General features: G+C 36.7%; 11 protein-coding genes and 1 long non-coding RNA gene across 23 annotated transcripts in view; 7 read left to right on the top strand and 5 right to left on the bottom strand.

Moving 5' to 3' along the window:
* The window catches only part of LOC124181588 (beta-1,4-glucuronyltransferase 1-like), a 4,471-nt gene extending 4,119 nt beyond the window's left edge, over window positions 1-352 (top strand). The window contains exon 2 of the mRNA XM_046568289.1: window positions 1-352. This exon is cut by the window's left edge and continues 1,852 nt beyond it. The gene's annotated coding sequence lies outside the window, so the exon portion shown is untranslated.
* A 24,156-nt stretch (window positions 353-24,508) lies between these two features.
* LOC124180573 (T-complex protein 1 subunit epsilon-like) lies at window positions 24,509-31,838 on the bottom strand. The gene is made up of 8 exons (XM_046566265.1): window positions 31,663-31,838; window positions 29,681-29,906; window positions 28,572-28,770; window positions 28,270-28,462; window positions 27,466-27,735; window positions 26,398-26,583; window positions 25,724-26,042; window positions 24,509-25,597 (listed from the first exon to the last, which is right to left on the bottom strand). Exons 1-8 carry the CDS (start codon window positions 31,765-31,767, stop codon window positions 25,464-25,466), a joined length of 1,632 nt encoding a protein of 543 aa, XP_046422221.1. The 5' UTR covers window positions 31,768-31,838; the 3' UTR covers window positions 24,509-25,463.
* A 3,654-nt stretch (window positions 31,839-35,492) lies between these two features.
* LOC124180575 lies at window positions 35,493-38,718 on the top strand. 2 transcript variants are annotated; one of them, XM_046566269.1, is made up of 6 exons: window positions 35,493-35,694; window positions 35,867-35,901; window positions 36,145-36,256; window positions 36,415-36,484; window positions 36,656-36,854; window positions 36,944-38,718. In XM_046566269.1, exons 1-5 carry the CDS (start codon window positions 35,656-35,658, stop codon window positions 36,829-36,831), a joined length of 432 nt encoding a protein of 143 aa, XP_046422225.1. In that variant the 5' UTR covers window positions 35,493-35,655; the 3' UTR covers window positions 36,832-36,854; window positions 36,944-38,718. The 2 variants fall into 2 exon arrangements, with proteins under 2 accessions (XP_046422225.1, XP_046422224.1); XM_046566268.1 differs by having other exon boundaries at window positions 35,495-35,694; window positions 36,656-36,793.
* A 177-nt stretch (window positions 38,719-38,895) lies between these two features.
* LOC124180578 (gamma-aminobutyric acid receptor-associated protein) lies at window positions 38,896-41,074 on the bottom strand. Its single transcript, XM_046566277.1, has 3 exons — window positions 40,857-41,074; window positions 39,278-39,475; window positions 38,896-39,111 (listed from the first exon to the last, which is right to left on the bottom strand). The coding sequence occupies exons 1-3, from the start codon at window positions 40,944-40,946 to the stop codon at window positions 39,046-39,048; spliced, it is 354 nt and encodes a 117-aa protein (XP_046422233.1). The 5' UTR covers window positions 40,947-41,074; the 3' UTR covers window positions 38,896-39,045.
* Window positions 41,075-41,523: 449 nt separating this feature from the next.
* Window positions 41,524-43,063, bottom strand: LOC124180577 (60S ribosomal protein L22-like). Its single transcript, XM_046566275.1, has 4 exons — window positions 42,938-43,063; window positions 42,488-42,631; window positions 41,984-42,105; window positions 41,524-41,770 (listed from the first exon to the last, which is right to left on the bottom strand). Exons 1-4 carry the CDS (start codon window positions 42,944-42,946, stop codon window positions 41,623-41,625), a joined length of 423 nt encoding a protein of 140 aa, XP_046422231.1. The 5' UTR covers window positions 42,947-43,063; the 3' UTR covers window positions 41,524-41,622.
* Window positions 43,064-45,195: 2,132 nt separating this feature from the next.
* Window positions 45,196-60,412, bottom strand: LOC124180574 (vesicle-associated membrane protein 2-like). The gene is made up of 5 exons (XM_046566266.1): window positions 60,122-60,412; window positions 56,544-56,755; window positions 55,666-55,745; window positions 55,394-55,445; window positions 45,196-46,154 (listed from the first exon to the last, which is right to left on the bottom strand). Coding segments are annotated over exons 1-5 (540 nt in total). The 5' UTR covers window positions 60,124-60,412; the 3' UTR covers window positions 45,196-45,960.
* On the bottom strand, window positions 48,077-54,606 carry LOC124180579. Its single transcript, XR_006870285.1, has 2 exons — window positions 51,783-54,606; window positions 48,077-51,673 (listed from the first exon to the last, which is right to left on the bottom strand). It is a non-coding gene; the product is annotated as an uncharacterized LOC124180579 (long non-coding RNA).
* A 693-nt stretch (window positions 60,413-61,105) lies between the features above and the next one.
* On the top strand, window positions 61,106-64,346 carry LOC124180576 (synaptobrevin-1-like). Of its 5 annotated transcripts, none has more exons than XM_046566274.1 (3): window positions 61,106-61,214; window positions 62,947-63,269; window positions 63,514-64,346. In XM_046566274.1, exons 2-3 carry the CDS (start codon window positions 62,951-62,953, stop codon window positions 63,561-63,563), a joined length of 369 nt encoding a protein of 122 aa, XP_046422230.1. In that variant the 5' UTR covers window positions 61,106-61,214; window positions 62,947-62,950; the 3' UTR covers window positions 63,564-64,346. The 5 variants fall into 5 exon arrangements, with proteins under 5 accessions (XP_046422230.1, XP_046422226.1, XP_046422227.1 ...); XM_046566270.1 differs by lacking the exon at window positions 61,106-61,214 and adding an exon at window positions 62,101-62,242; XM_046566271.1 differs by lacking the exon at window positions 61,106-61,214 and adding an exon at window positions 62,181-62,453.
* A 3,428-nt stretch (window positions 64,347-67,774) lies between these two features.
* Window positions 67,775-113,179, top strand: LOC124179393 (chloride channel protein 2). 6 transcript variants are annotated; one of them, XM_046563701.1, is made up of 12 exons: window positions 92,544-93,585; window positions 94,167-94,254; window positions 104,742-105,030; window positions 106,322-107,054; window positions 107,130-107,364; window positions 107,515-107,677; window positions 108,068-108,298; window positions 108,386-108,786; window positions 109,156-109,298; window positions 109,433-109,622; window positions 109,807-110,034; window positions 110,271-113,179. In XM_046563701.1, the coding sequence occupies exons 1-12, from the start codon at window positions 93,449-93,451 to the stop codon at window positions 110,478-110,480; spliced, it is 3,048 nt and encodes a 1,015-aa protein (XP_046419657.1). In that variant the 5' UTR covers window positions 92,544-93,448; the 3' UTR covers window positions 110,481-113,179. The 6 variants fall into 6 exon arrangements, with proteins under 6 accessions (XP_046419659.1, XP_046419660.1, XP_046419657.1 ...); XM_046563705.1 differs by having other exon boundaries at window positions 93,472-93,609; XM_046563703.1 differs by lacking the exons at window positions 92,544-93,585; window positions 94,167-94,254 and adding an exon at window positions 67,775-67,885.
* Window positions 74,287-81,399, top strand: LOC124179395 (uncharacterized oxidoreductase YjmC). The gene is made up of 3 exons (XM_046563707.1): window positions 74,287-74,643; window positions 77,380-78,450; window positions 79,274-81,399. Exons 2-3 carry the CDS (start codon window positions 78,070-78,072, stop codon window positions 80,141-80,143), a joined length of 1,251 nt encoding a protein of 416 aa, XP_046419663.1. The 5' UTR covers window positions 74,287-74,643; window positions 77,380-78,069; the 3' UTR covers window positions 80,144-81,399.
* A 915-nt stretch (window positions 113,180-114,094) lies between the features above and the next one.
* LOC124179442 (chaoptin) lies at window positions 114,095-126,956 on the top strand. The gene is made up of 12 exons (XM_046563795.1): window positions 114,095-114,384; window positions 119,643-119,912; window positions 120,779-121,066; window positions 121,842-122,079; window positions 122,346-122,592; window positions 122,935-123,186; window positions 123,259-123,575; window positions 123,651-123,948; window positions 124,378-124,858; window positions 124,998-125,261; window positions 125,620-125,848; window positions 125,967-126,956. The coding sequence occupies exons 2-12, from the start codon at window positions 119,645-119,647 to the stop codon at window positions 126,358-126,360; spliced, it is 3,276 nt and encodes a 1,091-aa protein (XP_046419751.1). The 5' UTR covers window positions 114,095-114,384; window positions 119,643-119,644; the 3' UTR covers window positions 126,361-126,956.
* A 4,010-nt stretch (window positions 126,957-130,966) lies between these two features.
* LOC124179444 overlaps window positions 130,967-144,179 on the top strand; it is a 13,861-nt gene continuing 648 nt past the window's right edge. Inside the window, exons 1-9 of one of the 2 annotated variants that reach the window (XM_046563798.1) lie at window positions 131,028-131,046; window positions 131,550-131,628; window positions 139,926-140,027; window positions 140,111-140,220; window positions 140,342-140,532; window positions 140,632-140,862; window positions 141,093-141,240; window positions 141,376-141,520; window positions 143,006-144,179. The exon at window positions 143,006-144,179 is cut by the window's right edge and continues 648 nt beyond it. In XM_046563798.1, coding sequence (XP_046419754.1) covers window positions 131,559-131,628; window positions 139,926-140,027; window positions 140,111-140,220; window positions 140,342-140,532; window positions 140,632-140,862; window positions 141,093-141,240; window positions 141,376-141,520; window positions 143,006-143,247 — 1,239 coding nt within the window. In that variant the 5' untranslated portion in view covers window positions 131,028-131,046; window positions 131,550-131,558 and the 3' untranslated portion in view covers window positions 143,248-144,179. Of the gene's footprint in view, window positions 131,629-139,925; window positions 140,028-140,110; window positions 140,221-140,341; window positions 140,533-140,631; window positions 140,863-141,092; window positions 141,241-141,375; window positions 141,521-143,005 lie in introns of both variants that reach the window. The other variant, XM_046563797.1, reaches the window with a different exon arrangement.

Raw genomic sequence — 144,179 nt, 5'->3', positions numbered from 1 at the left:
ACTCGCTACCACCTCATACCACCTCCGACTACCTTTAATCACCTTCGATTACCTCCGTCCTCCTAGTCCACCTCGTCCTTCTTCTCTACCACTTTCGAAGTCGAATTTTACCAGGTAGCGGACCAGGAGCGCAGGAACCACGGATCGCTTGTCCCTAAAGTCGAGCGTTGACTGAAGAATATAAAGACAGTTGCTCTAATGGCTTTGGTGTGGCAACCGAAAATCTTCGTGCGCTTAAGCCCCCTCAGATGCTTGGAAAATCTTAGAAGAGTTGAGAACATTGCAGAACATCAGAGAGATACCGATTTCGACATGATTCACCTTCCGAGTTACACAGCTTCGCAATGGTAACCCCAAGCCAGTACTTTTGTTAGCCTTATGTACTTATTGACTTGTCGGCGATACAAGAAATTAATAATGGGGATAAATTTCTTCCAAAATTCGTAGCAAACCAGTGATTTAATTAAAGTGTAGGCACCCGAGAGAAGAATGTATACATAGATCATAAATATTAAGAGATCAGATGTAATAATGATGCAGAGGCCAGAAAGTATATATGTAAATGCGGTCCATGTACGATATTAATATATATGATCCATTTACGATTAATACGTGATGCATACTATAAATTTTCCAAAAGACAAACTGGATCATCTACAATAATACGTGTATCATATGGAAATAGAAGAATTATTCATTTCGAAATGAGATTCTGTTCGACACGCGCTCGATGTATACCATAACATTGATATTCATAATTATTCGAACAATTTTTCATTTGCCCACTTGATCTTGAATTTTCGTAGGCATAGAATCGAAACGCTGTTTCAGCTAGTCGCAAGTGAAGTACCTACTTTGGGTAGAGAAGCAGAATTGTTTTCGAAGAGTCAACACTCTTATGTATGGAAAAAAATTCAGAGTAACTGTAACACATCACGGATGCGCTAATTTTGATCGAAATGAAACGGATGCTCCGTATGTGAGACAGTATTTAACGCAGTGTCCTGATTTAAAGATCTGAAAACGTGATTGTCGGTATTTTTTATTTTTTATTTTTTTTGATAGGGAGTAAAAGAACGAAGCTTCTTAAAACTTCGAGTGTATTTTATCTCACATTTGAAAGGTACGAGCAAAAATTTTGATCATCCAACTGTCGCAGAACGGCAGGGTTATTAGCTGACTCGTTAACTGAAGAATATATCTTCAGTCAAAGGCTGACCATCGAAGAGCCTAGCCGCTTCAGTCTGGAATCGGCAGGAAAGATGAGGTGCGTATTTCTTGTCTGAAATGTAGAAACTAAAATCATTATACATCATGTCATATTATACATAGTATTGAAGTTCGAAACTAGAGTTTGGATGTTCGGATGTTCAGAAAGTGACGTCACCCAAAATTTTTTTTCACTTGACGTAACTGATTTGAAATCGGCTAGCAGAATTCCTCAGTCTGGAAACAGCCGCGCAGTAGAGCGGACGGATGAGAATCGCGCTCCGCAGATTTCGAGTGCCGGGTTCTCAACCTCCCGGATCCCGCGCTTCGGGTCCGCTACGTATTTCGAGTACCGGGTTCTCAACCTCCCGGATCCCGCGCTTCGGGTCCGCTACGCGGTGTAACTCGAGTTCCAGGACAAGCGGTCCGTGGTTCCTGCACTCCGGGTACGCTGCCTGGTGAAACTCGGCTTCCAGGACAAGCGCTGCGTGGTTCCTGCGCTCCAGGACCGCTACCTGGTGGAACTCGACTTCACAACAAGCGCTCCGTAGTTTCTGCGCTCCAGGTCCGCAACCTGGTGAAACTCGACTTCCAGGACAAGCGCACCGTAGTTTCTGCGCTCAAGGTCGACTACCTAGTGAAACTTGACATCCAGGACAAGCGCTCCGAGGTTCCTGCATTCCGGGTATGCTACCTGGTGAAACTCGACTTCCAGGACAAGCGCTGCGTGGTTCCTACGCTCCAGGTCCGCTACCTGGTGAATCTTGACTCTCGGAGGACAAGAAAGACGAGGAGAACAAGGTGGACGAGGAGAACGAGGATTTCTGCATAGTGAGTATAGATAACATTCGTGTAATATTTAATGGAAATCGTAAATATATTTCATCTAAAATTTTTTGAACTTGTCATGTACACAATGAATTATTTCAATTCATTTTTCGGGCAAGCACAAATTCAGTAGCTACAAATGCGCTAGAAAAATTTATTCTATTATTAATTAATTAATTAATTAATTAATTATAAAAATCCTTACACAATATTTTTGCTGTGTTCTTATACTGAAAATATTTATTTCTATTCAAGGTATAAATCAAGGTGGTTATCAGTGGTTGTTGGAGGTGGTTGACGGTGGTTGGAGGTGGACAAGGAGGAGGACCAGGAAAACGAGGAGAACAAGGTGAACTCAGTCCATGGTGAGTGCCTTACTAATTACATTGCATGCATGATTCAATTGTGATAGGTGCGCAATTTTTTTGTTATACGATGGCGTCAACAAAACTTAGCGAGCCGATGTCATCACTAATAATTAATTTCAGCCGAGACCAAGTTTCTTGAATTCGATCCGTTGCTTTTTCTTAATGTTGGAACGATTGTTCTACATGCGATTAATTCTTGTATTGTTGCAGTCCACTTATTTCACGTGTGTACAACTTATTTTACAGGCGTGCGGAGGATGGCGGCGTGTATTACGGTGGACGAGCCAAAATGGCACAGCCGATAACTCAGTTTGCAATTGTTGAGGTTGCTAAGCCGAATATCGGGGAGAATAGGCCGTCGCGCGTAAGAGCCGACGTCACTGTCAATCTGAGCGTGAGAAAGGAAATCAAGGCAGAGTGGGAAAACCTGAGGAAACACGGCGTTTGCTTTTTAATATCAATCAAATCTCCTAATACCATCGGTGAGTGATTTTGATATATTGCTGCCCGGACGAGTATGCATGCGTATATTGTAACGCTAGCATAGAAACGCCCGGCTGCAAATATGTTTATAATTCACGTAATATTCATATGAACGAACGTGCAGCCTCGGAATGCTCGCGAGGACCAGATACCGGTATAAACATCTGCGATTTACCCTAGACACGCCTTCCAGGAACGAAATACAGTCACAAACTGCCGTTTGTACCCCAGGTTGGATTGACAACCGTACGGGGGTGCGAGATTGAGGGCATGCTAGATTCGAATGGTCGGGTGATCGAGGATGGTCCTGAACCAAGGCCTGTACTCCCCGGCGAGAATCGCACTTATGGGATTTTGGCAGATATGTGGAGAGGATGTTCGCTCAACATAAGGAGTTCCGTGCGTTCGAATTGCTCAGATCAGGGCTGCACTGTTCAAAGTATTTACTCGTGAAAGAAGCGAAGTTAATCGCAATGACTTGTACGCACGCAGTGCTCAAGCGACGGGAACTTGTCGACATGGGATTTAAATAAGACAACATCCTTATGGAAGAGTCCGCCCAGATATTGGAAATCGAGACCTTCATATCACTGCTGCTTCAAAACCCCCAAAATGGTTACAATCGTTTGAAGCGTTGGATTATGATCGGCGACCACCACCAGTTGCCCCCTGTCACTAAAAACATGGCCTTCCAAAAATATTCAAATATGGAGCAGTCTTTATTTGCAAGGTTCGTAAGGCTTGGTGTTCCTACCGTCGATCTTGACGGCCAAGGTCGCGCCAGACCAAGTATATGCAATCTCTACAACTGGCGGTACAAAAAGCTGGGTAATCTGTGTCTCGTCGAGCGTAGTCCTGAATATCTTATTGCCAACGCTGGGTTCTTATTCGACTTTCAACTCATCAACGTTGAGGATTTCAACGGCGTTGGCGTTGGATTTCTTTCAGAATCTTGCCGAAGCCGAGTACTGCGTCGCAGTATTTATGTACATGCGCCTTTTAGGATACCCAGCTGACAAAATGAGCGTACTAACCACCTACAATGGACAGAAGCTTTTAATACGCGACGTAATAAACATCAGGTGTGCTAACAACCCGTTGATAGGACGACCAAACAAAGTGACCACTGTTGACAAGTATCAGGGTCAACAGAACGACTACATACTGTTGTCGTTGATGAAAACACGAGCAGTTGGTCACTTGAGAGATGTCAGGCGGCTGGTGGTGGCAATGTCACGAGCTCGGCTTGGTTTATACGTCTTTGCCAGAGTCGTCTTATTTAAAAACTGCTTCGAACGTACACCCGCGTTCGACCAGCTAATGCAGCGACCCCTTAAATTGCACATTCTTCCTAGCGAAATGTATCCAGCACAAAGACTGAATGAAAGCTTGGCAGCATCAGTTAACCTTTTGCCCGAGGCTGTCGTCATCAAAGACATGCCCCACATGGCAAAATTCGTCTATGATTACTATATGGACAAAGTTAGCACCATGAAACCACAGACACACGTAAGTTGAACAGTGTTTTTTAAAAACAACTACTTAAAAACATGGAAAGCAGAGGAAATTCAAAGAAATATCACACAAACGCTTTGTTCTCTTTTATATTTTTTAACGCTTGTCTTGATTTAATATCCATGCAGGGTGCAAAAGAATGGCAAAAACCTGGTACAACGGGCCGCATCGCTAGCCCCACACATCACATCTCTGCACATCCTGGTGCCGATGATGATGTTACGCCCCGACGTACCGCCTTGGCGTACCTTTTTCAAAATTCCATTTCATTTCATTTCTTTAATTTCTTCAATGCACAGATATTATTTCATCAAAATCTCATATTCTAATAACGGCGAGTTCCACCCCTCCCGGCAAAAGTCACGTAGAGACTAACAATGATCCCTATTATAAGGTTAAACTTTTTTCTATTTAACTGGTACCAAGAACGGAGATAAGGGACTGCTGAATTAGCATCAGTAGCGCTCAGCCTGGAAATATCCCTCTTTTTAAGTTAAAACTATAACCAATAACTAGGATAAACCACTACCTTTGGAAACACCAAATTAAAATAGATTACTTATTAGAATGTATGAATGAATGTGTGAACATTGTATGTAAATATCTCTTGTTCATATTTTTAATGTGTCACCGACGAGATTGAGAATCGTCGAAACACCGTCGAAGAGCATGAAGTAACGCTGACCATGTGGATTTGGGCACCAGGAGGTCGCCCTCGCACCTCATTGGCTAATTACCGTTGTAACTTATTACAACTGCAGCTCCTTGGACTCTCGGGCCCAAGAAGCCGCGAGCAATAGTAGCGTTTGGAAAATCTTAGTTGTGACCGGCCTAGAGTCTCGCGCTAATTCGTCAAATTCGAGCATTCAGTTATTCTGTTAGCTGCAAAAGACTCACTATCTTCTACGTTTCCATCTTTTCTGTGCTTTACTAAATCTCATCATTTCGAGAATAGACATTTTTATGCCATTCCATTTTCCATAATTAAATTGAGTTCGGCCCTGATTCAACCGAATCTAATAATAATAACTACACTATCATTTTTAATAAATAATCTTTGGAATCATCTTTAACATAAATCAAAATCAGCAAATTGACACTTTCAACTATAGCTTTCGATAGTAAGATAACATTCTAAATCTACAAAGACTAAGTGACCGACGTTCAACATCGTTCGATTCATCAACTTTTCCGAACTTGAGGTGAGCCCCCTGGTCCAGAATTCTATTGACGCAGACCGACACGATTCGACGGCTCTCAATCTCGTCGACCGATTCACCTAAAGCTAAGTCAATCCGAGTGTTAATCTTCGAAATTGAACGAATTCTTGTTTCACCTTTATAATTAAAATTTACTTCAGTAATATTCATTTAAAAGCAAGTCTAGAATTGGTGGCTAGCTTCACTACCCCGAATTAAATCATACTTATTGTTTCCAAGAATTAACCAACAAGACTTGACAATAGGATATATAATTGATTTAAGATAATCTAAAAACAGAGATACAATATCGAATAATCACGACCAGCAAGTTATAACCATCGTTCAGAGTAGATGTTGCTGGTACCAAATAATAATATCCTTTAGAATAGAATAACACACGATTTGTACAAACTCGAACACTTTATAAATTGTTACTTTCGGCTCTTATGTCATTATCACCATTGATTGTTACCAGACATTTCAATCATCAAATCGAAACAGAATATACTTCATCTTCAACCATTTATTTTGAACGACCTTTTCCCCATTTTCATTATTATAAAATTGCCTCAACAATTTGAACAAACCTCGCAGACCTGTACAGGACTATAGCAACACGATCTTACAAATTACCGGCTTATCGAAAGTTAGGTCTTTTCTTAGTTTTAATATTTATTCATTGTCGTTACGTGGGAGCTTGATTATTCAAATAATCATTAACTACCACCGCTCAATACACTCTCACCCCAACGTAATATTGGCCAAAAATACAAAGGGGTTAGCCTTACATTTTCTTCAGTTTTGGAGCTGAAAATTTTTGAAATCGCAGCCTATTGGAACTGCACCCAATCGATTTCTCTCGCAAAATGACGTCGGACTAGTGCCAGAAAAGATTTATTCCAGCACTTTTCAAAATCGCGAAAATTTTCGCCAAAAATACAAAGGGGTTATTCCTTTTTTTTTGACCGAAAAATCTTCCGTCTTAGAATTGATTTGTATGACCCTTTCCCGACCAATTGGACCCCCAGGAACTCAGAAAACGCAGCGAAAAGAGCGTGGAAACAACAGAAGTGAAATTACGGAGGAAAAAGCACCTGCTGAGAAATGTCATAAACACAGGTTCTCGTTTTTTTGCTGTAACTTCTGATCTATTGATCGCAGCCTATTGGGACTGCGCCCAATCGATTTCTCTCGCGAAATTACCTCGGACTAGTGCCGGAAAGGATTTATTCCAGCACTTTTCAAAATCGCGAAAATTTTCGCCAAAAATACAAAGGGATTAACCTTCCTTTTTTTTTGACCGAAAAATCTTCCGTCTTAGAATTGATTTGTAGGACCCTTTCCCGACCAATTGGACCCCCAGGAAATCAGAAAATGCAGCAAAAAGAGCGTGGGATCAACAGGAGAGAAATTACGAAGGAAAAAGCACCCGCTGAAAAATGTCGAAATCTGAGGTTCTGGTTTTTTGGCTGTAACTTTTTATCCGGTGCTCGCAGCGTATCAGGACTGCGCTTAATCGATTTGTCTCGCAAAATTGCGTCCGAATAGTGCCAGAAAAAATTTGTTCCAGCACTTTTCAAATATTAATCCTCACGTAATATTTTTGATGTGTTCTGATACTGAAAATATTTATTGCTATTCCAGGTACAACCCGAGGTGGTTATCGGTGGTTGTTCGAGGTGGTTGACAATTGTTGGAGGTGGTCGGAGGTGGACGAGGAGGAGGACGAACAGAACTGAGTCTCAAAGCCCTGTTGACATAAAAGCAGCTATTCGATAGAAATTATAGTTTATAGTTTACACGGCCCATTGCATGATATTTCATTATAAATACATATGTTTCAATGTATTTAGGAATAATTTATCAAATATACAGAAGTCATGTGCAAATAACAAATGAATTGATTCGACCGCAGTTTGATGTATTCATTAGAGCTTTAACAATAAATTTAAGCTTTGTTACTTCTTTCATTTTATTATGGATAATCAAAAACATTTCCGACTAATAGTGCTGTGGAAGCATGGGGATTATGTAGCCAAATGTAGCAAAAGATTAGAAACAGTGTATGTAGAGTACGGGTATTTTTCTAATAATGCAAATAGAATAGAATACCACGCCTTGCGAATTAGCTTTCCAGTCAGAGATGAATGATGAATTTTAAGGACTGTATTATCGTTGTTGAATACTCTATGCCTCATGGGAAAAGAAAATCTGTAACGACAAACTTGATGCACCGGATCATCGTCGACTTTAACTTTTGAAATGTCCTACCATTTTCGAACGCCTCCTACCTCCCTCTGCCACCTCCGACCATCAATGGCCACTTTCGAGCACCCCCTATCACCTTCTGCCAGCGCCGACCACCTCCTACCATTTCCGAACACCTCCAACCATCCTATTCACCTATATTACCAGATTAGCTATGATATGAAAAGAGAAGAATTATTCATTTCGAAATGGGATTCTATTCGACGCGCGCTCGACGTATTCCATGACATTAGTATTCATAATTATTCCAACAACTTTTCATTTGCTCTCTCGATCTTGAATTTTCATAGGCATAGAATCGAAACGTTGTTTTAGCTGGTCGCAAGTGAAGTATCTGCGTTGGGTGGAGGAGCAGAATTGTTTTTCGAAAAGTCTTCGGATGGAAAAAAATTCAGAGTAACTGTAATAGATCACGGATGCGGTAATTTTGAACGAGATGTAACGGATGCTTCGTATATGAGACAGTAATTAACGCTGCGTAGTGAATTAAAGACCTAGAAAGGTGATAGGGAGAGAAAGAACGACGCTCCTTAACATTTCGAGTGTATTTTAACACACATTTGAAAGATGGGAGCGAAATTTTTCATCATCCAACTGTCGCAGAACGGCAGCTTTATCAGCCGAGCCGTTCACTGAAGAATATATCTACAGTCAACGGCTGACCATCGAAGGGCCTTACCGCTTGAGTCTGGAATCGGCAGGAGAGATAAAGTGCGTATTTCTTGTATGAAATGTGAACACTAAAATCATTATACAACATACATCATACATCATACATCGTACATCATACATCATACATCATGCATCATACATCATACATCATCATACCTAGTATTACAGTTCGAAACCAAAGTTTGAATTTTCGGATGTTCGGAAAGTGACGTCACCAATCTAAAATCGGCTAGCCGAGTTCCTCAGTCCGGTAACAACCGCGCAGTAGAGCGGACGGATGAGAGTCGCGCTCCGCAAATTTCGAGTACCGGGTTCTCAACCTCCCGGATCCCGCGCTTCGGGTCCGCTACGCGGTGAAACTCGACTTCCAGGATAAGCGCTCCGTGGTTCCTGGTTCATGTTTACAATAAATTATTTCAATTCGTTTTTCGCGCAACCCCAAATTCGGTAGCTGTCAGTCCGCTAATAAAATTTCTCGACTTCCAGGATAAGCGCTCCGTGGTTCCTGGTTCATGTTTACAACAAATTATTTCAATTCGTTTTTCACGCAACCCCAAATTCGGTAGCTGTCAGTCCGCTAATAAAATTTCTCGACTTCCAGGATAAGCGCTCCGTGGTTCCTGGTTCATGTTTACAATAAATTATTTCAATTCGTTTTTCGCGCAACCCCAAATTCGGTAGCTGTCAGTCCGCTAATAAAATTTCTCGACTTCCAGGATAAGCGCTCCGTGGTTCCTGGTTCATGTTTACAATAAATTATTTCAATTCGTTTTTCGCGCAACCCCAAATTCGGTAGCTGTCAGTCCGCTAATAAAATTTCTCGACTTCCAGGATAAGCGCTCCGTGGTTCCTGGTTCATGTTTACAATAAATTATTTCAATTCGTTTTTCGCGCAACCCCAAATTCGGTAGCTGTCAGTCCGCTAATAAAATTTCTCGACTTCCAGGATAAGCGCTCCGTGGTTCCTGGTTCATGTTTACAACAAATTATTTCAATTCGTTTTTCACGCAACCCCAAATTCGGTAGCTGTCAGTCCGCTAATAAAATTTCTCGACTTCCAGGATAAGCGCTCCGTGGTTCCTGGTTCATGTTTACAATAAATTATTTCAATTCGTTTTTCGCGCAACCCCAAATTCGGTAGCTGTCAGTCCGCTAATAAAATTTCTCGACTTCCAGGATAAGCGCTCCGTGGTTCCTGGTTCATGTTTACAATAAATTATTTCAATTCGTTTTTCGCGCAACCCCAAATTCGGTAGCTGTCAGTCCGCTAATAAAATTTCTCGACTTCCAGGATAAGCGCTCCGTGGTTCCTGGTTCATGTTTACAATAAATTATTTCAATTCGTTTTTCGCGCAACCCCAAATTCGGTAGCTGTCAGTCCGCTAATAAAATTTCTCGACTTCCAGGATAAGCGCTCCGTGGTTCCTGGTTCATGTTTACAACAAATTATTTCAATTCGTTTTTCACGCAACCCCAAATTCGGTAGCTGTCAGTCCGCTAATAAAATTTCTCGACTTCCAGGATAAGCGCTCCGTGGTTCCTGGTTCATGTTTACAATAAATTATTTCAATTCGTTTTTCGCGCAACCCCAAATTCGGTAGCTGTCAGTCCGCTAATAAAATTTCTCGACTTCCAGGATAAGCGCTCCGTGGTTCCTGGTTCATGTTTACAATAAATTATTTCAATTCGTTTTTCGCGCAACCCCAAATTCGGTAGCTGTCAGTCCGCTAATAAAATTTCTCGACTTCCAGGATAAGCGCTCCGTGGTTCCTGGTTCATGTTTACAATAAATTATTTCAATTCGTTTTTCGCGCAACCCCAAATTCGGTAGCTGTCAGTCCGCTGATAAAATTTCTCGACTTCCAGGATAAGCGCTCCGTGGTTCCTGGTTCATGTTTACAATAAATTATTTCAATTCGTTTTTCGCGCAACCCCAAATTCGGTAGCTGTCAGTCCGCTAATAAAATTTCTCGACTTCCAGGATAAGCGCTCCGTGGTTCCTCGTTCATGTTTACAACAAATTATTTCAATTCGTTTTTCACGCAACCCCAAATTCGGTAGCTGTCAGTCCGCTAATAAAATTTCTCGACTTCCAGGATAAGCGCTCCGTGGTTCCTGGTTCATGTTTACAACAAATTATTTCAATTCGTTTTTCGCGCAACCCCAAATTCGGTAGCTGTCAGTCCGCTAATAAAATTTCTCGACTTCCAGGATAAGCGCTCCGTGGTTCCTGGTTCATGTTTACAATAAATTATTTCAATTCGTTTTTCGCGCAACCACAAATTCGGTAGCTGTCAGTCCGCTAATAAAATTTCTCGACTTCCAGGATAAGCGCTCCGTGGTTCCTCGTTCATGTTTACAATAAATTATTTGAATTCCTTTTTCGCGCAACCCCAAATTCGGTAGCTGTCAGTCCGCTAATAAAATTTCTCGACTTCCAGGATAAGCGCTCCGTGGTTCCTCGTTCATGTTTACAACAAATTATTTCAATTCGTTTTTCGCGCAACCCCAAATTCGGTAGCTGTCAGTCCGCTAATAAAATTTCTCGACTTCCAGGATAAGCGCTCCGTGGTTCCTCGTTCATGTTTACAATAAATTATTTCAATTCCTTTTTCGCGCAACCCCAAATTCGGTAGCTGTCAGTCCGCTAATAAAATTTCTCGACTTCCAGGATAAGCGCTCCGTGGTTCCTGGTTCATGTTTACAATAAATTATTTCAATTCGTTTTTCGCGCAACCCCAAATTCGGTAGCTGTCAGTCCGCTAATAAAATTTCTCGACTTCCAGGATAAGCGCTCCGTGGTTCCTGGTTCATGTTTACAATAAATTATTTCAATTCGTTTTTCGCGCAACCCCAAATTCGGTAGCTGTCAGTCCGCTAATAAAATTTCTCGACTTCCAGGATAAGCGCTCCGTGGTTCCTGGTTCATGTTTACAATAAATTATTTCAATTCGTTTTTCGCGCAACCCCAAATTCGGTAGCTGTCAGTCCGCTGATAAAATTTCTCGACTTCCAGGATAAGCGCTCCGTGGTTCCTGGTTCATGTTTACAATAAATTATTTCAATTCGTTTTTCGCGCAACCCCAAATTCGGTAGCTGTCAGTCCGCTAATAAAATTTCTCGACTTCCAGGATAAGCGCTCCGTGGTTCCTCGTTCATGTTTACAACAAATTATTTCAATTCGTTTTTCGCGCAACCCCAAATTCGGTAGCTGTCAGTCCGCTAATAAAATTTCTCGACTTCCAGGATAAGCGCTCCGTGGTTCCTGGTTCATGTTTACAACAAATTATTTCAATTCGTTTTTCGCGCAACCCCAAATTCGGTAGCTGTCAGTCCGCTAATAAAATTTCTCGACTTCCAGGATAAGCGCTCCGTGGTTCCTGGTTCATGTTTACAATAAATTATTTCAATTCGTTTTTCGCGCAACCACAAATTCGGTAGCTGTCAGTCCGCTAATAAAATTTCTCGACTTCCAGGATAAGCGCTCCGTGGTTCCTCGTTCATGTTTACAATAAATTATTTGAATTCCTTTTTCGCGCAACCCCAAATTCGGTAGCTGTCAGTCCGCTAATAAAATTTCTCGACTTCCAGGATAAGCGCTCCGTGGTTCCTGGTTCATGTTTACAATAAATTATTTCAATTCGTTTTTCGCGCAACCCCAAATTCGGTAGCTGTCAGTCCGCTAATAAAATGTCTCGACTTCCAGGATAAGCGCTCCGTGGTTCCTGGTTCATGTTTACAATAAATTATTTCAATTCGTTTTTCGCGCAACCCCAAATTCGGTAGCTGTCAGTCCGCTAATAAAATTTCTCGACTTCCAGGATAAGCGCTCCGTGGTTCCTCGTTCATGTTTACAACAAATTATTTCAATTCGTTTTTCGCGCAACCCCAAATTCGGTAGCTGTCAGTCCGCTAATAAAATTTCTCGACTTCTAGGATAAGCGCTCCGTGGTTCCTGGTTCATGTTTACAATAAATTATTTCAATTCGTTTTTCGCGCAACCCCAAATTCGGTAGCTGTCAGTCCGCTAATAAAGTTTCTCGACTTCCAGGATAAGCGCTCCGTGGTTCCTCGTTCATGTTTACAATAAATTATTTCAATTCCTTTTTCGCGCAAGCCCAAATTCGGTAGCTGTCAGTCCGCTAATAAAATTTCTCGACTTCCAGGATAAGCGCTCCGTGGTTCCTGGTTCATGTTTACAAAAAATTATTTCAATGCGTTTTTCGCGCAACCCCAAATTCGGTAGCTGTCAGTCCGCTAATAAAATTTCTCGACTTCCAGGATAAGCGCTCCGTGGTTCCTGGTTCATGTTTACAATAAATTATTTCAATTCGTTTTTCGCGCAACCCCAAATTCGGTAGCTGTCGGTCCGCTAATAAAATTTCTCGACTTCCAGGATAAGCGCTCCGTGGTTCCTGGTTCATGTTTACAATAAATTATTTCAATTCGTTTTTCGCGCAAGCACAAATTCAGTAGCTATGAATAAGCTTATACAATTTATTATATTATTAATTAATTAATTAATCAATTACTCAATTATATTAATCCTTACACAATATTTTCGATGTGTTCTTATACTGAAAATATTTATCACTATTCAAGGTATAACCTGAGGTGGTTGAAGGTGGTCGGAGGTGGACGAGGAGGAGGACGAGGAGGACGAGGATTTGTGCTGGGTGAGTAAAACACTTTCATAATATTTGATGGCAATTGTAATTATATTTCATCTGAAATATTACAAACTTGTCACGTTTACAATAAATTATTTCAATTCATTTTTCGTGCAAGCACATATTCAGTAGCTATGAATAATCTTGTACAATTCATTATATTATTAATTAATTGATTATTTACATCAATCCTTACACAATATTTTTGATGTGTTCTTATACTGAAAATATTTATCACTATTCAAGGTATAACCTGAGATGGTTGAAGGTGGTCGGAGGTGGAAGAGGAGGAGGACGAGGAGGACGAGGATTTGTGCTGGGTGAGTAAAACACTTTTATAATATTTGATGGCAATTGTAATTATATTTCATCTGAAATATTACAAACTTGTCACGTTTACAATAAATTATTTCAATCCATTTTTCATGCAAGCACATATTCAGTAGCTATGAATAATCTTATACAATTTATTATATTATTCATCAATTAATTAATATTCTTATAATATTTGATGGCAATTGTAATTATATTTCATCTGAAATATTACAAACTTGTCACGTTTACAATAAATTATTTCAATTCATTTTCGTGCAAGCACATATTCAGTAGCTATGAATAATCTTGTACAATTCATTATATTATTAATTAATTGATTAATCACATTAATCCTTACACAATATTTTTGATGTGTTCCTATACTAAAAATATTCATTACTATTCCAGGTATTACCCGAGGTGGTCGGAGGTGGACGAGGAGGAGGACCAGGTGGACGAGGAGGCGGCGGGGTGGGTCGTGGGAGAGGACCTCTCCTCTCCTCGGAGGAGGGGAGGGGGAGGGGCAGGGAAGGGGGATGAGAAGGGAAGGGAAGGGGCGGGGAGGGGCGGGGAGGGGCGCGGAGGGGCGGGGAGGGGCGGGCGGCGGGGCGGGGGCGGGAGGGTGGGAGGGAGGGAGGGCGGGCGGGTGGGCGGGAGGGAAGGAGGGCGGGCGGGCGCGAGAGGGTGGGGGGTGTACTGCTCTATTAACTCTAACAGGCTCGCATCGACATCCGTCCTCCACTCTCTCCCGCCCTCCCGCCCCCGCCCCGCCACCCTCCCCTCCCCGCCCCGCCCCTTCCCGTCCCTTCCCTTCCCTTCCCTTCCCTTCCCTTCCCTTCCCTTCCCTTCCCTTCCCCCTTCCCCATTCCCTGCCCCGCCCCCTCCCCGCCTCTGAGGAGAGGAGAGGTCCTCTCCCACGACCCACCCCGCCTCCTCCTCGTCCACCTCCGACCACCTCGGGTAATACCTGGAATAGTAATGAATATTTTTAGTATTGGAACACATCAAAAATATTGTGTAAGGATTGATGTAAATAATCAATTAATTAATAATATAATGAATTGTACAAGATTATTCATAGCTACTGAATATGTGCTTGCACGAAAAATGAATTGAAATAATTTATTGTAAACGTGACAAGTTTGTAATATTTCAGATGAAATATAATTACAATTGCCATCAAATATTATGAAAGTGTTTTACTCACCCAGCACAAATCCTCGTCCTCCTCGTCCTCCTCCTCGTCCACCTCCGACCACCTTCAACCACCTCAGGTTATACCTTGAATAGTGATAAATATTTTCAGTATAAGAACACATCGAAAATATTGTGTAAGGATTAATATAATTGAGTAATTGATTAAATAATTAATTAATAATATAATAAATTGTATAAGCTTATTCATAGCTACTGAATTTGTGCTTGCGCGAAAAACGAATTGAAATAATTTATTGTAAACATGAACCAGGAACCACGGAGCGCTTATCCTGGAAGTCGAGAAATTTTATTAGCGGACTGACAGCTACCGAATTTGGGGTTGCGCGAAAAACGAATTGAAATAATTTATTGTAAACATGAACCAGGAACCACGGAGCGCTTATCCTGGAAGTCGAGAAATTTTATTAGCGGACTGACAGCTACCGAATTTGGGCTTGCGCGAAAAAGGAATTGAAATAATTTATTGTAAACATGAACGAGGAACCACGGAGCGCTTATCCTGGAAGTCGAGAAACTTTATTAGCGGACTGACAGCTACCGAATTTGGGGTTGCGCGAAAAACGAATTGAAATAATTTATTGTAAACATGAACCAGGAACCACGGAGCGCTTATCCTGGAAGTCGAGAAATTTCATTAGCGGACTGACAGCTACCGAATTTGGGGTTGCGCGAAAAACGAATTGAAATAATTTATTGTAAACATGAACCAGGAACCACGGAGCGCTTTTCCTGGAAGTCGAGAAATTTCATTAGCGGACTGACAGCTACCGAATTTGGGGTTGCGCGAAAAACGAATTGAAATAATTTATTGTAAACATGAACCAGGAACCACGGAGCGCTTATCCTGGAAGTCGAGAAATTTCATTAGCGGACTGACAGCTACCGAATTTGGGGTTGCGCGAAAAACGAATTGAAATAATTTATTGTAAACATGAACCAGGAACCACGGAGCGCTTATCCTGGAAGTCGAGAAATTTTATTAGCGGACTGACAGCTACCGAATTTGGGGTTGCGCGAAAAACGAATTGAAATAATTTATTGTAAACATGAACCAGGAACCACGGAGCGCTTATCCTGGAAGTCGAGAAATTTTATTAGCGGACTGACAGCTACCGAATTTGGGCTTGCGCGAAAAACGAATTGAAATAATTTATTGTAAACATGAACGAGGAACCACGGAGCGCTTATCCTGGAAGTCGAGAAATTTTATCAGCGGACTGACAGCTACCGAATTTGGGGTTGCGCGAAAAAGGAATTGAAATAATTTATTGTAAACATGAACGAGGAACCACGGAGCGCTTATCCTGGAAGTCGAGAAATTTTATTAGCGGACTGACAGCTACCGAATTTGGGGTTGCGCGAAAAACGAATTGAAATAATTTATTGTAAACATGAACCAGGAACCACGGAGCGCTTATCCTGGAAGTCGAGAAATTTTATCAGCGGACTGACAGCTACCGAATTTGGGGTTGCGCGAAAAACGAATTGAAATAATTTATTGTAAACATGAACCAGGAACCACGGAGCGCTTATCCTGGAAGTCGAGAAATTTTATTAGCGGACTGACAGCTACCGAATTTGGGGTTGCGCGAAAAACGAATTGAAATAATTTATTGTAAACATGAACCAGGAACCACGGAGCGCTTATCCTGGAAGTCGAGAAATTTTATTAGCGGACTGACAGCTACCGAATTTGGGGTTGCGCGAAAAACGAATTGAAATAATTTATTGTAAACATGAACCAGGAACCACGGAGCGCTTATCCTGGAAGTCGAGAAATTTTATTAGCGGACTGACAGCTACCGAATTTGGGGTTGCGTGAAAAACGAATTGAAATAATTTGTTGTAAACATGAACCAGGAACCACGGAGCGCTTATCCTGGAAGTCGAGAAATTTTATTAGCGGACTGACAGCTACCGAATTTGGGGTTGCGCGAAAAACGAATTGAAATAATTTATTGTAAACATGAACCAGGAACCACGGAGCGCTTATCCTGGAAGTCGAGAAATTTTATTAGCGGACTGACAGCTACCGAATTTGGGGTTGCGCGAAAAACGAATTGAAATAATTTATTGTAAACATGAACCAGGAACCACGGAGCGCTTATCCTGGAAGTCGAGAAATTTTATTAGCGGACTGACAGCTACCGAATTTGGGGTTGCGCGAAAAACGAATTGAAATAATTTATTGTAAACATGAACCAGGAACCACGGAGCGCTTATCCTGGAAGTCGAGAAATTTTATTAGCGGACTGACAGCTACCGAATTTGGGGTTGCGTGAAAAACGAATTGAAATAATTTGTTGTAAACATGAACCAGGAACCACGGAGCGCTTATCCTGGAAGTCGAGAAATTTTATTAGCGGACTGACAGCTACCGAATTTGGGGTTGCGCGAAAAACGAATTGAAATAATTTATTGTAAACATGAACCAGGAACCACGGAGCGCTTATCCTGGAAGTCGAGTTTCACCGCGTAGCGGACCCGAAGCGCGGGATCCGGGAGGTTGAGAACCCGGTACTCGAAATTTGCGGAGCGCGACTCTCATCCGTCCGCTCTACTGCGCGGTTGTTACCGGACTGAGGAACTCGGCTAGCCGATTTTAGATTGGTGACGTCACTTTCCGAACATCCGAAAATTCAAACTTTGGTTTCGAACTGTAATACTAGGTATGATGATGTATGATGTATGATGCATGATGTATGATGTATGATGTACGATGTATGATGTATGATGTATGTTGTATAATGATTTTAGTGTTCACATTTCATACAAGAAATACGCACTTTATCTCTCCTGCCGATTCCAGACTCAAGCGGTAAGGCCCTTCGATGGTCAGCCGTTGACTGTAGATATATTCTTCAGTGAACGGCTCGGCTGATAAAGCTGCCGTTCTGCGACAGTTGGATGATGAAAAATTTCGCTCCCATCTTTCAAATGTGTGTTAAAATACACTCGAAATGTTAAGGAGCGTCGTTCTTTCTCTCCCTATCACCTTTCTAGGTCTTTAATTCACTACGCAGCGTTAATTACTGTCTCATATACGAAGCATCCGTTACATCTCGTTCAAAATTACCGCATCCGTGATCTATTACAGTTACTCTGAATTTTTTTCCATCCGAAGACTTTTCGAAAAACAATTCTGCTCCTCCACCCAACGCAGATACTTCACTTGCGACCAGCTAAAACAACGTTTCGATTCTATGCCTATGAAAATTCAAGATCGAGAGAGCAAATGAAAAGTTGTTGGAATAATTATGAATACTAATGTCATGGAATACGTCGAGCGCGCGTCGAATAGAATCCCATTTCGAAATGAATAATTCTTCTCTTTTCATATCATAGCTAATCTGGTAATATAGGTGAATAGGATGGTTGGAGGTGTTCGGAAATGGTAGGAGGTGGTCGGCGCTGGCAGAAGGTGATAGGGGGTGCTCGAAAGTGGCCATTGATGGTCGGAGGTGGCAGAGGGAGGTAGGAGGCGTTCGAAAATGGTAGGACATTTCAAAAGTTAAAGTCGACGATGATCCGGCGCATCAAGTTTGTCGTTACAGATTTTCTTTTCCCATGAGGCATAGAGTATTCAACAACGATAATACAGTCCTTAAAATTCATCATTCATCTCTGACTGGAAAGCTAATTCGCAAGGCGTGGTATTCTATTCTATTTGCATTATTAGAAAAATACCCGTACTCTACATACACTGTTTCTAATCTTTTGCTACATTTGGCTACATAATCCCCATGCTTCCACAGCACTATTAGTCGGAAATGTTTTTGATTATCCATAATAAAATGAAAGAAGTAACAAAGCTTAAATTTATTGTTAAAGCTCTAATGAATACATCAAACTGCGGTCGAATCAATTCATTTGTTATTTGCACATGACTTCTGTATATTTGATAAATTATTCCTAAATACATTGAAACATATGAATTTATAATGAAATATCATGCAATGGGCTGTGTAAACTACAAACTACAATTTCTATCGAATAGCTGCTTTTATGTCAACAGGGATTTGAGACTCAGTTCAGTTCGTCCTCCTTCTCGTCCACCTCCGACCATCTCCAACAATCTCCAACCACCTCGAACAACCACCGATAACCACCTCGGGTTGTACCTGGAATAGCAATAAATATTTTCAGTATCAGAACACATCAAAAATATTACGTGAGGATTAATATTTGAAAAGTGCTGTAATAAATTCTTTCATGCACTATTCCGACGTAATCTTGCCAGAGAAATCGATTGGGCGCAGTCCCAATACGCTCCGATCGACGCATCTACAGTTACAGCCAAAAAACGAAAACCTGTGATTTCGACATTTTTCAGCAGGTGCTTTTTCCTTCGTAACTTCTTTCCTGTTGATCCCACGCTCTTTTCGCTGCGTTTTCCGAATTCCTGGGGATCCGATTGATCAGAAAAGGGTGATACAAATCGAATCTGAGAGCAAAAATTTTTCGCTCAAAAAAACAGCAAGGCTAACCCCTTTGTATTTTCGGCCAAAATTTTCGAGATTTTGAAAAGTGCTGGAATAAATTGTTCACGCACTATTCCGACGTAATTTTGCCAAGGAAATCGATTGGGCGCAGTCCCAATACGCTGCGATCAACGCAGCAAAAGTTACAGCCAAAAAAAAAAATCTTGTGATTTCGACATTTTTCAGCGGGCGCTTTTTCCTCCGTAATTCCTCTCCTGTTGATGCCACGCTGTTTTCGCTGCGTTTTCTGAGATCCTGGGGGACCAATTAGTCAGTAAAGGGTCATTCAGATCGGATTCATTTCATCTCAAAGTTTTCGAGCACCTCTTGTTTACAATAAATTATTTCAATCCACTTTTCGTCAAGCACAAATTCAGTAATTATAAATGCGCTCATGAAATTTATCACACTATTATTTAATGAATTAATTATAGTAATGCTTACACAATATTTTTGATGTGTTCTTGTACTGAAAATATTCATTACTATTCAAGGTATAACCTGAGGAAAAATTGGATTACTTCTGAGAACTATGGGCTTTATTCATAACATCGAGCTTACACACGGGAAACCTACAGCTGGATACTTACGGCGTTGGATTAGGACAGCCGAGAAAATGACAAGGATGAAGAGGCACAGGATCTTCCTCCTACGTTGTAAGAAAGAAGGAATAATGCCTAAACACCTAAATTTCTCTAAGACTACCTTTGAAAGTATTAATTTCAATCTGTCAAAATCAATAACTAAAGCTAAACAACTCACAACTGAGTTCCAAATATCGTTTTTGAAGTTAGAAATCAATGATGTTCACATACATATCATCAACTCGGAAAAGACAATGATTAACCTCGCTGAACAAATTAACCTTAAACTTGGGAGTACTTTGGGAAACAAATTTTTTGAATCCCAACATCGGATGCTTAACAATAAATTTATGGCTATAAAGAACAGGAATATCATCAAATTCACTAACTTACTGGCTCAAAAAAGGTCTTTGAACAAACATAAAAACTCGCATTCAATTGGAAAAAATAACTGGTTAATAAATCTAACTGATACTCCTATTCCAGAAAATGTTACCGAAATAGTACAACTAGGTCACAAATTCGGTCGAACATATAACAAACGTGATCTTCCTGTCTTCAACCTCATTTCCAATTTTGAAAGAAAAAATTACGAGTTTTCCAAATGAATCAAGAAACCAAGTTAGATCCGATTTCACCAACCGTGTACTTGTTTTCCCAAAATACCCCAAAAACAACATCAATAATTATGTCACTGATCAAAAAATCCGTGAGACCATGAATTTTAAAAAAAATAACCCCGAAATCATGATTTTAAAAGCTGACAAAGGTAATACGTCGGTTGCTATGTATAGAGGACACGTATAATAAAAAAATGAGACAGCAGCTTTCTGACACCAGTACTTATAGAATTACCAGATATGATTTGTGTAACTCCCTACAAACTAGGGTGAATAAGCTCACTTTTAATTGGTTTACCTCTAAACTTATAACCAAAAATCTACATAGAAACATTTCCACGTACAATAGTGTCCCTCCACGCGCATATGGGCTTCCAAAAATTCACAAAGAGGATGTCCCTTTAAGAATAATAGTCTCATTTGTCAATAGCCCGACCTATACCTTAGCCAAAACTATCAATTCATGGCTCACCACCAATATCTCACCTCCCATCTCGAGAGTTAAGGATAGCTTTTTATTAGTTGATAAAATTAAAACAATTACACGTTAATATCTTTAGATGTAATTTCATTGTTTGCCAACGTTCCTACAGATCTCGCATTGCGTGCAATAAACAACCGTTGGGCTTCTTTGGAAAACAAGATCCCAATTCCCCTTAGTGAACTTGAAAAAGCCTTAAAAATATGTTTTGACTCCGCAATTTTTAAATTTAATAACGATACTTATGCACAACAATTTGGTTTGCCTATGAGATCTCCTCTTTCCCCAATCCTGTCAGACCTCGTCATGGAAGACCTGGAAACTTCTTGCATTAACGATCTAGGTTTTAATTTACCTTTCTACTTTCGATACGTGGATGATATTCTTACTGCCGTTCCAAATGAAAAAATACATCACACTCTTAATATTTTTAACGGGTACCATCCTAGATTACAATTCACTATCGAAACAGAAGAAAATAATGCCATCAGTTTCTTAGACGTATCGTTGATACACAACAATAATTATATCAAGACAGATTGGTTTCACAAAAAAACATGGTCACAAAGATACCTGAATTTTAACTCTCACCATCCTTTGTCCTTCAAAATAGGCACCATCTTTAATCTTGTTGACAGAGCTATCAAATTAGCAAGTACAGAGTTCCAAGAAAAAAACCTGGCGCTTATATACAACGTATTAAGATGGAATGATTACCCTCATGGCCTATTACAACAACAAATTAATAAGAGACGTACCTACATCAACAACATACTTGACCATAATATTGACTCGGCTCCCGTTGAAGATAGCAATAGACCTGCTACTACATATATCCCCAGTCCATATGTAGCCGGCCTTTTTGAGTCACTTAATCGTTTATTCGCCAAATATAATGTAAAGTTTGTTGGAAAAAATTCAAAATATCTCCGACTAGTTTTTGATACAGGCAAAGACAAGATCCCCATAGGCAAACGATCTAATGTCGTGTATAAAATACCATGCAATGACTGCAATCAAGTCTACATAGGTCAAACGGGTCGACATCTCAACACTAGAATTAGGGAACACCAACGCAACATACATGAGATTGAAGAACGGCGCACAGCTCTAACGAAACATAGTATCGATAAACAACACACTTTTAATTACGACAACACAAACATCCTTTGCGAAGAACACAATTATTATAGAAGACTGTTATTAGAAATGTACAACATTGTAGGTCATACCAAGTCTGTTAATCTTAGACAAGATGTTGAACATTTAAGCAATATTTACAAACCTCTAATCTCCGCCCACACAACAAATTTTGTTTAACCTTAACTACATACAAAAAATTATTTTGTCCCCATTTACAGTCCTTTCTACATAACTTTTCTTACAAAATATTTATTGTTTTTCTGTATAATTGTTTATAATAGGTTCACCTTCACTCTGGATTACATTGTTTTCTCCCATCAGTCGTTATTCACCTATTGACTCAATTGGTTCAACCAACAATATTTCGTTAGACATGTAGAACTTAATTATAAAGAGCCTACCTCCACTTCATTGACACCTGTGAATTAATTTCATTGCTAAAACTACCTTCTTCAATAACCTTTTAACACAATGACATACTGACTGTGAAGAAACATAGTTCTTTAATCTTTTTAATTAATGACTACCAACTTTTAACTCCCACATATAAAATAACTTGAAGATTGACATAGTCTACCGTCACTCAAAAGAATACTGTTTCCACCAATTGTAATTGTGAATTCGACTACATCTTAGTCCACATTCAAAAGGTAAATAACACTAAAAAACATCCTTATCTCAATTAATCATAAGGTTCTTACTATCAACAATATTTAATAGCTCTAAGAGTATTACATCTACAATATTTATGTCTGATTACTTCTAGTACCATTATTTATATTATAAAATTCTTTTTGTTATTTTTGACAGTTTTTAAAAAAATAAATTGTTCTGAGGAGGGCCCATATCCGGGTCGAAACGTTAACTAAAAATACGTTTTCTTAATTGACCGATCACCAAGACTCTACAATATATAATCAAAAATAGACCATGCCAAACTTTTACTTTCAACCATTTCTTAAAATAAATTATTCAAGTTATGTTGAGAAAACCATAGCTTTTTGCATCTGAAACAGTTCACATAAATGATCAAAGCCGATAATGTTAAGATGGTTGGTTGGCGGAAATCAGTACTGTGTATCAATTTCATTACGAGACAGTCGTACATCGAATATCGATCAATTTATTGTATTCATCAGATACGAAAATTTCTGAGATCATGTAAGAATAGAAAATACTGGAATTATGAACAAATTTTTGAAAACGAATCTTCTTAAAATGTAAGGTGAATCGAGATTCCAGTTCTTTCTATTTCTTTCAGAGGGACTTAAATATAAATTTCATTTCAGCACGAAATCGACAATCTCAACGATCCAGAGTTTAAGAAAAACGCGAATTGGCTGCAAATGCTGACGGCGTTGATCGAGGATCACCAGGATTACGAGGGCAAGGAAGCGAAGGTTCAGTTGAACGAATGTATGCGAGAAAGGGATAATCTACGCAACGATATCAAACGTGTATTCAACCAACAGTTTGGTTCAGTCTTTAGGACGTACCATAATCCGACCTACTTTTCTAGGAGTCTCTTTCGCTTCGCGGACATCTACATGAGCAACATTACCAACCTCTTAAACTATTCGACCACTCACACCTTTTACCCGAGGAGAGGAGTCATGCCCCATGAATACACTAACTATTTCGTATAAACCGTGCGCAAACCGAGCCAAAACCATCATGCGGTATAAAATATGCGTTACGAAATTGATCTCGAAATATTTGGGACGAACGCATCGTATTTTATTCTTTCCCAAAAAAAGAAAAAAAAAGATAATCAAAATTCAAACGTATTGAGAAAACAGAAAGAAAATAAGCATCTTAGTTTCCTTCCTTTCAGATTACAATTTAAGATCGACCTCACACTATTAATACGCTTAAATTTATCCGTAAGAAGTTGACGAAATTTAATAGTTTTTACAAATACAATTTTCCTTAATTGTAGTTTATTTTTCCCCAGTAGTAGAAACGTTGCGTGAAATTCAAATCCTGTGGGGAAATTCAATAGCTTATTTCGTAGCGCTACAGTTTGTTCAAGTTTATCGATAGAAATACCTAGGAATGTCAAGATTTACTTTTACGTTGAAAATGTTGCCAAAGCTTAAGTTGAGTTATAGCTTATTATGATTAAGAACTAATTGAATGATCGATCGATTTATATAATAAGTTGACGCTACGTTTGTCTGAAACGAATCGTACTCTTATCGTTGGACGTTTGCAAGTACAAATAGATATGTAATGCCCCCGAGTAACATCGGAATATCTCAATCAATCTGATCGAATAGATAATTACAATTGATAGATATAAACGTACGAGTATTAGCAATGATCGGATAAAATATTCGTCAGATATTAATTTATTTAGCTAGAATTTACCATGGGTAATAAAAAATGATAAAAATTTTATTTGTGATGCGCGAAGTGAACGATGTTTCCGGATATTAACTGAAATCGCAGTATCTGATTTTCGATTTATTCATAAAAAAGTAACATTACACACGTATTGTAATTACAAATGAAGGCACGCGAAGTTAAGGATAATAACTTGGAGTTCCAGACATTTTTCTATCGGTTGTCAGACTATTACCGGTTTCTAGAGTCTGTTGACATCTTGTCATTATTACATCAATGCCAAAATTTGAGTTTAGTAATAATTATGAACAATATGAAATTAAAAAATTACAATACTGCGTTCTTTTCCGTGTCTCGATATCATCATTTGGCTTGAATAGTTGCGTATCTCATGCCAAATTTCAAACGTAAGATAACCGTTACTCGTAGATACTTAAAAAATGTTGAAACGAGTCATTATGCATGTTACATACGTACTATAAGAAAAATTACGACATACCTAATCGAATACAAAATGTGTTTGTGTGCAACGTGTCTTCTATATCAAACGCACGAGTACAAGTTGTATATTCAATTCAGACCACATTCGGTTTTTGATAATACTTTGCAACTCTAAATATTTATCAGAGTTTTCAGTTTGCGAAATCTATTTTTATTGTGACTAAATTGTGCGGGAGTCTGAGCCGAATAACCAGATTGTATCCTTGTGAAATCCTTACCTAATCACTATAGGTACTATGTACATATAATAAAATGTAACCACCACCGCGGGATAAGTTTTATCGTCGGAACACTGCCTGGGATGAATAACAATCCGAATGATGAGATTAATTACGTAGGTTCTGTTTTTTTTCTTATGTCAATTATAGCTTTATTTTATTATAAATTAATTTCAGCATGAAGTCAATTAATTGTTTAATCAGAGCGTAGTAAGCGGTCTGGGTGATGTTTAATAACTATCAGAAACAATTCAATTGAAGCGTATTAATAATACAATAATTCAGTCTCGTTAACGTGTCGTGAAAATTTGAACAATCTTTATTGTGAATGTTCGACAGATTTAAACTCCCATACCGTTGTCACTGGGAGATCTGATATCATCGATCTTCAATATCATCTTCACTAATTGCGTGGCAAGTAAGATTTGCTGCTGCTTACTTTTCAAAGATTCGATGACGTTCTGGACTTTCATGTCTGAAAAATAAAAAAAAGAACTTTAATTTTAAAGATTTCAGTTTGTTAAAAACGGATTTGTTTACATAGAAAAAAAAAAGCGACCAAGCAAACACAGAAGGTACATTTTCAACAAAATACACCTACCGGTTGTGCCAACGTTCATGCAATCGATTCCAAGACTAGAGTTTGATTCGGTCAACTGGCGCGCCTTGGCTTCAGCAAGAGCATCGACAGGAGAAAGTCCTGCGTTTTCTGCCAATGCCATGGGGATGGCCTCGAGCGCATCAGCAAATGCACGGAATGCATACTGCTCAAGGGTGCTGATCTTGTCGGCATGAGCGGCGCATGCCAATGCACAGGAAACTTCGGCTGCTCCACCTCCATAAACTATTCTTCCATCCGTTACGAGATTGCGCACAGCACAAAGTGCATCGTGGATCGAACGTTTCGCTTCCTCAATAATCTGTTGACAGTAATAAATGTGCTTACGGAGTACAGTGTGCTTTAATGAAAGGGACAATGATCAAAAACTATATTAAGCGTCGACGATTTCTTTCGGACTAGAATGAATGCTGCAACTAAACTTAATCAATATTTTATAAAGAAAATTTTGTAACACAATTCGATATGCAATGAATTTTTTTTTATTATCAATCAAATGCTTATATGCAAACTGTGCTATTTTTTTTTGCAAGGTGTCTGGCCAGTTAGACGCATTGAATGACATCGCTGAAATTCTCCTTGCCATATTTTTTAACAAGACTATTTTTATAAATTAGGCGTCTGATCGTAATGTGAAAAAAAAAATGCATACTTACCATTTTATTGCCTCCACGAATGAAAATGGTTACTGCTCGTGAGTTTTTGCATTCCTCAATGACGAGCATGCGGTCCTTTGTGGTTCCAAAAGTCAACTCTCTGACCACACCCGCGTATCCCAATTTATCAGGAGTCAATTCTTCGAATCGAGGAACGATACGACCGCCGGTAGCGATGGCAATCAACTGAGGATTGAATAATCAGCATTATAAAAATTCTTTCTTTTTTGACAATATCTATGATTACGATTCACTACACACTAGATGTTCCACTGGTGCTTATGTGCTCTGACTCAACCTTAACGGCTGTGTGTTTTATTTCATTTTAACAAACCAACAATAAATATGAATTCGTGGGAGTTACGTGTTGCGAACGCAGTGTGTTTCGGTTTTTGTCTTTATTGGTTTTTTTTTTTGTTCTATTTATTCATCAATTACCAACACGCATTTATGTAATTGGAAGTGTCATCTCATACGAGATATTTAAATAAAATTGTTCTGAGGAGGGCCCCCACCAGGGCCGAAACGTTAACACGATAAAAAGTGTTTTGAGTTGTGACCTTCATATCCAAGAATAACATTAATCATCTATGATTACAGTTAATTAATGAAGAAAGTGAAAAAACCCTCAGCTCTCATAATCATTGATCATTAGGGCCACTGCAACAGATACGTCCCAAGTCGACTTTGTGCTCAAATAAAGAAGCCCACAATAGGTTCGAAAAATTAAGTATATACATTTTCGAATGAATTAGAGGACTCATAATTAAGAGAACCAGACGCTTGGTTTCGCAATGCTACCCCCTTCTATTGCGCTTTCACATCATTGGGTTGTTTATAAATGGAACTGAATGCTCAGAATTTCGAATTTTGGTAACATGATGGATGATGCATGACAGTCTTCACTTACCTTTGTGAAAAAATTCATGTGAATAAATTAACGATACGTATGTCACACTTTTTGGATTAAATTGACCGAGTAGATTCAATACTTCAAAATTGAATAAATTTCACCGACACTTTTATCGAATTTCTAGATGCCGCAGAATAAAATAAACTTATAAGCACCTCGATTTCGGGACCACCGACCCACCGAACAGCGGGCAGGTGTTCCTGGAGGAGAAGGTGATTGGCTTCGTCGTCAAATCCCCACTGGCAAATAGCGAGCGTTGCCCCGGCTTGTTTGACTTGAGATACCATTTGAGTGAATTTTTCACGTTCATATTCTCGTAATGCTCTGTAGTCCTCTACAGAAGTCACGTCAAGCTTATGTTTAGTTTTCGGTTTTGGCGGCTCAAATGGACAAGTGAGAATTGCCAATTTCACATTCTCCAACCTCTGTAACACATCGAGTATGGAAACAGTGTTATACTCATCGTTTCTAACGATTTTAATAAAAATTTACACTATTCTGCAACCAGATTGTTCAATAACATCACATAGGATGTTGATCTCAATTGAAATTTCAACTGTATAAACTGTATTTTTAAAATGCTTATTGCAAAATCGATACAGCATTTGAGTTTTTCAATTACTCAAATACACGAGAATCAAACATGCTGATAATATGGCAAGGTGTCTGGTCAGGCAGTGCATTGAAGAAACTGCTGAAATTCTCCTTGCAGATATATCAATACAACAATTCAAACTAATAGTGCAAAAGTTTCGAAGGTCAAATTTTTACGATGCAAAAGCAGACGCTTTTGTAAGTCAATTTCGAATGATTAGAATTAGTGTAACTTGTTCCTTAAATTAACATATGAATTTCATAATCACGAACTCTGTAAATGCGATTACTCGCAGGATCTTGAATGGGGAAGAAAAAGAAAAAAACGACAAAAAAATCGATCAATAAAAGGTGATAGTAATTACCTTAGGCATTTGAGGATGACTGAAGTCTTTGTCTACAACAACGCCACGAACTAACATTGTGTCTTCAAGGCGTCCTCCAACTTTACCCTCTAGTTTGATTAATTCAAAATTGACGTCTCGTGTCTCCAAATCAGCGACAGCCATCACTGCATTCACAGCAATCTCCGCCATTTGTCGGTGACACTTGTTGATGCTGTAATAATAATGAATAAAAAATTAACGAAATACAACACTGGATGTTTGGAAGAATTTGACATGTAATATTGACAAGTTGACGCAATATTATCTCAACTTGCACTCACATTTTGGATCCAAGAGTAGTCATGGCAGTCTTGATTAGAGGTTCCAAGTCTTTGAGGTTGACTGGGAAAGCCTCCGCAATAGTGTCTAAATGTTCGTTCGCACATTGGGCTGCAAGCTCGAAACCATCAGCTATTCGGATTGGGTGAATTCCTTTGTCTAAGAGCTGTTCAGCTTGCTCCATTAGCGCGCCAGCCAATACTGAGGTAAGAGAAGTGACAAAATTTGCGACAATATTACGATACAGTGAAGCTGAAGTTTGTGACATTGTATTTGTAAGAAAAATCGTCTTTGTGACTTGGGAATCGTTTTAAATTCAGTAAAGCACAATAATAAAGTATATATGTACTCATGCATCATATTGTGAAAATTGAAATGCTCAAATTATTCCAAAGTTTGAAAATAGCAAGTTTGCTTTAGTTAAATTGCCCAAAACAGACAAATTTACATAATGGCATGAATACAGATGTGAGACACATATCAGTGCGTGCTGCCAATTAAGAATAGCTGCCCAATGGTTCAGAGTCTCAGATCGATGAAACTTAATGTTGCATGGTTTTTGTATTGTTTACATATGAGTTTCTCGAGACAATCGAGATTCACACGTCTCAACATGCTTCATCGCAGTGTAGAAAGTTCTTTAGATGCGTATATATTCATACCTAACAGCTAGAGAAGTGGGTGAATTATAGAAATTTGCATCGGATCTTGATAAAAAATTACTGAATTCTGTTGGAGTTTGTTTTATTCCACGGTATGTAGTTTGACGTTTGATTACATATTTTTTTCTGACAATAATTTGATTCAAAGCAAATATAATATGTATAAAAGAAACTCGATCAATATACTTTTGAATAAAACAAACCCAATCGAATTGAAGAATAGATGTTTGAAATTCACCCGCTATTCAACCATTTACTCGTATATACTTTGTTAATTTACAATCCTTGATTCCAATTCATTGTTACTGAAATTGCCTTGTATTCCTTTTGTTTGTAATTTTCAACTAATATCATCATACCAATTTTTTTTTTCTTATTATTCCTCACTTTTGCATCCTATATGTCATTTTTAATGTTTTATGATTTAAATGTAGATTTGATGTTCTTACCAACAACACCAGTTGTGCCATCGCCTATCTCATCATCCTGCGATTGAGAAAGCTGCACCATCAACTTGGCGATTTCATGATCTACGTCCATGTTTTTCAAGATCGTAGCTCCATCATTGGTTACTGTTACATCACCATCGGAACTAACTAACATCTTGTCCAAACCTTTGGGACCCAAAGATGTTTTCAAAGTATTGGCAATACTTCGAGCTGCCAAGATATGCGACTAGAGAAGAGAGAACGAAATTCAGTTATTTTGATATATCATGAGAATCAGTCAACTGCATAATTACACACAAGTACTAGCAACGTACATTTAATTTTAAACTACAACTCCAATGTAAATATACCAATGTATAAGCTTGATCCCTGTACTTATGTTAGATTACAAATCTTCTGTAGAATTGTATCAAGTTTTCACCCTCAAAAATGTATTACAGGTTCTCTTATAACTTATTATTAACTTGACTATTCACGGTTTGCAACAAGATTTTATTGTAGAATGAAAGTTTTTACAGCACTTCGGGTTTATGATATCAACACAATAAAATATTGAAACAGAAATCACTGTTTTGAAATTCTAGGTGGAATTTACAAATGTAGAATTCCAAGAATACCGATATATGTCTTACTTTAGTGGAATTTACTATGACCTATTGAACTCTGGACAATCTTAAAATTGCAATATAACATTGATTCCTGGAAATGCATAAATGTTGCATTAATCTTACAAGCTCAGACCGCAGTAGTTTAACGAATACTGCGAAAATACTATTTCCCATCTTTCTCTCGTTTAATATAATTAATCAAGTTTACTACCAACCACTCAAAAAATGTTTCAAGATGGCAGAAAACATTTCTTCAATGATTTTTAAATTGTTATGTAAAACAATATTACTTGTGTTCGCATCTAAAACTTTTGAAATTTTCACAACCTTGTTCTATCTGTTATGCTTGAGTAACAATGAGTTACAAAACATACAATGAATACATAGTCATCGAAAAAATACTACCAATAATAATGCATTGTGATGAAGTACAATAACACAATTTTTAAATCACAATGTGAATCTGTTAGAATATTAATACAGATTGTAAGTGAACTAGCTTGTAAGAAACACATCAGTAAGCGTGGTCCATTAATCGAATCACTCAATGGTTCAGTTTCTCATATTTTATTTTATCTTGCACACTTTATTAAAAATCACAGGCAAATTTCAAATAAAAATTTTTCTGTGTCTCAAGGTGCGTAACTCAAAGATAAAATTTGGATTCAAGTAACATGTTTCAAGAAAAACAAAGTCAAAACATACAGATGGACTGGCTCTTCCGCTGTCCTTTGAGTTGAATCTCAAGTCGGACGTGGTAAAAAGAAAGTATTTTCAAGCATTACCGTTACTTCACCCATGGAGATGACAAGAAAGTTTTTTTCCAGTAAGGTACTTACTGAAGTTGCAAAAATGTGAAAAGGGTTGTCTATAATTGAATTCTGACAGGAAATAAAAAGTAAGCATAAGATGCAACTGTAATACCGACGTACGTATTATGCAGCAATGTCTATAGTCGACTGAACGAATGAGGGGGGAACAGGCATAGAAATTCCTTATATGGTTATAAGACAGAAGCTGTGATTGGATTCATTGTTAAAATGCCAATCATATTTAGCGATAAATTCATAATCGCTGTGAAATTGACGGTTTGCAGCTCACATGAGGGTGTTAAATGAACAACATAATCCCAAAGTTCGAAGTAAAATAAAATATCACGAATGCGCGAGGCTCTACCGGTTTACGAACACGAGACGCGAACAAAATTGCAGAGCCACCACGCGATCAGCACTTTGGTGAAATTAAGTAAATTAGTGTGCACGAAATAATGCAATTTATCTGAATTAATAAATGGAATAGTTATAATCAGTGTGATCAGGAACTTATAACAGAAAATGTAATCAATGGAAATTATAAAACATGTGCATGCCTCACCTTAATCGCATCATTGCCGGTCAAGCGACTCTGCTTGTCTTGATCACGCAAGATAATGAAAGGTCTTCCGTACTCATCGAACGCGATAGAACCAGGAAAAGACATGTTTCGAATGAAAGTAGTTCAAATTCCGTGATGTATGAAAAAAAAGTAAACTCTGGCGATCGAACCTCACTGCAGACGTGCGGCCATTTTATCACTCACTGCCGAGCGTCTTCTTCCTTCACGGTGTGCTCATAAAGTAGAACAGAGTGACCTCAAGGGCTGGCCACATTGAACGCAGATGTTTTTTCGAACACTTCAACAAGCACACCAACCTACAGGTGCTCGGGTAGGTTTCTCTCTGTACTAGAGTAGAGTGTAATCAACTTTTGCCACATTGCAGCTATAAATACTCCTAGACAAATTGTTTCGTATGTTATTTCGTATAAACTACTTCAACGCGCATACCCGTCAGAGTTAGGAATAAAGATCTTTGACTTCAATCGGAAAGTTTATACTCCAGATAAATGGCATTTATCTTCTCGTTTCAGTAGCTGCGTTGATATTTCAAAAAATAAACCGGTCACTAGTTGGTTTTACAAGGTTGTTGCACTTGATCACGTAGTAGACACCGAGACGGCGCATCCATTTCATCTCGATCAAAATTAGCGCATTCATGATGTATTACAGTTACTCTGAATTTTTTTTCATACGAACACTTTTGGAAAAACAATTCAGCTTCTCTACTTAACGTAGATACTTCACTTACGGCTAGCTGAAACAGCGTTCCGGAATTTCAAAAATCCTGCAATGAATTTTGTAATACACTATTTCGACGTGATTTTTCGAGCGAAATCGAATGAGTGCAGTTCGAATAGGCTGCAAACAACGGATCAAAAGTTACAGCTGAAAAACAAAAGATTTCCTTCGTCATATCGCTGCTGTTGATGACACGCTCTTTTCGCTGCGTTTTCTGAGTTCCTGGGGGTCCAATTAGTCAGGAAAGGACCATACAAATAGAATCTGAGACGAAAAATTTTTAGCTCCACAAATGAAGAAAAAAATAAGGTAAAAGGATGGAATGAATGCAAGGAATTCGAATAAGAAATGAACACCAATTCGAATTACAAATAAGAAACTTGATTTCGATGATCCCGGGGTGGTTTAGCTTAGCTACCCCAGCAACGACAGCCCACGCGGCTACACCAATTTTGTGTCATTTGTTATTTATTTTCATGTATTCTAGATCTGCGGGTGTAGTAACCACGTTGGTTTCCCAACGCGTCAACCACCCTGGGTACAAAACTCAATCATGAGGCCCCGGGAAGGCCAGCGCAAGAATCCTCAATCGGCTCTACCCAGTTTCGCTCTCGTATCTAATTACTCGATCACAAGTACATTAGAAATACGATCCAACGTCATTTAATAATAAAATGGATCGTTAGGAGCCTCGATGCATCGAGTTGATAGTCCCACGTTCACACAGTTCACTGAATCACTTTCGCACACATAACGAGCTATTGCCAACAAAACTCACGTGTTATCTCTTCCGAGTTCCGACTAATACTGATCTGGTTTTGAATTCTTCGTCAAATTTTCGTCTCGCTCGCTCTCGCGGGAATTTTGAGAACTTTGGACTGTACTGTCTTGTTGACCACTCGCCGTAGTGTGCGTGAGATTAGCGTACTTGGATTCATTACACACACATCGTAGTATTATAATACATTCTGTCCCTTTACTAATCTCTAGCTGATCTATAGCGGTCGTTCACCCCCTCGCCTTACCATACCTCTCTGTTATTACATATGGTTTCAAGTAATGCTCGTCCAAATTGTAGTGTTATCGAGTACACTTCTTGATTTTTCACACGTTCTCAGGTTGTGATAGCGTTAAACATTGGACTCTAACTTAATAATCATATGAGGCAATAATGGTCTGTGGCAATGGCCGATTAGGTACGTAATTATAGGTCATAAAGCACTAGTTACAGCTGTTGTTTTCTATCTACGTATTAGTATGCGTCGCCAACAGTAACCTAAATCAATTTTTTCACGAATTTTGGTTATCTCCCACGAAAATGGATTCCGGAAGTGTTCCAAATCGAAACAACACCGGTTCAAACAATAAATCGCAGTCCAAGTATCACGTGCGATATTGCTTTTGGATTTTGGCGTATAGCTGCATCGCGGGTTACTCTTGGCGGTTCAATCCGCAAAGGGCTTGCGATTGGACCACCCAGTATTCACGGGTGGCGTTCATGGATTGCGCGGTATCGCGAGTTCAGTGGATTTTAAATATTTTGTGAAACCAACAGCGACTTCACATATTTTTTGACCCATTCGCTGATTTCCTTCATATTATCAAATGTCAATCAATACTTTTTCCTCACATAACTATCGCTAATTCCATGGAAGAATTATCAGGGTAAATTTGGAGTTCAACCTATGTCACGATGATTTTGGAGGCAGAAGAGGAGAATCGCGACTTTGTTACCGTGTACAAAAAAGACTACCACCCGAAGAGAGGAAGGCGACCTCCACCGCGTCTGCAACCACCTGAGTACCCTTATCCCCTGAACCCGCTAAATGGCCCCTTCAAGGAACATCTTTATACCGCGAGGAAAAATGCCAATCTAGAATCCCCTGAGCGATCAGAAGATGTCAAAGCAAATTTGGACAGAGTAAGCTATTGATAAGTCAGAGTGCGTTTACTACGCACACGTAAAATCATCGCAACCACATTTCGACCCCGCATTACACACACTTACTCAGTCTGTCAAGCCTGCACGTAAATCATTGATATATCGATGGCGGGTCTAAATTATCAGCTACTAGCGGTTACAAATGGCTTGCGCGTCTCCCATACGGCAATTTTACTCATATCATTTGAACACTTTATAGGTGAAACGCATGCATCCGATGTTAAGAAAAGTATTACCGGAACAAACTCCGAACGAGAATTTGATCGAGCAGCGGGCTAAAATACTTTTAAAATCCGTATACCAAGTAGACTACTCAAGAGATTTAGGTAAAAGATGTTCGTGGATATCATATTTTCACACAGCTCTCTTCGCTCACGACGGATAATCCCCACCTACCTTTCCATATCATAATTTTTCAGACAACTACTTATCATTGACTGCTAAACGTACCGGGGGTGACAGACCCCGCGTTGCCTTGCCAGAAGGTTGGGTGATACCAGAAACGATTCACAAAATATCTTACAGAAACCCCTGTGAATTTGCGGGTCCAAACTTACTTTCAAGACTAACCAAAAAAGAAAAGCCGAAAGACAATTTGGAGCCGAAAGAAGAAGAGCGGCAGATACTCGGAGTCAGGTGAATGGAAATAATTACCTCAAAGTAATAAGTGGATCTTGATATTGATAATGATACACAATTATACAATTGCAATAACAATTTCTAATCTTTTAACAGAACCGGCGATTCGATTTACGGTGCGACGATCAGCGCCCTCGGGGAAAGGATAATCGAAAATCATATTTATGGAATGCCGCTTCCTTTAGATCCTCCCGTGCCGCACGTTAAGGGACCCGACAGCACTCGTTCCGACTGTTCGATCACTTTAACGAACCGAAAATATCCCAATTTCTCCAACGTGTTCTAATCATCACCAAACTCGATCTATTCACGTGTACAGCTAGTGGAAATGAACAAGTTATTGTTATCACGAGGCTGATCTTTTATCTGTGAGTTATCGACTTGAATATTTACAGATTGTTAATGTCAATCGGTAATCACGGAAGTTGTTTGTACCAACGCCGTGAGGAGTTCCACAATCCGTCACAATCTGATTTAAAGCGGTCGACAGTCTGTATTATTACATAGCTAACGCCACTGACGAAATTCGCTAGCCTCGCAGAAGTCGCAGAATACGTTTTGACGTTTCATTTTTGTTTATGTTTCCTCATTGTCATTCGGTCCAATACTAAGTCGCCGCCCATTGAATAGGGGCGTAATTATCACCACAGTTTTATTAGAGATCATACAAGATGCCTAACATATCCAGCATAACGCATTATCCTCTCAAGGTAAATATTATACCTGGTCCTAATATTAAAAACATCACTCGTTCTTTGTAATAATTGTACCTGTTACTGTACGATTGTTGAGTAATAGTAAAACGAAATACGCAGTTGTTTCACATCGTCGTCATTTTATGTATGTGTTGCCAATTTATCCGTATTACATTTGTACTTTCAGGTCATCTTTGCTGTGCATTTATTCTTCGTTACATGGTAAGGGGATATAAAAAAAAATCAATGTCTTATTTTAGCTTGTCACCTTCCTGTTCATATCTTAGTTTCGTTATGTGGCTTCATGAAAAATACCGATGAAAAAATACCCATCCAAATTCATGTGAGCTGAGAAATTGCTCACTAAAGAATTCACCTAATGTTTTGGAGGACTTCCTGGCTTGAAACTATTTCTTAGACAAGTTAAATGTAAAATTCAGTTTATATAATTAATCAATTGTGTAGGGGACTGCAAGGATATCTGTTCCCCGTATCGATGATGTTTTACAATCTACTATTCTTCATCTGCCTTCTGTGGGCAATACATAATTTAGAGTCAGACGAACCTATACAGTTTGTAAGTATGAATCTCTGTGTGCGATAAAGAAATTGAAAAATTCCAATACAGTCATCTTAAAATATATGTCTGAGAAACATTGTATCTCATAAATGAATAGTATTTCATACCGTCAGAAACTAATGTAAAGACACTTCTGAAATGACTTTTTGTTCCAGGCACTGTTCATTAATGTATTGTCGATATTCTTCGACATAATTACTCTCTCGATGCACTTCCCCGACTCTAGTAAGTTGCCGAAAATATTGAAAAGAACAGAAACAAAAAGATCTAAATGAATATTAAGCTCGATACTAACAAACTAATTCGTGCAGAGTAATGATGTAAAAAAAAAAGTAATTTCCCCTATAAACCCTGCCCGAGCAGAAGATGTTTCAATATGATCGCAACACCTTATAGGTGCATGGGTCAAATTTTGTGCAGCCATGATGATCATCAATTTGATTATACGAGTCCTGTCTAGCTATTCCCTACTTCAGATTGGTCAAGCCAGAGGAGGCACTCTCTCAACTATGTTTGCAAGTAATCCAGCCATGGGTAAGCGGCCCACTCCTGTCGTTTCTATTACAGCTTAAGGATTTATACAGAGAAATTTACTGTATGTATACAAATACCTAGAAAATTTCCACCGAGTACCAATTATCAATCGACAATTATTTGGTATGCATTTGATTTTTGTTTCATTAGGTTTTGGAAGGCAGGAGTACGAAGATATGTCGCAGCCGGTACCCAACAATGCTGATTTTGCATGAGGAATTTAAAAATAAAAATACATATTTGAACATATAAAACATGCTGCGACCAATTTTTTATATGAATCGAATGCAACGTTATACTGTTGCACGTATATTTGATGAAAGCACCTCAGATTGTTTGTCACTATTTCAATATAATCGATTCGAATGTCTTATACCAAATACCAGTTATATAATGTCGAATATTTGTCGATAAAATTTATTATAGCACATGTATGTATGTGATATAGTGTCTATGGTATATGCATGTAAGACTGTAAAAGACTATATCTGTATATACAGGAAGATTTTGTATTTTAGTAACGAATAATTTCAAAAAACAAAATAAAAATGATTAACGTGAATAACTTACATTCATATCTGAATCAACTGACGGAAAATGATGATCTGATTATACTGTAATTAATCCCTTCTTTTCTATTATTCATTTGTACGTTACAGGCAGTGAAAAAACAAACATATTCTGATCATGTACTTCTTGTAGTATGTAATTTGTAATAATAAATAAATAGACGGGGATAATGTACTACTTCGTATAATGATAATATGTCTAATAGTGTATTGTAATACTTAAATTGATTAAGAACCTCAGATCTCTTCAAGAATTAATTAAAGCTACTCGCAATCCGTCTATATATCGTTTGTAGTTACTGTTAACATTTTGGGTCAATAAAAATCTAATGACAACCAAGTAAAATATATGAATAACTTTTCATCCTAGAGTCCATGAGAACCCGTCCATGATTAAATCGACTCTGTGGTTAAATTTTTTTCCCCAGATCAAAGGTGTCGATCATCGAATGGGGAAGCAACGACAAGAGGCTTGTGCAGTTTTACATATTTTTTTTATTGGCCCACGACCAGCCCTTACAAAAAATTTTCTCTTCTCTTTTACATTTAAACTTGACTTTTCTTCATTTTTGTTATTTATTTTTCTTTAATTACTTAAATATCACTTACGGTAAGTTAAACTATACACGATAGTCCAAGCCTACAAACAAAATAATTGTATCACATAAAGGTTGAATCGTAATTTTTTTTTCTATCTCGTCCAACAATGATCATTATGTGATATAACAATAAAAATAATCTTTGCGCTAAACACCGATATTTTAAATGATAATTTGATGGTACAATTTGAAGACATTAGTTGCATTTCATCAGTACTTAATTTGGCTGTACGTTATTTTCCAGATTTTCAATTCATTCAGGAGCTTCAACTATTTACTATTTGAACAAAAATTTGCATAACTTCGTTTCTATGATTTTCAATCCATAGCTGGCACACATTACCAGAATAACACAGTTAGCACACTGGGGGCGTTAAAGACCCCAACCACTACAATGCATATCATGAGTAAACAACTGGTTATTTTAATTAGCAGAAATGACCAGAGAGTTTTCAATCTATCTTTCAAACGATAGTACGGGTCATTTTGAGAAAAAAATGTGTAATTCCAAAAAAATTTTAAAGTTTTACCCAATACACTTAAGGTATACCGTTTCAAGTAAATAAATCGTTTGATAGTCGTTGCTGATAAAAAGGTGTTTATTTTGAAAATTGAAACGATATGGTTTAGTAAAAGTCATGATGCACTTTTGCCTCAAACTAAGAGTAGAAGATGCCAAGGCTAAAATCGGAACTAAATTGGGTGGGGTCATCTCGTATCCTGGTGTCCCAGCTAACGGTTAACATCACTTCATACACAAGTGACAAAAAAATTGTACAAAATGAAAATTAAAGACAGAAAAAATTACTAAAATATAATAAAATTTACACAAATCAATTACAAAGTATTTAGATTCTCTGGTCACTTTTAATCAGTTGATACAGAAATACAATAGGATTCTCATCATCATACTTTTTGCTAATTTTTTTTTTTCCATTGCATATGGTTTCTTTTTTTCTAAACCTCCTCTTTAAAGCCTCTACAAATGTAGACTATGTCAAAGATGTTAAGTTTCAATTGTTTAATTTAAATCAAATTGCATCCATAAACTTGTAGCAGTAGGTGGGTTTACTATTAATTCCCTCTAATTTCCATAGACATTCTCATCGCTGTACGCTATGTAGAGAAAGAAATCCTCTTCATGGTGCTCCTAAAAATTTAAATGGTACGATGTAGTATAATATATGCATCTCAACATGGTAAGTAAATTGCATAGCAGTGCAAGTTTGAATAAAAAATTTTATTCATATATATTATATTAAAAATTTAGGCCTTTATTTGAAAGTTGAAATCTAGAGTTTTGCCGGCCAATTTACCTGGTAGAGAGCCCCCATTGTTGCACTGGTAGGTGGAATGACGTTGTTGACAAAGAAGAAGAGGGCATCCTCGGGACGCAGGTGAATACGCTTGCGAATCAGGAAGTAAAACTGTCCGACTGTCAAGTCGGAAGGTACAAGGTACTTCTTTTTATCAAGGTCACCGATTCGCGCCTTGGGAGCTTTCTCAACGATAACCTAGTTCCAACGAACAGAAGATGTCTGTATAGAAAATTAGCATTCGCGTAGAGCTGTACAGTAATGTCTGATCTACGATTTCGTTCAAAAACAACAAAAAACATTCACGGCTCTCTTTGTCAGGAAAAATCTCGCAAAGAATAAATAAGTAATAGGCAGAAAGAATAGTTCAATTGCAGATAACTTCAAGACAAAATTAACGTGAATAGTGCATGACCAGCTTGTTGTTTTAAACATTCATCGGGGTTCGAAGCTTGCGCAATAGTATATTTGGTATGTATACAGGAAACTTAGACAAAAATAAATGTAGAAAAAAGTAAATCCAAGCTGGTAAATGTGACATATTTGCACACGGTTAGTGATTTTTGGCACAAAGGATTACACTATTATACCAGCCTGCATATACACTAAATTGCACGGTTCCATAAACCTAACGTAATTATACATATTCCGTGAAAGCACTACTAGCAGGATATTAGAATGTTAAGTTGCACCATTAGGAAACTAGTTTAATATACACAGTTGTTATGTTCGTACTAAGCCCCGTTTTATCTTATCAGAGATCATACGAATTAATATTGTGGTTAAAAATCGCATTGTTTATCCACGCATTGAATAATATTCTCTAGTTAACTGCAAGAGGAACAATATTATCAGAGCTCTGGAAAATGACGCAATTGATTTTTATCCCTCTTTTCCACGAATTTTCTTCACTTTCTACTACTTTCTTTTTGCTCTAAAAAAGCATCGGAATAATTACGTAGGTCGCAAGCGAGGCAATGAATACAAAATGACGAAACTGAAATCTGCAGGCATTGTGCCGCATACAACATTGCGCGTAATTTCAACACTGTAATCGATAGTAGATATTCAGAATGAAAAGTTGGTATTACACAAAGAATTCGGCGGTGGTTGAAAGATATTGTTCAAAAACTAGTAGAGACTAGAGAGAGTAAGAAAAAACAAAGAGAAATGACGCTGAAAAATGCTAACTGTTCCAAAAATACGACGCAGAATAGCATCTCAGCGAATGTGTACCCAAGGCATCGACCTTGGACATCGTGTGTATCTGGCATCAGCCGGATTGCATAAATGGCAAGCAAAACGCGACGTCCCAACAAAGAATAGATATAATAACCAGCAGACGGTAGTCAGTGTGAGGAGTAGACGCGATCGTTGGAAAATAAATCCGCGTCATTATGGCCCGCAAGTTACGTTGCCGTAGTTGGGTTCGCAACTTCTTTTTACGTAACGGTGACAAATGTCTTTCCTTGGTTAGCAGCTGACTATATTGAAAGTAACGTATAGACACGTTGAAACTCAATGTAGGTAGATACCAGGTTCTTCACTTGAGACAGAAATTTACTTTCATGAAACTTACGGGAACACGGTCAGGATATTTTCGCCTGATTTTCTCGCCCTCCGCCTTCCTTTTCTCGAATGGATGCTCCTCCTTGTATTGAAACTTCATTTTTCAATTTTATTGATACAAACAAAAATACTTTTCCCGATAGATTTCGAATGGAGACGACTAAAACTGCTTTTACGACTGGGCCACTAACTGTCACAACAATTGCCGTGCGTCAACTGAACGCTGAACGCCGCTCGGACTGGACTGCGACTTTACTGCGCGGCGTAAAATAGTCCTCCCCCTCTATCGCCCAAGTCGTGAAATCGATAAGAATCCTATTTATCTTACGTGAGTGTAAATAGACCATTAGTGAAAATGAAATATTAACTATATTTAGAATAAATTTCACTATTCTTTATGGGTCTCTGTTTATAAAGCGTTCAGGTTATGAAGGAACGAAGGATGTATTACTGCGCCGTTACGCGATGACGAATGACGTTGCAACATTCTCGTTCTGTACTCAGACGTAGAAACGCCATTCGCTGCTTAACTAGATTCGATGAATATGGAAAATGATTTTAGCCACGTTTCGCTAATTTCAATTCAACACACCGGTATCACTGGCTAGCCAATGTAACAGGTCAAATATTCAGTTGGAGGATAGAGGAGTCTCTTGGATATCAGAACAAACTATAGGTCGACTTGCATATTAACGGCATTTATTATTTGAACAATATTTATGTACAGATGTTGGTAAAGACCGTCAATAAGCGCAAATAGATGTAAACAATTTCGTTTATTCGGCATCATCCTCGTCGTCATCTTCTTGGCTGTTTATCTGGAAGTACCTCAGTTCATAGGTATCCTTGTCTTTTGAGACGACACGAAGCCAGTCACGCAATTTATTCTTCTTAAGGTACTTCTTAGTCAAGTATTTCAAGTACCTGAAAAAAAACGTTTCCAAATTAGTGCAAATATCGGTATCTGAACTGAGTTCAGTCTAAGGAGCGGTAAATAATCGTTTGTAGTAGTATCTAACGATCAAATAGAAGAGAATTATTCATATGCCATAAGTGCCACATCCATTGTGCAAATACACTTTTCTGTAGCAATAGATGAGGCACATTCAAACCATGAAATACATGGCGGTAACACACCTTTTGGAGAATGGAACATCACTGTTAACAGAGAGTTTCATCTTGTTGCGCTCCAAATTTACATTGTTTCCAAAGTTTCCAGTTTTGCCATTAACCTTGATTCGCTCGTGAAGATACTTCTCCTGCAATTATAGAAATAATGATACCAGGTTTGCTCACGAGACACTACATACGTAAAATTTCAAAGCATCTGTGACCAAGAGCGCAGTGTTTGCAATGTATACTGAATTGCACGATGCCCAGATTTCTTCCAGTCGTTGCCGCTAATCTAATTTGAGTAAAAGTGTATGAATTACAGTTTCAATGGTCAGGCATAAAGCAATACAACTACGTTGACGGGTATATACAAGAAACATAACGGAACAAATGTTACAGTTATTGTTCATAGCTTGAGAAGGAGTTAAGATCCGAGGTTTCAGAGGTTAGGATCGAGCAGTACTAAGGTAAGTCACAGAGCATTAAACGAGAGAACAGTACATAAGGGGTAAAAGTAATACAACTTACGAAGTTGGCAACATCCATGATGTTGTCTTCGACAGGGTGAGTGCAGTCGATTGTAAACTTTAGAGACACCTTCTTCTTCTTTTGGCCCTTGCCACGCAGGTTCTGCTTTTTCGCAGCTTGCCCTGGGGCCTTCTTCGGTACGACCTGTAAAACACAATTTTTGATTACTCGAGATTAATGAGGGAAGTGGTGTGCCGTTAAAGCCCGAGAATATCCTACAAGAAAACTGAAAGCATGGTGCAGGCGACCAGATGCGTGTGATGACGGATCGACACCGGATCAGTTCCGTGATAGGATCCGATTTTATTTCAGGAATCGTCGGAGATTCTTTACACCACAAATGAAGATACATCAACATCAGTGTCTCTCCCTTATATTTTATATTTATTTTTAATTAACACTCAACTTATCATACATAATACGTAATTTCGCAATGGATCAAAAACTTACCGGAGCCATGTTTACGTCTCTACGGAGAGTGAAAGAAGCACCACAGAAGCACGCGGCCGTAAATAGCTGCGGCGCCACCGTCAGCCGAAACTATGCGAAGCTAGAGAGGAAACACGAGTGCAGAATTTGGCCAGTTGAACCACGCACAGAAGAGACCCGAAATGAAAGAAAAGCCTCAAGCGCGGCGTATCCTGCGTTGCCTCCGTCAACGGTAACACCTGTAAAAAAACTGCATATTTTTTTACGAATTCGGGACATAAGTAACTGTCTTGAATTTCGCTACAAAAGAGCCCTGCACTGTCGAAATTTGAACCCATTCCATTAGTTTGTTTATTTAATATAGGAATAAAAAGGCTGAGTTTGCTCGGTCGGTAAGGGTAGAATATTGTAATAATATGTAGGAGTGCTACATGACCTTAGTGGCGACCTTAGGCTTTCGTACCTTTGCCGTACCATGACTTATCACAGCAGTCAGTGCGCATTTGAGACGTCGAGTTGTATTATAGTTCAGGGTCGCGCGGCTGGTGTCGCCCAGGCGAAACTCGGAGTCCTCGGAGTTGATCAGATTCCGTGTGGTGCGCATCCACAAAAAGACGCGGGATATACAACTCAACGTCTCTCTGCTTCTTTATTCGTACGATCGCTTATAACTCGAGAACTACTGAACCGATTTTGATTCTTTTCTACCTGCGAATAGCTACAAGGTCTAGCCAGAGTTTAGGTTACACGTATTTCGTTACAAATGTCAACTAGATGAATAGAATTAGAGATATAACGATATTTGTAAGCCATATAGGAATACTGAATTACTGAATAGTTACTGTCACGACTGCAAAATAAGTCAGAATCAGGGGCTTACTCTTCTGGCTAGCCGAACGCGATGTTAAGTAACGCGTCGTGTTTACATTTATTCGGTTCTCAAGTAGTTTTTCTACTATATACTTATACCTTTTCATTCACCTTACTCTCGCCGATAACGGTATTTATAATAAACGTATGGAGTCATTCCGCATGATTATTTTATTTTAGTTACTTGATATGATACACTGAGAAATAAAAATATGAACCGGAATAATAAAACAAAATAAATTGAAATATACGAGTATCGTGAACACACATTAATTTATGAAAGGGGATGAGAGTTGAAAAATCTTACAAAGGAAAAATTGAATCTCCTGCAATCGGTCGATAATTTCCTTTTTACAATTTTATTATTGTTTACGTCTGATTTACAATATAATGGAATTCTATTAGCGCTTATAGTATACATTTCATGTTACTTAACATTAGTCTGAGTAAGTTACATTCATTTCCTTTTCTTTCTTTTTTTTTTTACAATCATAGCTATTGGTTAACTGTATTTATCAATATAACGCTTACTAGATATAAATATGCAAGGTAATATGAAAGCGAAAATCAATTAGCCGTATAGAGCGTTGTAATTTTAAATTGAAAATTTAATAGTTCATGATTATTATTTCTTTTCAATTTGTATAATCAGAATGAATCGAGTTACACGATCGTAGCGTTTTAATTAATTACAATCGTAAGTTTTCATAGAATTAATTAAAACATTAAAATAGCATAATTTATAGTCCCTAATTTCATAGAAGTATGTATAATTACAGCGTAATTCCATGTAATCAACGTTTTGAATATTACTATAATATTCTCTCTTAACAAATTAATATCATATTACATACGCGACCGTATTTTTCGTATTTTCAAGTATAATTATTATTACTATACTTTGTAGTGATGATTTATATAGTGGTATCTGGGTGTTTTCAAGCATTATTTGGGTGTTCGAATACATAATATAGGCCTGCTCAGTGGTAATTGGATTACATAATATCTTATAATAATAAAGATAATGCCATAGTTAGAACAATAATTGATTGTATTCAAATGATTGAAAACTAGATTTGTATATATTATATCAATGTGTAATATTATGCAAAAACTTGAGAAAATGAACAACACTCTGAAATATGTATACGTATAACACTATTATATATAATATCATTAATTACAGGCTTTACTACAATGACATATGCATATAATAAGTATTATATGTCGCTGTCCATCAAAACTTTACATTCTACAGTATTAATAATAATAAGAAAACTTTAAAATATATTGTTATTATATTCAAAATTAATACCATGCCCCACAGCTATAGTCACTCACAATATCATATTTTTCTATCAACATATATCGACGACGTATATATAATGAATCAACTTCAAACCATTTTCCTCTCATTATTCTTCATTACTAAATCTTTACAAGATTACTGATTATATTCAGCGACAGTATACACAGATGTATGTATGTATGTATAATATAATATGCATGTAATACAGTGTTGCTAATTAATTTCATTATATTGTTTTATTGACATTTTGTAATACCGCGTTTTTCAACAACGTCTCGCGTATATCTCAAAATTAGTTTCAAGCCAATTTTCGAAGGAAATTAAAGTCCTTCATCCTTATCCATTCTCACATATCTCAATTATCGATAACGATATTAGTAAAAGAATGGCAATAATCATTATTTCTACAATCGCATCTAAATGGATGCACGTGCGTGAGTTATTCTGCTTTATTGAATTAAATCAGTGATAAATCGAAGAAAATAACGATAGAGAAGACGATGGAAAATTACGTACTCATAATACGAACATAGAATAGCGATCGCGTAAAATAAAAAACTTTGGTTAAACTTAAACGTCAGGAATGAATCTTCCAATAAGATAGTAAGTCACTTCTAATATTTATTATACACTCACCGATCAAGCTGGCCACAGAAAATTTGCGATTTGCGAATAATGCATACAACGAACACGACTTTGTCTCGAAATCAAATCAATGGGCCAAATTTTCATTCCCTTCATTCGATGAAAATCATAACAATTTTCTAATAAAGTATAAGGATCCCCAGAGTTGTAATTATAATTGCGACGTGTTTTAATATAAGATATCGTGTTGAATACAACGCGTACGTGGTTCGACTTAATCTTACATGATATTGTGAGCACCGCTCAGTGTCCCGACTAGCGCTGCATTTGCGGTCTGAGGTCCCGAAGGAGCTGCCGCAGGTCCACCAGGTGCGGGAGCTCCCGCTGGACCAGATGGTGGAATTCCTTGTTGCGGCGGCAAGTAAGGATAGGGTTGTTGTTGAACGGGTGGCGCACTGTCCGGCATGAATTTTGCTGAAAAATTTCACCAAGAAAAAACGATCGTTATCAATCAATTCTTCGAATCGTGTGAATCGTTGTTTATTCTTTGTTTGCGTTTTTACAAATTTTTCCCTTTTTTTTTCCCCCTCTTTCTATCTTTGTTGTGATACTGCTGGGTGAAATGTAAAAAAATAGTATTTAGAAGCAGCGTTACGATATGATTACGGGATTGGTGATTTTTTTCTTTAAATGCCTGACAATGATTGATAAAAAGAAATTGCAACGGAGAGATTTTATGGAATGTCTAAAGATTTTAGAAATCATGATCGTCAAGTGTGGAAAAAAGATTGAAATTCATCAAACTGTTGTAATATATATCGTATGGGGCTATAGATAATATTCCATGTGCCACAGGATATTGCATAAATTATGTACAAAATAATTCGGATTATGTGTATATGTAAAGTAATAATATTGCAAACGCTAAATAATATATGTGATTGTGGTCTTATAAAACATACAATAATTATCTGGGGTCACAAGTAAACAATCATATATATAATATAATATACATAATTACCACACACTGACAAATCAATTTATAGTTCGGTTCGTATAACGATTTAAATGACATTGAAAGTATGAATAAATTATAACTTAATAAATCAATAGAAAATAATATAATCGTAACAAGGATCGAAGAAAAAATTTACCCAAAATAAAGCGGACGATAATTGTATAAATAATCGACAATTATAAGCACACGCGGTCATACACTTATATATTCAAAGACAGATAGTATATCGTATCGGTATATTGTACGATCATTCTCATGTAGGAATAATTCTAACACACAGCCCCTATTTATACACACATAAGGATTGTTGATATTTTTTTTCCACGGTACGATAAAAGAAATACAACGAAAATATTACACCCAAGTACACATATTATGTAGTGTAATTAAACTGAAAGTGTGTATTACTGGAGTGATTAATTGTGTTTTTGCCGATGAATTGCGTACGATGAAATTTTTGTGATAAAAAGATGGTTTCAACTCGATCTCGGTTGCAATTGTTTATGCACGAGTATTGTGTACCTGTGTGTGTATATAGTGAAGTCGATGTTTTATTATTGTTAATTGACCGTAATGAGTACGAGCTACTAATGTGATTTGTTTGTCTGTTAAAATGTTATTGAATAATTATAATAACTAATAAATTATAATTCAACTTCGGTTTACGCAAACAGTGTATAATCGCACAAAGTAAAAATTATTACAAATTTCAGAATTGTATATTACATCAAGTTTTACATATTTGGGTCTATTCAAGGAATTCTTTTCTAATTTGGGTCCAGGATTTGATTCAATCCAGAAAAACTTTGTTCGGGGTGGAAATAAGTTTACGAAATTGTGAATTCACGTTTTTTGATTAGAAGAAGAATTTGAAAATTAAGCTAATGCATAGATTACTGATATAATTTTCACAATTTTCGAAGCTAGTTGTAATGATGAATATAGAATTACACAGGTTTCAAAGAGACCTGACAAATGAATTGTACTAAACTTTCTTCATAAAATCTCAAAAACGATTCGACTTTTTTTGCCTGTAAAGCTTTATTACCGGACACGTAATTATTAAATTTGTATGTGCGAATTAGTGTGGAAAAAGTGTTCGAAATAGAATTAAAAGAGTTTTGTAATAGTATAGATTATGAATAATTGATACGTGCTTTTGTACAATAAATTTTATATAATATAAGCGATTCATGCAACAGGCGGAGAAAATTATTTCTTCATAATTGATTGTCTTACCTTTCAATTATATACGTTACTCAATATTTCTTATAGGTACATGTATGTTAATTTTGGATCCTCTTCATCGCCACGTAGCTTCTCGACTATCATCCGATAGCATGAATGTTTTTACAACATAATAATTACTCGCATACAATTAACTTACTTCGCAATAATATATTCTATGAAGACTGCAATAGAGCTGTGTACAGTATAATAATAATGTTTGAAAAGATTCTGACGTTCGATCGTTACGTATAATTTATACATTGATGTATTACCTACGTATTTCAAATGTTCCAGCTGTTGTCATTGATACGTTATTATACTGTAGTTCATATTTGATTTATACACGTATATATATACTGTAAAATGTTGAAAGCAGCCATATTGATATTACTATTATTTTTGTTCTATAAACATGCGTGTACACTAGGGTGGTCCTTATTTAGGGGGTCGGAAAAATTTTCATTGGGACGTCCCCAAATCATTAAAAAATCTGCAAAGTTTTAATTCTCTACGTCAATTGGAACATATGCCAAATGTAAAATACATGTAGTTGTTATAACCAGTTATTTCGTTTTGTATGATTTTGATATAAATTAAGGGTCCAATTTGAAACTTGGCAGAGTTGTTGTTTATAATGATAGGAATGAACCCTGAAATTTTTTAAATTTTACCATTATTTTTCGCTTATATATAAGCCTAATAAAAGTGATGCTATATTAAGCTTATATAAAAAAAAAATGAGTAGATTATAAAATTATGATAAATTTTTTTAGTTTTCACGGTTTGTTCCTATCAGTACAAACAATAACTCTGCCAAGTTTCAAATCGGTCCTTAATTTATGTCAAAGTCATATAAAAAAATGCAACTGGTTATAAAAACTATGTATTTTACATTTCAAACTTTCGGAGCTTAGAGGCACGTGTTTATTTATTAATTAAGTAATTAATTAAGTATTAAATTGGGTAATAATTTAATTATTACCCCATTTATGTCGTTAAGTTGTGATTTTCGACTTTGAAACACAACCTTGACGTGTTGGGATTTCGAAACTTTTGTCGCTGAAAATCGCCCAATTTTTTTTTCAAACACTCATGACTATAGGAAAGACGGATACCAAATTGCAGATTTTTCCAAGCATTATTAAGGTGGGAAAAAAAAGAATGCAGTGAGCCGCAGTTCTCATTTAAACTACGGTGAAAAATTCACTGCCTTAAAAGCAATATTTTGACTTGACCGACAGGCTCAAGGCTGCACATAGTTTGAAAAAAAAAATTTTTTATAACTTTTTCCGCCTTGTTCACACGTAATTTCGAAAACAAGCTAAATAACGACCACCGTAATGTGAATAATAATATACTAATAATAAATCAGGTATATACGTGAGTCCGTATACATGTAACTAACGGTTTACAGATATAATTAATAATTATAATAAACATGTACTAACACCTCGTGATAATTTCCTTTTTTTTTTTCTTCCTTCCTTTTACATCATGTATAATATTATGTATATCACACAAGTCGTTTTATTTATAGCTATCATATGTTCATGGAAAAGCGACTGCAGCTTATAATATATGCCTTACTGCAATTATATCGAATTTTATAACTGAATCCCGATTTTAGACACACATGCAGACGTACAAATCATGGCAACGGTTTAATATGCGCTCTAAAACAGAAGAAGGAAAACAAATCCTGTGTTTGCTAACGTATTATAATAATATATTTTATAATATATTAAACGTATATGTATGTATATATATATTATAAACATATTGTACGACACAGCTCGACTCTTATCGGGTCGAGATTATACTACATAGGTTTATTTCTTAATTTCTCTTCGTTTTGTTTCCAAATTCTGGATCTTTTCAACTATAAACGTGTATATGATTGTTCAAATAATCGTAACTTTGAATCCATTAGTCATTCTTTCGTTGATATATATGAAATATATATAGAACGAAAGAATGAAATTTATTCTACTGGTGCTATCATACAACGCATTATAAATATTAAAACTAAGCAAGACCAGTTTTCCTAGTTTTTGAATTGCATTTAGAGATTGTTTTTGGATTTCATTCAGACCTGGTCCCAGTATATATTCTGAATATTTTACCATCTCTTGAACATTTTAATTCGATAGACAACGGAATTGAATTAACTTTCAAAAAAACATATCCGATCTTTCAACGCTAACCGATGAAATATAAAAAAATACAACAAATTCGTTCAAACAAATTGAATCCTCTTCAACAGTGACATCCTCCTGTCGTCGATGTACCCATGGTGTAAGGAAACAAGGTGTGTTCTTGCGTATCACTGTCGCTTCGGCCATTGAGAAAGTGCCCCCACATGACGTCGTTTATATTTAACTGTAATTTTCGCGACGTCATGTGGGGGGGAGGTATCACGTGAACTAATTACCGTGGGAGTAGAGCACAGCATCTTGATTCCTTTGACCACGCATATACCGGAACAATATATGGATGCGCATGATAAGAACTCGGAGCAGTTCTGAGTTTCGCCGGGGCGACGCGACGTTGACGCGCGCTAGCGGCTTCAATCCAAACAACTGAAACTCGCAGCTCTGTTCAGAGTGTTTGTGTAACATGGATTGCCTATATTTAAGGATCCTTATGTTGCGCATCCACGTAATGGCCCGGTATGCATATTACATTGTTACGACCGTTACTATTACCATAATATTATCGATCGATACGCAATGACAATTATCTAATTTGTTAATAAATAATCACACAAGGATTGCAGTAATCTATATACCTATAATATAATAGTGTATTTTCTTTCTTTATCTATAAGCTACGATTTCCTCATATATATATATAGATATATATATATATATATATATATATAGTTTTCGTTTTGAAAATCTGCTACTGTCATATTATCTGAACCACACGCCGATGTAAACGTTACATGTAATAACTATACTCGTATATGTATATATAATATATGTAGGGTATATAATATTCGTCGCATTATTGTTTCATTTCTTTCTCAATATAATTCCTATGCATGTACAATTTTTTTATTCGTATGTGTACAATTTACTGGCTTGTTTATTATTTAGCTCGATTTTTAGATGCTACCAAAGAACAAGCAAAAAAAAAAACAGAAGAACATAGAGAAAAATTGTATAGTGAAGTTTGAAGAATAATCATTAATACATCAGATCGACATCATCGTTTCAGTTTTTAATTCAATATTAATTTCTTTGCATCGGTTTTTTCTTAATCCCAATTGTTACCAATATTTTTCAATACATACATGGATACGATTACGATTTTTTCAGCTCTACATTGGTAACTACGCACGCAAAACTTTTTCCTCTCATATTTATTTTTTTCCCCTCTATTTTTCAAACCTTCTTCTCGATTATATACCCATCGCATAATATATTTACGATAAAAATCCTGACTTTTAATTATTATAGAAAATCTTTATTTAGTTGAAATGTGTTAAATACCGAAGAACGTATAGCCATTACATGGTATGCTAATGATGTATATATTATACCTTGGTTTACCTGAATAAAATCAATTTCTTCTTGTTCATGTTTGTTTTGTTTTTTTTTTGTTTTTTAATTTTTTTTTTCCTTTAATTGGTTTGGACTTAAATTATATCATATCAATTGCGACCAGCGATGTCTGTTGACGCCTGAACAGTATTTGGCGTATCAAAATTATTTTTGCGAATCGCTTCCACCCGTGGTGCTCGCTGAAAATAATTGTTTTTCAAATCGTTTATAAATCTTTATCAAAAGACATGGAACAATTTTTAATACAAAGAAAAAACAAATGAATATTAAAATTATCTACGTACGTACATTCTTTTTTCTCTGTTCTTTGTTTGTCTCAAAAACAAGGCATGCAAATTTATATAACATATATTAATCATGGCAGCTTAGGCAATTGATTATAAGTATTTTGGATTATAGTTCTTCATAGATTCAATATTTAGTCTCACAATCAGATTCTATTTCGTGCGTGTTACTATAATCAATAGTATAATTATTAGTGTTCTAAACATGCAAATAATTTGCCATGCTTTAGCAAATATCAATTTTAACTAGCTATAAATTAACCTCGTTTGTATAAATTTGGTACATTATATACGAATGATACAAAGATTTTCACATCGTTAAATTATTATCACTGTATATAAGTTACAATTAATCCTGATATATTGAAAACTGTCGCAAAGACGGCGTATACAAATTTTATTTAATCAATTATAGTCTCTGCAGAATCATACAGTTTGTAAGGAAAAAAGTTGTAGAAATTGTAAAACGAAGTTGTATAGAATTTGCACTACCGATAAAATAAATGAAAATGGCACTGACATTGTTCGCCCTCAGAAAAATGTTGATTGTTTTAATCTAACAGTCTTGACAAAATTGCATCATAAATTAGAAATTTTGTACCTTTTTAAATATTAATACTCATTTTCGAACAATTCAGAATCCTGAAAAAGGATATTGCACATAATCAAAGCTATATTCCGATTATCAGGCCATGCAGTTTTCAAGAATGGACAATAAGCATAACAATATCCGTTTGCTTTAAAGTAGAGGATAAAAAAGTAATGAAATGCAAATATAAAGAACAAATTACATTAGTATAATAAAAATAATGCTGACAGTAACGAAATAAAGGTAGTGGACAATTACGCCAGTCGGAAAAATCCATGTTATGTAAATGTTACTAAGCAAGCCATGCAAAAGGCGCACGCGCAGAAATCATCCCAGCTTGAGATTATTTGGTTTATATAAGATAGTATAAAAAGTACGATGAAAAAAGATTTATATCTAATAAATTATGAATAGCAGGTTATGTAACAATTTGCTTTAAAAATTCGATTGAATAAAAATTGAGAATATTGAAGAATGATTGTAATTGTATTCGAGGAAGTGTTTGTATGTTTTTTTGTTTGTTTGTTTTTCTGTTGTAGAGAAAGATCATGCAGAGGTATCTTGTCTATGCGGTGTATTTGTGTTTATGTGAGTGTGTGTGTATTTGGCAAACTGCAGACGAAACAATTGTACGGCTAATTAGTTATTCCGAAGTTATAACATAACTATAGAAAATTGTTAAAACTTGTAACAATATTAGATGTCACAGGTGTAATATTCTTACGGTGGCGAACCTGGGGTTCGATTATGTAATTTCACTTTTCACATTTCTCACCATCCAAGCATTCCGATTGGTTGACTAAACTTTGCAAACCAATCAGAATGCTTAGATGGTTGGAGATGTAAAAATTGAAATTACATAATCGACCCCCTGTGATAGATTACTGGGTGTACATCCGTTACGGAAATACTTTTCAGATGACACTTCGACCTAGGCCCGTTTGGATTGGCAATCCTGGGGGCGCTATCAGTGGCCCCAGGGTTGCCAATCCAAATGGGCCTCGTCGAAGTATCGTCTGGCAGATATTTATGCAGCGAGTCTACATTGCGTGTGTAGATATGTGGTAAATATATGGTATACATGGAAACACAATAAAGCACCAGCCCTTCTGTATTATTGTAAAAAAAACTGTTGAAATACTTCCTCGTAGGGGGGAAAAATCGGCGCTGCAGACAAAAAAGAAAACGAATATACGTTTCAGGCGTTCTTTTCTGATCTATCGCCTTATCGTACGATATCGAAGAGTTTAACAAGACTCCGGAGTTATTTATTACGTGATTTCAGAAGTTTGAAGATCGTGGTCCAGGCGTATTATCATCACATGGTACTAAGTTCACGGAAAAAATTAGAAGGTATCACATACTTATGTCCAGCATACACAAATACACGACACTTATAGACAGACACATACCTATTACGTATACCATTCAAGTCAGAGTATTTATACGTATACGGCTTGTCATTGTTGTAGGCGATGGGAAAAAAAAGAAGCAAAATGCTTGTGTTACCAGAACGTGGGAATAAGAAATCGTTCTTTGATTGTAAACAATTGAGTTCAAAGAGAGCAAGTTATGATTCTGTCTGTTCATGAATTGTTATAAATCCAATAATTTTGTTCTTGTTTTTATGTATCAATGTGAATACGTATAGGATAGTAGAAGTGAAACAAGTTGAGTAAAGCTTGGGAATGAGTAAATCAGTACAGACGTGATACTAGAAGAAGTAGTAATATGGTAGTGGCAGTTGGAGTAGTACGTAAAGTAATTAATACACAGGTGTGAAACACAGCGACAGTCAGCATCAGCGCAACCCCTAAACATTACGAAGATCAAACTAATACACGATTATATACATACATATGTATATATATATATATATGTATATGGTAGCGGTATTAGGAACAATGATTATACATAACACGATCACCATCAATGTCAACAATCCTATACAGAAAAATGCTTTCCAACGAACACATAATTCTTATGTATATATGTAGATATATATGCACACCTACATAGTAAATAAGAAAAATAGCAATTAAATCAAATTAATAATCGAATGACAACAGAAGTAAAAGATTGAAGAAAAAAAGTTGGAAAAAAAACTGAAGCACTGTATAATTTACTGTACTGAACAGTTTTTAACTGTTCATTTTTTTTATATATATATTTTTTCTTGCTTCCTTTTTGTACGTTTCAATCAAATATAAATTCCTACATCAAGACACAAGATCGCGAGAACTACCTGCAGTCTCACTCACACACATTATCGTCCGTCAATCAGCCCGCCTACATGAAGTTCGCTAGACGGAAAACACAGAAATATGCACTTGTTAGTGAAATTTCAAACTATTTAATTATCTGTTTCGATGATGTAATTATTATTGTAACTATAATTGTGCTCGATGGATTACAATATCATAAATTTTTTCAAACTTTCAATACTTTACTGTCCATTATTATACTGTAATTGCGTTTTTACAATACTGTTACTAAATAGTTGCATCAATAAAAATTTGTACGATCAGGAGAAAAAAATACAGTAGAATGCGATTATCGTACTTCATAATCGAACTCACGCGCCCTTATCGGAATCTATGTGTGTGTGTTTAAAATTTCAAGTCTATGTGTGTATATATGAATTGTATCGCGACATAAGACAACATTTATGAGACATATTTACGTATAGATGATTCGTTCATAACGTATGTATATGCATAGAAATTGACACATGATTTATGTATATTGTGCAACGACTTATACATGTGATATATAAGTTGATACGAAACGTATTAATTATGAACAACAATTATATTATAACATTCGTAATTTGTTGTTATTGTTGTCGCTGTTATTTTTTCGTTTTCCCCCAAAGCATTACATACACACATTGTAATTCGGTATTTCGCGATGATATTTCAATATAATTGCTTAAGATATGCAACCTGTTTTGTGATATACTGTTGAAATTGTTGTATGTTAATAATAATAAATAATTGTTTTGCTTTTTTTTTGTATCCACTTACCAACGATGATGGCAAGTATGATGAGACCAATGACTCCGATTATAATCATCATCTGTAAAATAGAGAAAAGAAGAAACGTTAATTACATACATTCATTCAATCTGCTGCAGTTTCAGTGATAAGATCACCATATTATTTTAACTAATCGTTCGATGATTCTTGATCTTGTACGATATATTATTTATGATCATTAGGTTTGTAATAGATACTAAAAACTCCCCAAGAATGCATTATGGATACACAAGAAACACTGTTCGTGAATATTAATATACCTTTAAATTTTGTAGCCAGAACTTCCTCTTCAACTTTCCTGCCTGTTGTTCAAACTGTGATGCGCCTTGCTGTAAAGCGTCTAAAAAAGAAATACGAGTAATTTAAAAATAAGAGTATATTTAACTTCATAGAAAATTCTTCTCCAGTTTTTCAATAACATTATGAAATAAAATACATCACCAAATAAAAATACGCATAAATTAGTTTAGAAAAATTTGAATTTCTTAATTACGCCTCAACCTCAAATTTACGTGGCATTGATTTTGTGAATTAGAGGTTTCACCAATACTGAAAGATCGCTACTTGTAAGTAAATTCGCCTGCACTTACACAATTCGGAGTCGAGGTGAATCTTACCAAAATTCACCTGTATTCATGCAGTTCATTATCAGAGTACGTTTTACCAAAAATCGGTAGAATGTACCTTGAGTTGCATAAATGCAGGCGGATTTTTCTGAAATTTACCCTGACAATGAATTGCATAAATGCAGGCGGATTTTGATAAAATTAACCCTGACAATGAATTGCATAAATGCAGGCGGATTTTGATGAAATTCACCCTGACAATAATTGCATACATGCAGGCGGATTTTGATAAAATTTACCCTGACAATGAATTGCATAAATGCAGGCTGATTTTGATCAGATTTACCTTGACAATGAATTGCATGAATGCAGGCGAAATTTACTCTACCGTTAATTACTGTCCATGATGCGATAATTCTACCAAATAACCATTAATATTAACGATTCCGACTACCATTAGAATTCCTTTCCCTTTTCTTTTTTGATACATACAGCAAAGAATGCTATTTTTCGAAGAGAATTTCGCAATATACCTATGTAACGAGTATCAAGTTGATTTTAACAATAGTTACCAGCCCGATCGTCGAGTTCCGATAATTTTTGATCACGCTCCAAGACCTTCTCGACGTTCGTCTTCATTATATCGACAACCTCGTCAACCTGTGCCTGCGTCTGCTGCAGCCTCTTGGACGAGGCAATTTGTTGGGGAGTTCTGGGGCCCCCGACGATTCCATCGCCTCCGGCACCCGCCGCCGCATCCGGCCCAAGACCGCCTTCGCTTGCCCTGAAATTTATCGTCACGCATTTTTATAATTATTAAAACTGCAAAGTACATAAGGATAATTGACAAAGGGTGAGATCCCATTCAACAGGCAGCAATCACAGCTAGGAATTTCTAGTTCTGGTTACTATTATAAAAGTCTTTAACTATATTCTCATTTCTTATCACAAACAAAAAATATGAGTATATAGTACTCGTCACGAAATGAAGATGAGTTTTGTATCTGTAAATGCAGAAAATATAGTACGTCTTATTATTCTTTTTCGTTATAGTCACCGGTGGGGTCATATTTTCCTATAACTATCGCGATGATTGGATGTTGGTACCGCATAATAAATTGAGAATGTAATATTGATGATTATAATTTTTACACTAAATAGTTACCAATTTTTGTAATAAATATAACAAATTGAATTTTTCTCGGAACACATGCGATTTTATTTCATTCTTATTTTTTGACATTTGCGGAATGGAATTGTAGCAGATGATGGCGGTAGAGTCTCGATTCCGTCAAGCCTCATATATCCCTTCGAACGCGATACATTACGGATCAATTCTTGGTGGAGAAAATGAAAAGCAAAGGGGAAACGAGAGAAATGAAGAGAGTGAAGAAGAAGGAAAATACAATCTTGGACTCATTATTATCGAAATTGCAGCTCTCCAGTTTACTGTGCTTATGTTTTTAATCGTGATCGAGACAAAGTTAGATGATTATTGATGATCTGCATCTTTCATTTTTAATCCTACGTGTATACGAGTATCCTGCATACGATACCCCCACCCGACTTAATATAACCATATTTTTGCGGAAACCTTGCAAGTGAACGACATGTGTTATGTCTAATGTCTACACATAGCATCAGGAATATCGTAAGTATCTCTGAATGATACTGAAATTGCACAACCATCGGAAGTATCTTCAAAATCATTTTATTCTTAGTATCTTTTGACGAATAAAAAAAATAACAAAGCAACAGTCAAATCAAAATGAAAAATTTCAAGATCAAAAATATTATCATATTATCAATTGGTTCTATCGTATGAATAACGTATCGCGATTTTTTTTCTCCGAGTGGTAGCCGTGCGAAAAAAAAATCTCGATATATGGATGAAAAATTCATGATGTAATTTCTCCGATTGCGCACGACCTCTAAACTGCAATGTAATTTTCTACAAATTTCTTCTTTCTGTTATATTGTTTTTACGTATATTTTAGAATGTAATACAAGTTTTGTTTTTTTTTTTGAAAAAAACTTAAGTAAGGATAACAACAATAATAACATAATGAATAGTAAAATGAAACTTTCATTATTTACATACCATATGCATGTATAGACATTTGTCCAGATATACCTACCTAGGTATTATATAGTCATACACATGTGACACGTATTGTACATGTATGTATATACTTTTATACCTATATACATATCCATTCTACAGACCCTACACCCACACATCGGATTGCCAGGGTCGCAGCTCCTCGCTGTACTCCCGGTAAAAGCTCACTGCTTCTGCTGCCGTTGGCTGCTGGTTTGCTAGTTTTAAAGGGCAAAGTTCACACGTAGGCCACCCGGTACCCGTTCGATGATCATACCGTTACGTTTTAACCCCTGAGGCGACGAACGAACGAGGAGCGGAATAAAATAGGTGCAAGACAAGGAACGAAACTGAACGAAACAAAACGAAACTGAAAACGTAGTTTACTCTGCGTTTATATGTATAACATTGAGGATTAATTGTAAATATGGATAGTAATGAAACAAAAAGTAGTTGAAAGCGTAATAATAACGGAGTTGACCTTATAAAGTATAGTCTTCAGCCTTTGTAACTTCAATTTTACGTGTAGTTTGTATGTATAATACTAAAATTATTACACTATTATATAATATAGGTATATTAAAGTAGCCATATAACGCTATCAATTGTATTATTTCTGAAGAGAATAAAAAATAAAATTAAAAACAGGAAAAATGTGTTCGCTGTTGAATTTTTTCAAATATGGTATACATAAATATTACTTTACTCTGTGAAGAAAGAAAAAGAAATGAAAACGTTTGTTACTGGCATTGTACAACCACATATCCCGCAATATTAGCAATAAAATATTAAAGTACAAAATACAATGATCTGTGAAACTTTGATTATTACAATCCATGCTTGAGAGGGAGAGAGAAAGAGAGAGAGACATGGATAGATAGAGGCAGAGAAAGTGTATGACGAAAATAAGGACACCGATTACAGTTGTGCATTTAACATTAAGTAAAATAATAGAAAACTGTGAATATAAGAACATGTTGTTAATATAAATATTATTATTATTGATATAATCGCTACAAAGAGCGTAACAGATTCGAATAAGAAGAGAAAATGGTGTGACGTAATTTAAACGAGGCTTAAAAATAAATACCGGTACGAAACGGAAATCCATGCAAGGATCGAAAAATTAACCAGTCTAAATATAAAATATCGTTTGTGTATTCAACCCATTTATGATATGTTTTATTAATATTGCGGTACGTTATTCAAAGAGAGAAACGTGGTCGCGCTGTCCCGATCGAAGAAGAATATATTCCTTTGTAAAGCTTGTACAGCAGCAGCGCGGTGTGGCGTTGCAAGCTTGTGGAAGTAGATGTCAGGTAGGGAAGGCGATTGAGAGCAGGTATACAGTATATAAGACAAAATCGATTCGAGAAATAGGACGGTTAGAAATTACGCCCTAAACTCGCGTTTGCAGCAGCGCGTGGTGGATAATAGCGAAAAGAACTTTTTAATAATGCATGAAATTTTGAAAATTATCGATGTCGAATCCGCACCTCAATAAAAAATGAAAATATAATATAATTAGCGTCTGCGCCGTATGATCGAAATCAACGAATTATATACTGCGAATGCAAAAAAAAAAAAGAATAAATATCGTTTAAATGTAATGCAATAATTGAGAGAGAAAGAGAGAGGGAAAGGGAGGGAGAGGGAGAGGGGGGGAGGGAGGGAGAGACGGAAAAATGTGAAAAATATCAATCGACAATTTACAGAATATACGTATATAATTGTAAAAAATTCGGAACGGAAACAAAAAGTCGCCAATTATACGCGAATCTCGGCAAAAATTCAATACACAATGGATCGTGTGTTCCTGCGTGTTTGAATGTAGCAATAAATGCGCGGAATTCGATACATGGTGTAGCAGTAAATCGGCCGGTTTGCACGGCGATTGCGATACGTATATACATATGATGAATAATAAAGGTATACGAAGGTGTGATGATAAAATTGTGTGGTGAATACGTATAACGATTGGTTGGGGTAACTTTGAAAATAGTGTACATACACATGCAAGGATAATGCATATTATATGCATATACTCACATGATATCTAGTTAGCCGGAAATCCGCGGTGTGTTACGCGTGAGAAAAAATTGATTTTTTTCTCTCCTCTTACTTGGTTTTCTCTATTGAGGTTTATAACCGAGCGAACGGACGGACGGACAGACAGTCTCTTCGGGGGAGAGAAAAGGCGGAGGATGCTTGTTACACTGAGGATGGTGCCACCGCTACTGGTGGTACTGCTGCTGCTGCTGCTGCTGCTGCCGCCACCAAACTCGCTCCGCTCCCCTAGCCCTCTGGTATTGATAAATTTTCCTGAATAAAATCGTGCCCCTAGTACGCACGGCCGAAGCTTCGTCGAGCAGCCCCCGGCGATACGTGTATCGAAATTACGAAACGAGCCGGCGAGTAATCGAGAATCGAATTTGGGAACGCGTTCGAATTTCAAACGAGTTCGGAACGCGCGACGCGAGATGACTGTTTTTTCAAATCAATACCAGCGCGCGAATGCGGAGGCAATAAACAATATCGAAATTTTTCGATTCTTTTCAGCGACGGGGCTTGTGTCTAACCGGGAAACATTGCGAGATCGAAAAAATCACAACAACGCTGGTTTATTCTTTTGTGCAAAGTCGAATACAGAGACAAGGTTCGACTCAACGCGTCGCGGAGCAGCGCTTGCGCAACGTTTTCAGTCAATAATTTGCACCGCCCATGTTAATGCAGCTACATATACGGGGAGTTTTTTAAAAAATATTCTTTCTCTTTTTCTCTTTTTATTCCGAGTGTAAAATTCTTCTGCTCGTGATATTCGTGTGTCTAGTGTGGTCGGGAGTTGTGGCCTACGACGTATCGCTGCGGGTATGCATGCTTGTACTTGTTTTATGCGAATATAAGGTTTCCAGATTATTATTATTATTTTTATTCAGTTACGCAGGCCGTGTCGCTGTAGAGCTTGTTCTTAACTGTGTATATACGTAAATCTTGCAAGGTGTTCGGTTAATTCAATTTTTATACACATTTTAGAAAATCGCCTGCAACGTCGCGAGGAACGACATTTTATCGCCAACTGACAGAGCGATGGGAAATCCTAACAGTAGGCGAATTTTTGCCTGCAGGATGAAACCGAAACCCGGTAAGATATTTGATAACGTTAAATTTGTAGAATACCGTGTCAAAAAGATGAATTTTCATTCGCGATAGCTTTTTCGTGTACATTTTTTCAAAGGCATGTTCATTCATTGATCACAAGCAAAATTTGGACATTCGAATCCATGTAGAATTTGAAATTCTACCTTTCCTTCCGAGCATGATTGTCGAATTTCTTGTGTTACCGACAGTTGATCGAGTAGTATTCTCGTGATAAGTCTTGGCAGAATGAAATATCTCAAAGATGTCACTTGCAGCGAATAAGTGGAAAGTTGCAAATCGTCACGTGGGATTTTTGAAACTTATTAGAGTGAAAAGTCTTATCAAGGCTGATTAATTACTACGAAATGGCAACAGTTTCTTGTATTTTCTCTCAGCGTTAAATATTCAATAAAATTATAACAGCTGTATAATTTATAGTGTGATGGCAGTTCATCGTCCATTGAGTAGATTGTGATCGTTTTGTTTTTTCTTTTGAGACTGAACGATTAACCACTGGTTCTATTGGTAAATAACAAACAGCCCCCAATTATTCCGTGTACAGAAATTAACCAGGTATCAGAAACGAATGGACTTTTTATCCGTAAGTGACCTTATACCGCAATTAGAACGAGCAAGAAAGAAATGAAATGACAATATAATTAATGTATAAAACTGTTTACGCGACAGTAGCTGTTTTCTGCAAAAAAAAAGAAACACGTGTTACTTTGGTGTCGAGAGTAAAATATATTGTCTGTCCTTTGCTTGTTTTTTAGTTTATGAACCGTTCCTGTCACTTTTAATAAAACGATGACATCATCGAAATCTACATCACCAGACGGTCGGTTGTTTTTTGGGCGTCGCCATGTCGACGTAGTTCAAATTTTCACCGTTAACTTTAGACAGTGTTTTAATGTGGCAGCGCTGCGAGTTGCTCGGCTGGTAAATCTATCCCTGCGTGTATATGTGTACGTGCAGTACGCTATGTTATTCATCTGTTGAATGTTGGTTGGGAAAAGTTGTCCACTGCCAAAGGTGATTAGTGTCTGAGCGATGAAAGAGATATAAAAAAAAAAATTTGAAAAAAATTAGATCCCTTATCACGTTGAGTATACATTTGTTGTTTAATTTTCGGATTCTTTGTCCGCGTCAAATAGCCAACTAGTATTATTAACACACGTGCGAGAACAACAGATTTGATCAATTTTTCGCCATCCCGATCAACCTTCAACACAAAACCCTGCACGTGAGTAACTGACAACTTTATTTTGAAAAGAAAACAGAGTAACGAGGATTTAAACCGTAACGGTGTTGAGAAAAAAATAAGGAAAAAAAAACATCACCTAGCCATACTTCACTCCTTTTATCGACGCTTCTATAACCAAACATCGGAAGGACGACACGTCAATCGTTCGTACGTCATCGAAGTCGTGAAAGATTCCCAAAATCGACGCAACGGCATAAATCGGTAGTTGCCGCAACAATTTTCTTTACTGTCGAGAAAAAAAAACTTTGAAGTAGGAAATCGATCATTTCTTCTTCTTAATTTCAGTGTTTACGAAAATCTCGCGACTTCTGATAAGTTTACCTTCTTACTGGCACAATCTTGATACAGACATACATTCTGCGGCTTACAATAACAAATCCGTTGACGTTTTGTAAAAAACAACAATCATCGTCTGTCGGTATTATTCTCTCATTGACTGTGTCATTTTCTTTCTTTTTTTTTTTTTATCCAGAAATATGGAAGGTGGTAGTTATTCAGGCGAAGGTGACTTGGGCGGTCCAAGAACACCGCAGCAGGCATCGACCACGAAGAAGATGCAGGACACGCAGGCAAAGGTCGACGAGGTTGTTGGGATAATGAAAGTCAATGTGGAAAAGGTTCTCGAACGCGATCAGAAACTGTCAGAACTCGACAACAGGGCCGACGCTCTTCAGCAGGGCGCCGCGCAGTTCGAACAACAAGCCGGTAAACTGAAGAGAAAGTACTGGTGGAAAAATTTGAAGATGATGATCATCATCGGTATAATCGCCGTCCTTATACTGATCATCATCATCGGTGAGAAGCACTTTTGATATTTTAATTTTAGTTGCGAAAATTAAAACCATTAAAACGTTCAATGAAATCTATACTTAAATCGCTTTGTCACGCCAACTTAATGTAACGAATATTCCGCAATGTTTTTCTATACATTTGTGAACTTGTAGAATATGCGCAATGTTACTATCAATGTTAATTACGAAATGTCAGGTAGTACTGTTGATATATTTAATCGATATTTTTTTTCTCTACTTCTCATCAGCTTCAGTGGTTCCGTCATCAAGCAGTGACGCAGAGCCATCAGGAAATTAAAAGAGAAGAGATTTAAGAGTGAGGAGAAGAAAAAGACGAAATACGACAAAGATGAAGGCGTTGGTAAATGTGTATAACAATTTACGATACATGAAAGCGTTAAGTTTAGTTAATTATTATAATATAATATAATGCAAGGATTGGCCTGAAGTTTGGGATGATACACGTATAGAAAAAGTAACTGATAATAACTAACTGTAAGAATAAAAAGAAAAACATTTACTACTTACATACATTTACAATTTACAAGGAAAATAAAGAAAATAAATTTAAATTACCAAACCGCTAGTATTTTAACTGATAACAGCAGAAAATTGAATTACAAAATTATAGCACAAGCCAGAGCAGTCCATGTACGTGTTTTTCTTTTGTTTGTTTTTTTCTCTCGTCTAATAATGTTATAATATTTAGAAAATGAAAGGAAACACGCGACAAAATTTCATTCACATAACAAATAAAAGGTGCGTGTAAAAGGTGTAAAAGTATTACGTAAACTTTGCGAGACGCAGAATGAAAGTAAAAACAATTCTTCGTGTATTACACACATGAGATCAAAAGACAATACGTGGTGTAGTTTTGCGTGCTACAAATTGTTTACAAACCGCACTGTCTCATTGCAAAATTTACATACCCATATACATATATATACCCTGCATATCCATTAAATCTATTTAATATATATAAATGTATAGCTTTTAATACATCTACACGGACACATAAACACGCACACACATTTATATATATATATATAGACATATAAAATATAACGTTTGTATTCTTTAAGTTTGCGTCGGCTTCTTTCTGTCCCTTTTCTTCTTTTCATTTCCCAATTTTATCTATTACTACTGTTTATTACTGTTACCTTGTTTTTCAAAGGATAGTTTGCCACCTCCCGTTGAATACTCTCAAAATAATGAAACCAGTAATCATAAATTAAATCGTATGAAAAAACGCGGGCAGGTTGCCATAATTTCTTTTTCAAACTTTTCGTTGACGAGAAAACGTACAGAAGGAAAAATATAGGAAATATGAAATCAAAAAAAAATTGTCGCTCTTATCCCTTTTAATTTATACTGTACGTTTTATCAGATAAAAAGTTAAACTCTCACAGAGTTTTATGTACATACATGTATGTATTATTCATACAGATAAGAATGTATAGTCGTACCAGTTTTTAGCGTACTTTTTCTCTAAACACATATATATTCATTTCTTTGCTTAATCATCTATTGCGATACATAGTTAAACTTGACCATGTTTTTCTGTCCCTAAATTTTCCAATCTTGTCTATTCATTCCATCGATTTTCGTTTTACGTATTTCAACTATGTTATATAATACGCAGGTTAAATTCCACACGTTATGCTCGTTGCTTAAGAGATTCGATTATAGGATCAAAAACGGCATGTGACTGCTAATCAATTCTGTACAGTAGGCGTTATAAATTCTTATGTATTTATATTTTTATCGTCATGCATACCACTGACAATGAGTTTCACTACAAGAGGTTTCCTTATCGCAATTTTATCAGTCTCTGCGTCTTTGTCATTGTCACCGCGGAGCAGAAAATGTCACAAAATTACATGCCTGACTTTTGGCTGTTAATGTTTGTTCCAGGCAGTAAAATCACTGATTAAAAGCGATTGTTTTGTGTTATTTTTATTCCCTCAAATACACGTCGCAAAGTGAAAAGCAATTCGTACTCCGGCCGGGCCGAGACAATTGTTAGAAGCAATAAATTAGAGCTTTTAGGTATTTGAGTTCCGAAGCGTTTCGAGTGTCAGCCGTCAAAGGCATTGCGGCGGCGTGACGTCACGCGGCACAAGCGAATCGCGAAGCGGGACGCGGTTTTCAAACAATCGAACGGTAAACGGGATTCGAATTATTCGTTACGCTTGTTCGAAATAATCGACGGTCAATGTCCCAATAACAGGATCCTTGGAATCGAGTACTGTATAACTAAATATAACACTTATCTATTAACAAATAAAAATGAAAATTATCCACGAGTGATTTCGATATATACCTATAACTCATACAAAACAGCGTACTTGTCACGCTTATCTTCGGCAAGGCTGACTTACCGTTAGACGGACGATTATCCCTGTCATTATATACATACATAAATACATAACGATGCCCAAACCCATATGTACAATGGTCTTGTTTCATTTTCAAGAAACATTGTACAATGTGTAACATACGCAATGATGTGTGATTATTTTCAAATTTACATACATATATACATACACGTTGCGATTCAATCGTAACACATCGCACATGTAACCAGCTGTAAGTACATATGCATATAAATTGTGCAGGAAAATTTTTATACGTATCACCTCGAAGGATCAGCGGTGAACGCGGTGTACGTAAACATTGAAGATCTAGTACATTACCGGTATATATACACCCAAGGATCGACCGGTAAACAGTTCAGGTTTCCTTTTTCCTCCCCTGCTTCTTATTCCTCTACCTTGTTACTTTTGTTTCGCATACTTTTCGCGGACCGTAAGCAAGTTATAGGAAATCGTAATCGTATACCTGTAACACGGATGCATAAAGTGTATTACGCGTTGCCCGGTTTAAATTCGCGTACCTATATATATATATATATATATATCACTATATATGTACAAACACATATATAATGTAAGTTGCATGCAGTTGTAAATTGTTTATCAGTAAGGCGAGGCTGATCGTCGCGAAAGATGACGTACATACACAAGGTACACGGATGGAGGTTCACACGTACAAATACGCACAGGTTTCGTAATTTGTTGGTTTTCCGTAGAGAAACGAAGACACCCGAGAACCGGGGACTCTGCCTCCTCCTCCCCCCCCCCCCCCCCTTTCGAATCGGCGAATCGTATACAGATATACAATAGCATTACACCTAGGCACAAGGAAAACACACACGCATCAGCAGCTCTTGCATGTAACCGATGATAACATGTGTTCGTGCGCTCGTACGCCTGTGTGTACGTGTTTGTTATACGCGTAAAGTTCGCTTCTTAATATTTCTACTCCATGAGAAACTACTCAACAAAATCTCAGCTGTTCATTCACACGTTTGACTATCAGTCGACTCGCGACCGTCCAACCGGTCAGACGACGACGGCCGCAGGACCGAAAATACGCGACCCATCATCGTTCATATACCTATGTGCATACATACGATGCTATATGTATACGAAAAAGAAAAAATTAGGCGCGAATAAGTTATTGGTAAAGTTCTTGCGAGTGTGAATTTTTTTTTTTTTTTTTTATCTTATTTATATCAAATTTTACTTAACCGGGTTTGCGATATTACGTTGATATGCAAGACACGTAACCGAGAGAGGGAGAAAGATAAACAGTGACAGTGATTATAATGAAAGGAAAAAAAAATAAAACGCGCGTAAATGATTTGTTAAAATAAATTTCTTTTACTTTCATTTGCTTGGACTTAACGTATTTACTTTGTCTGTTAGAGTCTTCCTCTTATCGTATATAATTTCAAAGTATAAACGAAAAGTGCGTGAAGTATATTATATTGATATCTTGATGCATAATATAACGTTATTTCAGTTTTATATTTATATTTGTACGGAAGAAAATTTTTTAAATTGAACCAAAAATTGGAATAAAAACTAAAAAATTCGGAAATTGAAAAAAAAAAATAAATAAAAAACAAGAATATTCTCAACGTTGACGAAATGTTGGATCATTGATCGTCAGGTTATTGTTTACATCTAATAATCAATTTTCCGGACGACCGCATTACAGATTGTTAATTTTGTATAATATGTATGTACACTGCAGATATAATCCATCATCGTACAAAAAATATTATATAAACTGTGTTAAAGTACAGATTATTAAAGCGAAGTACAGCAAAAAATAAAAGCACGAAGTGAAACAAAAGTATCAAAATCTCGTTCATGTGTGAAATATAATTATACATTTTTTTTTTGCTGTTTCGAAAAAAAAAATTATTACCATCGTTATTAGAGTTCAGTGACGCGTGAAATTGTTGAGAATACTGATTGTCTAATGAATAAATCTATAATTGTAACGAATAAATTGCATATGCGTGATTATTTGCTGCATTGCGAAGATAGCAATATGTGTATAAGCATACAGATATATGATCCGAGTGAACGAAGATAGTAGTGAATAGAAATCTCCGATGCGATAGAGTGAAAATTAAATAAAAAAGAAGAAGGAAACAAATTCAAATCGTCAATAATCGAGTTTGAAAAATCGTGAGAAGTCAGAATCATGGCGTCGGCACTTCGTGAATTGGACGAGGAATACGGGCTGGGATACCAGAACACTTTGGTGAGTAAATAATAAAACCTGTGTTAACCGTAAAGTGACGCATTGCTGTAATAAAAAACAAAAAAAAAATTATAAAATTCAATACAGGGGTACGTAATTATTAATTAATATTTCAATTTTTGTAATTGCCGTTCATGCATGAATATTTGTGTCAAGCGAGCAAAAGCGAGAACCAAAAAATAAGTAATGAATAATGCAAATTTTTTACCCCTACCTGCCTCGAAAATGCGTGCAGGAAAAAATTATTATTCGTCAGCATTGATGTAAAAATGTTCACAACAAATCTATTTGACCAGCGAACTTTACGCAGCACGACTCTGAATTTTCTTTATCTGTATTTCTGTATTTTTTTTTTTTTTTTATTTCACTATACATGTCTATAAGACTAGAGAAAAAACGTTTCTTGAAGAATAATAAAAAAATTATTACTCACAAATCGTTATTCAATGTTACTTATTGTTACATGTACAGTATTTTTCGTGTATATGTGCAAAGGTTCTGAATGAAATAAATGAGATGGAAAAAATATAATTCATCAACAGTCGGCCGACGAAGAATCTTAATAATGGCGGAATATTATAATGAGTAAGATGACCAGCGTTACAAGTTTTGTAAAATGAATAAACTAATTATGCAGAAAGTATTCCCGGCACGCAGGCATGCGCGTTTCATTACGCATGATCCATCGTTTCACCTCTACGCGCGTTGTACGACATGATTAGTAATTACAGCAGAAATCAAAGTAGATTATTGCATTCATCACCTCCGTTTCACCCGCTATACATGTATATATGTATATGTATATATTGGCGTACGAATATAAATTGCTCATCGTTATGCCGTACAAGCTTTGCAAGTTGCGCGAAAAATCATTATTCCGAACGATGATACGGTGTATTATGTATTAGGTATATAAAAAATTCTATCATTCAATTCATCGGTCTTCGTAACGCGTCGATTATACCGCGGTAAAATATAAAGCTTTTTGTCGCCTTGCAAAATCTTTACTTACTCATTTTTTCTTTCCATGATTGCAAAATCAGCGTCAGTTTTGATGCACGAAATAATAATTTTTGCACGTATATGATAAATATATGTATGTATGTGTATGTATGTATGTATGTATGTATTTACATATTTACGTATAATAATCTTCATCTCACGTACCGACATTCGTAATATTAATGATGAATTTATGGTCCTGAGTATATGTATAAATTCGTCTCGCGCAGTGTGTATAATCTTATAATACACACCTTGTCACACTATGTAAGTAAACCGTACGTATTATAAGTATTAAGATAATCCAAATCCGCATCATTGATTAGCGTATGTATGCCTACCTGACTATCACGTTGCGGAAAGCACGGTGAAACGTTTATAGATAATGTATGTATAATATGTATAAACATCACATGCCACATTATGTACATTGTACATATATATTATATATATATATAGGTATATACCATGTATAATGTAAATTGTATCCCAATAAACTGCAGGTACAATAATATATGAAAATAAAAATTCTATTTTATACGTATAATTACGATTCAAATCGGATGTACGTGATTTTTATAATTTTATATACTGCATGAAACGTGTTACAATCACATAAAATATGCATATGTGTACACATGTATATATATAATATATATATATATTTCTGATCGTGTACAGTGATTGATCAAAATTTTACTCGGAGAAAAAGAGAAGGAATTTAAGAAGTTACCGCAAAGTCGAATATTATACATTACGCATTATTATGTACGTACATTGCACAGCAATAATCGGACGTTTACCATATCTTATCTGGCAACACTGCCGCTGGTTATTATAGTTTTACACATTCACACACACGCACAAACATACATATATGATTACTTTTACATTTTTTTTTGATAAATTACTGTATCGTTAGAGACGAAAGCGACGAAAAACCGACAAAATGCAAACCTATGACTGAGGTAAGCAGAAGAAAGGTTTCGCCTAACGTCAGGCAACCCGATTTTCACCACCTTACCGGCCGAGAATCTGGTTGCCTGACAACGGGCGGCCTCGCATCAAGGAGATGACCGCTTCACCGATATTCCACGCAAGTTTGTGAAGAATTAATCCTTTCATTTGTCAACTAACAAATGGTAGCCGTGAATTCCTTTGATATTCAACGATATCGTAAATGAATTTTGGAAGAAAGAAAAAAAAAATATATATATATATATATATATATATACATACATAACCACGTTCTGCAGTCTGACAATGAGAGTGCACATTTCTTTAAACCATTCGTTTTGTTTTGAACCGAATTATACCTCCGCACCTCCTGTTCACCCGTTTAATTTCTCTGTCCCTGCACAATTTGTCAATTCCTAAATCTATGCAGAAATACAGGTGACATACCTATAATAAATGCATACACTGAATATACGTATACCTATATCATATGTGCATGAAATTGCAGCTGCTGATATTGTACGTTGCGTAATGTCATTTACGTACTATGCGTATTACAATATCAGTGTCAACGTATTCGACGACGTTGAGGTACCCATGTGTATACATATATATACCTATATATATATATATATATATATGTATATATATATATATACCTACCTATGTATAGAGAGATATTTATAGTTAAGAATCACCATCTCGGGGACGCAATACGTATGTATATGTGATATATATATATATACGTACATATGTGATACATACCTGATGAGCTATAAATGCCATTTCGAATGAGTACGATGATTAGGATGCACGAATTGCGGAATACACGCGTTCATTGTGTGGGAATAAACTGCAGGGATTCGTCATAAAATATTTTGATCAATTTACGATGATTCGTTTGGATATACAGCGCAGCGGAGATAAAAAAAAAAAAAAAACGTTATTAATATATTCAAATACCAATGAATTTTTTTATGTACCTATTGCCACTGAAATTCAACTAATTTGTGTAATAATATATACGAGAGAAAAAAAAGAGACGAGTCGCGCGGCCATTTATACGTGAGACGTCTCTTGAATTATTTATTTTCAAGTAAAAACCGAAGAAACTGACGATCTTTTTTCCTCTACTGTTGGCTTTTTTTTTTTTCTTTTTTTTTCTCACCTCCTTCTCATTGATCGTATCGCGGCAACGATACTAAACCGATGTTCTACAATTTCGCCGCCTGATTGTGTATTATGTTTTTTAATCTAACTCAGATTATACTTTATTATTGATATGCACTGGTTATCTCATGTGATATTTGACTGTCTCATTTTCGTTATTATTATTTCTTTTTTTTTATTTCATGTTATGAACCAAATATTACGTTAATCGTGTCGCGAATTGCAGGTGATTTCGTTTTGAAGTATTACACTTACAACGTGTGAGAAAGAGAAAGAATAAGATAAAGAGTGAGACAGAGGGTGGAATTTAAATTAATATTAGACTAGCAAAAAAGGAGAAAATAAAACGGGAAATGGAATAATTAAATAGTAACGAGATTAATAAGTATAACGGAAAAAATGGGAACAATTTGAAAAAGGGAACGAAGTGAGAATAAATCATCCAACGAGTCTTCTGTACAGATACACACACACACACACACACACACAAAGTAACGCTTACGCCTTACACCACTTCACCACTTTCGCGACGAGATAATAATTGGACTCATTCCAAAGCGTTTAAACAGCCTTCGCGTCGAACTTGCGTGTTTGTCTGTGTGCCTATCGCCGCTTGTTTATTACCGTACATACATATATACACGAAAGAATGGATGTAATTGTATATTATGATATGTATATCATCGTTTTATAATACGTATAATAATATTATACAGGTGTGCACATTTACCTCGTGGGTATATAAAAAAGTCATCGGGATGAAGGTAGGCATATTTACAAAAACGTATATTTGTATACGTGGGACAGTCCAAACAATTTCGACCTGGGTCTGAACCCTGACCTCTCGGGTTGGGCCCGCGATTTTTTATATGATTGTTCACACTTCGAAGGGCACTCGGCTTTATTTTTTCGATTTTTTGGACTCGATTTGAATTTTATACAATTTTTTGACACGGTTTCATTGATCGACACGATTTAAAAGTCTGAAAAAATTCTGAAAAATCGTTTTTATACTGTTATCAAGCTTTCTCCGAAAAAATAAAAACATTCGAAAAATTCAAAGCATGAGTCATTTTACTATGGATGGTTGCTGAAAAATTATCGCATGTCACATCGGATTTTTGAAAATTTGTTGTGATTTTTCGCAAGAGATGTTTTTTCTTCTTTATTTTGCTAATCAAAAGACAATTCAAATAGTAAAATGGTTCCGAAAAATTATTAAACATTTTCAAAAATCTGGCGTGACATTTGAAAATGCTTCAGCAACCATCCATAGTAAAATGATTCCTGCTTCCAATTTTTTTAATATTTTATTTTCGGAAAAAGCTTGAATATTTTCAATGCTGTGAGTAGGAAAAAACACCCCACTCCGGCACTAAGCTTAAAAATTTTAATACCTGAGACACGATTTTTCAAAACTTTGTCAGATTTTTAAATTGTGTCGATTAATAAAATGGTTATAAAATTGTATAAAATGCATATCGAGTCCTAAATACCTAAAAAACAAAACTGAGTGCCTTTCAAAGTGGCAGCGATCATATAAAAAATCGCGAACCTAATCCGAGAGGTCAAGGGTCAAACCCAAGTCGAAATGTTATGCACTACCCCGAAGCTATACATATAGATGAAAAATATAATATACATAATCCTAATCACGTCTATACATACAATACGGAGATGAGAGGTTAGTGGAAAATTAAGATATAAAGAAAAGTGTACTAGAAAATCAAACCGAAATTCAATAAAAATACCTTTACCTTTTTTATATTCATCTGTATATACAACACATACCATAAATACTGTGAGCTTCTGTAGAATGATCCATACGCCTTATTCAAGCAACCAGAGTTACAGTTCTCATTTCAGGTTAAGCATCGGATCCTGCTACAGTCGTTCTTAGAGCACATAACTAGGGTGTATAAAAAACAAAACATAAAAAAAATCTTCCAATGAGGACAAAATTTGCGTTTAAGTATAAAAATACGCCTGTTAAAATTTGAACTCTTAATAATAAAGTTAAGAGGTTGCGCATCGCACTTTTCTCATTCCCATAAGAATAACAAGGGAAAAATGGTTTTTGGTCCTTCTGATTTTCAAAACTAGCTAACGATGCGTCGTACAGAAAATTCACAGACAAATTTTTTTAAGGAATCGAACGCTCTGCAAAAAAGGTGAATTATCATTTTGAGATAAATCCACTTTTTCAAATGGTACTTAAGATCCTTAAATAACTTTTAAACGAGCGAATTTATCAGAAAATAATAAGAGATCGTTTTTGAAGAGCGTTCAGTTCTCTACAAAAATATATTTACGAATATTTCTGTACGACGCATCGTTAGCTAGTTATAAAAATCAGAAGTGCAAAAACAATTTTTCCCATGTTTATCTCGTGGAAATTAGAAAAATACGATGTGCAACCTCTTAATTGTCACCGATTGATCGCATGATAACAATATTAAAACACGTATACAATATTTTACATGAATGTAACGATTTGTAAGATAGAAGAAAAATAGGATTAAAAAGAACAAATTGTACGACAAATGACATAAAATGATACGCGTATGAAATACTGGGAGATTTTTACATCTCGCCTACTTTCGTCGGTACTAAAATTTTTTACTCCACCCTCATCACACCCCTATTTCTCTCTTTGAAAAAAATCTAATCTAATACACAGCCACAAGTATATGCAAACCCACGTATGCATCAGAGTCGTCCGAGTATTCCACGTATACCGGGACAATCTCTAGAAACTATCCATTCAATGCGCATGCGCCAAATAATTCAATCTCATTGGTCGGTCAAATCGCCCCGCGGCGGTCTTTTGTCTGTTGAGCAGGGGGCCAACGTACACAAAATGAGACAAGACTCAAGAGCTGTAAATCTCTCGCGCATAAAACCGCTGATTGAGGTTATGTTGCTGTTTATTTTTACGTAGCGTGAATTGTCTAAGAAGAATAGTATCGTTCAGCAATACCGTGGTCGATATCGGAAAATATTCAACCGACGCAATAAAGGATTGCCAAAAACAGTGTTTGACAGGTGAAACTCGGAGAGGCAAGCCTGTCCGAGCAGCCGATAAAACTCGCGCATGCGCATTGACTGTATAGTTTCTAGAAATTTTCCCGGTATATTTAGCGATTACGCCGCTCTGTGCGTGTATAACCTGTGTCTATACATGACAATTCTCATAGTTGTAATTAACGTATATTATCATAGGTATGTAATACGAGTTACATATACCTTACAACCTACGTGTAGAAGTATGTTGTCAAACGCGTGATTGGGCAGATTGGACGATGATACGTCGACACGTGTAGATACACGCACGTAGAACGTGTGCGTATTTAACGTTTGTAAAGATGAACCGTTGCCACGAGAGCGGCAGCGCCAACCGTCGTAACTCCGCGTAGCTTTACAATCAGTAAGTAACAACCTGCTGCGTAGCGGACCGAGGCGGATGGAAGTCACACGACAGAGTAGAAAAGTTGACAACTATTCGCGTGTACGGTTGGAAAGGTATTGAAAAGAAAGATACAGATTTATCCTGTCGGAATACGGGAAGCGCAAGAAAAAAATACGGAAGATTTCCTCGTCAACCCCATGTGAGATGGTATACGTAATATGTAAGTATAACTATACGTACGTAATACGATACACACTGCCGGCTAAAAGTTTCTTGCCGCGTTAAAAGTTACACAGCGGACTCAAAAATAAAGGTAATTAAACGTTCCAAGCGGAGTTTCAAAGAGGACAAATTTACCTTCGTTTTGTTTTTTTTTAGAAAATTCCAATGTGATCGTTTTGCGGCTATTTTTCAGCTACTGGAAATCAACCCCGCATCTTAGGGGAAAACTTTCTCCTCGATTTTTTCTATTGTGAGGTTAAAAAGGATATCAAAACCTAGATTTTTGTCTTTTAGAAAGTTTCGTATGATTTTTTTTCTCCCCAGTATTGCATTTTTGGCTAAAAAGAAACCTGTTTTAGAAAAATAGTTGTAATTTAACACATAAATTTACACTGGAGTAGCTTGAACTTTTTCAGAATTTAAAAAAAAAATCTCCTCTAATTTTGAGTTGGGACTCTGATGAGTTGAGGGGCAATTTTTTCAGTCGAAACTTGGAGAATCATCGTCAGTTGAGTTGTGTCTCGAAAACTATCAGATTTAAGACAAAATATTAAAAAGAAAAAACTAAGTTTTTGAACTTGCTTTTTGAAGCAAAAAAAAAAACCGACGATCATCTCTTTCACCTCATCTATACGAATTATTTGTTGTAAAATAAAATCCCATTTGCGCCGACCAGAATATATTTATCGATATATTCATTTTTCGCGATACCTAAATATGGCAATACGAATATTCACACAATTTTACACGTTAAAGCTTTTTGGAGCATGAAAATTTAAAAAAAATTATACCACGCAGTTGTTAGAAATGTTTCTACGTTCTGTTCGCACACAAGACTGTCGAAACAAATTCAAAACAAAAAAAAAAATATCGACAGATTCGTGTAGAGCAATTGTTTACCTTCATACACTCAATGCGAAGCTTTACAACTAGACGTAGTTATTTTTTTATTTTCACGTAATGTATTTTGAATTCGTTTCGACAGTCTTGTGTGCGATCGGTACGTGCGAATAGTAACGTGGTACAATTTTTTTTGAATTTTTCTTGCTCCGAAAAGTTTCAACGTGTAAAATTGACTGAATATAAAGAACTTCGTATTGAAAAACGAGGCATGATTATTACTTTACCTAATCAAGTCGTGCCATATCTAATTATCGCGAAAAAATGAATATATACATATTATATACGGTCTAATCGGCGCAAATGCGATTTTGTTTTATAACGGAAAACTCGTATAGATGAAGTGAAAGACGTGATCGTCTGTTTCTTTATACGTTAAAAAGTAATTTCAAAAGTTTAGTTTCATCTTTTTAACATTTTGTCTTAAATCTGATAGTTTTATAGGCACAACAACTCAACTGACGATAATTCTCCAAGTTTCGAATGAAAAAATTACCACTCCACTCATCAGAGTCCAAATCCATAAGTGTAGGCCATTTTTTACTTTTTTAAATTCTTAAAAAATTCAAGCTACTCCAGTGTGAATTTATGCAACTTTTGCATCCCCTGGATATTCAAATCCAGCAATTTTTCTAAAACATGTTTTTTTTAGCTAAAAATGCAACACTTGGGCGAAAAAAAAATCGTACAAACGTTTAAAGAAACGAACATGTAGGTTTCAATATTCTTTTTAAGCTGAATACAGAAAAAACCGAAGAAAATTTTTCCCCTAAGATGCGGGGTTAACTTCAGGCGGCTAAAAATAGTCGAAAAACGGTCACGTTTAAAAATATGTACCGTGACCAAAAAAATTGTAGGAAATTTTCTGAAAAGCAAAATGAATGTAAATTTATCGTCCTTGAAACGCTGCTTGGAACGTTTGATTATCTTTATATCTGAGTCCGCTGTCTACGTTTTAGTGCCGTGAGAAATTTCGACTGGTGTACCCAAGCTTTTGGCCGACAGTGTACACATACTTTATTGTTGTATTTTTACACACCTATGGTGAGATAGGAAATACTGCAGTATAATGACAAACGATACGATAGAATTAATTGACGAAAAGAATTTCTTCAAAAAAGATTATATATGGGTGATTCGTGTGGTATTTTTTTTTTTTTTTGTTCTTTCTTTTTCTTATTACGTTTCCCTGAAGTCTCAATCATTTTCACCGTTTGTGGCTAAACTAGATCGGCACACTACATGCAGTTCTTAGTATTTTTCTACAAATACGAATTAAACGTACATGTATTTATTTATATCAATGTTTCTATAGCTGTAGTCGTTTATGTACACATACTTTGCAGTCCGATATTATCGAGCTTAACGATAAGACACACTTGTACACGTATAACGTAAGTGTACCAGTTATTGACCCTGTCCCAATTATTGATCTTTTTCGATTGTTTCCGTTTGATCCTTAGTTCTAAAATTTCCAAAATATAAATTTGTAGCGTCTAATCCTGTAGCAATTGGCTTTACTCATCGAGAAATTCACAATTTGTGACGTCAGTTTATAATTTTGGAAAATAAAAGGGTCAATAATTGGTTCTAAACGTGCCAATAACCGGTACACTTATATTATATAAATAACCGAGGTTTTCTTGTATTATCTATTGGCCAAAGATCTGTAGACATTACGAATTTTTCAAACATAATAATCTAGACGTCTGAATAAATGCACGGTAAGCAGTGTTGTTTTTCAAACGTGGTCATCGTTTCAATATTATCGCCACACTTCGTCATTAAAACACTGCTCCTCCTCCATCTACATTCTCGCATTATACTTTGACAGTGTTTGACGGTTGCCGTTGGATTGAATGAGCAGCTCGGTCCCAGCGCCGGAGGAGGAAGAATTACATCAGATGATCAGTCAACTGCTCGCGGAGTAGGAAGAGGAAGATAGCGAGATATAGAGAGATAATGAGATAGAGAGAGGGAGAAGTAGCGCGCGTGAATGGTAATGCTGGAATGCTTCAAATACCGCCGATACATGGGAAAACTAGGAAGAGCCAAAGTCCCGATCTAAAAAAACGAACGACCATTCGTTTATACTAATTGTTTGGAGTAACGAAATAGAAGGTCAAGCGCGAACAAACGTATAACCGAGTGAATTTTACCCGGGTGATGACCGGATACATGGCAAAAGAAGACAGGTATTATGGTGGGATGATTTAACCGTTGGAAGTGTTTAAAAAGCACTGGTTACCAGCGGTAGGCGGTAGCTGAAGAACAATCTTCGATTGGTCAGCGGTTATCTTCGTGCCCGAAATGAGATAGAGAGACGGTCAAGTTAACATAAGCAGATTAACCTTGTTGAAATTATCAACATTCTCTCTCTCTCTCTCTTTCCGATCATACGTCAACGGTTGTATAAGATAGTGCGACAGGCAGAGAGACAGAAGTTGATTGTGTACAGACGAGGAAAGTTTCGGCAGTCCAAAGCGTGAAGTTTGCTGAACAAACAACTCGGATATACCGAGTCATGAAAATTGGGAGAACACTGCTTTCCAAACTTTCGAGGAGAATCGACCAAGTGATGGATAATTTGGGACGGACCGTCGCTTCGCAGACTTCGCCGACCCGCGAAAACTCGTCATCAGCGACGTCGTCGGTGCTCAAGGAGGACGAAAAACCGAGGACGATGGTGGCGCCGAAGGAAGAGGTCATTCGGTACATCGCCGATTCCCTGATGAAGGTCGGCGCCAGTAAAGAGGACGCCGTAACCGTAGGCGAACATTTGTTCACGGCCGATTATAGGGGCCACTTTAGCCACGGCATGAACCGCATGGAGATGTACGTTCAGGACGTGGTCAAAAAGTTGACCGATCCCAAGGCTAAACCTCGAATAATAACCGACTTCAAGGTGAGTGTAATCACGGTCTGCATTACGCCATTCCCTATGGGCGTCGTGGTGTGTTGCGATTTTCGTTTTCCGAGTTTCTTTTGTGATTTGGGGTTCCGAGGGGTTCGCCATGCGAGGATTAACCGAACAATTGACTTCGAAACTTCATTGGGCTTGGATGAATTCAATTCAATTGACTTTGAGAAGTCAAAGCTTCGTGAACTGGATGAGTTTGAATGCTTTGCGAGTTCCAATGACTGCGGTTGACCTCAAATTACTTGAACTTCGTGAAACCATACCGGTTTCATTGAATTCAAGAGCTCGTGGATTCGAAGCAGTTCAGTTGAGTTCAAATGACTTGGGTTATGGGTCAAGATTTCGTGTATTAAAAACTTTAGATAATGTTAGTGACTTGAAGAGAATTGAAATTATGTCAGTAGACCTGAAGTGAGTTCAACCGTCTTCAAACGAATTCTATCGTCTTCAAACGCATGCGAGTAATTTCAAGAAGTTAACCTTTAGCTGGCACCTTCATTTGGTACAACACCGCTGGCACCTTGGGGTCATGCATCGAAGCAGTTTAATATTTTTACGAGAATTTTCACTAGCATTCACTTAAGTGTCTTCTACAAGACAAAAAAAGGTCGCAACAATATCCTTTAAATTTGAGGCAGTAAAAAATTGTTTAAAAGGTAGAAGCTTTCAAGTAACGAAAATCTCGATTAAAAACCCTTAGATCACGAACAACCCCAAGGTGCCAAAGAACGGTCCAATCCCTCGGAATTTAAAAATAACCCAACTAACCAAAACAAATCAGCTAACCCTCTTTACGGTGAATCTTCAGGCAGTAGCAACGGTGGACGGAATGAACGGTTTTGGACAAGTCACGGGTAAGTACTGCATGGAGTTGGCAATGAAGAAGGCGAAGGAGTACGGAATAGGAATGGTGGCGTGCCGAGGTTCGAACCACTACGGAATAGCGGGCTACTACTCGCTGATGGCGATGTCGGAAAACCTATTCGGCTTCTCGTGCACGAACACGAGTCCGCTGATGGCACCAACGCGAAGTCGGGCCGCGGCGCTGGGAACGAATCCCATATCGTTGGGGGCCCGGGGCTCAACGTCGAACGACGACTTCGTCTTGGACATGGCGACGACCTGTGTTGCCCTCGGTAAAATGGAGCTCGCCTCCCGCAAGGGGGAGCCGATTCCCGAAGGCTGGGCTCTAGGTGCGGATGGAAAGCCGACCGTCGACGCAGCCGAAGCCGTCAGAACCGCCTGCCTCATGCCGCTCGGTGGCGAGGAACGAAACTCGGGTTACAAAGGCTACGGGATGGCGCTGATGGTCGAGGTTCTCTGCGGCATACTGACCGGCAGTAAATTCGGCCCCAATATAAGAAAATGGGACTCGAGTTCGGGCGACGTTGTCGCCGATCTGGGACACTGCTTTGTCGCCATCGATCCCGACGCTTTTGTCCCTGGCTCCAGGGACCGTCTTACGGATTTGGTCGGACTGCTCAGGGGCCTTCCAACCGCCGGTGATATGCCCGTTTTGATACCAGGTGATCCGGAGAGGGGACACATGCGGAAAGTCGATCGCGAGGGTGGAATTACTTATCACGATAATCAAATCAAGGCCTCGAAATTGTTCGCCGAAAAATTGGGCGTTGAACCGATGAGGCTCGTGGAGAAAAGAATTCGTAACGATCACTAAGTTTCGACTATTCTCTTGCATTCTAATTTTTGATCCAGTAACTACGCGCTTTTGTTCTCTTACTTTTTTTCACCGATGTCTATTCTGACTGGATGGCTGTCTAGCGTCCTCGGCCTGACAATGAGTCGATAAGAAGCAGGCGAAATCGACATCAGCGCTTCAATAGCCTCAATGAAACTAAAGAACCAAGTGGTTCACTGTCTATGTCATTGGCTAAAGCGACGGGACCGTTTGACTAAATCGGTTTCTGATAGGCTATCATCCACGTGACCCGTTAGTTTAACTTTGGCTATTGCAGCGCTAGTGTCGATTTTTGGTGCTTCTGATCGACACAAGCTGCCCTGTACTGGAAGCATAGGAGTCAGCCATCCAGTTAGTACAGAGATCAGTGCTTTTTTAAACGACATTCGGCGATTTACTTTCTTTTTCTTTCCTAACTTCCCTAACCCTTTCTAATGGCTGCCATCTTGAAATTTGTCCGTACAATTCGAACAGAAAAATGTCAGTGATATGCTTTACAGATTGCAGAATCTATTGTATATGAATCTACTGTATATTATTGAGATTAAATATATCGAATAATAATTACGATGCCACGTAAAATTTCATCGATGTCAAATTAAAAAAAAGGTTTACTGTAAAAAAAAAAGAAAAAAACCAATAATCGAAATTTTTTCATCCATTTTATTTTTTCTTATTTGGTCAATTTTCAGGTTAAAATATCGCCGGGAAATGTGCACACCGAATCTTCCTCTTTGAAAATAATTATGTCGATTATAATATATTATACGAGAGTAACACAAAGAATACATTATTGCTTTGTTACCTAATTATAGTTCCGTTTGCCTTTTATACCTTTGTTATTGCTGATTGCTTTTTAACGACTAAAAATTTTCTAATTATATTGTTGTACCGATATACGCTTGTGCAGCTCCACGTCGTCTACTATCTGAGGAATTTATAAATTGTCATAGAAATAATAACGTACTAATATGCACGTAAAGAAAAATATATACATACATGCACATGTCATCATATGATTTTGTTAAGTTTTCAAATGGGTTATATTCTACTGTAATTTTAACCACGTACAAAACTGTTATTGTCTAAGTAGACGGTAAATGACAATGAGAAATTACTGTCATAACCGTAATTGTTGAAATATTGTCTTATCGATGCATGAATATATAATGGTGTGTAAATACGTGTATGAAAATTTCGATGTTTTCTGAAAAATAAAAGTTGTTATTTTGAAAGCAATAAAAATTTGGCAACTTGGCGAACATTGATGAGCCTAACCTAAGAAGAACTACCCGTTCGGATACGTTTCGAACTTGCAATCAAAAAATGTTATTTATAGCTATGCGAGCCATCAGAAGTTTCGATAACTCGAAAACCACTCGATGATTAAAATCGAAAATTTGACCCAATCTAAGCTGAACAAAAGCCGCTTCAATTAAGATCAAAATCATCAATTCGTCTCGAAAATGTTGAAATTTTTATTTGTTTTTTTTTTTTTAAAGCACTTGTTCTAATATCTCAAAAATTGCTGGATCCATCAGACCCAGAATCTAATCAGTTATAAATCAAGCAAAACCCTATTGATTGAGATCAAGATCACTCTAATCCGTTTATTTATTCTCGAGATAACGTCAGATCGACAGACAAACATCAGACAGACCTCTACCCGAAAATGAGCAAAAGTGATTCTCTAGATCTTAGAACGTGGAGATCTGACGACGAATCAACTTTTCTTTTTCAAGATAATAACTTGATAACAACTTCCCCTTCTCTATTTTCTCTTCGAAAAACGAGAAAGCGAAAAATTCAGAGGACCAGAAGAATATAAAGGTGAAAAATGAACGGACAATAATTATAAGCAAACGCTTAATTTCCGTGTACAAATTTTGCATTTTTATACTGAACCGCTCTCGAAGAAATGATAAGGTGATTCAGTAAATCGAACTTGCCTGCAGATTTGCGAATATCTACAATACTTTTTGCATACATCAATGCTGCTGCTTCGAGTCTTCGAGACGGCAGCAGCGATGAATATACGTTGAAAGGCGTATCACTTATTCACTCAAGCAAATCATGAGAATATCAATTATTATAACCACTTTGCAGGCGCGAAAGAGGCAAAGGCGGTTGAATAATCATCCGTAATTCTTCTATTGTATGCGAGTTATTACTACCCATGCGTATCACAACGCGAAATAAAATGAGAAAAAAACGAAAAATATATATATATATATTTTTATTCAGTACGGATTCCTCGTAAAACTGTTGTTTATGATTTAAAAAAATCCCCTGCGAATTTGAACTCGATCGGATAAGACTTAGAGGTTCCACTTTCAAGTTTTCGTTTTAACATTGAAATAACACGTGAAAAAAAAATGCTTACCTTAACTCATCGACGATTCTGCGCGAAAATGTAGACGAAAAAGAAAAATATCAAGAGACTTTTTTTACAGACAACAAAATTTAGTAGAAAAAAGGTCCCTACATATTTTTCGTTTTCGTCCATATTTTCATGCAAAATTGAAGCATTTTTTTTTTAACGTGCTATTTCAAGGTAAAAACGAAAACTCGAAAGCGGGACCTCCAAATCTTGTCCGATTTTTTTTTTTTTTTTTTTTTTACTTAAATTCATTTAAAGTACATCGAAAACATTTTTAAACGATGGTAAAATTTTTTGTGTCAACACAAATTTAATACGAAATGAAAACAAACCTCTGTAAAATAAATGAAATCTGCGTGGAAGATGTCTCGACGCGAAGCTAATTGTTATTGTTTGTTTGAAAAATTTTCACAGACTCGTGCACTTATGCATCACCCCTGCACGTACACAGGCTTACGATAATAAAATATATTATACTAATTGTAACATCAAACGAGAAACATTGGGCTTCTGCAATATTATCTCACGGTTTGAAACTGTTCGCTGTTCGTGCAATACATAATAAACTTGACCAAGTTTAAAATAATATATAACATTATTGTACAATATCAAAAGATGAAATGAATCCGAAGGCGATATTAAATGTTTGCTTTTTTCATTTTTCTTGAAATACGTGAATATTATTATAACGTAACAATGGAATTGGCGAATTTTTATTGCCGTTACACTTATTATTATTCAAGTAGATCACAGTATAATTCGTACATATGTTAATGTTTTATAACTCGCGGCTGTGAACCCGCGCAAAAATATGTTTCGTCAGAGACTTTGATCCGCGCGTATCATACGTATAATCGATCCCTCGTGTCAATCTCTTTTCTTCGGGTCGTTAACGCGATAACCCAGAACAGTGTTTACTGCACTTGTCACGTGATGCGTGATGCTATATATTTATGTGTGCGTGTGTGTGTGTGTGCATAAATGATATGAATAAATCTTGTAAGACGTAACAACAATATGAATAATACATTATGTCCCGCATATGTAGAATTTTAATATAATTATGTAACAGACGATCAGTGTATAATGTTAATTTCGCACGTTTTTATACCGCGAATACGAAGGAGATCGAATTATTATCGCAACGAATTAAAGGAGCTGTGAAAAGCAGTATTGATAAAAATGGAATTTTTTTTCCGTCTCTTGTATCAAATATGGATAAATCTTTATTATTTTTGTTATTATTCAAAAGTGGTGAAAATGTTCGCGAGTGAAAATAAAAATGACTGGAATTAATCAATCTGAAGATTCACTTGCAGGATAAGTGCCGTGGAAATTAATTGTAAAGTGAAATTGACGATAATTCAGGCACGTCATTCAGTGATTCTGAGAAATTATAAACAAGTAGGAAAATATTATTTATTGCACACACACGCGCATATTAGACTCCCTCAGAAAAAATTTAATTTATTTTCGATCTCCCACTTCATAAAATCTTAATTTTCAACGTAATATTGAAGCTCGTGAAAGGAAATCGCCGTGCGATTTTTTTAAGCGGTGCTGTATCGAGATTTTGTATTCACCATTTAATTAGCACGTAAGAAATACAATTCTGACCTTCGCGGAGTCTTGATAATTTGAATGGAAAATGTTTGAACAAAAAAAAAAAAAAAAGATGTCTTCAACGAATAAATACAACTTTTAAAGGATCAAAATATTATTATTTCCTGACGCGCATGGAAATTTTCATTACAAAGATAGTATTTATGGAAACAAAGTATATTTTTCTTCGCGTAAAAGTTTCTGTTAAAATTTTTGATAATTTTATTTTCTCGATAGAAAGGGACATCGAGGTCGATTGAATTGAACAAACTTAACGTGTTTCATGTATTTGACAAATATTATTCAACATTTTACTGCGGCCAAGCCGGTTTTATCTGGGTTCCCATTTTTGGAAGTTGAAAAACCACGATTTACGCAATCTTGAATATCTCGAAGATCGTGCGGTTAAAAATTTTCTACGACGCGTCGATTCGAAGAAAACCACGCAAGTTCTCAAAGGTTACCATACTGAGTCCCGTCCGTTTTATAGACAAATTATTATCCTCCTCTAATCGTTAGAATTTGATTTCTTACGTGTTGATCAAATCGCGAATAGAAAAACTCAATGCGGCAACCGCTTAAAAAACACGCACGACGATTTCCTTTCACGAGGTTGAACATTACGTTACAAACTACGGTTTCATGAAGTTGGAGATCAAAAAAAAAAGTTTTTTTTTTAGGCAGTCTAATATACATATATGTATAAAATATACATGTATATGAAAATTTCTCGCGCGCACATTGGAAATTTCTTTTTTTTCTCGCTTCATTTGCTTTTCTTTGCAACTTATTATTTCGAACGTAACTTCGCATTGCTTGTGATTACATGAATCTCGGTACCAATTACAGTTGTATATAGTTAACGCTAAATGAAATGGTTCTCAACTATATCAAGAGAAAAAAGCGAAGGATAGGTACAAAAATAATGTGTAAATTTAATACAGTTTACAAAATTAGATTAATAATGCGATTATTCAGGTAACACTTGTCGCGTTTTACGAATAGTCGCCTCTGTTGTTTATCAAATTCTCGATTTAAACCCTTTAACCGCCCTGCACGCGGACTCTTGGAATAAACTAAACGATGATGAAACGCGGAATACGATTAAAGCTTACTGATCTTACCGTGCATAGCGACGTCATAAAGTATTATACCTTCATGTTTGACGATTTTATTAGAGCTCCAAGGTTCCAACGATCAAATACAAATTTACAAACAATCATTGTGTGCCTCGTCTTATTTTATTATTATAGGTATGCAATGACTGTAATATAACGATATGGCGGTCATCTGGATCCAGGTTACGTACATATACAATTCATGCTGTGTATATACTTATATATAACTTAGATAATTATCTAACGTTCATGTTGTTAGTGCTATTCTACAAGGCGTTTGAATAAAAAAGTAAAAATAAAAATCAAAGAAGATTCTAATTAGAAAGATGGAAGAACTAATTCTATCTCATATACATTACAAATATACAGGATATAACATGTATGATAATAATAATAATAATAATAACAACAACAACAATAACAATAATAATAATAATAATAATTATGACAGCAAATAAATGATTTGATTGAAATCGCTGTTGACACGTTAAGTCTCGTATCGATGAATAGAAATTTTTCAGGCAGATCTGTCTTTGTATGATTCGTTATTTTGGTATGAAAATTTTTTTTGAAAATATTTTTTTTTTTTTCTTTATCTCGACTCTTCTCGTTCGCATGCAAGTATGTATTGATATTATTTAGATGACGCAATTCGCACGACAACCGACCGTTCGAATCAGTCATCGTGAAAAAGAAAGACTCCCAAAGTGTATCGGTAAAAATTACAAAGCGTCTAATGATAATTGTATAAAAAACAAAAAAGACATTATATACCTACGCATGTATACTAGACTGGGCCAAAAAAATTGACTATTTTTTTTTTGAAAAATATATTGAGAATATCATTCAGTATGGCAAAAAAAAAAATTTCATGAAATTTTAAGCCCTTAATATTAACTTTAAGAGGTCTATCATCGCTATTTTTGATTTTTAGTAATAATTTGATGTTTCACGTCATAACTGTCGAAATATTGAAGTGAAAAAATTTATGTTCACTTATCCCTTTATAAAATTAAATTCCCTACAAAAAAGGTCTGATTATAGATTTTTGTCAGACAAGCCGTTTCCGAGTAATTAAGCTTAATAAATTGATATAATTAATCGAGAATTAATCGAGAATTAATCGAGAATTAATCGAGAAATTATATCAATTTATTAAGCTTAATTACTCGGAAACGGCTTGTCTGACAAAAATCTACAATCAGACCTTTTTTGTAGGGAATTTAATTCTATAAAGGGATAAGTGAACATAAATTTTTTCGCTTCAATATTTCGACAGTTCTGACGTAAAACATCAAATTATTACTAAAAATCAAAAATAGCGATGATAGACCTCTTAAAGTTAATATTAAGGGCTTAAAATTTCATGAAATTTTTTTTTTGCCATACTGAATGATATTCTCAATATATTTTTCAAAAAAAAAAATAGTCAATTTTTTTGGCCCAGTCTAACGTATACAATGTACATTTGTAAGGTAAGGTAGTACTCCTACCCTTACCAACCGAGCAAACAACTCACCCTTTTTCATCCTATGGTAAGTAGGGAAAGGAAAAAGAGAAATAAAAAAGGAACGGTTAAAAGTGTGCGCAAATGGAAGTAAGCATCACGATGGAAGTAAAAAAAAAAAAATCCAATCGGTATTTATTATCGTAGGAAGTGTAATGAAAATAAATAAGAGAAGAAATAAAAGTATAACGAAACAATTCTCTATCCTCGCGCACGGGTAAAGCAACTATAAACTGCAGCGTGGATCAGAAGAGTGCATCAATCTGTATCAAGACTGTGCAGACGATGCGTTGCACGCATTATACGCATAATATGTAATAAGATATAATATAATACACGTGCATCTTGTTGATTATTTGTTGCTCATTGTTCAATTTATATACATCAATGAAAAAATGACCAAGGGGAAAGGGAGGGGTAGAAAAAGAGGAGAACGATATATTCCCACGCATGAATCGGCCTGCGTATCTGCATCCCTTCGAGCCGACCGACCATCATCATCATCATCATCATCATCGTCGTCGTCAACCTCGTCATTATCGCACGCACTGTCTCTTCTTCTACGTTGCGTGCTTGTACGGTGTAATATTCTCTGTTCCTGCTTACGTGCTGATTGAATTTTCGAAGAGAGCTCGCCAAGCCGTTTGTTATCACTGAACTGCAGCGATCGTTCAGTCATTGTGCGTTTCCTGTTTGTCATCTGCATTTTATGTATTGTGTACCGATGCGCATGCGTGTGCGTAATGTAATGTACCGTTTATTTTACATACATACATTGCACAAACTTTGTAAGAAACTTTGTTGTCTTATTCTTTTTATTCGTTATTGCTGTTCAATATAATGTTTGTATACTGTATAATTCGTTTCATTTATCATAATCAGCGATGAAAGAAAAGTAACTGTTTTAAACAATTTTTTAGGATATAACCGGTAAACACGAATTTTTTTTCTGGGTTATAGATGTGAAATTTTGATTTTTTCCTTCCACGCAACTAATGAAAGAAAAACTAGTTTTATTGCATAAAGTTTGCTTTTGTAGAAACCAGAACGATATTTCGGATTCTAAGGAAAATTACATATTTACTCAAACATTTGTTGTAAATAACGACTGAACGAACTTCAGTTTCGCATTTAAATTACTCTTATTAAAAACTAACAATTACTATGCAAACTCTTTGTTTATTAATTTGTTGTCATTTTTCTTAAAATCCAAAATACCCTTCCGGCTTCTGCGATCAGGCAAAATTTATCTAATGAAACTATATTGTCTTTCAATAGTTACGTGGAAGAAATTAAAATTTTACGTACGGAACCCAGACTCAAAATTCGTGTCGACCGGTGTTATTTGTCAAAGTGAAAAAGACAAAAGTAAACTTTATAAGTAATAAATAAAGACGTTGGTTATTATTCATTGTATAGAATGAAAATTTATTTATTTAAACACAAACTCAAGATGAAAAAATTCATTTTTTTCACCTTTGTACTCTTTCGAATAAAACGAACCATCGGTATGAAAAAGAAAAAATTCTTGCTGTTCGTTTTTGGATAGTCTAACCGATGATCCATGAGACTGCCACGAAACCTAAACGAATCGCGTTGAAAATTCAGCGACCCTGCAGATTCTAATCAGTTGATCACGTAGTGCAAATGCAATAATTTACATAGGCGTCGGCGGTTGTGTCAAAGCAAACCGGCGGTAAAATATTAAACCGTTTGTTAATTAGGTCGTATAATTATAGGAATAAAATACGTACAACGATCATAAAATTCAAATATCACGCTGACTTTTGTAAATATAATTTTGAAGGATTATTTATAACCGTATTTGAAGAAAAAACTTTGTTACACGCTTATATGCCAAGAGCGCTCTTTAAAAATCTTCAGTATTTTTCGCGCGGTTGGTTAGTTCGCAAATTTTATAATATATGTGTAATTAAATCAGTATATCGTGTGAAATAATTGAGTATAAATAAAAAAAAAAAAAAAAAATACAAATCCCCTAGTATACGAGTCGATCATTGTTTGTGCGACAGAAGTTTAAAAATTGAATTATTATTACGTTTTTAAGTTCAGTCTGTGTGTGTTGTTTTTTTTTTCAATACACATGTATGACATGTTAAAAAGCTGATTGAACAGATGAGGAAGGATAAACGAGGGACGGAGAAATAATATTTCACTGCGAATGCAGGTTCAGGCTCGTTGCATAAATTCGAAGTTTCGTCGAAAAACCCCGAATGAGCTTACATATCGTTGTTATATTTATACGCGGTTTGGAAACACCTGCGACGTCGATGCATGCCATACGATATACGCACTACCTGTTACATGCTCCACATGTCGTAGCTCATGACGGAAAATCGTAAGAGCGTTGAGCGTGTAATTTGTTGCGTGTTGCAAGATCCTGCAGGATAAGCGTAAAACCCTCGGATCCGCGGGTGGAGGGGCGGGTAAATCCCAAGACGTTGACAAGACTGACATTTGTTATTGCAGCTCGCATAATGCACATTGCAGGTGTATATATTGAGAGTAATTTGTCTAGGAAACGGCATAATTAATAAGAACGTGCAGCTCTCTCTCTCTCTCTCTCTCTCTCTCTATACATATATATATTACAGTTTTCTTCTTTATCACATTTCGAGTCATTTCTATTCACGGTTGTATAATAAGTTATTTGCACGCTTTGCCGAATTATTGCGGTTGGATAAAAAGAGATATAATAAATTGCAAACGAGGTTTTAAGTGAAAATTTTTCTTCTTTATTATTATACCTAAAGAGAAGAAATAAACACTTCGATAATTATAATGTAATATAATATAGTATGCATTTGTGATCGAAGTACTCGGTGGGATTTTATTCGAATATGGAGATAATTTTTCAACGTGTTGGAATATAAAATTGAAGAAGCGCGCGTGTAACTTGCAAAAAATATTTATAATAATTTGTGTGTTGATGTTGAATGTTTGATACCGAGTTTTTGGTATCGAGAATTAGAAGAAACGTGGAGGCCAAGGTTTAAGTAATAATTTGAATAACATAAAAAAAAAAAACATGTTTAAACCGAAAAGGAAAAAGGAATACATCATTGTCGGGAATCCGGAGAAAAGAGGAACCCTCACTGCGTCTCAATACTGGATGAAAGAGGTACGATTAAATGATCTATCAGATTTATACAGTCCAGTCGGAAAGTGTAAAAAAGAACAAGTCAATAATAAAAGATGTTTACGCAATCAACTGCTGAAGGGGGCATTTTTGCAGGAATTTTAATAAATTCTAGGGTACATTACATCTTAGTTAATTTGTTTTCTCGCAGGGGAAAAGTTTTAAAAAATCTAGTGATTTCAGGTATTCATTTCTCATATCTTTTAGATCCTCAATTAAATGAACCGAGTGCAATTTTAATGGAACGTAAAAAGGTGAAAATTCGTTGCGCGCAAGGTTTCACTCTTAATAGTTGTAGCATAGCATGCGGACTTTTCTGGCAAAATCTACTTCCAAATTCCCACAAACTGTCACAGAATTTTTTCGATATTTTCGTTATGAAAGAAAATACATCATTTCTAAGAATCGCGGTATATAAAATGAGCCGTTTTACAGCATAAAATTTAGGGTATTTCACTCCCAGATGAGAATTTGGGCAAAATCTTATGAAAATTTTTTGAAGAATACTTAGAAAAAAAATACCGCGTGAAAATTTCAGGTTAATCGGTCAGAAACTGTAGGAGAATCCTCGCGCGCAAGTTTGAAGTATGTAAAGTGACGGAAAATTAGTTTAAAGTTTAAATTCTCAAATAGTTTCAGTATGCGGATTTATAAAATTTAAAGGTTTTTTAACCCGAAAAGTTTTTTTAGGGCCAAAATCGATACGGACCCATTCAGAGGAGGGACGAAAGTGTACAAAAAATGCCCCTTAATTAAATTCTGATAAATTTCATCGGGAAACAATTGCCTTGATATTATAGAACAGAATTAAAACTGATGTACAAGAATCACTTGACATTGATTTCTGATGAGGCTGAAGTTAGTAACGTCGGCGTAACGAAATATCAGGGGAAAAATCACTATTTTGTAATATTTTATTAACTTTGAAATAGCCAAGTTTTCGAAATATGGATTAAAAATTATAAAAAATTTACTGCATTTCAGACGTTCCGAAAATTACGAAATAACCATTCTTTCAAAATGTAAATCATTACGGTAAAGTTGCTGATTTTAGTCCGATGATTCCTGATATCATGACTGCATTTTGAATCGAAAAATTAATACAATATTACATGCAACTTGGATTGATTCGACGTAATATAACTTGTGTTTTCGGTCAATTGAAGAGCTCGATAAAAGTTTGGGTTCAGGCAATAAATTGGATATAAAGAATTCACAAGTAAAAAATCATCTATGATTTACTGAAAGTGAATACTTGGCACAAATTTCTTTTTTATAGTAACTAGAAAAATTCAATAAAACAGGTATCGTCGATCCTTTTTTGGTAATGGCAACGGAAAATCAGTTGGTTCGGTTTACTCTACTTTTTTTTAATTAAATACGCTTTAGCGTCAATTTATTGCTGCACAAGCATTAAATTTTCGCAACAGTTGCAAGAAAATATATTAACAGTGATCGTAATGAGAAGGAATAGTAACGGATACTAGACTTTCCGGTAACGGCTAGAAAACTAATTTTCATTTTGTACCTGGAACTATATTTTTCTATTTTGGTAAAAAATGAAAATAGTTAAGGACCGAGCTGTAACCGGAACTAAAACTTTCTCTCAGTGTGAGCGTATTTCAGTGAAAATCCGTAGTTTTATTTGACTGTAGAGTGACTGTTCGTAAAACACCCTTGAATTTTCATTCTTTTCACGCTTTCGTGCATTTCGTTGATTACAATCAGCTCGTAAGAACGACGACGAAAATTCGCGCTGTTACGTTAAACTCGCGGGATTAAAATTATTTAAATGGAAACCAGATGACGGAGGGAATATAATACATAATGGCTCTGGTCCGATTAACGAATTAGCAAAAGCGCGAAGCGGTCGGGTTTTCATCGCTGCAACTACAGGATCCGTGACTTTGAAGGTGACTTCCTACGAGCAAAGCTAGGGGAAATAGTCCATTATAAACCAGCCAGCCAACCAGCCAGAGTCGGTACAGTCCGAGTTAAAAGTACTCAAGCCGATCAGCGACGCGATTCCGACGACGCTAATAAATTACCCGACTTCGTCTTTTCCTTTCCAGCGTCTTATACCCGAGTTTAACCATGGGCACCATACGTCAAAAGAATCAAGTCACGACACAAAGAGTCGAGCAGCAACAAACCTGCGTGAGGCATAAACGAAACGAATCTTTACACGTATATCGAATTTCTAGAAACACCCCGAATTCACAGTAAAAAAGACGTTTTAAAGTTGCCTTGCGTTCCATGTCTAACCTCGAAAATATGTCTCGGAATTTCGAGACATTTACTAACTGATCGTGAGACATATTTCGAAGGTGGATCACATTCAAGTTCGATCACACGTTTAATGCCTCATTTTCTTTCCGTCTAACTTGTTCTCGATGCGAAACAAAACGCGACTTCGATTCTATAAGAATTATGCGACAATGACCGGCGACGCAGCCGATCACGTGAGAGATCGAGAGTCATTGTCGCGTAATTCGTACAGAATCGAAGTCGCGTTTTGTTTCGCACCGAGAACAAGTTAGCCGGTAAGTTAACGCATTGATCAACGTTACCTCGCAAGTTTGAACTGTACCTAAAGAATGTCGATTCAATTGTAGAACGATTAGTCGGACGATAGTACACGGCATATCGAAACTTGTGATTGGGAACTTGTTGTTTATAACATTAAAGCATCGAAACGTAATAAAGATGTGATTCGAGGAATCGCGCGAGGCGGTTCGACAGCCGCGAAATTGAAAATGGACAGAGTTAGAAACAAACGAACGACGTGCAGGCTGGACGAGAGGAAAGAAAGGAAGAACGGCTGATCAGTAGCTGCGGATGGAAGTAGTTGCAGACATTATTTTAGTGTCGGTGTGAACGGAGCATGTGCGGAGTTTGAAACACGTGTACATGCACGGTGTACACATCGCCGGATAGTGGCTGGTGTGGCTAATTTGTAAATTGGCTGACGAGTAGTTGCCGCTGGTCGAGCCGAGCTTCTGAAGCTTCTGCATCAGCTTTCCAGGCCGCGTTGGCCAGAGAGTGAGTGCTTGCGGTGTGTATCGGCGAGTCGCGTTCCCATACCGTGAGAATAATTTTAAAGGTGAAATGTGTCGATAGTCGAGGGTGATTTTTGTGTGTACTTTTCGGCACTGATTCTTCATATTCCGTAAGTCCGTGACTGCGACGTGAGAGAGAGAGAGAGGGAGAGAGAGATGGGGAAGTGCCGACTTCGAGGCGGAAAAGAACGCCGGTAATAATGAACTCGACGATCGATCAGCTACCGATTCGACGAATAAACCGTGGGTGACCAAGCAAAGTGGAATAGTTACGTGAGATGGGAAAAAGGAGGATAACGATCTTCCAGGAGAGGATGACCTGTGACGGTGACGCTCGTCGGGTGGTGACATCGAAGAACGTTTCGGGTATTTTCATAGTAACCTACAGTTGCGAAAGTTGGTGGTCAAGGGAGGTTTGAGACCGTGGTTAAAGCTGGAAGAGACGAGACGCGTTCAAAATGGCGAATCAGACCGGGAACATCGAGCTTCTTCAGACTCAGCCTGAGGGCAGCGAAGAGGAAGTCGACAAGGAGTGGGAAGAGTTCACCAGGCTCATGGCTAAGCTCAAGGGAAATAGAAAGAACCATCCTCACAGGTGAAACGAAACTATCGGAATCGCGTAAGCTATAAATTAGCGATTTTCAGGTTTTACCGTAACCGAAGAATGTCGTTGTAGTTCTTGGTGAAAAATGAGAATGAGCTTTGATGCTGTACCGAGGAAGCTTCCTTTTTCGATCATGCAGTTTACACTACTTTCATTAAATATAACACTTTCATCAAATTCGTTTGACTGGAAAAATTGGAGTCAATTAAACGAACAATAATTTAATGTTTTAGCAGACTGGAAATCGATGATCACACTGAACGGCTACATTCTACCATATTTTCTTTTCTTATTCCAACAGCATTTGAACCGTTATACTTATATATTATACAACGATACCCATATTTGATTAGAATTTTCTCGTAACTACAACGAATGAAATATTTCTCAATCGTAAGTTTATTCCGAATCCTTTGTACCGTATACGTGAAAATTATAGCGATCAGTGGAATCATTTTCACAGACTATTGTTATACCTTAAACGAGCAATTTGTTTGTTTTTTCGTTTCGATCTAAGTTGTAAATTTAACCGTCGTGTATTGATTTTGTAACGGTTAAAATTAAACCCGCAGGCCATCTCAGGCTTTCTACCCATGTCCTCCGCCGAATCCTGAAGAAGAGCAACAGGAATTCGACGCCTTCGACTACATTAACACTTTTGTAAGATAATAAGAACTATCAAGAAACTATATAATATAATATAAATATAATAGAGGAATGGCTTTAGCTGAAACAATGAAACTAAAAGTAGAATTACAAAGCACAGCATTGATTCAATAACTGCAACTGTTTTATAAGTCTGTTACAATTTTTCTATGCATGACGTAAGCGGTAATAATGCCCAAATGTTCGAAACCCTATTCATTAAAAAGGTGCTTGATCTGTAATTATTTCCTATAATAATAAAACGAAAAATGCTCGTCAAATTGAAAAGTAAATATCGCACGCAATAGGATGTATGATATATGATTAAAGCAGCATGAAATAAATGAGAAACAAAAAAACTTTTCGATTTTTTCTCCCCACTTCTTTGTACGCGACCTGGTTTTACAAAAATAATCATCCCTAATAAATGTCGTAACAGCCGCATAATCTGGAATGAATGATTCATTGGCATGATCACGAAGTTGATAATTTTTTCATTATTCATACAACGTAAGTCACGAGAATGTTATTCATCTATAATACCTGGCTGATCAGCCAGACAACTGTGTTTCACGTTTTATGGAAGATCGTCCTTAATTGATTTTTTCCTTTTTTTTAAATTTTTTTTCAAACTATGGAGAATAGTGAAAAAAGAGTTTTTTCTCATTCCTTACACGAATCAAAATAACAATTTACGTCGTTAAGAATAACCAGACTTGTAGATAATATTAGGTCTCCAGTCGATGTTTGAGAAGTGCACGTCTGACAACTTTTTCATTATTAATTCAATCTCGTAAAATAGTTGTAATTTAATATGAACTTTTAATTGAGAACGCTCAATTTTTCCCAGAAACTTTCTTTTAATCCAAACAAATTTTTTAGGCTGTGCTACTGAGAAATCGCAAATTGTTTTTTTTCTGCAATACTCTAATAGGTAAACAGCAAATAGACAATGTAAAAAGTGAAATGAAGTAAGGTCGAATCGCTTCGCGGCCTCGATTCTCCTTTCAACGGTGACGTTAATTCGTGCAATGCGGTGAACGGAGCGTGACGTCGTTGCAGTTTAGTGACGTCAGGGCTTCTTGGGACAGTCATATTTTTTTCCTAGCAATTAGAGTGAAAGTGAGAAAGAGAGACAAAGAGCGAGGGGAAAACCGTAGAAAGCCTTGTAAGGTTACTCGAGAAGATTTGATAGCGAAAAATTGATGCTTATTATTATTTTATTTGTCGGATAATTATATTCGTACGTGCGAAAATGGCAAAATAATGGAATTACAAACAAAAGCTTAGATATCGATGTTTCCTTTTAAATCGCTTTGAAATTCTTCGAAATATAGTCTAAGAATGTATTAGAAAGATGATTCGGAATTAAAAAAAAAAAAATCTACTTGATTTAGAACATTTTTTTTAAACGATTAAAAACTAAGCATCGATGTCTGAAATTTTGATTCCACTGTTTACTATTTTTGAATTTTCAAGAAATCGCTCGGATGAATATAAGTATATCGCAATCGTGCTCCATTTAAGACTGTCTCCTATAGACAAAATTTATGAAAAATGTCAATTTGCAGCTTACTTAATAAGACGCGTCGGTTAAACTTGCAAAATTTTTCAACTTAGATGACATTTCAACCGTGCATATATGTACCGATAAAGTTTCACAAAACGAGTAAATTATTCAACCTGTGTGGATTAATCAAGTATTTTGTATAGCGTGCATCGGGCATTATACGTATTATAATATTATAACAACAAGGCGAAACTTTGCGAGACGTCTGTGAAAATTCTATATTTAAAATCAATGTGTAATATACACACACAAAAACGTCAGCGACTGGCTTCGGGCCAAAAAATCAACGGCTTGGTTAATACCAGTCATTATACTTATATATATTACATTATTCCAAATGTGTGTACAGTTGGACTCAGTCGTGAAAGCTAAGCTTTGATTTTGCGCAAACGGTGTTATACACTTTGAAGATCGCTTGTTTTTTTTTTTTTTTTTTTTTTTCTTTCTTTGTTTCTTTTCTCTCTAACCTTCGTTGACGATGAGATTTGAACGGCTTCCGTTTTGCCAATTTTAAGAAAATGACTCATCTCGTGTAGCAAGGAAATAGTTAATGAGTTTCTTAAACCGGGGGAAAAAAAAATAAAATGTTCTCATAAATTCTTAAGGAATTTTTGACGCCATGTAACATTTTTTCTCTCCTTCACTTTGTCTTTCTTTCATTCTTTTCGTTATTAAATACACAGACGCGATACAGGAGAGGCATGCGGAATTATCGTTGACTCGACTATGCGCACGAGGAAATTGAAATTTCAATGCAATATCGAAAAGAAGATGAAAAAAAAAGCAAGAAAGAAATAAATAGAACGTCGGAACGAAGAATAGAAATACCACAAATTTTTCCATTGCACAACGTTTCGAGACAAAGATTATTTATACATATAATTCAACGTGTTGTATACGTAGAAAATATGAGTTCCCGAATTCTCATCGTTTAAATTCTCATCCACATTCGTTTTGCGTTTTTCAATTATAATAATACAACAACATAATTTCCTTGTCGGTTTTATTCCTTTCTCTTACCAATTCTTATTTTTCGAAAAGAGAGTTTTCATAATATTTTTAAACGTACACTGACAACGGGTCACTTTTTGTGATCGTTTCTTTTTTTTTTTATTTTCATACCTGTTTCAAATCTGGTATAATACTTACCGCATCTCCGATCTGATTACTGATTTTTTAAATTTTTTCTCCAGTGTTAAAATACGTTTACCATTTTTGCAAAAAAATTTTTTTTCTCGGTCGATAAAAACTAATTTAGGTATCTCGAGATGGGTTTGAAAATTCGTAGGGTAAAGACGAGTGATTGAAAAAATGTGAAACTTTTTTTAGAAGATTTTCAGACGCCATAATAACGCAGCAAAAATCTTTAATTAAATAAAAAAATGTCACAGGTCAATCGTTGACTGACTTGGCTTGTAATGCCAATCTATATTAAGCTGTGAAAAAAATTGAACAAAACTTTTAGCAGAGCAAGTGAACTCAAAAATATACATCCGCTTAGATTTTCCGACGTTTCTCTCTCCCAGCGCGATTTGTCTACAGTTTTTAATTAATTCACGGTATACCGATTCTTACCAAATGAACGGATCAGCTGATTTTATTCGCAGGCCGTGATCGTATAAATTCTGTAGTAGGTAATGTTATATATACATGTGTATTGTGTACGCATAAAGTTACGTCAATTCAAACATATATACACGTACACCCGTTTTGGTAGGCCGAGGACGTGATCGGCGTACACAAATCAGCTTGCAGCGTTGTAAATCACGTTCTTCTTCGTTTCCTTTATCTACCGTATCTATATATGAGGGATTCTCCGTCAACTCGGCTACTTTTTTTTCGACCATCTCAGATCTGCCCCATAATTTGTTACATCAAAGTACTACTAAAAGGTACTCTATGTGAATTTTTTCAGATTTTTTAATTCATTATTTGAGAAATTGCCGTTTTTTTTCAAATGAATATATCTCGGAAACTTGAAGTAACTGAAAAAAAATGACTCTACATAAAAGTTGTAGTTTTTTGTTAGCTTTAGAGAGGATTTTTTGAAAAAATTTTTACGTTCCGGTAACGCTGATTTTTTACCAAAAAAGGAAGAAATTATTTTTTTTATTCAAAAAGGACCCTTTTTTTGCTGAAAAAATTACAGAGTCTTCCAATATGTGTGATAATATCGCCAAAAAATCGCCAGAGTGGCATGGATCGAGGTTCTAGGGTAAAAAAAATGAAGCCGCACAAATTAATTTTTTTATACCGGAACCTCGACCGAATTTGTGTGGCTTCATTTTTTTTACCCTAGAACCTCGATTCGTGCCACTCTGGCGATTTTTTGGCGATATTGTCACACATATTGGAAGACTCTGTAATTTTTTCAGCAAAAAAAAGGATCCTTTTTGAATAAAAAAAATAATTTCTTCCTTTTTTGGTAAAAAATCAGCGTTACCGGAACGTAAAAATTTTTTCAAAAATTCCTCTCTAAAGCTAACAAAAAACTACAACTTTTATGTAGAGCCATTTTTTTCAGTTACTTCAAGTTTTCGAGATATATTCATTTGAAAAGAAAACGGCAATTTCTCAAATACTGAATTACAAAATCTGAAAAAATTCACATAGAGTACCTTTTAGTAGTACTTTGATATAACCAATTATGGGGCAGATCTGAGATGGTCGAAAAAAAAGTGGCCGAGTTGACGGCGAATCCCTCATATATAACGTGTATACAATATATATACATATTAGAGTGGCCCTTAACATTGGTAAAAAAAAAAAATTTTCTCTCGCCCTTTAAATTGACTCGAAATACTAAAAAATGATTTTTAAACGTGAAATCCGCTCTTAATTTTAATATTAACTCGTGCCTCAACGGCCCTTTAAAGGAGTTAAAATCGATTAGGAGTAATTATCGAGGTAAAAAATTTGAAAAAAATAATTTTTGCATAGTTTTTCCTGCGAAAATCAATGCCGTTATTCGTATTTCGACAGCGTTGCTTTTTTTTACATGAAATCGATACGAGAAAATCGAAAACTAATCGGATCAAAATACCACAACGCTAGATTGACAATAATTATGTTCGGAGATGTTACATTGATTTCCAGCTCATTTTTGTTGAAGTTTCATTTTTTTTCAAATTAAAAATTTTCCAAAAAACAACTTATTTCTGCTTCTTAAATTCAAATCAAATAATCTCTTATTTTATCGAATTAAAAACGATTATTTTATATGTATTTATTATTATAAAATTACTTTTAGATTAGTTTAAGCTGCTACGTAATGTTATTTTATTGTTTACATGCAAATTGATGAAAAAAATAATTAAAAAATCGATTTTAACTCCTTTAGAGAGTCCTTGGGCTATATATACACGGGTTAATATTAAAATTGAGAGCGGATTTCATTTTTTGTACATGTATACGTTAGACTGTATGAAAAAAATCGACCATTTTTTTTCTCAAATTCAAGTCTGAAGTATTGTTCAAAATGACGAAAAAAAGCTGCCGTCCAAGTTTCGAGCTTATTAGGCGAATTATCAGGTAGCAAAATTAAATTTTTGGAAAAATATGTGTTTACAGTTTGAAGTCTGAAACCGAACTGTTTTTACAATAACGATGGTTGACGCAGCAACCTGATTCATTTTATAACATATGAGAGCATTAGATTGATATTCAATTACATACCGCAGTGTATAAATCGACGAGAAAAGATAATAAATAAATTTAAATCGAATCAACTGAGAACGAGATTTTTGAAATTTTGTTCTTTCTCGATTTTCTTAGATTCGTTGAAACATTACGTTCAATTTCGAATGCACGCATATATTATTATATTATATACTTCGCGTTATTAATTTCGAATAAAATCGAAAACAGACTGTAATCTGTACAAGGTATATATTCACATGCATATGTATGAGGCATTCCATAGCATCTCGATCAAGATTTTTACGTCCATGTCTCAGATTGGCTTTTCAAGTATTGGTATGAAAGTAAATGTCGAAAAATGCAATCGCAATTTTTTTCAGAAAGTATGATGTAAAAACTTGAAAAAAAAAGAACCTACTTTCTAAGATCTGAAAAATTCAGAAGAGTCTTTCATTTTTCTTATTAATCTTTTGAATTTATGAAATCTTCATCTTCTAATAGGTGTCAAAAACTTTTGTTATACTTTACAAGATTTCTCTGAATATTCTCAGAATCTAAAAAGTGAGTTTTTTTTTTTTTTAAGTTTTTAAATAATACTTCAGATACGCTGGGTTGAAAAATTGTGAAAGAAATTGCGATTGTATCTATCGTCACGTCCTATCATACAGAAATTATAAAGCCAATCTGAGACATCGACGCAAAAACTTGATCAAGATCTCATGGAATACCCCATATATATATATCTATATATATAAACATGCATGCATATAAGTCTGCTGCTAAATTGTTTTTTTTTTGTCAATTTCGCAATTATAATCGCATTTGAACCGTACGAAAGGACGAAACGTTTGTAATACAACAACATTTGCACATATGTATAGTATTATATATATATATGTATAACCGTACAACGAATTACCTATAAAACTGTTACATCCGGCTCACCTTGATCTTCGGATTTGTTGTTATACTTGATATATATTTTTTTCTTTCTTTCCCCCCCACCCATAGCTCTTCGTAATAGTTAGGATAGGCATGTGGGTAATAAATGTACTCCTTCATCGCACCTGTGCTGAAACTTCGTCTTTTTCATTTTATTTTTTGTAACCTCGACGAATGAAATAACGTGCGTATTTTATAATGTGAATAAAAGTACGTGTCCGATACGCTACGTACGAGAAATCACAGCACGTGTTGCCCGAAGGCACTCGTTGATTTATTATCATTATCGTCGTCGTCGTCTCTTTATTATGATCAATCTTATCACCTTTTCACGAATTCATACTTTGTCTTCGAATTTTCCAACGCTTGCTGTTGTCGCGGTAGAAATATATTTGTCGAATATATTTTTCGATAAAAAAGACTGCATCTTCACGAATATCATGTGAAATTCGTTTTAAGATAGATTCTCGAGAAATGAAACAAAAAAAGATGCTATACATGAAACGGCATCGGCATAGTATTAATTATATATAACATCGAAATTATTAGGGTGGGATTATAATAATTGATACTTAGTACAAATAGTGCGAAACGGATGTTCAAAAAATTCGAGATCCCTGAAATATTTATTGCATCGATTCAATTACGATTCCACTATCGTTCCGGAACTTTAAACATTTGACGGAACATACTCCGGAAGGTCTGTTTTTACCCTCAAAAAGTACAAATACAAAGAAGAATGAAAAACGATTTTTTTTTTTTTAGCCTCCTAGTTTATTACAGGATTGGAAATGTCAAAAAATATGATCCTTTTTACGAGTTTCCGAGGATTTACCTTAAAATGGATTTGATATTTTAAGAGAATAGAAGAAAAAAAAAGATTCAAGGTGAGGAAACGCCAAAGAATCGACGACAAGTTTTGAATTCGAAAACGGTGGATAAAATTGATCGACCCGTGTTTCTCCTGTTATAAAATGATAAATCGGCCTAAAAGTTGTACAATGTTCGCGCATCTTACTCAGTGTTATAAAACTATAATGAAATACGATCCAAATTCACCTTAGAGAAATTATAAGCTTATAGATCGACGTTTGATCGAGTTTATATTTATCCTCATGCGGTATGCACGATGTGCTCCTTGAGAAATACTACAAGTCGCTACTTAACACAACCTCGCCTCGCCTCTCTGATCCGACGAGAAAACTCAGTTCGTTGCCAAACTTTCGATGTCGGTATTAAACGCGTGGCAAATGGTACACGATACGTACATATCTATGTACACCAGAGTAAAACGGAGAACCATATGCATGATCTATCTATCAAACGTCAGTCAAAAAGCAAATCTTTAGTTCGGGAGTTGGTGCAGTGCCGGAAGCATACGCGAACCGGGTTATGCTGCACTTTGGTAAAAAATTATCGTTTCTCATTCCCTGTTGTATGAATTTAACCAACGTTACGTCACGAGGAATGCCTTTGTACGATTATTAATAACAATAAAAATAATAACAGTGGCGCATTGAGTAATACAAGAAAATAAAAACGACCAACCGTATCACATTAATGATTATAACAACGGTAATCGAATAAAATAGAACGTATTAAATTAAACGAACACTAAATAGAGTTTGAGAAAAAAAGAAACGCGAATATATTGTACATTTCGTAGAAACGAAATGGAAAAATCGCGAGAGTGAGAATAAGGATAAAATAAAGTATCGATCGGTATACTCTTCGAAAGATGTCATAAAAATCGATATGCGGATTATTGGTTGACGATATACTTGTTTAATATATGCGTATTACGCGCAAGCGCGTTTTCTATTACATAATAATAGTATATAATCCACGTGACGCATGACGCGTTTCAGGTACATAACATACATAGTTATATGAAAATGCAGTCAATGCCCTCGACGTGATTCGATCACATAGGTATATGCATGTAAATATAATATAATGTAGCATACACGTGTTTAGCTGTATTGTACGATAAAATGTTTTCCTACAATCTTAAAACTATTGTTACAATACACATTTCGCGAAACAACGATTCATTTTACGAATGAAAAATTGTCGCCCGTTACTTATTTTTTTTTTTCAACATTTTTTCCGCCTAATTTTGTATAATCTTACTCGACGCGTTGAAACGATCGGTTTATAATTGTTATCAGCACTGATACCGGTATCGATTTCAAGAATAATAACAATACCAATAATGATGGTGATTATTGCAATAACGAAATCGAGAGAAAACTATAACCTGCACGTTTAATTTTTCTTTTTAAACAATCGAATATTAAATAATTAGAGAAAAGTTTAAACAAAGAAAAACGCGAATGAGCATGAGAGAGAATTTTGTCACAGTTGCCAACAATACTTGTAGGTAGACATTGAGATGTATGTATGTATATATACATATGTATAATACAACAATACCGCACTATTATCGCGCGTGATCGGCTGACTCTATATTATAACCGTGCTCATCTAAATTTAAAGCATTAGTCGTCTAAAAGTCTTGGCCGCGTTGTAACTTAACTCTCTTCGCCTAAAAACGAGACGGAACAAATATCTGCAGCAACGAAAACGAAAGGAAAAACGATGTTCTTATTCGAAGAAGAATCGTCGATCAACGTTCATCGATCGTTCAAACGATCCGCTTCGTTTGTCACCTGATTTGAAGAGAAGAAAAAATAATAGGAAAAAACAAAAAAGGAATACGACGAAACGAAATTCGGAACATTTTTTAAATAATACAAACAGCCTTTTCCATGCCGTTTTACGTACTGCTGATGCTGATGCTGTTGCTCGACGCACTTTACGAAACAAAAATTACTCGTTGTAACGATTTGAATGTTGATGCCGGCAGTTGCAGTTCTAAACAACAGAGCATATTTCGTCTGCAACGATGAATACGTTGTAAGTTTATGATGTAATTCATCGGGACAAAAAAGAGAGAGGGAGAAATCTCTTACATCGTGACTGTTGATTACGTTTAGTAATTCTTTACTTAAAATTTTTTTGTTCTCACCCTCTCTCTTTCTCTCTCTTTTCCATCATTACACGCAAAATCACGTATTTAAACTGAAGATAATTTTTTTTCACCCCGTCCCATCTCATCAATTATTAATCTTATGGTTATTTCTTTGCAGTTGAATGTAACGATATAAATAATCAGTGAATTTTCATAAGCATACTTATATGCTGGGAACTGTTTATTGTACGCATGCGTATTATTATCAATATTTGAAATCGTGTAAATCTTATTGTCTGTTGTACGATTATGCAGTTACACACATAGGTTCGTCATTCGTCACGTGTCGAAATAAAACAAAGAGAGTAAGAAATAAACCAGACGACGTCAAAACAACGGGTGCGAAAGAAAACAAAGTCTTCATCTTGAAAGAAAAAAACCGCTGCGGGCAGCAATCGACGCCTGCATTTAGATGACGTTGGCGCGCATGCGTGAAATGCGGGTTGCGAGTTATTTGGCGCATATTTTCACCGTCATTTGTTTATCAAAAAAAGAGAGAAATTTCAGCCGAATCGTTGGGACAACGGCAAGGTTAAAAAATGTGTGTAGATATAGAAATTTCCGATTTGTGACATCGAGAAAACGATTTTTCTCCTCTTTTCCTTTTTATTTTCTTAATCTTTAACGTCCAATTCGACATAAAGGAAAGGAAAAACTAAAACAACAATAACACTGTATCTACATACTTAAATTCATCAATCCATTATTATTCATTTACGTACTTATATCTATAAATAAGAGAATTACAAATCCGTTATCAAATGAGTATAGGTATACATACTATACACATACGAAACGCGTTAAGGCCATTAATTGTCAGTCGTATCTGCACAAGAGAAGAAACACAGTAACCCAAAAAAAGAGAAAGAAGGCAAAAAAACGTCTCTGACAGGTCGATACATAGGAACTTGTACTACTGTATGTATGCATACCGATTTTCATCGCGACGATAAAGTAACAATATATAATTTCGACCGAACTCCAAGTGAATTGCGCAACATTTACCTAATGAGGTATCCATATATATATACATGTATTATATGTATAATTCTCGAGGGAGAAAAATATTATAAACAGAAAAATCATGATCATCATCATCTTCATTATCATCAAGAAGACTATCATCCTGCACCCATCGCATGGAATGCCTAGTGCAAACGGAGACTCGTAACAAGTTAACAAAAAAAGAACATGCAGTTCGCTGGTCAAATGAAAAAATTTCGAAAGAAACAACCGATATTATAGTGATGATAATGTGAATGCAAAATGAAAATTGATGGTGAAAAATTTTCTAATATAATAAAAAACAATTCGCAGATGTATGGACGCTACACGAAGGACCTGGGTGAATACGCGAAAGAAGAAGCAAGAAGACTCCGATCCCACGACAGAGCCAGACGGAAATTGGACAAGGACCGTACCCACGAGCTGAGAAAGTCAAAGAAGCGAGGACCACTATGTAGAAAACTATTAGCTGTGCTTGCGTTCACATGGAAACACACGGGGGCCCGTTTAGGCGAGGATTGGGTCTTCCTTGCTCTCCTCGGCGTCATCATGGCCATTCTAAGCCATGCCATGGACAAGGGCATTTCACTTTGCAACAACGGTACGGGTGATGCACATTTATATGGGGCATTCCGCGCCGGCTGAGTAAACGGTTCACCGTGACAGTTTTTAATTTCACCAAGGATTTTTCCTACGTCAGTACGACCCCTGATAAGCTTCCGATATTAATTTGAGATTCTATTAATCACTCGTCTTTGCTCTGATTTTTTCAATCCCATCTGGGAAACGCCCAAATTGATATTTATGAAACGAGAAAAAAAAAACATTTGGGTTCCGAAATAAAACATTTTCACCCAAGATTCGCAGTGGAGATTCGATTTTTTTCTATTTTATTTATCATTGTTTCTATTTTCAAACTAGATAAGAATCTACTGAAAAAACTTTGTACCAAAGCGTGAGTTTATTTTAGAATCGGAGAAGCAATAAAAAAAAAGTCAGTAATCAAATCGGAGATGCGATATGTATTATAACAGATTTTCTGAGCAGGTATGAAAATAGAAAAAACGAGGTCCCACCCTGAATCTTGCGTGAAAATAATTCATTTAGGAAACCAAATGTTTTTGTTCTTGTTGCAGAAAAATAAATTTGGGTGTTTTTGAGACGGATTCAAACAATCACGAAGTAAAGACTTGTGATTCAGAAAATATTAAAAAAATCTTGGAATCTTTTCGGAGGTCTGACTAACGTAGGATAAATCCTTGATGAAATTAAAAAATGTAATCAAGCGTTTACCGACTTAGCGTGGAATGCCCCAAGTACAAAGTATAGTGATTGTGCATAAGAGCCAAGTTCGTAACGCGAATGTAACAATGCCTATCAGAGAAGACACCTACATTTTGCAAAGTCAATTCCTTCAAAGTTATCCTCATGTTGGAAAATGGTGAATTTTTCTGCACCGTTTCGTTACGTTAACGTTACCAACGTCAATCTCATGGTTATAGTTATGGTCAATGGTAAATTACTACTTATATTCTCTATATACAGTCATTGAAACATTCAGTTATGACACTTTTTGCTCCGTCTCTTGAGAATACGTACATCAGATGTACAGTCCAGTCGAAACAATGCCTGAAGAAAAGGAAAAAGTGCACCACTGAAGTTCCTCAAGTTAGATTAGATCTGACAAAGTATAAAGAAACGAAAAAAAAAGCAACGGATTTGCGGGGAAAAAATTTCATTGTCAGTTACAAGCAACTTGTCAGACTAGAATTATCGTTGAAACGGAAATACCTGATATTAAAAATTACTGACTCCAATCGTGACCCTCTGATCCTCAATCTCTTCGTTTCGACACTTCTTCGAAGACATTGTAAAAAGTAATGAAATTACAGCGAGGATATGGCTGTACCAAGACCTGACGACGCAGCCGGCGCTGCAGTATCTAGCATGGGTGTCGCTTCCGGTGTGCCTGATCCTGTTCAGCGCAGGTTTCGTGCACATAGTAGCCCCGCAGAGCATAGGATCAGGGATCCCGGAGATGAAAACGATCCTGCGAGGAGTGGCGTTGAAGGAGTACCTGACGTTCCGAACCCTGGTGGCGAAGGTGATCGGGCTGACAGCGACACTGGGCTCGGGTTTGCCGCTGGGCAAAGAAGGTCCGTTCGTCCACATAGCGAGCATAGTGGCAACGCTGCTGTCAAAGCTGGTCACGAGCTTTCAGGGTATCTACGAAAACGAGAGTCGAAATTGCGAGATGTTGGCGGCGGCTTGCGCCGTCGGTGTCGCGGCCTGTTTCGCCGCCCCCATAGGCGGTGTTCTCTTCAGCATAGAAGTAACGACGGTTTACTTCGCCGTGAGGAATTACTGGCGAGGTTTCTTCGCCGCCGTTTGCGGTGCGACCACCTTCAGACTACTCGCCGTTTGGCTGAACAAGGAAGAAACCATCACCGCCATGTTTCCGACAAATTTTACCGCCGAATTCCCCTTCGATCCTCAGGAGTTATTCGTGTTCGCCATTATCGGTGTGGGAAGCGGTCTCGGTGGCGCTTTTTACGTATGGCTTCACAGGCAGTACGTCATATTCATGAGGAAGAACAAGAGCATGAACAGGTTCCTTCAGAAAAAGTGAGAGACTTGTCTTCGTCATCCTCGTCCTCTTTCATTTCGTTCCTTCAAACTCTAGCATGCTTTGATTTTCAGCCGGTTTTTGTATCCCGGAATCGTCACCCTCTTGGTAGCAACGATTTCGTTTCCGTTGGGCCTGGGTCAGTTCATGGCGGGAGATTTAACGACCCACGAACAGGTGCTCGGATTGTTCGTAAACTTCACGTGGTCGAAGCCGGAGTTGACAGTTCTGGAAATGAACGTCCTTCAGCACTGGTCATCCGCGTACACAGACGTCTTTGTCGGTCTCTTCAGCTACGTGGCCTTCACCGTGAGTCTTGCACACCATAAAAACATATAAAAGTGACAATAACAGACTCTCCATCCAGTAGATGATACCGATAAATGAAAAATAGGTCGGGTCAAACCTCCGATGACAAATTTGAAATTTTCAACATTTGTTTATCATGTCATCTTGCAGTTCATATTCTCCATAATAAGTTCAACCGTACCAGTTCCTTCGGGTATTTTCATACCAGTTTTCAAAATCGGAGCAGCGCTTGGCCGAGCCGTAGGAGAAGGGATGGCTCTTTGGTTCCCGAACGGCGTCAGATACGGTGGTATTAATAGCGCAATTACACCTGGTAAGTGAATCGCCTTTTTTCCTTTCCTTCGGTAATCAAACTCCAAAATTGTCGGCCCGCAAGCCAGCAGTAACTATGTAACCAAATAATTTTTTTCCACACATTGTAATATAAGAATCACTTAATTGGTCAATTCAACCTTGTTGAACGACCGCGGCACTGCATATAAAGAAAACCATTTGCGTCAGGCAAACGTATTTATTACCTTTTCATGGCTGTGCATGGAGCCAATGAAGTTTGTTTGACTCCACCTTTGTTGATTCATAACGCTGACTGCAACCCGTTATTTGCACTCTGATAGTCGGTCTCTCTCTCTATTGCTTCGCTCGTTTCTTCACGACCTAGAGCCTCTAATTCTGGCAATTTACAATTATCTGTTTTGTTATATAGGAGGCTACGCGACCGTCGGAGCAGCGGCCTTTTCCGGCGCGGTAACGCACACGATATCAGTAAGCGTAATAGTGATCGAAATGACCGGTCAGATAACGCACATAGTGCCAATAATGATTGCGGTACTAATAAGCAACGCTATAGCGGCGCTTCTGCAGCCGAGCATATACGACAGTATAATACTGATAAAAAAGCTGCCCTACCTACCCGACTTGTTGCCATCAAGTTCAGGTACGAATCGCTAAGGGGAATTGAAAAAAATCAAATTTCGCACGAGGAATGCGACATTTTCTCAAACTCGTATCTCAATTTTCGCAGGAATGTACAACGTCTACGTCGAGGACTTCATGGTCCGTGACGTGAAGTATATCTGGCACGGAATCACCTATCAGAAGCTCAAAGACATACTGAAGGAGAACCGAAAGCTGCGGGGGTTTCCACTTGCGGATAACCCGGGCTCGATGATACTCTTGGGCTCCATCCAACGGTTGGAGCTGATCAAGCTGATAGAAAAGCACATCGGTCGAGAACGGCGGCTTCAAGTTGCTCAGAAGTGGCAAAAGGAGGCGGAAGAACGGGCGAGGGAGGAAATGGAACGGCAGCTCAGAGAACAGGAGAGAACCCGGAGGCCATCCAGGTTCGAAGTCATTCCGGCCCCCGATATTCTCAAACTTCAACGCCAGAGTGCCAGCGATCTCACAACTACTGGAAATGACGCGGTGAGTGTCACGATTAAAATTGAACGGTATTAAGTGAACGGCAAATAGGGTGACGACCGATTCTCATACGACGGTATTGAGTTTGGTAATGAAAGATTGGAAAAAAACAAACAACATTCTGCTACTTTAGTGTGATTTTCAAAGAGTTGATTCTTAATTTGATTATTACGGTGGTTTACTGCATTCATCGGCAGAGCAATTCTTCTTCAATTAAGATCACGGCCTTGAACTTTACACATCATCCTGAGATTGGAGCAATATTGAGTTGTTATTACATAACGATACCGATCTTACTGTAACTTCCTAAAAGATACTAAACTGTCAAGAAAATCAAATTTCTCTTATTCTCTAATCCATAACACTATGCAGCACGCCTTCCACTCACCGATATTCGGATCCCAGCCAAAGAAGTCGATCCTTAAAAAGACGCACTCGTTCACTCTGAAGGGTTTCAGCCCTTTAGTAAGTCCGGCAGTAACGCCATACACGACGGTAACTGGAGCTGAAAGCAGGTAAAAGACAAAGTCTCTGTAAGTATGCAGTGTAAAAAAATTGAGTTACAGGAATGGAGGGTTATTGTAATGGAAAATCAGAAGTACAGAGCTACACTTTACATACAGAGCTGTAAATATTGTTTTTTATTCAGAATCCGATTGGCCTTCGAGGCAATTTTCCGGAAATCAGCAACCCTGCAAGACGTTGACCCCGATCCAGAAATGGGCTCGGGAGGAAGTGTAAACGCCAACAGACAAGACAGCACGGATCTCTTGAACGTGCCTTCTCACCTGCATACCCAGTTAACACCGAGTCCGAATACATCGAAGAAAGTTCAACTGGTAGGTAAAATACAGTATTATGAAACAAATCGATGGATATCTTCGAAACGAGGAAAGATAGCACGAGCTCACGCCAATCAAATGAGCTCATATGTTCAATAAGCACCCAATTTGTCTAGTAAAATTCATCATCAAATGGACAAAATTTTTGCCAATGGTAACGATGATGGCAATGATGTTTTAGCCACGCGAGAGGGTGATCGACATGTCGGCGGAAGACCAAAAACAGTGGGAAGAAAGCGAGATGGCGCTCGAGGTCGACTTCTCGCGGTGTCACATTGACCCCGCGCCTTTTCAACTGGTCGAGCGAACCTCGTTGCTCAAGGTTCACAGCCTATTCAGCATGGTGGGTGTAAACCATGCGTACGTAACGGCGATTGGGCGGCTGGTCGGCGTGGTGGCTTTGAAAGAGGTAAGTTTCGAGATATGTCTTCATCAGAATTCACGGTTTCGATTTTCTTCCTGCAATACCGACATCGATCAAAATTACCAACAGGGATAATAATTTTGTGATAGTATGTGAGACTAACGATAACCTGACGTAGTCATTGACAACGAAAATGCGTCTCTACCTTTCAATTTATACGCTACGAGACCTTCCGAATGTCCTGAAGAATTCTTAAAAAATTGTTGTTTATTCTTGCTTAGCTACGAAAAGCAATCGAGGACGCGAACTCGGGTATAATGCCGGTTCACGGTATGGAGACGGGGATCCATGGCTCGGATTCAACTTTAGGCGGTGGTGAATTGTCCTCGGATTTAAGAACCCAAATAACAATAAACTCGGTAACAAATTCCGTGACGCAGGATGATGACAGCGAAACAAGTTCACCGCACAATCATCACGAAAAGGTATGAAGAATACAAGGTTTAACGATCCTAATATTATACGCATATATATATATAGTTTAAAACCAAGCAATTGTGATATAGCATACTGTCCTATATGTAATACCTACGATATAAATCAACCCACGTTTAAAAACGGTGCGATTACAATTCATATAGACGCACAATAATTTAATACGATTCAACAATGCATATAAAATTGTTGGGACTTTAAGAGAATAATGATTGATGTACAATGCGATGTACACAGGTACAATTAGTAAGACCAACGAGAACGACTATTATGATGATTATACATGAACTGTAAAAATGATTACCACTATGGTTATCGTTATTGTCGTTTTTCGTTGTTAATTATAATATCGGTGCTCAAATCATGCTGCAGCTTTACACAGCTTTATTTAGGTTTACAGATTGATTGATACATGTATATGGTGCCGGCATAAAATTGTCCAGTTTGTATACTGTATACAGCTATGCAGGCATGTCTGTAGTAGTATAAGTGTGAGAAATTGTATGATTGGTTATTTTTATTTTAAATCAAACAAACCGATGAACCCCTATTATACATATGTGCGGGAAAACCATTACCAGTATATCAATGCCAAATACAGGTAAAGAAATTGAAATAAAAATGTAATCTTACAATCTGTATATAAAATAAGTGTCGATTTGCTTTCTATTTTACTTTTTTCGCTTCTTTCATTTTTTTTTTTTTTTTTTTCTTCACTTCGCCTACAATCGTTAAATCCCTTGTTTCTAGTCCATAACAAAATATAAAATCGCACCACTGTTCACTAATTATTTATATATCATGATCATTTATGTATCAATTTGTTCGTCTCCGCCTTTTGAAGTTCGTTTCTTTGCATGTACAATTTTTCATGAATATGGTGAGTGAGAAAGTTGAAGTGACGAAAAAAATACGCACACAAACAATCGTTGAGAGAGCCAGAATTTGCTTTTTGAAATGCATTTTTTCTTTTTAAATTCTTTCTTTGTAAATTGTTCAACTTCCATTCACTTATGGTCTGTGTGTTTTATTCATTACATGTTTCTGATTGTCGTTTTATTTCTTTTGACTAGAAACAACCGATTTTGAAGATAGATATAAAACAGCCCACAAAATAATAGAATGATCAAGATATATAATAACATGAAGAAGATAAACTATCTCGTCAGAGATTTTTTTATGTCATTCAACGGTAAATACCTGTCGCACATACATCTGATGAATATTTAAATCCTAACATAAACACGGTTGTGCCAAAAATTATTTGTGTATAACGTGCGCGTGTACACAAATATGAAATACGTATTGTGTGTATATAGGCACAGGTAAACACAATATGATATATATTATTTCAAGTGAACGATCAAATGAATTCTAGTTGTCGACGTAATCGTTATTGTATAGAATTTATAATATTTATGAAATAGCGATTACCGATATGCAACATCGTTAATAATGATAAGAATTGTAATAATAAACCCTAATATACGAATATTGCCTGTACCCTGCATACAGTAATTAATAGATGATAATATAAGTAATGAAATAAGTAAGTAAGCAAGTAATATTAGTTTATAAGTCAGGGAACAATAATTATAAGATAAGCTGTATCCGCTAGATATAATTCTTGAGTAAAAAAAAAAAAAAAACACGATATCGATGTAATATATATATATATGTGTGTATATACAGGGTGATTTGCTTCTCATCCCAGACAAATATCACGGAAACTATTAGAGCTATGAAAAAAAGTTTGATATAAAAAGAAAAAATAGAAAGGATAGGAGAAAATGAGAGGAACTTGCATTAAGGAGTTGAATGTTTGAGTATATGTATAATTGATCTATTATTAAAAGATATGGAGAGTGCAGTGAGAAGATGTGGAGCAGGAAAAAGGAAAGTGAGGTGAATTTAGTTGTTGGCCGAATGAAAGATGACTCGAGAGTGAATAGATGGGAGGAAGGATGCAAGGGACTGGCCAGTTGCAGCTTAGGAGTAGAGAGAGAGAGAGAGCGAGGTGATGATAAGAAGACGATACTGGGTATAAGTTAGCTGTAAGAGTGTGGGAAAAGAATCTAGAGTCTGGAGGACGTAAAATTGTCAAATTTTTTTAATAAATTTTTCAAATTTCCTCAATTTTCAAAAAGTTAACTACTCGACCGCTTTTCCTCGAAACGAAGCATCGAACCCCATGCATGGTTTAAAATAACTACGAATAGTGTTTTTGATGTGATAAAGCGTCTCCCAAAGCCCCTTAAAAGTTAATGCCTTGTCTCAGCAACTGAATAGCCGCGTGTTTCAATTTCTGAAAATTTTGTAAAAGACAAAAAAGTAAATGTTTTTTTTACGTATTTGAATCTAGCTTCAAATCTGCTGTCGACTGGTCATAATCTAAGTATGGGTTTCCTAACTAAAACTACGATGTACTCAAAAAATCTCGAAAGTGGGGCAATTCACAAGTCAAACAACTGTCTTTCCCCCTCGAAACCCCGCAGGTTCTGTACAAAACTTTATCTTGTATCTCTTCCAGTTTTCGAGATATTCGCCTGGGGCGATTAAAGAAAGCCACCCTGTATACGAAGCTTTATATATAAGAGAGGAAGGAAAAATTGTTAATACGATTATACAATAATGATGATGATGACGATGAGGAGTATCAATTTTCGGAAATAAAAAAACTGTGTTGAAGAATAAATCCTGGATTTGTGGTGCGAATAATTGCAAGAAATAATCCGACCGGCTCTGAAATATCAGCAACCGATAATCATGTCTAGAGGAATAAACAATTTATACGTAACTGATTTTGCGCCGTGAAAATAATCCTGATACAGTCATTAACATTCCACGTAACCGAAGTGAAGAGTTTTTTCTAACGCAAATTGTAAATATATCCGCGTTGATTATTGACTTTTATTGTTATCGGTATTATTGTTATTGTTACTATCATAATCATCACCATCATCATCATCATCGCTATTATCATTAGTATATATTGAATATAACGTATATCAGCTATAAAATATGTAGAAAAATTTTCTTCGTCATTTGTAAATTTCAATAATAATAACAATATATCAGGATGAATATGTACAATATACAAAACAGAAACAACAATTGTACGCGATCGATCGAGAAGAAACGTCATACCATATTTATATGTACAGTATATACGTGGTATGAGAATAAGAACATATTACTTAAAGAATTTTTTTACACAATTCTTATCCACGAATCTCCTGCACCGGTCCGCATTCCAATACGTACGTTTAACCAATAGACGATTTCTTTTCCTGCTAACTAGGATCAAGATCTGTCTTACCGGCAATGGGTAAGATAGGAAAAGAAACACGCTCCGTCGGTAAGACATGAAATCTGACTTGCATCGTTAAAGCGCAAAGTTGAGGCAAGGAAAGAGGCAAAGCGAAAGGATCGTAATGGTACAACGTGAAATTGCAAGGTAAACGTAATAAAATTACGTTTATTCCCACTTGCTGCACCGCAGGCCTCAGGCCGTCCAATCAAAGTTAGACTTTGAAGAGCATTATAACGTTCATTCTCCGCTACGGAACGAACGATTTCGCCGCGGGTTAACCGCTGCACAACTTTACTTTCACGCCAGTCTTTCGAGGTCCCACCGGACCGCACGGAGTCTCGCTGCGTTAGATTCTGTGCTTGAAAATTTCAGAAGTCAAGTAGACAGGCTTGGTGTCCGTCCAGCACCACCTCGGTAAATAACGGACAATCGTGACATGCGCGACGATATCAGGTGCCGAAACATGTGCGCGATAATAGAGACGAACTACTACCAGCTGCAGCAGCGGGTTTGACCCTGTAGTCGAGTTTTTTAAATTGTACACCTTAGATTGGATGTTGAATGTAAAAAGAAGAATAATTTCACAGGTAAATATAATTGTTTATCTCGAATTATGTATATATTACATTATATCGTAACGCGTAACGTTATTTAAGTCGCCTCGAATTTCAATATCATCATCATCGTCGTTATTTACTTCTTCGTAACGATAGATAGCATGTAATGTTCAAAGATTTTGATAATTCATTTGATCGTAACATATTTTTGAAAGTTGACTCGGGAAATTTTTATTTTCTTATTTTACAACACACGAGAATTAATAGAAATTATTATTATACATACGTATACATTAATTGGATGAGAGACAATCTCACATGAAATCTTCGGATATTCAATATTATACGGTCGAATTCGACGAATTGATTAGTATACAGGTAAAACGTGTTTTTAACGATTTTGTTTAGCTATACGCGAAACCTGCCTCAGCTCACGCAATTATCAGAGAAATTATTGAAATTCTTACAAGGATAAGGATAATTAAATTGCCCCTACTTGTAAAACAATACAACGCGATAAATTATACGTATGATATTATAAGATGATTTGAAACACTTGCGTGATATTTATTTCGGCGCATACCTGATGCTGAACAAGAAGGAAAACAAGAATTGAAAAAATATGTCCGATAATTTGAAATTAGGAATTTCGCGACGAATCATCTTGTAATAATATTACCTGCACATCGCGACGAAGTCTCCAGAGATTCCGATGCCTGAACAGGCAAGACAAACTCTTCCTTATGCTGTATCAATCTTAATTGATCGATACTATAAACCGATGGATACCGATGGCTCTAAACGCCTTACCATTAATTAAAATAGAAACATCGACGAGTTTTCATTTTTCTTTTTTTTTTTTTTTTTTTTTTTTTGCAGACAGTTATAGAGAAAGAAAAAAATAATTCAATTAATTTTTATACACGCGAATCGTACAGATTATATCATATACATACATTATTTTCTTTTTTTTTTCTATCGTGTATAAGAACGTTGCTGATTTGCGAAGATTTATATATGTGTGACACTTGTATACTTTGAGAACCAAAAATAATTTAAAAAACGAACCTCAACGACGAACCGTTATCATACATATCCGTATAATATGCTTCACGGTCAGATTTTATTTACTGTAAAAAGTAGCGTTATGTCAAGTTGACACTTTTAAAATACCTTATTACGGTATGTAATAGATCGATACATATATACGAGTATGTGATGATACATCATGTAGTTACACACACCTTAAATGACAGGGAACAAATCAATTCCAATACAATTCAGACACACACACACACACATATATATATATATATATATATGTACGTATAATTGCATGTAAATGTAACTATTCTTTCCGCTCCTGCGGTTGTCGAGGCGAAAGTTGAACACCTTGCGGCGACACCGCTCCCCGGATATTATAAATATATACATACAAATTGCATGTAATATACAGATATTAGGATGGTCTTTAATAGGGCTGTTTTTAAATTTTATTACGCTCCCAGGGGCTAAAACACTTTCAAATTGATAGAAAGAAAATTCCCTGAAAATTTGAGCTCTCTAGATCAACTGTAAAATGGTCCGCATTGCGATCGAAGTATCTTACGGAAATAACGCGGAAAGATTTTTTTTTTTTTTGACGAATGTATCGAAAATAATGAAGAATACATATTTTTGTAGAGATAATTGAACGCTCTGGAAAAAAGTTTTGATGCATAAAATTCGTAAATGAAAGCGTTCGTGTGTTAATTAACGTTCGAAGTTTAATCAGGTTCGTTAATACGAGGAAAACGAGGAATAAAATTTTCAAGGATCATAAAGACGCGAATACTGAATCCTGAATCCTGAATCCTGATCTGGGAACTTTGAAGGACGGCCTGGCTGCTGCATTAAGCGAGCCAGTCATCGGAAGGGAATTCTAAAGAAATGTCTCTGGACCGTACAGAGTCGCAGAAAAACGAATACGTGCGTCATATATACATATATGAGGTATTCCATGCCAACTGAGAGGACATTTTCCCTGACCCCCGCCAATTTGCTTCATTATTTTTTTTTTGATTCTACAACCTAAAAAAAACACTCACCATTTTTTTCGGATTTTTCGTCCCAACCGTTCTTTTTCAAAAAATGTTACAAACATAACATATGTTTTGTATACGTACAAAATAAGAAAAATTATTCATCTAAAAAAATGTTTAAAAAATACAAAACATCAATTCTCCACTCTGAACTATGGCTCAAAATTTTTGTTTTTGGACCCTGATATTATATGAATTTTTGTACAAAAAATAAAAAATGGCGTTTTTTTTTAGGACCATAAAAGAGTTTGTAACATTTTTTAAAAAGGAATGGCTGAATAGAAAAATCTGAAAAAAATGGTGAGTGCTTTTTTTAGGTTGTAGAATCGTATAAAAAATAATGAAGCAAATTAGCGGGCGTCAGGGAAAATGTCCTCTCAGTTGGCCTGGAATACCTCATATATATATATTTGCCTTTACACGCTGCATGTATAACGTCTTTCGATTGTAAAAGATATATATCATACATATAGCGTAGAGAGGAAGAATAGAGAAGTATTTTTTTTTAAATTCTAAGGCAAGTACGTTATACATTGTAAATAGAAAATGCCTCGATGAATGCAAGAAATCTCACGCTTCAGATTTTACCGTTCTTCTCATCATCCGGGTTATTATGACACGGTGCAATGGCACAGTGATCCAGTTATCTACTTTTACCCAGCAACAATTTAAACAATGCCGATAATTAATTACAACACAAGTTTGAAAATTCCCGCACTGTAATTATTATGTAAATTTAAGTGAACCTGTGCTAATTATTTATTACAATCTAAAACTTTCGGAGCTTAGAGGCACGTGTTCCAGTTCACGTAGAAGATTAAAACTTGACAGAATTTTTTTTTAACAATTTAGAACAAATCTGGGGAGCGTCCGATTGAAAATTTTTCCTACCCCCAAATAAAGGCCACCCTAGCGCGTATGTAAGCATTTTTTAATCTTACATTCGACATTGAGATTGCCTTTGGCGCTCGATCCCGAGAAAAAGAAATAAAAATCAGTAAACTGGAAATGAAAAAATCAGACCACCGTTATTACATGTATCGTGCATTGCAGTTTTAGGCCATCGACACGTTGGCGTGCAGCACCAGAGTCTGCATACCTAATAATACATACCTGTACATGTAATACGTGGATGAAGCTGTCTCGAGAAATTATAATACACCTATTGGTATACGTAGCTTATAAACGTAGGAGCGTAGGTGCGAAGGTTCGAAGAAATACGCTACAGAAAAAAAACTAGCGGTGCAAAAAAGTAGAAGAGCAGAGATTTCGTTACACATAAATATATATATATATATATATATATATATATATATTTTCATCATCTGATCCGACTTATAATTATATTAGATACTCATATATAACTCCCGTTGGGTTATCATATGTTTATATTTAGGTTAAATAATATCCGTGGCACGAAACATATCGTGCTGCAAATATAACGTTCGTGTAACGTTATATTTGTGTACATATAGATCCATATCCGTTAGACTGCATCAAAAAAATTGACAATTTCTTTTTTTTTCGATATCCCCTCTGAAATACTTTCGGGGGGGGGGGGGGGGGGGGGGGGGTGAAAAAAGATGTCTGTCAAAAGCGGGGCTATTGATATTAATACTTAGAGATCGTTCATCGCGGATTTCTATTTTCCATTTAAATGGCATGGGAAATTTTTATTTTTTTTTTGTTTTTCATTAGAATTTTCACACTAACGAAACAATTTTAATCCAATTGAAATTTTTTTTTCAAGATATGAAATGTAAAAGTAGAATTGATTTCAGTGAGGTTAATTATCATTGAAAGTAGTGCTTTACAGATTAAAAATTGTTAACTGACTTCCTCCCTCGTAGAAAATCACAAACTATAGAATTTTTAAGAGAAATTTGATGATACTTAGTAATAAGTTTTAAAACAAAATAAAATAAAATTGCCATAAAATGGAAAAAAAAATAGTTGACTTTACTATAAATTGAACTTTGAGCTTGAACAACTTTGGAAGGAGTCAATTTATCAAAAAATGATAAGAGACACTTTTTGCAGAGTGTTAAATTTCCTATAAAAGCTTTTACGAGTCATTTGGATTTGCTTATTGGTTTGTGAGGTACAAAATTCTAAGGAAAAAAAAAAATTCATATGCTATTTAAATGGAATATAGAAATCCGCGATGAGCGACCTCTACTTATTAATATTAAGAGTTACGCTTTCAAAGGGCATCTTTTTTCACCCCCCGGAAAGTATTTCAGAGGGAATATTGAAAAAAAATAGTATAATATCCATACATCATTTTCCATATATGTATACGTATAATATGTATATTACATAATACAACATAATGTGTCATTTTGGTGATATTCTAATTACCGTTTATCTTCTGCGTTTTCTGTACATATAGAATGTGTATTACCGTATGTAACGTATGTACGTATAAAGTAATTCATAAGTGTGAACAGAGTGAGTGGAGGAGTTGAAATTCAGTCACAACGAACTTCGGACAACCGACGACCTCTAACACTTTCCTTGTTGCACAGATTATTCACCTGTCGTGTATACCTGCCTCTCTATATATGAAAAATGTGAAATATATGACGTTTTATACACCTACACGATCTGCGATGAGACATCGTTTTACCCACGCAGTGTGGGCGAGCAAAACCTGAAGAAGCGTATGATGGAAACAATCTATAACATTACTCGTCTTGCCTAATATACGTAAACCTACCACATGACTTTAGACTTGACCCGCGACATACGCAATACATAGACGATCAAATAATCATCAGATAAAAATTCTGGAATCATTATCGTCCATAATCTTAGTCCAAATACCGTATCATCGAAAATATTTAAAGAATTTCGGAGAAGGAGATTTTCATTTTGACAAAAAGAAAAAACTCAAAGATGCAGACTAGGTCGATTTTTGTAAAAATCTGATCGGTTCCAAGTCGAATGTAACCGATTAATACTCACCAAATCTCACCTAAATCGATAGATCCGTTTTCAACTTATCGATGGACAAAAGAATTCTGATCGGAATTTGAAAATGCTTCTTTGCATCGCAAAACGTCGGGAGAGGTGAAGCAAAAGCTAATCTCAATTTCCGGATGGTTGAAATGACTTTCTCTCTTCGCTGAGCACAATTACAGAGAAAAAAATGAAACGGAAAATCATAATTTTGCAATAATTCATCCACCGTTTCGCTATTTTCAGAAATGCGCGCCAGAACAATTATTCACGTAATTTTTGTGATCCTGTCTACGTCGCAATGGATTTCCGGCGTCTACATACCGCCCGGTCCGCGTTTTCGGTGCCCGGAACGTCAGGTTCTGTTTCAGCCGTGCAGCTGCGTCCGAGGTAGCGACGATGGCATTTACGCGAAATGCGAAAACGCGAACTTGGCCAGCCTGAGTCTCGGGCTGATAAATTTGTCCCACGAAAATCTACCGATCGAAGAACTCGTCCTGAACAAATGCAACATCGGTAAGTACGCACGGTACGCACAATATTTATTCATGCGCATGATAACACAAAAATTAATTTACGCGCGTATAATTTACTGTTGATCCAATCATGTTAATACACACGTGAGGTATTCCATGCCAACTGAGAGGTCATTTTCCCTGACCCCCGCCAATTTGCTTCATTATTTTTTATATGATTCTAAAACCTAAAAAAAGTACTCACCATTTTTTTCAGATTTTTCGTCCCTACCGTTCTTTTTTAAAAAATGTTACAAACATAACAAACGTTTTGTATGCGTACAAAATGAGAAAAATTATTCCTCTAAAAAAATATTTAAAAAATACAAGAAATCAATTCTCCACTCTGAACTATGGCTCGAAATGTTTGTTTTGGGACCCAGAAATTATGTGAATTTTTGCAAAAAAAAAAAATGGCGTTTTTTTTAGGACAATAAACGGGTTTGTAAAATTTTTGAAAAAAGAATAGTTGGGACGAAAAATCTGATAAAAATGTTGAGTACTGTTTTGAGGTTGTAGAATTATATAAAAAATAATGAAGCAAATTGGTGGGGGTCAGGGAAAATGACCTCTCAGTTGGCATGGAATACCTCACATATAATCTAATTTTATCAGGATCAACCTATGTTTATATTTAATACCCCCTATACGTCCTTCTTATGTACACTTTTTACATATGAAGGAAAAATTGGTCATAAATAATAATAATAATAATAATAATAATAATATATACATTAATGTCCATTAATGCCTTTCCTTACCGGCTAACTTGTTTGCGGTCTGAAATAAAATGCGAGTTCGATTCTATGTACCTACGTAAGTGGGAATTTTTTTTTAACATTTGTACGATTGCTTTTGAATTTCAAGGTCGAATGTACGGCCCTGCTTTGTACCCGCTGAAGGTGCGAATTTTGAGATACGTCGACACGCCGCTGAGACTGATAGATGAGCACAGTTTTTTGGGGGTGAACAGAACGCTGCAGGAATTGCACTTGGTGAGAACGAGATTGCAGAAATTTCCAAAGGAGGCATTCTCGATTCTGGGCAATTTAACGATACTCAACATCGACGGTCACGAAATGAGCGAGCTACCGAAGGACAGCTTCGCCGGGAGCATGGCGGCCGGTAGAATCGAAAAAATCTCCATCACGAACGGTAATCAATGCGCAACACTGAAATTTCCATGTATTTTTACCGCGGAATTGATCGTACGATGTTTTAGATCCCATGTAAGAATCCCTGAGGGTTCAGTTAGTTGGAAATGACTACCTTCAAGCCGATTCAATATTTCAACTCTGAAACAGTAGCGCCCCCTGAAAACCAGTCTACAATTATCATCTCACAATGAAAAAACCGTTCCGAATAATTCGATTCCCATGATACAATATCGTGAGGGGGACAAATTGAACGATCCAAAATTGACTAACAAGAAAAATATCCCAGGTCGATGTCTCCGACTTGATTTATTTTCTAATATGTTATAGTAGACTAAAAACTAAACGACAAGTATTTTTTTTTTTTTTATTTATCTACCATTAAACACTTTAAGGGGGTGAAACCACCCTCGAAAGTAAGGCATGTCAATGGATGATTTGGCAGTTTCACCCACAAGAACATATTTTTTAACCAATCCAACTGAAAAATTTTTCACGTAACCAGAAATGAAAAATGTAATTTTCTCAGTTAGAAAAAAAAACTGCCAAATCGACCTTTGACATGCCTTTTCACCCCGTTAAAGTGTTTAAAATGGAAGATAAAAAAAATACGTGTCGCTTAGTTTTTAGTCTAATATAACATATTACAAAAGAAATCAAATCAGAGAGATCGACCTGAGATGCCTTCCTTGTAAGAACGATTTGACAATTTTTCTCAACATTTTTCCTCTACGTCGACGTTGCAATGAGCTTTGAACTCCTGTAATTCTGAAAAGGTACACTTGCCTCTCTGCCCGTCGAGGCTTTGGCTCCTCTGAGGAAGGTGAAGAGCGTCGATCTGCACGGGAACAGAATAAAAGAGCTGAAACGCAACCAATTTCGAGGGTTGCGAGAGGTTGACTGGCTCGACATTTCGGGTAACTTGATATCAAAATTGGATCCGTCAAATCTGGCCGATCTGACGAAGCTGAACTTCTGCAATCTGTCCCGAAACGCGATACCGGAACTCAAAAAGTAAGGCCATTCGAAAAAACCACTTCATAATAAAAATTTATCCACTTTACCACAAATACGGCGAAAGAAATGTTGTAACAACGGTCTGAATAACCCTGCAGGTTTTGCTATGATTTCTGTCCGGTCAAATTGTGTTCCCTTAAATGAAAAAGCATTTCTTATCCGCCATATTTGATCTCCATACTTGGTTATAAAGCCATCAAATCTTTTAATTAAGAATACAGCGTACATCTAATACTTTTACTTTTTCTCCATCGTTTTGCCAGAGCAACTTTCTCAAGGAATTCGCTGCTCCAAGTTGTGAATCTCAGTCACAACATGATAAAAAAATTGGACGCGAACACGTTCAGAGGCTTGAGATTCATGCGGCGGCTCTACTTGAGCGATAACAACATCATCGATGTGGGTCGCGGAACTTTCGGATCGGTTACTCGAATCGGCACGATAGATTTGGCCCGAAATTCGATAAAGAAAATCGACTTCCAGATGTTCAATCAGCTCCAGTATGCCGAGGTGATTGATAAATCGTAATTGCGAACCATTTCATTTTCATTTCAACCATAGGGATCATTTTTCAGACTGTACACATTCCAGGGAAAAGAGTTCCAGACTTAGATGTAATCAGACTCGAGATAAACCGGTTCAATTCTATTGAAAATATCTCATCTCGATATTCACATGAAAACAGATTCTTTAATAACAAACCTCGACCCTGGGTTCGACTTTTCAAACCGTGGTTCAATCATTTCTTGGTTTGACCAATTTCTCCCCTGGACAGTAAAGTCTGAAAATCCTCAACCGAACACGTCAAAAGTCAGTCCGGGTCAGTCTTCACGACGATGATCGTTGTCGCAGGTATTGGACGTATCGGAGAACGAGGTTACACTGATAGAAAAGCAATCGTTCAAGGACCTCTACTTGGCGCGAGTCAATCTCTCCCACAACCAAATATCGAGCATAGAAGCAGAGGCATTTGTGAACTGCGCAAACATAACGCTTGACCTGAGCCACAACCTTCTGGAAAACATATCGAAGTACGCGTTCGACAGCTCGACTTACGCTCTGGAGTTGCAACTGAGTTACAACATGTTCACGGAGTTGAATCAGGTTAGCGTGGAACGGTACAGGTGAATTTTTAGGGTCGATTTAAGGACGCTGACTGTTCCCATAATTGTTCAGGTTCCGCTGCACAACATGAGCGGTCTTCAGATACTCAACGTATCCCACAACTCCATGCACTCGGTGCCGAGACAGACATTTCCCAAGCTGTACGAGCTACACACTATCGACCTGTCGTACAACAACATATCCGAGATACAGAATGGAATATTCCAGACACTGTTCAGTCTCCGATACCTAAACCTGTCCCACAATTCACTGCAGAAAATCAAACCCTCGACTTTCGGATCGCTTCCAACTCTCCTCGATCTCGACATGAGCTACAACAAACTTGAGGATATTTCGAGGGGCAGTTTGGCCAAACTGGCCAGTTGTAGGTGGGTAGATATTTCACTATCGGATAGCGATCGGTAAAAAGAAAACGAGTCGATCATTTTCACATCCCATTTTAGGACACTAACGGTGAAGAACAACTCGTTGACAAAGATATTCCAGCTACCGATATCACTGGGTCACTTGGACTTCTCGGAGAATGAACTTGAAGAGATACCAACGACCGAAGTATGGCCGTCAATGAATTCTCTGCTGTCTTTGGACCTGTCAAGAAATCGGCTAGCCGACAATCTGCAGCATGGTAGTTTCGACACTTTGTTAACCTTACGAACCTTGTTCCTCGTCGAAAACAACATCACTAAACCACCGCAGGCCGCGCTGGGTAGTCTGAGTAGTTTGCAGTATCTCTACATGCAGGTAATTCAAAGGAAATATAAATTTTACTATTCGGCAGGTCTACGGTCCAGTAAAAACGACGTCGGAACAAAAAAACCTTGACTGAAGAATGTCGCGTCAACATAGAAAAAGAAGGAGAAAAAAACAACGAACTTTCACGAGAAGAGAGTTTAAAATCAGTAGTGTCGACGACTTTTTGGGCATACTATTATGTTTTTTTTTTTTCTTTTGCTAATAAAAAAGTCTTCTAGTGCTTTCAATACCCAGTCGATTATTATTTAATATCACTGATCGGTACCTAAATCAGTCACTGGTTCCAAGCCTCAGTTTCTCAATTTTTATGCTTCGACACTCTCTTTCGACTGGACTATACACCCGATAAACACGGAAAAAAACGCACTTTAGGACAAAAACGAGAAACAAATACTCATCGAACTTTCGCTTTTTAAGGGGAACCATTTGACCTCGTTGGACAAAGCGGCGTTCGGTAGATTGCCTATAGTGTTTGAGTTGAACCTGTCGAACAATAAAATAGCGAACGTGAGCATCCGAGCATTCGAAGGTCTACTACAACTGCTGACGTTGAATTTATCCGACAACGCGATACGCCACATACCCAACGGAGCGTTTCAGGGACTCGTGTCTCTGCGTAGCTTGGACCTGTCGAAGAACCGGCTTGAAAAATTGGACAACAAGACAAAGGGCCTCCTCGACGACTGCCTATCGCTGGAGAGGATAAACCTCAGCCACAACAGGATATCATTCATAACGCGAAAAATGTTCCCTAACGATCCCTGGATTCCGTACAGACTTAGAGAGATCGATCTGTCCTATAACACGATGCCGGTTATAACCTTCGACCTGACGGTCGGCACGAGGAAAGTGAAGCGGCTGAATTTGAGTCACAACAACATCAACGAGATCAGAAAATGTGAGAAGATCAGGATGAACAGATAATTAGATTTCGGTTGGGTTTTGTCATTTCAGGCGAAGCGCTTCTTTTTTTTTCTTACCTCTTTCTTTCCAACAATTGCTTGAACACCTTTTCCCCTTTGTCGCCGTTTTTCCAGACGTAATCGGGAACCTGACCTCTCTCGAGTATCTGGATCTATCCTATAACGATTTGAGCGACATCTCGGAGCCAAACGTGTTCCAGGATCCGGCAAATTTAAGCGAAGTATACCTAAACGATAACCACTTGACGTCCATTCCTCTGGACAAAATAATACCGATGGAACACTTGAGGGTACTAGATCTGCGGGACAATGAATTTGGAAGCTTCAACATCGAGCTGTTGAAGATAATAAAAAACGGCACGGATCTACGCTACGGCGGTGAGTGAAAATCAACGGTTTTCAAATAGTTGTTTCTTGAAATACCTATACCTAAATTATACAGAGACAATTTTCCGTCAAACAAAACTCCTGATCAGGACTGACACCACACACGGCATAAAACTTAAAGTCGTCAAAAAAACGTATAATAGATGTCTCATGTGCCGTTTTACGACGCCTAAAACATATCTTAATGCCTAGTAGATGTCCTTGGGGCCTTACAGGCGTCAGAAAATGGCGCGTAAGACATTCTTTCGACATCTTTTCGACAACTTCTAGTCTTGTGCTGTTTGGGACACCTTTAAGGTTTCCTTGTTCACCTCCTTTCGTCAAACTTATCATCAACCATTCTTTCCAGGGAATCCGCTTCACTGCGACTGTTACGTGAGACCATTGCGTCGATGGCTGTCAACGCTGACGGAAATCCCGGAATCATGGACGGAGCCAAAATGTTCGAGCCCTTATTTCCTTGCGAATGAATCGGTAGTCGCGGTGACGGAGGACCTGATGGTTTGCGGTGAACGAGAAGTGCAGGACAACCCGGACTTCGAAATAACGCCGGACCTCAAGTACCGTAGCGTGAATTAGTGAGTAATTGAAAGACGATAAGAAAAAAAAATAACAATTAGAAAAAAAAAACATGACATGCAAAAGACACGAACGATCATCTTATGACCAAAATTTTTCTTCGTCCCAATTGCGCAGCAACGAAGAGGACAATTCGTGGAAGGTGACTTGGTTCGTGTCCTCGCGTGATGATATTGGGGATTTTTACGTCGTGGTAAGGGAGGCCGGAAGAACGGACGAGAATGCGATCGACAAATCAGCACCGATAAAGCCGATATTCGAAAGGGACGTTGTGTACATAGAAAGATCGTTGACGATACGAGATCTGCCGGATCCATCCTCGAGGAAATTGGAGATGTGCATTTTAGCCCGAGACTCGATCGGTAACGTCAAGCATTTTCGAAAATCCCAGTGCCGATTTCTCGATAAAACCAACGCTGACTTCGTAACAAGCGCCGGTTCCGCACTTTCCTTATTCTATCCAAGATTTTTGATTCTGGTAATCTGCATTGTTTTCGTACGTTTACAGTAACGAGAATCTGCGCGACATGTAAAAATTCAGAAACCTCGTTTGTGCCCAATTACCAACGTAATTATATAGCTTTAGTAGAAGAGAAATCGGAAGATTATAAAACCGACTCACGCTATTTATAAAAGTTTCCTATCTGCTCATATCTTCACTCGTTAAGAATATTCTTTGGTGGGGGGTCGATACTTGGAAGTATCAATATTTGGAATGGCCGTTATATCGAAATTTCAAACGTGCGAAAATAAAATAATGAAAGATGAATTGTTCGAAATCTTTCGTTATTTCATTTTCGCATGTTTGAAATTTCGATATATCGGCCATTCCAAATATTGATCCTTCCAAGTTTTGACACCCACCCATATTCCGCACAATAATTTTTAACATCACTGCGCACAGAAACTTTATCAATAATTTATAATACGCTATATCGTGTAATATAACATACATATAATAATATATGGTTGTTAAGATATTTGTTCGTTTATATACGGAGAAAATGTTTTATAAATATTTTGTCTAGAAGTAGAAAGAGTGAGAGAAAAAAATTCATGTACATGTACACATATATATATAGTTACGCCAGACTGACGATGTTATATATTTATTATTTCTCTTATTATAATTATCTTTTCGTAATACATTTATATACGTATATATTTTTAAATTGATATTTCCTTGTTAAGAAAAAATCGAAACTAGTGGATTTTTTTACGACAGGACACGAATCAACTAACTTGCGCCTAACGATAGTTTTTCTTTTTTTTTGGTTTTTCTTGTTTTTGCGATCGTTTCACCAATCCACTTTAATAATTCTTTATAACACACCATTTATACACGCCTTTCGCGTACCTAAATACGCACTTATACCGAAGGCATGATATTATAATTATATACGGTAAAACCTTTCTGTCCATCTTCTTCTTCTTCTTCTTCTTCTTCTTCTTCTATGATAAGTATAACCGAGTCTAATAATATAGTGAGAACTAGACACACGCAATACGAGTATAAACGTCGTATCGGATACACTGCGTCCTGCAAGCATGTGGAACACGAATGTTACACTTCGCATACATGCGCGAGTATACGGATCAAAGGATTATTACACACGGTTTGACGTAAAACTTATTTTTACACTTAATACGAGTACGAATCCATATGATTAATTCGTCATAATTGGCTCCTTATACGGGAGAAGAAATTGCAGTCCTGCAAATAATGAATGATGAAAAATTCTCTTAAGGAAGTTGAGAGTCTATACTAATATACAACGAACTTTACGCACAATCATGTTACAGACCTGTAAACAGTGCTACGTGCATAAAACAACGTCGTGAATACAGCGAGAGAGGAAGAAGAAAAATATCCTTACAGGCAACGCGACACATTCTTCGTGCAATTTACTCGCGTGGGATCTAACTAACATATGTGTAATCGGGAACGATGCATACATACGAGTACATGTATACACCATACATCAGGGTGTAACCTAGAACAGCAGAGACCGTGTAATGCAAGTAATCGTATCGTACATTGACGTGTAATACGTGTATATTGTATAATGATACAGAGAGACTGAGGAAAAATAAAGAAAGAATAGAAAGAAATACAAAGAAGTCTCTGATGCATAGGAGTAATGGATGTGCTGTGTATTCATTTGCGATACGAAAGACTTTGTAATGGAGAAGATGGACAATTGAGCATTTGAATGAAATTTTTTTATTTCATATTCTTGTAGAAAGGAAAAAAATATTTTGGACGTATTTTTTACTTTTTCGATTGAATCAAAATTGCCTTTAATATAACAGATTGAAAACTATAACATTGTGACGTCACCCATGTTAAGATATGTCTATATATATTAAAATCAGTGAAATTCAATCACCTATAACATGAAAAATTATCATTTTTAACGAAAAACAAAAAATACGTCCCGACTAGTTTGGCTTGCACTGCATTATGCACCCCTAAAAATGGAAAAAAAAGATCTCATTGAAATACTTTTCGCAAGTTTTGACAATAACGCGGGAATTGCTCGGACGCGAATGGAACCAGACCTCCGATTGCTTGTACTTGAATTTTCGTTATCGATATTATAAATTTTCTTGTCTAAATAGTGAGCCAAAAAACGACACTTTTTATGCAAGCAGACAAGGAATGTAAAATAAAATTTACTTTCCATACGATTTTTGTACATTGAATTAGTCATACTTAACGAAAAATAACCTTTCATATTCCAAAGCCGAAAAAAAAATAATCACGTTTAAGTTGAGTATTTTTTTCTCCCAACGATTCTTGTCGCAGCAAACCAAGTCGAAAAAAATAATTCTACTCTTTAGTGTCGCGATATATTTTTTTGATTCAGAGTATTGTGATTTCTTACTAAGACTAATAATTAACTTTTTGAAAATTTATAACAGGAAAACGAATTGCGATGATAATTATAAAAAAATTACAAACATTTCTTATTAAATCAAAAACTATCAAATGGACCGAATAAGTTCAGCGACTGCAAGTCACGGTTAACATGAAACCACCCACAAATATAATGTAAGATATTAATTACGTTAAGCCGTATAATAAATACGAATCTGTATCTATATATGTGCTATTGTTTTAGAAAATCAGAAAAATACATAATAATACTTTGAGACTCGCTCAGAGGTATTTAAAAAAAAAATATACATATATACAATACATCGTACACTGAGAGAAATTTTTAGTTCCGGTTACCGCTCAGTCCTCAACTATTTTCATTTTGTACCAAAATAGAAAAATATAGTTCTAGGTACAAAATGAAAATTAGTTTTCTAGCCGTTACCGGAAAGTCTAGTATCCGTTACTATTCTTTCTCATTACGATCACTGTTAATATATTTTCTTGCAACTGTTGCGAAAATTTAACGCTCGTGCAACAATAAATCGATGTTAAAGCCTTATTTAACTAAAAAAGTAGAGTAAACCTCAGAAACTGATTTTGCGTTGCAATAACCAAAAAAGGTTCGATAATAGCGCAAAATAGTTACGCGTACCTCGTTTTTCGTAATTCCAACAATATTCAGTTTTTTCAACGATACCTGTTTTACTGAACTTTTCCAGTTACTACAAGAAATGAAATTTTTCCCAGTGTACATACCGATAATGATTTTGATAAAAATGGTTAAGATTCGACATCGAGAAATGAGCGCGTTCCCAAGCCCGGCCATTGGTCTGATTCTAGTATAGACACGTACGCATGTACGTAAGTAAGTATGTATAAGAGAGAGCTTCCTACGTAGGCTGCCATTTAAGGCCCATTCTCCTTCTCTCGATCTTTCGCCCCTCTCTCCTTCGGCCCTCGTGACGAGGGCCCATAAACGTCCGACGACGACGCGCATATGTGTAAACGTACACATATATGCTTACCTACGTTACGTCGAAACGCGAGTCGCATATAATGTACTAATGCATACCCATACACGTTACACATGTACGACACACGAGTCGATCGCTTCGCAACAGATCTATGCCCACGCGTTCTACAATAAATATATACATATATATATAATAAATATACAATGCAAAAAAAAAAATGAATACACAAACATGATTCTATACACACATGTACCTATTTACAATAAAACATGTAGGTACGTATCATTGTATCCTGCAGTGGTACTGCAGCGGGATTTGCAAAAAAGGTATGAAAATAGAAGTATTAAAAAAATAAAATAAAACAAGAAAAGAACACGAGGATTGGGTTGTAGAAATCGAGAAGAGAAATTTTTTTTTTTTTTTTTTCATCAAATACTGAAACGGCGACAGCGACTAGGGTGACGAATAGCTATTTATGTCACATGCCCGTAAACCGCCTGTTTTTTTGGCAAGGATAAAGATTTCAGGACGAGCTGAAGACGAGCCGGAAGCGAGTAATGAAATTATCCGAGCAAAAAAACGGTTTACGGGCATGCCACATACAATATTTTTTACGGTATGGGCATTGAAAAGCAAAACGAAGAGTGAGGTTATGTCGCGATCTGTTTGACGAAGCTACTTTATTCGACAGTTTGGGATGCGCACTTCGAACTGCGCGTCAAAACTGCGGAATAAAGACTTTATTCCGCAACTTTGTTCGCTGCCGTATAAAGCGTAACTTTACGGAACGAAAACTGCCACAAAAAGTGGACTTTTCAATGCCCGTGCTGTGAAAAGAAATTTTTTTGGGGATAGATCTACGCGGAACGTAAATCTGAAGAGACGGACATACCTGTACAGGTATTATATCCGTGTTGTGTGAGTATAATAGATGAAAGGGAAGGGATTAAGGAAATCTTCTGGGTTGGTGGGGAGAAGAGAAGGAGATAGAAGGAAAGATGTAAAAAAAAGGTGGGGTTTTTTTTTTTCGTCCTTGTCACTCCTCCCCCTCCCCGACTCAACCTCAAGCTCCCTCCTCCTCCTTTGGTACCATATTCCGCCAGACGTTGCCACCGCAGTTGTATTCTCCTTACTAACCGCGGTTGTCGCGCACGCGCTGCACGACACGGGATACAACATCGATATTTTATAAATATTGTACTTTGTGTATTATTTTTATTGTTGTTTATTTTTTTTTTTAATTTTTTTAGTTTTTTTTTTCTACGGTAAAAAAAGTAAAGGAAAAAAAAACAGGAGTAACAAAACAAAACGCGTATCGAGTGTAATATTACATTACTTCGTACGTATGTAATAAATACATGTCGTGACAATAATGTACACATCATATCTATAACGAGGAACCTTGAATATCGTTGTTTATATCGATGTAATATACAATAATTTAACTGAAAATAAATGAATTCAAACGATTGTCGGTAAAAATATTTGAAGAATAAATGAACCAAAGCCCGTGAATGTTTAAATTATTTATCTATAAATAATTATTTCGATGCCTTTTTCTTCATACGTTCAAAATCTCGTCTCACCGGTCGTAAATTAAATCGCGTACCTAGTCGTCGTCTACGCGGATTAAACGTCAATAATATTTGTTTTATGTATTTATATATTGTTTATTAGACGCGTTAATATATATGTATATATATATATATATAACTACGAAAGATCCGGTTTTCTCTTTTCCCTGTTGTTCATGTTCTTCTGATACGTGTACCGCGTGTAATAATATTATAATATCTTTGAAATAGTGTGCATTGAATTATAATAAATATATATTTACACAAGGTGTGAATCATGAACGCAAATATAAATTATCGAGTTGCCATTTGGATATGCGTCATCGTGAATTTTGCTTCTGGAAATGGTAAGCGCAATATATTACGTATGTTACATATGTATACTTCTCGGCATATTTCTTTGAAAAATTTTTTTCCTTTCAATTATTGCTTTCGTTGAGACGTATAATTACGTGCATACACGTTATATTTTTTTACATTATTTTACACGTTCGTCAATTTAAAGTACCTACTATGTGTCTATGAATTTTTAGTTTCTCCAATTTTCATTATTATCATTGTTATTGTTACGATGATTTTAATTTTCGAACACACTCGAGCCGAATCATGACGCAATCACGAGGAATTATATAAGTATTGTAGATATATCGCATACATTATTATATACCAATAAAAATCGTTGAACGTAAAAAGGAAATAGACAAAAAAAAAGTATCTGCTTATAATTACGTACCGTATAACGCATAGGTGTGTATAGGTATGTGAATACATTATATAGTGCAGCTAATCATGGGAAAGTAACGAAACGCTATCGCCAATTGATTAATTATTATTAATGTATTTATAAAACGATACATCGAATCGCATCCGCGAGTCGTTATATACGTGCAGTTAATTAGCGCCTAAATTAACGACAAAAACGACATCAGTAGCGGTCTTGAGAAATAGATTCACGATCAGATTCACACGTGCTCCTTTGGCCTTTTTTTCCACGAGTAACTTCTTCAACTTCCTCGTCCCAGTTCAACTTTACACCACAGTATATATATATACTATACTTAATAACCGATACGCATGTATCTACATACATACCATACATCATACGTGTATAATAATTATTATACGTGCATTGTACATAAAATGCTACATGCATGTAATAAAACAATGCAAAGCCGTTGAGCTGACAATATCGTGAGAAACAGGGTGAGAAGAAACAGTATAAAACTAATGGGGAAAAAAAATTGAACGTACAAAATGATACGGTTAAAAATAAATGACATAAGAAAAATGATGAAAAAAAAAAAAAAACAAACACTCTTCAAGCATGGTGGTCTTACAACAATGCTCGCCTAATCCACTCGACTCTACGTTGGCTTAGGGTTAGCCATCAGGTTGGGTTAGGTTGGGTCAGGTCAGGTTGGGTTATAGGCGGCTTGTTACCGTGACAGAAATAATTAGTCTTCCATGCAACGCGGGCCTGTATACGTAATTAATTAACTGTCTATATAACAGGACGCGTTCTTCGTTTATTACGTTACACATTGTATGGTCGATGTGCAGCGGCAGAATAAATTCTGTATTTTCTCGCTTATGCGATTTTGTGTGTTCATTTATACGTATGTATACATATACGTTATGCTTATAATGAGCTTGATCGTCATGATCATGTTTCTAAAAATAGAGTAGAGACTAAGAAAATGAAATATATATGTATGCATAGAGAGAGAGAGAGAAAGAATTTCACAGGTCTGCAACCAAAAAACTGTACAGGTTTTTTGATCCTGTTTATTATAGATTTTCACTCACTGAAACCGGGTAATATGCTCAAAAAGTTCAGTCATGTCAGGTTTTTTCTTGAACTCGTGTCTGTAGTTTCGTTTACATTAGAGTGAAAATACCGTTTAATTCGAAAGGTGATATCCTATTCTCGTGATTTTAAAGATCCTATGCAAAAGTGACTTCTTACTTCCATTCAATGGGTATTAGAGTGAGACTCGCGAATAAATACAAACAGGGAAACAGGAAATGAAAGGGAGAAGAAGAAAAGGTTTCATAGACGAAAAGAGAATGATCACGGAATGTTGAATGCATTTCGTAAAAAAATCGTTTCGTTAATCTTATAAGAAATATTGTTCAGTTCATTGTAATAAAATGGTGGGTTTTTTTTCATTATTGTCATATGTGCTTTTTTTATGCAAACACCTTGTATTTTACAAGAATATTGTACGTGACGTAGGGAAAATGCAAATCATTCTTGGATTCACTATACACGAATAATAGACACCTTAACCATCCGGCTAACTTGTTTTTGGTCCGAAACAAAATACGAGTTGAATTCTATACGATTTACGTGACTATGACCGGCGATACAGCTGACGTGAGAAAATGGGATCCATTGTCACATAACTCGTATAGAATCGAAGTCGCATTTTGTTTCGGACCGAAAACAAGTTAGCCGGATGATTATTAAAGCATTTATGCATTTCACTCTGCATGAATTTCTTTCTTTCGTACGACTTATAATATACGATACCCACTTCATTACACGCCTAGTAAATGATCAATTTTCAACTTTACGAATGTGTCAAGGATGCGCCTCCTCACGATGATGAAGAAGAAGAAACTCTAGCTTATCGATAAACAAGAAGAAGGAGAAGAAGAAGAAGACGAAGACGAAGACGAAGGAATAAAAAAGAGAAAAAATACGAGCCCCTCGCGCCGCGCGCAACTTTGGCCGATGACTCGTACTGGAGAAAACCTGATCTGCTGGTGTTTCAACACACGTATAGACGCATATATGTATAACCGTTCAAGGATTCTTCCTTGAAATCCATAGGCGGCGAAATATCTCTTAAAATAGCCATCATCGGCGTTCACATGATACGTCTGTACACTTCTGACAGCACATTGGACGACTTGACACTTGACCAAAATTCTTGATCAGGATGAACCAGAATTGAATTAACAACGTGTAGATGAGGTTAAAAGAGAGTAGTGAAAAAATATTTCAATCTTTATAGAGCTGTAACTTGTTCGTTGACAGCAGTACCGACTTGGTCGAGAACGAACGAGATGAAGAGATCTTACAATCACCATCGTCATAATTATCGTCAGAAGATTCTACGATTATGATGAAATTTTGAAAATTGGCCGGTGAAAAGACATACGGAATACATTATAGCTGAACCAACGTACCAGGACGATCTCTTGAAACTTAAAAATCAACCGCGCATGCGCCAAATAAAATCTCATTGGTCGGCGAAATCTTCCCGCAGCGATATTCTTGTCTGCGACACAGGCGGGCCAACCTACGCAAAATGTGTACGTTTGAAGTTTCAAAGAGCATGAGCATTAAATTCCGACCGTCCTTTGACGAATGAACTTTCCGACCCAATAACAAATGCTTCCCAAACCTGTCCGAGTCGCTACCTCAAATATTTGATATTCTAACCTCGAAAATTCGTATCAACTACATCACCGGCAGAAACAATTTGGCAACTGAAACTCGGGATGGCCAGCCTGCGCGAACAGCCGATAAAACTTGCGCATGCGCGGTTGATTTTCAAATTTCAAGAGATTGTTCCGGTACGTATTTTTATAACGTACAGGAAGATCATCATGAAACGGAAGGAAGAACGATTATACGAGTTGTGATCAGATGACCATCCCAGGCAATTCTGTTAGACGGACCCATTACATTATGCACATTACCGCACGTTGTGTATCATACATGTATGATGAATACCTACATGTCTGATAAAGCCACACCGACATGCGTGTATAATGTATATAATATGCAGTATGAGGAGGAGGAGGAGGATGAAGATAACACGTGTGGTGGATATGTAATATACACGTGAAAGGGAAATCACGGGGCGCCATTATAGCTCCAGGTATTATAATAACCACTGGCTGTCTGTCTGGCTGGCTAGCTGGGCTTGATAACAATAACAATAATAATAATGCGAACGAGAAAAGTCAGAGCGAAATTGAATTGAGCAGTGCACGTAACTGCATGCATGTAGCTGCGAATATTGGACGATGATATAAGAAGCATTGGGAATCTCGAAATTGAAGTAAAACACTGCTAAAGCGTCAACTCGGCAGATCTCTGGTTTTACGATACTTTTAAACGTAGCAAACGCGACGATCGATGAAGAAGATTGATCAATAAATTGATCGCAAAGTTTCACATTTTTTTATACTAAAACTCTGCGGGAGCGGAACAAAGTGTGTCCGAATAGAGAGACTCCGTGTACGTGACAATTACCTTGCATACGTAATACGTACACCCATCTACCCAAATGATGCGTCACATCAGAGGTTAAAACTATGTACGTTTATCTACATATGTACATACCTATATGTAAATTATAATATGTGTCCACGGATGGGTATTATTTATATAAGCCCCAAAAGTACCGTTACTGATCTTTATGCTTCTCCTCGTCTTCTTCTTCATCTACTACACGTGTATACATGTATATATATATTTATATTTTATCATCATTATCATTATATATATATATATATATATATATTGGCAACAGTATACTGTGTATACCTCAGTACATCACGGTATACATTATTTAACAGTTAATCTCTGCAAATATATGCAGCAACGTTCACCACTTCGCGAGCAGACACAAAAAACACACACACACACGTCATGCGTATATTATATACATATGCAGCTTTGCTACTACGTATTTTTGCACAGCTCGAAAAATCATGTGTCGTAACAATGATGGTTGTTTGTAAAATTTCGTATACAGTATATTTTATAACAGATTCGATATAACAATTATTATCGATGCTGGGCTAATGTATATGTTGCATTGCATAGATCGGTTGTATGTTGATCGGGGTGGTCCTGAATTTATTTTTTGCTAAGAAAAAAAGGTGCTTTTAAAGTGGAATAACATATGTAACGTATTATTACTTGTAATAATTACAAAATAAATTTGCTTCGGTTGAAAATTAATGTAATAACATGATTTTATAGCGGTTGAAATACCTTATAAAACAAAAAACAAAAAACGCACAACATTTTGTGTTAATTTTAGTATTTTCGGTATTAATCTCGAAAAAAGCGAATTTTTACATAATTTCATCTTTAACCTTGAATAACATTTGAAAGATTTGAGTTATAAAAAAAATATAAAACATCTTTTTTTGTAGATCATTGAATCCCCTAGAAAAATATGTAGCGGACATTTATTTACATAAATTGTCTCGTTCCTGATCTACAATATTCAGAAACAACTAAACTCATTTTCGCGTGTTAATTGATTGGAAAATGAAAGATTGCGTTCAGGAACCACTAAATATGAACATTAAAGAGCTCATATTCTAACAGGCCTTATTTCCTCTTCCTACAACTACGAAACGAGTGACTTTGAAAAAACCAAACAAACAGTTCATTTTTCTTCACCACCCTAATGTACAATGACTTAGGGTACTGATTGTGAAACGAAATGGATGGACAATATTATAATATAACGTAACGAAGGTTCGTTCGACGGCCACACCGCACGCATGCCACGCATGGAAAACCCAACGACCGCGTATAATGTATACATAGTATATGCGTATGTATGTGTGGAAAGTATATATATATATATGTCTATATATATATAATATATCTATATACAAGTACATGTATGTACGTGTTTCGTAAAAGAACCGTTGGTTCGTGTTGTATACTGTACATATAGGTATAATATATTACACATCTTCGTTCCTGCCTAGGTATGTAATGCATACATAATTATACTTACGTATATGTTATGTATATACCTTTTATAGGTATGTACGTCGCGACGCCCATGTCAGGAGACTCGGTGTTCATTTTTTTCTCATTCTTTCTCTCTTTCTTTCATTCTTCTCTCTCCTTTTTTTTTCTCTTTCGGTCGAACGTGGGACTTGGCGACGTCCGGCGGGTATTTTACCGTACATAAACACAGGTGTGTATATATATATATATACACACACACACACACATGTACTCCAAGTTGCATGGTATTTTGATATTTTAAGAGAAGAATCACAATCCCCCCCACAGCACGAGCGTTTTAGGTATGTACATGCAATGGATGAGAGAATATTATGACTAGAAGTAAATGAAATTCAAATACTCGCTGCGTAGTGGATAACGTAGACGGATATATGCAGCAGGTGTAATAAACCAGACGAGGAGAGTGGTTGGTTGGTTGGTTGCCGAAGGATCCAGAAATCAGATAACGAGACTAACCCTGCGTAAAATGTATTCTTCACCAGCAAAGATTAAACGTTCCGTACATCCTTATGTGCACATATGTATATTACACTTACAATATGTATACTGTATATTATATACACGTCGCACATACCGCAATGTGCATCGTTGTACAGTTTTGCATGGTCAAAAGTTCTTTTACACGGCGATGAAGCTTTTTGTACCATAAGTAAAAACAACGATCACCTATGCGGAAGACCGAATTCCATTGCGTATTTATTTCAGCAACGATCGAAGGATTGAAAAAGACAAAGAGTACGTTCGATGTTTGCCAAATTCCGTATATCGTGTCGAGCTGGTTCGTTACCAATTTATGTACATGCAGAGATGTACATATTTACGTACGTGCACGTATAGCACAGGTTTAACAGCCGGAGGCTGCATCTCGTTTCTGCAGTTGGCGAAGGATAATCAATGGCCCGGAAGTCGGGTTCGAGCATCAGCACATCAGCATCAACCGCGTGCATCGAGAAGAGAGTTGCGGAGTTTACGCGTTATAACTTACAGCAGTGCGGCGGGCAGCATGGATAGTGTGTTGGTACGGTCATCGGTAAATGGCAAAAAGAGAGGAGAAGAAAAAAAAAAAAAAAGAATCGCTTCGATGAAGAAGAAGGAGAAGAAGGAGTACCTGGTACCATAAAAGCGTTTGCCTGCTGCATAGACCGCACGAGTTGATCTCTGCAGACTTTAAATACCATTAACCTGCATCATCCGTCCCGAATGATGTTATAAAATTGGAGGACAAGAAGAAGATTGCCTGTATAATGAGGAAAAAGGAACGGGACCATGAACCGTATTTATTCTTTACACCTTTATTTCATACACAATTTGGGGCAAGAATGGATCATCGATCACTGTTCAGCCTGCAGCCACACTGTACAAACCCCACGCTTTGCGACACGTTATTCGTGACTGATGAAATTTGTAAGCCACTTTTGCTAAACACCTATAAGGAATACGATGGTCATAACACGACCCTCTGCTTCACTGACAGTCGAGTGGGCAGACTCGAAATCACGCGATTTGGATTTAGCTGCGGGCCTTTGGGCATATGGGTACAACAACGACAATGTGCGCGTGGGTTTATGGACGTGACACTAGGCAGCGTGAATTCAGAGAGTGTGGAGGTATCTATGTAACAGACTGGTGAGGGAAGGAGGCATACGTGAAGTTAACGTGTGGTTAGGGAGCAACTTTCACCGCGACAGCAACGGAAACTTCAAAAGACGGTTTTGCTGGCCGAAGCTGACGCTAGACTCGCCTTCTTGGTTGGCTGGTCAAGTGGATTAGTAAACCGTGAATAGCGTACAACGGTTGGAAAAATGTAGCTCGATAAGAAGAGGAATAAAACAGTGAGGTTGGTTTTTGGATTATATACCCGAAGACCCTTGATGTATGAAGCATGATTTAAAAGCAGGAAAAAACGATAACGATTGACGATACTTTGGGTTATACTTAGAGCGACCATGGCTTGTAGAACTTTCCAAATAATAACCGACCTAGGTCTGAAAAAGGACATGTAAGCATGATCGGCACCAGCTCAGAATCCGCATTTCTGCCCACGCCTAAAACCTCGGATTCGAGTCATCCAATTCTGGTACTTCTTTTCGATAGAACAACCTCTTGTGCTACAGCGATTGCGAAAAGTTTGAGAACGCAATTTCACGCCTTTCGTACTTATATTCGAACAGAAGTGCGTTGGTTCATCAGAAGTAGAAAGAGCATGGGAGGAGAAAAGATTGTGCACCTATAACCCGCCTGCATGCGCCTATCTGTACGTACACAGGTAGGCATGTATGTACATAAACCGAGTAAACCGACGAGTCGTAAATATGCATGTATAAGTCATCGGACACGAGGAGTTATGGGATGTGTAACGTACATATAAAGGAATGCTGCGGCAGCTTAACATCATCCTGATGCGCAGTCCGCGGCTTCTTCTTCCTCTCGAGTTGAACGCCGGCACACAGTGTTGCATAAGTGCATTACGTTTATTATATACCTATGAATCTACGAGTATACATGTGTACAGGGGACTTTGCGCACTATCCGTGTAAGACTTTCATTGCCGGGTTCGCCCATTTCCTGCAAATATGCAGTCCCCTTTTCCTTCTCCTCTTCTCGTAACCACTGTGCCGCAGGGTGACTTTTGAACTCTGGGGTTGGATCTTTCTCTTCGATTCGTCGATCTTGGTGTGGATCGGTCGTCAAGGTGAACGACCTTGGTCCGATACCCCAAGCGTACAAATTATGACCATATAGTAAAACTTTGACGACGTGAGTTCGGACCGGAAAGTTAACCGCCCCGAATACTCATCACAGTGGATCAGTTTCTCAGATCTTCTCTTCTTCTTCGACTTTTTACAGTACAGAGCAAAGTGCGATGCTTCAAGGATAGGATGGAGGTCGACGTAACGCGGAGCAGCCCACAGGCGACGATTTATCTCGAGAATCTGAAGAATTATCCAGGTAAAAAAACACCCAGACTATACTCGCGACGAAAGTCTCTGATCCTGATTATACTGACACTATTTTCTCACGTCCAATCGCAGATGAAGCTTGCAAGCCGAAGTTGAGCGAGGGGGTTGCCACTTTCAAACTATCACTCGTCCGCGAGGAGATGATGCGCTGCGGTCTGACGCGGGTTTTAAATAAAATGACGGTAATGTAGCGAAAATTGTTGCAACGAGTCGAAGACACGATCGAGGATACCATCCTCGACGACAGTCAGCGAACCAACGATTTCGGGTAAATCACTCAGGTCTCTGTTGTTCTGATCGCAGGGGAAGAAGGTCTACTATCACAGAATAATCGTCGAGGAACCGACCGATTCCAGTAAGCACACGTTCACCGTCAAGTGTGGAATCACCGAAGTGACAGTGCCTCATAAATCAGTGACATCCGGGACGAGCTTGGCGCCGAATCGAACGATTTTACAACGAAGAAGTTTACCCGACGATTTCGAAGAGTCCGAGTGAGTTTCTCCGCCCGGCGAAGCGAAGATAAATAATAACCCAAGGATTATCTCGATCTTTGTAATTGCATTCTATTCTCTTCCTCGTCCATTATCAAGGGTCATCGGAACGATCGAAGACGTCCTGGGAAAGGCACCGACGCCAACTCTCAGCGTCGGCGTTCGTCAGGGCGGCAATCTGGTCACCGGGGAACTTCACGTGAGTCCGGGAACTCCCTTGCAGATGGAGATCTATCTGGATACGATCTCTGCCCCGACGTACGGTATCCTGACAACTTACATGCAAGTCTCGGACATGAGGACTCAGGAGGAAACCATCATCTTCAACGGGTAATGAGAATGTCGATGATTCTCAAGTTTGGGAGTTTTTAAGAATTGCGTAGTCTCTTGGATTACATTTTGCAAACTCGAATCATTCAAAGACAGCCGAAAGCTGCGAATCAACGTTACTATTCTCAAATCTAAATCACAATTAAAATCCTCCGAGCATGGCTTGTAACGATATACGTACACAACGATTCTTTTTCTAATTTTGGTGTATCCGGATGATTGTAACACAGGTGTTCGGTGGATCCTTACCTGTTCGATAACTTTGAAACGGTCGACGGTGACTTTTTGACAGCGAAATTTCGGGCTTTCAAATTTCCGGAAAGTACCTACGTGCAATTTCGAGGGACGGTAAACGTTTGCGTGGACAAATGCGAGGGGGTGAGTAGTAACTCTCATATTGGTATGAATTGAAGTCGACGAAGCACACAATCACTACCTAAACTTACATTATTCTGGATCTTGATCGATTCGACAAACATTATTCGACTTTTTATTGTGCCTGTATCGTTGAAGATCGAATGCAGCAACGGGCGGATCGGATATGGTAGAAAACGGCGCTCGGTATCACCTCCTAACGGTGACAAGAATAATCTATTCGAGGTGACGATGTCGACCTTCATAAAAGTCGATTTTGAAGAAGGCGCTGAGGTTGAAAAAGGTACGATATTATTCATTATTTTGTCGCGAAATGGTTGTGTCTTTTTTCTTCAAAATAAAACAAAACAAAAATAAAACACAATTATTTTACTAATAGTAAAAAGAACGTGAAAATTTATCAACGGTTCGTGTAGCGTTATAACAAAACAATGAGTTTAGATTCTAATATAATATGTACGTCTCGTTTATACAGGTGAAACGACTCGTACTTTAAATATGTGTGTATCGGACACTTCGAAATAAAGAAAATCAGTCAGGTCTCAGATATTTTATTAGTTTTACGAACAGTTAGTTATTGCGGAGCGAAATTTTTGTGCCAATGGGCTTGACCTTTTTACAAAATATCGATCGAAATATTTGAAATCGAGAGTTTGTACAAGATTTAGCTTAAAAATGCGATAATATTCGTTTCAAAACAACGACATTAATTCTGATCTCATACGCTATTACACTCAAAACTTTTCGAGAAATCAATTGAAAAGTTGTATAAAAATGTATTCCTAAAATTTTGCCCAGTTATTGTCGTCTTCATCTGCCAGATGATATTGAAAAATTAAAAACCGATATTTATACGTAACGCAATTTTGAAATCCAAAATATGAAACTGAGACTCGACTGATTTTCTCCTTTTGGAATGTTCCGTATATGAATGTACAATTAAGACGAAGTAAAGAACAATGATACAAGCAATAAGAAAAACTAATCATAGAAAAATAATGAAAGGAAGCAACAACATGTAGGTATAAATACATATTAATGTATTTATGTACGATACCGATCACGTATATCTGCCTTTGAGGTCCGTAGCACATACGCTTGATATACACGTATATTATATTATACACTACCAGATTCTATCTATTTGGCAGTGGATCTTCGTTTTTTTCTTCGCGGATTGTCTAACTGGCATCAAATGTAATAAAACGAACCTCCCAAAGACGCGCAAAAAATAAATAAAAAAAAAAAAAAAATACACCCAGAGGGTATAATGTCAGAGCACCAAACAAGTCATAGTGGGTATATCGGCTGAGCGGTAATAATGACTAATGAGGTACTAAATTTCGAACGGCGTATAGGTATACACATGTATACGGTACAGATCGACATATATACATCATGTCTATCGTAATGCGGTCTATCATTATTATAATTATAGTCACCGCCGAGAATTCATTACACCGATCGTTCCAAAACTTGATTCATTTATACACATATATATATAATATATATATATATTACGAGTACCGTTAATAATCCCGAACTACATGACCTTTTTTTAATGATCTTATCAACGCGAGACAAGAATATTTTTACGTATATTTTAGCCATGGATATTCCTCGTGTAACGTATGAGAAATAAAATACGATATTGCTTTGAAATAGATTTGAAGAGAAATCGAAGGGGATAAAACAAAAACGGTCGCAAGTACCGTGCTGAAAAATTGTTTTCTTATTAATCGAGCCGTAATTTTTGTTTCTCTTACAGCATTGCTGGCGTTTGTTTTGAAAGGTAACAACGTTACCGCCTCCGAAGAAACAGCGGAAAGGCCCGAATCGGCGGAATCGGCTGCAGCTGTACATCCGAAAAACGAGATTCGCGAACAGTATGAATACAAGGTTGTGGAAATGGAGACTGTGGCGACGGTGAACGCCGCTTTCTCAATTACCGCGACGGGATATTTGAAATTAGCTAGTATTTTACTCGTCGTATTCTATACATTAATCTGATCAATTAGCGGGAGTAGCTGTCATAAACGATAAATATAAGGAGAAGATCCCCGAAACGATAAAATGTTTCACGTGAAGCGTAAGAGGAAAAAATTTAAGCGGAAATTAGACGGAACAAATTGAACATTCTAATTGAAAAAGTAAAAAAGAAAATCCCGAATCATAACGATATCCTGCCGTACGCGTAGAATTTATCTGTTTACGGTATTTAATATTTTTATCTTTTTTTAATCAAGTTCTACTAATTGCAAATTTCCTGCGCGTACAAATAATAATAACAATTATAATAATAACAGTAATAACAATTACCGACGCGTAATGGAAACGTTTTTTTTCATTACAGCGCGCACTGCAATTTAATGCATCCTATATATTTTACGATTTTTTTATTTCCATCTTATACTCTGCGTACAGACGTTTTTTTACACTCTTTATTATTAAGCGTTATATTTTTTTACGAAGGAAACGAAAGAATGAAACCGCGCGCGAGTCTTTCTTGGAATCAAAATTTGATTTGTCCCACGCTTTCTCGATGCAAGATAAATTAATTTTGAAGACAAATTTTTTTTTCTTCCATATCGGTATGCATTTATTCATATGCACTTGGACTAGATCGATGTTTACATTGAGAGATTATTACATTACGCATACGGTACGTTTTCAAAAATCGAATAGCGGATGTTTCTAAAATTTCGGAATTAATAGCGTAGTAGAGAAAAAAGGAAAGCTAAACGATATGTAGTTAACGAAAGATAGAAAAAAAATATTCCATCGTCAACCGTGGGACAATTTCATGTGATACTAATATATTATTATACCTATATACAATATAAATATATATTTAATTAGTTAATAATTTCGTTTTACATAATAACGATACGTATGAATAATAACAATTGAATACCTACAATACTGAACCTATTAAAGCTCAT

The sequence above is a fragment of the Neodiprion fabricii genome, chromosome 4, assembly GCF_021155785.1.
Source record: "Neodiprion fabricii isolate iyNeoFabr1 chromosome 4, iyNeoFabr1.1, whole genome shotgun sequence".
NCBI classification, from domain to species: Eukaryota; Metazoa; Arthropoda; class Insecta; order Hymenoptera; family Diprionidae; genus Neodiprion; species Neodiprion fabricii.
This window is presented reverse-complemented; position numbering and strand designations above follow the sequence as displayed.

Bases quoted from the DNA above. Each gene is read 5' to 3' on its own strand.
- LOC124180573 (XM_046566265.1), bottom strand. From the start codon at position 31,767: ATGTCTTTTCCTGGTTCTATCGCGTTCGATGAGTACGGAAGACCTTTC. The intron at 27,736-28,269 runs GTAATTACTATC...GATGTGTTACAG, and splicing joins GTCATCCTCAAATGCCTAAG to AGGTTGGAGAATGTGAAATT. The intron at 25,598-25,723 runs GTAGGTGTATTT...TTTATTTTTCAG, and splicing joins CATGAACGTTGGCACAACCG to ACATGAAAGTCCAGAACGTC.
- LOC124180575 (XM_046566268.1), top strand. From the start codon at position 35,656: ATGCCTAACATATCCAGCATAACGCATTATCCTCTCAAG. The intron at 35,902-36,144 runs GTAAGGGGATAT...TCAATTGTGTAG, and splicing joins CATTTATTCTTCGTTACATG to GGGACTGCAAGGATATCTGT. The intron at 36,485-36,655 runs GTAAGTTGCCGA...AACACCTTATAG, and splicing joins GATGCACTTCCCCGACTCTA to GTGCATGGGTCAAATTTTGT.
- LOC124180578 (XM_046566277.1), bottom strand. From the start codon at position 40,946: ATGAAGTTTCAATACAAGGAGGAGCATCCATTCGAGAAAAGGAAGGCG. The intron at 39,476-40,856 runs GTAAGTTTCATG...CGTTGGAACTAG, and splicing joins AATATCCTGACCGTGTTCCC to GTTATCGTTGAGAAAGCTCC. The intron at 39,112-39,277 runs GTAAATTGGCCG...TTAAATTTTTAG, and splicing joins CAATGGGGGCTCTCTACCAG to GAGCACCATGAAGAGGATTT.
- LOC124180577 (XM_046566275.1), bottom strand. The intron at 42,106-42,487 runs GTAAGTTGTATT...CTATAATTGCAG, and splicing joins TCATGGATGTTGCCAACTTC to GAGAAGTATCTTCACGAGCG. The intron at 41,771-41,983 runs GTGTGTTACCGC...GTTTTTTTTCAG, and splicing joins GATGTTCCATTCTCCAAAAG to GTACTTGAAATACTTGACTA.
- LOC124180574 (XM_046566266.1), bottom strand. The intron at 55,446-55,665 runs GTATATTAATAT...TCTATTTTACAG, and splicing joins TCTGGCTACAAAATTTAAAG to ATGATGATTATAATCGGAGT. The intron at 46,155-55,393 runs GTAAGTGGATAC...GAAATTTTTCAG, and splicing joins CATACTTGCCATCATCGTTG to CAAAATTCATGCCGGACAGT.
- LOC124180576 (XM_046566270.1), top strand. From the start codon at position 62,172: ATGTGTACGTGCAGTACGCTATGTTATTCATCTGTTGAATGTTGGTTG. The intron at 62,243-62,946 runs GTGATTAGTGTC...TTTTTTATCCAG, and splicing joins AAAGTTGTCCACTGCCAAAG to AAATATGGAAGGTGGTAGTT. The intron at 63,270-63,513 runs GTGAGAAGCACT...ACTTCTCATCAG, and splicing joins TATACTGATCATCATCATCG to CTTCAGTGGTTCCGTCATCA.
- LOC124179395 (XM_046563707.1), top strand. From the start codon at position 78,070: ATGAAAATTGGGAGAACACTGCTTTCCAAACTTTCGAGGAGAATCGAC. The intron at 78,451-79,273 runs GTGAGTGTAATC...GTGAATCTTCAG, and splicing joins GAATAATAACCGACTTCAAG to GCAGTAGCAACGGTGGACGG.
- LOC124179393 (XM_046563701.1), top strand. From the start codon at position 93,449: ATGGCGAATCAGACCGGGAACATCGAGCTTCTTCAGACTCAGCCTGAG. The intron at 107,365-107,514 runs GTGAGTCTTGCA...GTCATCTTGCAG, and splicing joins TCAGCTACGTGGCCTTCACC to TTCATATTCTCCATAATAAG. The intron at 109,623-109,806 runs GTAGGTAAAATA...ATGATGTTTTAG, and splicing joins CATCGAAGAAAGTTCAACTG to CCACGCGAGAGGGTGATCGA.
- LOC124179442 (XM_046563795.1), top strand. From the start codon at position 119,645: ATGCGCGCCAGAACAATTATTCACGTAATTTTTGTGATCCTGTCTACG. The intron at 122,593-122,934 runs GTGATTGATAAA...TCGTTGTCGCAG, and splicing joins ATCAGCTCCAGTATGCCGAG to GTATTGGACGTATCGGAGAA. The intron at 123,949-124,377 runs GTAATTCAAAGG...TCGCTTTTTAAG, and splicing joins TGCAGTATCTCTACATGCAG to GGGAACCATTTGACCTCGTT.